This window comes from Phyllobates terribilis, unplaced genomic scaffold, assembly GCF_046119375.1.
Source record: "Phyllobates terribilis strain yellow unplaced genomic scaffold, ASM4611937v1 Scaffold_12__6_contigs__length_324123572, whole genome shotgun sequence".
Lineage (NCBI taxonomy): Eukaryota > Metazoa > Chordata > Amphibia > Anura > Dendrobatidae > Phyllobates > Phyllobates terribilis.
Window position 1 is genome coordinate 175,065,871 of NW_027362772.1, and position 144,179 is coordinate 175,210,049.

The window sequence follows — 144,179 nt, forward strand, 5'->3', positions numbered from 1 at the left end:
GGGAGACACAGATATAGGCATGTCATGCCCTTCTAAAATCCAAAAAGTGAGAAGCCGACACGGCCAGTCCGCTCCTACCCGTGCCACCTCCGTGTCGCCGGGTTTGTGCCAGAGCCGCGGTGAACCCTGACGGCCAGCCCCCCTCTCCCAATACTGGTGCCTGTCCGCTGGTGGGTCGAGAGAGCCCCCCTGTGGTGGAGGCAGCTCTAAGCTTTTTAATTTAAATTGTCCCTCTAATTTGAATGAATACACTTTAAATCCATTTACAAGGATCTATTGGAGGGCAAGTCTCATGCCAGCAGCCGCGTAATTCCAGCTCCAGTAGCTTCCACTAAAGCTGCTGCAGTTAAAAAGCTTTTATAAGGATCGAGCTCGGCTGTCCACCGCAAGGCATCCTAGTGCCAGTCCCAGCCCCTATGCCTTGGGGTGCCTCCTGATGCTCTTCACTGAGTATCCCGTGGTCCCGAAGCATTTCCTTTGAAAAAATTAAGTGTCCAAACTACAGGTGGTGTAGCTTGCTTAACAGCCGGGATAATCCGCTGACTAGCAGACACTGCTACTAGGCACAAAGTATTTCCTGGGCTAGATGCAGTTAAAAATTTGTAAGTAGATACTCTCGTTGGATGCTGAGAAAGCATTCCATAGAGTCTCCTGGCACGCCATATATGATTCTCTTAAAAAGCTTGGGGTAGGGGTCTAGGGGACCCTTTTATAGCCAAAATCACGGCCCTGTATCACAATACGTCACCTAGGCTGAAGATAAATGGAACTGTAGCACCCTGAGGGCTCGGTTGCTACAGACGTATTGCACCTCACCCAGAGGTGTGATATCTCACTCTCAGATAAGGATGGAGTGTGGATCAGGACCCGACACCTGCATGCATTACACCACATTGCAGTGGGGCAGGGCGACCAATATGCCCCTGAGATGGGCACGACAGTCCCTGTCCCTGGCTGGAGTGGGGGGAGGGAACACTGAGGAAGGGGAACCCTGCAGTGCAGGAGCAGGGAGGAAGCAGTTCCTGGGTGCATTGAGAAGGGAGTATAAAAGGTGGGCACCATCTTAGTTCAGTGCAGAGAAGTCTGAGCAGAAGTGGCAGGGAGCAGGGGCTCTGCATGAGCTCTGCTCCGGAGGCGGGCCTAGTAACAGAGGCCCAGGCCTGGAAGAGGGAGAAGGAAGGAAGAGGAGCGGAGAAGGCTCCAGGAACGAGGAATGAAGGGATCCCAGGGGTGCGGACGGGCGAGTCGCCACCGCACGCCCGAATCCACCTGCGTGGAGGGGTCAGGACAAAGGGGGAGACCGGTCCCCGAACTAGTGGAGGCAGGAAATGACCCTCAGCTAGAAACCGGAGGCTCTGACATTTTATGTGGCGCAGCCCCTTGCTCCACCCGCTAGGAAGGCACCACATAGGGTCAGGGAAACTGGCGCCAAGTTTACCAAGAGGAGGCCCGAGGCAGCCGGACAGAAGTGTTGGTAAGAAAGGCCAGACAATAGACACACAAAGGGGGTCCTGTGAAGCGCTCCAAAGTTATCTGGGAGTTGTCTGAGCCCCTCACCTGGTGAGCACAGTACGACGTGGGCAGCCGTTACCTGCAGACGTGGTCTGGATAATAAGAACTGTGAGTAAAGGCCCTGAACTGCATCACTGACTCCGTGTCGTTACTGCTGCTGCCCTGCACCATCACCCCCATCCTCCGCATACACTGCCCTGAGGCTATACTCCTCCCGTGGGGAGTTATGCTACGCTCTGCTGCACCCACAACACCAGCCTTAGCGGTCTGCCCTGTAGCGGCGGTTCACTCTGACCGCAATCCACGGGTGGCGTAGTCGGACATTTAAACATCAAAACCACATAAATAGTTCCGCCACTGGTTTGACCGCCCTGAGCCACGGAACCGGATCGCCGCCACGAAGACTACAACCACCAGCATCCACCAAAAAGGGTCCGGCTCCGGGTGTCCCAAGGCCCAGGGGGTGCGTCAGAACATTTTCATCACCTTTCACAATCACCAATGGGACAAGGCAGGGATGTCCTCTGTCCCCTCTCTTATACATCCTAGTGACGGAGCACCTGCTCTCATCAATTCGCCATAACCCCAATATTAGGTGGATTGAGGTGGGAGGCACCGAGTACAAGTGCTCTCTATTTGCTGATGATGTCCTAGTATATATCACTCAATCACATATATCCATCCCTGCTGTTATGGCTGAAATAGATCACATTGTTACATGGTAAAATTTTAAAATCAATGCAGCGAAGTCTGAGGCCCTCGATGTCTCCCTCCCTAAATCCATATAGGATTCCATCCAGTCCAACTTTCCCTTTGCCTGGCCCTCACAGGGTATCAAATACTTAGGAATTCCTATTCATAGAGACCTCTCCCATCTATGTTATCTTAATTTTGGGCCCTTTATTGAACAATTCCATACAGACCACGGTTGGCAAGTTAGAACTGTAAGATTCACTACGTGAACCACTGGTGTTTTGTGGAAAAGCACATGTACACCGCGTTCCAAATTATTATGCAAAAAGTGTTTAGGAGTGATAAGGGAAGAATTTGTTTGTTTGTCAGTTAAACTCATTGATGGTGATGTGTGTCAGGGCTCTTTATATCACTGTAAGCAATTGCAGACACCTGTACTAATTAGTTTGGCAGGTGTGTCCAATGAAAGGCAAGACTACTTAAGAAGGCTCTCTCACATTATTAAGCAGCCTACATTTTCTGCCAAAATGGGAAAGAAAAAGGATGTGTCGGCTGCTGAGAAGCAACAAATTGTGGAGTGTTTAGGTCAAGGCATGACTACAATCAACATTGTGCGATGATCAGGATGAAGTGTCTTGGCAATCAAGAAGTATGTAGCTGATTCCCAGTACACACGTGTGCGTGCTGATAAGGGCAAATTGAGGACTCTTTCCTACAGGCAATTACGTCAGGTTGAAAGAGCAGCGTCAAAAAAGCCTTGTCATAGCAGCAGACAAGTTTTTGAAGCTGCATGTGCCTCCAACGTCCCCCGAACAACAAGATGCAGGGTCCTTCAGAGGTTTGCAGCTGTGCATACGCCATCCTGTCGACCTCCTCTATCCACTTCACACAAGCAGAAACGGCTCCAGTGGGCCAAACATTACATGAAGACTGATTTCAAAACTGTTTTGTTCACGGATGAGTGCCGTGCAGCGCTCGATGGTCCAGATGAATGGAGTGGAGGATGGCTGGTTGATGGACACCCCACGCAAACACGGCTACAGCGCCAACAAGGAGGAGGTGGAGTAATGTTTTGGGCTGGAATCATGGGGAGAGAGATTGTCGGCCCCTTTAGGATCCATGAAGGCGCTAAAGATGAACTCCATAATGTATGTGGATTTTCTCAAACAGCACTTCCTGCCATGGTTCAAGAAGAAGAACCGTGTATTTCACAGCAAGATCATTTTTCTGCATGATAATGCACCATCTCATGCTGCACATAAAACATCTGCATCTCTGGCTGATATGGGCATAAAAGGGGACAAACTTATGGTGTGACCCCCATGCTCCCCTGACCTCTACCCCATTCAGAACCTTTGGAGCATCATTAAAAGGAGTGTCTATGATGGCGGGAGGCAGTTCACATCTAAGCACCAGCTCTGGGAGGGTATTCTGTCCTCATGCAAAACAATTGAAGCAGAAACCATCCAAAACCTGACAAATTCAATGGACGAGAGAGTTCAGAAGCTCCTTTCGAACAAGGGGTCCTATGTGAAAATGTAACATCACCTAGAATAAAGTTTTGAGTTGAAAACTGTTTGATTTCAGTTTCTAACAACCTGCTAATGCTTATAATTTCAAAAATGACAATTTTTTTGGTCTTTATTAAAATGAAAAGGTTGATCGAAAAGTTTGGGGGATCTAAGAGTGTGGCAACCCAGTAGTCATGATTACTTCGAATTCTGACAATATGAGGGTCATGCTGCAGGTAGTGCAGCAAGAAGGCACTTATGTGTCTTGCGCATCTCGGAGCCCCAAAATTATTTTCCGGGCTAGATGCAGCTAAAAATTATTTTTAATTTTAAATCTGGTGAAGCTTATTATAGATGGCCTAATAGGATCAGTGCTGCACACTGCTACAAAGCCCAAATTATTTTCCAGTCAAGATACAGATAAACATGATTAGTAATTTGAAAGCTTAAAACGGTTGGTAGGGTGATTTTAACCAATCATCAAGCTTTTACTCTCCCCAGAATGACACAGGGGTAGAAAAGTCGTTTCGGATCCATGATTTGTTCATCTTTATGAACGTGAGTCTGTCTACATTATCAGTGGAGAGCCACGTGCGCTTATCTGTCAGCACACCACCAGCAGCGCTGAACACACGTTCAGACAGAACGCTGGCTGCGGGGCATGACAAGATCTCCAAGGCGTAAGTGGCTAGCTCCGGCCATTTATCCAGATTGGAAGCCCAAAAAGAGCAAGGGTCCAGTGACACAGTCGTGGCTTCAATGTTTACTTGGAGATACTCCTGTACCATCGTCTCTAGGCTTTGACTATGTGTCAGACTTCTTGTCTCCTGTGGCCTTGCAAAGGATGGGCTACAAAAGTGGTGAAATGATTCCGCAAAATTGATGTTACCAGCAGATACTGTGGTTCTGTTACGGTTTGAGTGCTGAACACTTGACGGTCCCACGGTTGGCAAGTTGGAACTGTGAGATTCACTACGTGCACCACTGGTATTTTGTGGAAAAGCACATGTAAGATTCTGCAACAGTCTCTGCTGATACTCCTGCATGCGTGCATCCCTTTCTATGGCAGGAATAATTTCTGCAAATTTACTTTTGTACCGGGGATCTAACAGTGTGGCAACCCAGTAGTCAGGATTATTTCTAATTCTCACAATTCGAGGGTCATGTTGCAGGTAGTGCAGCAAGAAGGCACTCATGTGTGTTGCGCATCCAGGAGCACCAAGTCCCTGTTGTGTTGGTGGCGAGGTAACAATCATGCTTCCTTCCTCTGTCCTCTCCGCCCAACCTCGCACAACAGAAATGTGATCAAGGTCTCCCTCATCTGATGAGTCTTCCATCAGTTCGTCCTCCACTTCTTCCTGGGCTCCTGCACCTTCCTCACTAGTTTGGCTGCTACCATGCGCCCTGGTAAAATCATCTCCCCCACCCTCACATGCCTGCCGCCTTGGTGCTGCCAACCGTCTGGACCTTGCAGATGTTAGCCCTTCCGCATACAACTCCTCCTCCTCTACTTCCTCCACCTCCTCTTGTGCCACCACCTGACTCCGAATTCTGTTTAACATGTGCTCCAGCATGTAAATCACCGGAATAGTCATGCTGATAATGGCATCGTCAGCACTAAACATCTTCGTCGCCATTTCAAAACTGTGCAGAAGGGTGCATAGGTCCCTGATCTGAGACCACTCCTCCAGGGTGATTTGCCCCACCTCTGAATCTCGTTGGCCCAGGCTATACGTCAGAACATATTGCACCAGGGCTTGTCGGTGCTGCCACAGTCGCTGCAACATGTGCAGAGTTGAATTCCACTGGGTAGGCACATCGCATTTTAGCCGGTGAAGTGGCAGGCCCAACGACTTCTGTAGAGATGTAAGTCGCTGAGTTGCGGGATGCGAACGGCGGAAGTGAGCACACAGCGACCGTGCCCTCTGCAGAAGGCCATCTAGTCTGGGATAGTGGGCTAAAAATTGCTGGACAACCAGGTTCAACACGTGAGCCATACAAGGCACGTGTGTGACATTGCCCCGGCGAAGGGCCGCACCCAGGTTTGCAGCATTGTCGCACACGGCCTTCCCTGGTTTCAGGTCCAGTGGAGACAACCATTCATGAAATTGGTTCTCCAGAGCTGACCACAACTCCTCAGCTGTGTGACTCACATTTCCCAGACATTTCAATGTAAAAACCGCCTGATGACGTTGAGCCCTACTGCCAGCATAGTAAGGAGGTGTGCAGGATCCCTTCTGCGCAGTTAGAAAGCTTGTGGCATGACCAGACAGGCTTTGGGTGCAGGTGGAAGACCGAGAGGAGGTTGAGGAGGCAGAAGCAGTGGAGGAACTTTGACATAAAGAGGATTGACGCACAACTCGTGGGGACGGCAAGACTTGGACAGCAGCCCCTTGTCCTGCTGTCACCATAGTTACCCAGTGCCCAGTCAGCGACATGTAACGCCCCTGTCCATGCCTACTCGTCCAAGTGTCTGTGGTGAAATGCACCCTGTCACACACAGAGTTTCTCAAAGAAGCGGTGATGTTGTGTGCGACATGCTGGTGGAGCGCAGGCACACCTTTCTTTGAGAAGTAGTGCCGACTGGGCATCTGGTACTGGGTCACTGCGACGGACATAAGGTCTCGAAAATCCTCTGTGTCCACCAGGCGGAAAGGCAGCATTTCTGTAGCCAAGAGCTTGCAGATGGTGAAATTCAACCTCTTAGCTTTCTCATGGCTAGGAGGAAATGGTCTTTTACTTGTCCACATCTGAGGGACCGAGGGCTGGCTATTGTGCTTAGACGGGGTTGATAAGGGTGTCCCCGGCAAACTGCCGGTCTGTGAGGAAGATGCAGGCGGACATGTTAGGTTGCCTTGATCCAAAGGTGGTGCTATCGATGTCGGACAGCGCTCAAGACCAGCTGGTGTTACCACCTCCAAAGAAAATGATGACCTGCCAATCACGCTGGCTGTTGCGGGTAAAGAGGTGGCAGGTCTGCGCCCCAAAACAGGTGTGACTGCTGTCCCCCCAGTCACAGAGGATGAAGAGGCCGCGGATGCACAAGATATGGCAGACGGTGGTTGGCCCGGCCGGCTAGGCCGCATTGTAGCACACTGAGCTTCCCACTGCAACTTATGCTTCATGTCCATGTGCCGGTTCATGCATGAAGTACTCAAACTATGTATTTTTTGGCCTCTACTTAGCTTTTGCTGACAAATGTTACAGATAACACGAGTTGGGTCATCTTTATCGATCTGAAAAAATGCCCAGGCTATGCAAGGCTTAGCACCCATGCGACCTGAAGAGCCACCACGACTTGTGGTGAGAGGCAGAGTTGTGTTTGAGGATGCAGTTGTTGACGTGCTTCCAGTACTACGTCTCTGTCCAGGAAGGTGCAACCTGACCTCGTCGTCAGTAGCATCTTCCTCCACCTCCTCTGCTGACCTCATCTCTTGGCTGACTGTGGGTTGACAGTAAGTGGGATCTCCGACCTCATCATCATCACCCTGTGCGTTATCACACCCGTCGTCCTCAGAGCCAACCTGTTCCTGCCCTGACAAAAAACTAAAGTTGTCGCTCCAATCAGGTATTTGAGTCTTATCATCGTCTTCCTCATTGTCTCCACCAACAGGAGTTACAGTTTGGGAATGAGGGTCTACATTATGGTCAGAACCTTCTGCGTCTGGTCCTGGATCCGACTCATAAAGATTCTGGGCATCAGTGCAGATCATTTCCTCGTCTGGATTCACAGAAGCGCTGGAGTCGACCTCTGATTCCCAGGCTATAGTATGAGTAAACAGCTCTGCAGACTCAACCATCTGTTCTACCTCATACTCAGACGGGCAGCTGGAGATTTGGGAGCTGTGAGGAAGCAAGTGCAATTTGGGTGACACCTTTGAGGACTGGAGTATTTGTGATGTTGAAGTTGATGTGGAGGAGAGCCCACTTAAAGGAGCACTTGATATCCGTTGAAGCACCTGCTGTTTTTGTGCCTCATCTGGAATTTGTAGCGATTGGCGTGGCCGTAAGAAAGGGATCTTATCACATTGTCCGCTAAAAGAAGTAGACATTTTAGTTTGGCTGGAAGATGGTCTTTCTTCTGCACCTACCCCACGGACACAACCTTTTTTCCCCTTCCCAACACGCCTATTCCCCTTTCCACCAGCAGCAGGCCTTTTTCCACTCATTTTGGTGGTTAACTAATTCACAACTCTGGAGTTGTTTGCACAAAAAAACAATGGATGGTAACTGAGCAGAGCTGAGTGGCCAAACTGTGGTATTAGGCCAAAACTATTGGCTGGGTTAGATGCAGAAAAAAATTATTTTTAATTTGCAACCTGATGGAGGTCAGTATAGATGGACTAATAGACCAAGTCCCACACACTGCTAGAAGCCCAAATATTTTTTCAGAGCTAGATGCAGAAAAAAAATATTTTTAATTTGCAACCTGATGGAGGTCAGTATAGATGGACTAATAGACCAAGTCCCACACACCGCTAGAAGCCCAAATATTTTTTCAGAGCTAGATGCAGAAAAAAATTATTTTTAATTTGCAACCTGATGGAGGTCAGTATAGATGGACTAATAGACCAAGTCCCACACACCGCTAGAAGCCCAAATATTTTTTCAGAGCTAGATGCAGAAATTTTTTTTATTCAATTTGCAACCTGATGGAGGTCAGTATAGATGGACTAATAGACCAAGTCCCACACACTGCTAGAAGCCCAAATATTTTTTCAGAGCTAGATGCAGAAAAAAAATATTTTTAATTTGCAACCTGATGGAGGTCAGTAAAGATGGACTAATAGACCAAGTCCCACACACCGCTAGAAGCCCAAATATTTTTTCAGAGCTAGATGCAGAAAAAAATTATATTCAATTTGCAACCTGCTGGAGGTCAGTATAGAAGTACTAATAGAACAAGTCCCACACACTGCTAGAAGCCCAAATATTTTTTCAGAGCTAAATGAAGAAAAAAATTATTTTTAATTTGCAACCTGATGGAGGTCAGTATAGATGGACTAATAGACCAAGTCCCACACACCGCTAGAAGCCCAAATATTTTTTCAGAGCTAGATGCAGAAAATTTTTTTATTCAATTTGCAACCTGATGGAGGTCAGTATAGATGGACTAATAGACCAAGTCCCACACACTGCTAGAAGCCCAAATATTTTTTCAGAGCTAGATGCAGAAAAAAATTATTTTTAATTTGCAACCTGAAGGAGGTCAGTATAGATGGACTAATAGACCAAGTCCCACACACCGCTAGAAGCCCAAATATTTTTTCAGAGCTAGATGCAGAAAAAAATTATATTCAATTTGCAACCTGCTGGAGGTCAATATAGAAGGACTAATAGAACAAGTCCCACACACTGCTAGAAGCCCAAATATTTTTTCAGAGATAAATGAAGAAAAAAATTATTTTTAATTTGCAACCTGATGGAGGTCAGTATAGATGGACTAATAGACCAAGTCCCACACACTGCTAGAAGCCCAAATATTTTTTCAGAGCTAGATGCAGAAAAAAATTATTTTTAATTTGCAACCTGATGGAGGTCAGTATAGATGGACTAATAGACCAAGTCCCACACACCGCTAGAAGCCCAAATATTTTTTCAGAGCTAGATGCAGAAAAAAATTATATTCAATTTGCAACCTGCTGGAGGTCAGTATAGAAGGACTAATAGAACAAGTCCCACACACTGCTAGAAGCCCAAATATTTTTTCAGAGCTAAATGAAGAAAAAAATTATTTTTAATTTGCAACCTGATGGAGGTCAGTATAGATGGACTAATAGACCAAGTCCCACACACTGCTAGAAGCCCAAATATTTTTTCAGAGCTAGATGCAGAAAAAAATTATATTCAGTTTGCAACCTGATGGAGGTCAGTATAGATGGACTAATAGAATGATGCTATGCCCAAAAGATTTTACTTCACTAGGTGCAGTAAAAAAATTGGTATTCTATACACAGGTGGTATATCTTGCAACACAGATAGGCTACTCCACTGACTAACACACTCTGCAATAGGCCAAAAAGGATTAGCTTTGCTAGATTCAGCCAAATGCTGTGAAAAAAACTTGCACAGCACTGGCACAGACCTGCCTGGCAAAAACTGATAGGAACTGATGTAACCTAGTCCTGAAAAGGACTCCAATTACAATTAGTCTTTACTCCCACAATCTATCTATTTAAGAGCACAGACCTGCTTGATAAAAGTCGTAGGAAATGCTGTAACCTAGTCCTTAAAAGGACTGCAATCACAACTATTCCCTACTCCCAAGCTATCTGTATATTTGTGCGAAAATTGGCTTGAAATTAACAAGGTATAGCGCACACAGCAACAGCGGTGCCGTCTAACACGCAGCTGCAGCAGTGAGAAAATGGTGGCGACGGGGAAAATGGCTTGGTCTTATAGGGCAAGGACATGTGACATACACTGCCAATCACACATGCCCTTGCTTGTGTGAAAAAAAGCACTTCGCTCCGTGTGTGCGCTGCTGATAGGCTGACAGATTGCACCTCCCCACTGCAAATGCGGGAAAGAGAAAAAAAAATGGAGATCTTCATTGTTCCTGCAGAGATCCATCCCCTGCCCCTCCCCCCGCCCCGCTGTACACTCAAACTGCGTATTAACATTAATTTTCATCATTACTGAGAAAAAATCCAGTTATGATTTTGGTGCACGAACAGTTATCGAACATAACCTCGAACAGCCGAATTTTTCTCAAATTGTTCGTGTTCGCCGACCGGCTCGAACACCGCCCAAAACAGCTCGAATTTGAGATTGGCGAACAGTTCGAGTAGAACAACGCTCATCTCTAGTCTTGAGCGCTGTCCGACATCGATAGCACCACCTTTGGATCAAGGCAACCTAACATGTCCGCCTGCATCTTCCTCACAGACCGGCAGTTTGCCGGGGACACCCTTATCAACCCCGTCTAAGCACAATAGCCAGCCCTCGGTCCCTCAGATGTGGACAAGTAAAAGACCATTTCCTCCTAGCCATGAGAAAGCTAAGAGGTTGAATTTCACCATCTGCAAGCTCTTGGCTGCAGAAATGCTGCCTTTCCGCCTGGTGGACACAGAGGATTTTCGAGACCTTATGTCCGTCGCAGTGCCCCAGTACCAGATGCCCAGTCGGCACTACTTCTCAAAGAAAGGTGTGCCTGCGCTCCACCAGCATGTCACACACAACATCACCGCTTCTTTGAGAAACTCTGTGTGTGACAGGGTGCATTTCACCACAGACACTTGGACGAGTAGGCATGGACAGGGGCGTTACATGTCGCTGACTGGGCACTGGGTAACTATGGTGACAGCAGGACAAGGGGCTGCTGTCCAAGTCTTGCCGTCCCCACGAGTTGTGCGTCAATCCTCTTTATGTCAAAGTTCCTCCACTGCTTCTGCCTCCTCAACCTCCTCTCGGTCTTCCACCTGCACCCAAAGCCTGTCTGGTCATGCCACAAGCTTTCTAACTGCGCAGAAGGGATCCTGCACACCTCCTTACTATGCTGGCAGTAGGGCTCAACGTCATCAGGCGGTTTTTACATTGAAATGTCTGGGAAATGTGAGTCACACAGCTGAGGAGTTGTGGTCAGCTCTGGAGAACCAATTTCATGAATGGTTGTCTCCACTGGACCTGAAACCAGGGAAGGCCGTGTGCGACAATGCTGCAAACCTGGGTGCGGCCCTTCGCCGGGGCAATGTCACACACGTGCCTTGTATGGCTCACGTGTTGAACCTGGTTGTCCAGCAATTTTTAGCCCACTATCCCAGACTAGATGGCCTTCTGCAGAGGACACGGTCACTGTGTGCTCACTTCCGCCGTTCGCATCCCGCAGCTCAGCGACTTACATCTCTACAGAAGTCGTTGGGCCTGCCACTTCACCGGCTAAAATGCGATGTGCCTACCCGGTGGAATTCAACTCTGCACATGTTGCAGCGACTGTGGCAGCACCGACAAGCCCTGGTGCAATACGTTCTGACGTATAGCCTGGGCCAACGAGATTCAGAGGTGGGGCAAATCACGCTGGAGGAGTGGTCTCAGATCAGGGACCTATGCACCCTTCTGCACAGTTTTGAAATGGCGACGAAGATGTTTAGTGCTGACGATGCCATTATCAGCATGACTATTCCGGTGATTTACATGCTGGAGCACATGTTAAACAGAATTCGGAGTCAGGTGGTGGCACAAGAGGAGGTGGAGGAAGTAGAGGAGGAGGAGTTGTATGCGGAAGGGCTAACATCTGCAAGGTCCAGACGGTTGGCAGCACCAAGGCGGCAGGCATGTGAGGGTGGGGGAGATGATTTTACCAGGGCGCATGGTAGCAGCCAAACTAGTGAGGAAGGTGCAGGAGCCCAGGAAGAAGTGGAGGACGAACTGATGGAAGACTCATCAGATGAGGGAGACCTTGATCACATTTCTGTTGTGCGAGGTTGGGGGGAGAGGACAGAGGAAGGAAGCATGATTGTTACCTCGCCACCAACACAACAGGGACTTGGTGCTCCTGGATGCGCAACACACATGAGTGCCTTCTTGCTGCACTACCTGCAACATGACCCTCGAATTGTGAGAATTAGAAATAATCCTGACTACTGGGTTGCCACACTGTTAGATCCCCGGTACAAAAGTAAATATGCAGAAATTATTCCTGCCATAGAAAGGGATGCACGCATGCAGGAGTATCAGCAGAGACTGTTGCAGAATCTTACATGTGCTTTTCCACAAAATACCAGTGGTGCACGTAGTGAATCTCACAGTTCCAACTTGCCAACCGTGGGACCGTCAAGTGTTCAGCACTCAAACCGTAACAGAACCACAGTATCTGCTGGTAACATCAATTTTGCGGAATCATTTCACCACTTTTTTAGCCCATCCTTTGCAATGCCACAGGAGACAAGAAGTCTGACACATAGTCAACGCCTAGAGACGATGGTACAGGAGTATCTCCAAGTAAACATTGAAGCCACGACTGTGTCACTGGACCCTTGCTCTTTTTGGGCTTCCAATCTGGATAAATGGCCGGAGCTAGCCACTTACGCCTTGGAGATCTTGTCATGCCCAGCAGCCAGCGTTCTGTCTGAACATGTGTTCAGCGCTGCTGGTGGTGTGCTGACAGATAAGCGCACGCGGCTCTCCACTGATAATGTAGACAGACTCACGTTCATAAAGATGAACAAATCATGGATCCGAAACGACTTTTCTACCCCTGTGTCATCCTGGGGAGAGTAAAAGCTTGATGATTGGTTAAAATCACCCTACCAACCGTTTTAAGCTTTCAAATTACTAATCATGTTTATCTGTATCTTGACTGGAAAATAATTTGGGCTTTGTAGCAGTGTGCAGCACTGATCCTATTAGGCCATCTATACTAAAGCTTCACCAGATTTAAAATTAAAAATAATTTTTAGCTGCATCTAGCCCGGAAAATAATTTTGGGGCTCCGAGATGCGCAAGGCACATAAGTGCCTTCTTGCTGCACTACCTGCAGCATGACCCTCATATTGTCAGAATTCGAAGTAATCATGACTACTGGGTTGCCACACTCTTAGATCCCCCAAACTTTTCGATCAACCTTTTCATTTTAATAAAGACCAAAAAAATGGTCATTTTTGAAATTATAAGCATTAGCAGGTTGTTAGAAACTGAAATCAAACAGTTTTCAACTCAAAACTTTATTCTAGGTGATGTTACATTTTCACATAGGACCCCTTGTTCGAAAGGAGCTTCTGAACTCTCTCGTCCATTGAATTTGTCAGGTTTTGGATGGTTTCTGCTTCAATTGTTTTGCATGAGGACAGAATACCCTCCCAGAGCTGTTGCTTAGATGTGAACTGCCTCCCGCCATCATAGACACTCCTTTTAATGATGCTCCAAAGGTTCTGAATGGGGTAGAGGTCAGGGGAGCATGGGGGTCACACCATAAGTTTGTCCCCTTTTATGCCCATATCAGCCAGAGATGCAGATGTTTTATGTGCAGCATGAGATGGTGCATTATCATGCAGAAAAATGATCTTGCTGTGAAATACACGGTTCTTCTTCTTGAACCATGGCAGGAAGTGCTGTTTGAGAAAATCCACATACATTATGGAGTTCATCTTTAGCGCCTTCAGGGATCCTAAAGGGGCCGACAATCTCTCTCCCCATGATTCCAGCCCAAAACATTACTCCACCTCCTCCTTGTTGGCGCTGTAGCCGTGTTTGCGTGGGGTGTCCATCAACCAGCCATCCTCCACTCCATCCATCTGGACCATCGAGCGCTGCACGGCACTCATCCGTGAACAAAACAGTTTTGAAATCAGTCTTCATGTAATGTTTGGCCCACTGGAGCCGTTTCTGCTTGTGTGAAGTGGATAGAGGAGGTCGACAGGATGGCGCATGCACAGCTGCAAACCTCTGAAGGACCCTGCATCTTGTTGTTCGGGGGGCGTTGGAGGCACAAGCAGCTTCAAAAACTTGTCTGCTGCTATGACAAGGCTTTTTTGCCGCTGCTCTTTCAACCTGACGTAATTGCCTGTAGGAAAGAGTCCTCAATTTGCCCTTATCAGCACGCACACGTGTGTACTGTGAATCAGCTACATACTTCTTGATTGCCAAGACACTTCATCCTGATCATCGCACAATGTTGATTGTAGTCATGCCTTGACCTAAACACTCCACAATTTGTTGCTTCTCAGCAGCCGACACATCCTTTTTCTTTCCCATTTTGGCAGAAAATGTAGGCTGTTTAATAATGTGAGAGAGCCTTCTTAAGTAGTCTTGTCTTTCATTGGACACACCTGCCAAACTAATTAGCACAGGTGTCTGCAATTGCTTACAGTGATATAAAGAGCCCTGACACACATCACCATCAATGAGTTTAACTGACAAACAAACAAATTCTTCCCTTATCACTCCTAAACACTTTTTGTATAATAATTTGGAACGCAGTGTACATGTGCTTTTCCACAAAACACCAGTGGTTCACGTAGTGAATCTTACAGTTCTAACTTGCCAACCGTGGTCTGTATGGAGTTGTTCAATAAAGGGCCCAAAATTAAGATAACATAGATGGGAGAGGTCTCTATGAATAGGAATTCCTAAGTATTTGATACCCTGTGAGGGCCAGGCAAAGGTAAAGTTGGACTGGATGGAATCCTATATGGATTTCTGGAGGTAGACATCGAGGGCCTCAGACTTCGCTGCATTGATTTTAAAATTTTACCATGTAACAAAGTGATCTATTTCAGCCATAACAGCATGGATGGATATATGTGATTGAGTGATATATACTAGGACATCATCAGCAAATAGAGAGCACTTGTACTCGGTGACTCCCACCTCAATCCACCTAATATTGGGGTTATGGCGAATTGATGAGAGCAGGTGCTCTGTCACTAGGATGTATAAGAGAGGGGACAGAGGACATCACTGCCTTGTCCCATTGGTGATTGTGAAAGGTGATGAAAATGTTCTGACGCACCCCCTGGGCCTTGGGACACCCGGAGCCGGACCCTTTTTGGTGGATGCTGGTGGTTGTAGTCTTCGTGGCGGCGACCCAGTTCCGTGGCTCAAGGCGGTCAAACCAGTGGCGGAACTATTTATGTGGTTTTCATGTTTAAATGTCCGACTACGCCACCCGTGGATTGCGGTCAGAGTGAACCGCCGCTACAGGGCAGACCACTGAGGCTGGTGTTGTGGGTGCAGCAGAGCGTAGCATAACTCCCCACGGGAGGAGTATAGCCTCAGGGCAGTGTATGCGGAGGATGGGGTGATGGTGCAGGGCAGCAGCAGTAACGACACGGAGTCAGTGATGCAGTTCAGGGCCTTTACTCACAGTTCTTATTATCCAGACCACGTCTGCAGGTAACGGCTGCCCACGTCGTACTGTGCTCACCAGGTGAGGGGCTCAGACAACTCCCAGATAACTTTGGAGCACTTCACAGGACCCCATTTGTGTGTCCTTTGTCTGGCCTTTCTTACCAACACTTCTGTCCGGCTGCCTCGGGCCTCCTCTTGGTAAACTTGGCGCCAGTTTCCCTGACCCTATGTGGTGCCTTCCTAGCGGGTGTAGCGAGGGGCTGCGCCACATAAAATGTCAGAGCCTCCGGTTTCTAGCTGAGGGTCGTTTCCTGCCTCCACTAGTTCGGGGACCGGTCTCCCCCTTTGGCCTGACCCCTCCACGCAGGTGGATTCGGGCGTGCGGTGGCGACTCGCCCGTCCGCACCCCTGGGATCCCTTCATTCCTCGTTCCTGGAGCCTTCTCCGCTCCTCTTCCTTCCTTCTCCCTCTTCCAGGCCTGGGCCTCTGTTACTAGGCCCGCCTCCGGAGCAGAGATCATGCAGAGCCCCTGCTCCCTGCCACTTCTGCTCAGACTTCTCTGCACTGAACTAAGATGGTGCCCACCTTTTATACTCCCTTCTCAATGCACCCAGGAACTGCTTCCTACCTGCTCCTGCACTACAGGGTTCCCCTTCCTCAGTGTTCCCTCCCCCCACTCCAGCCAGGGACAGGGACTGTCGTGCCCATCTCAGGGGCATATTGGTCGCCCTGCCCCACGGCAATGTGGTGTAATGCATGCAGGTGTCGGGTCCTGATCCACACTCCATCCTTACCTGAGAGTGAGATATCACACCTCTGGGTGAGGTGCAATACGTCTGTAGCAACCGAGCCCTCAGGGTGCTACAGTTCCATTTATCTTCAGCCTAGGTGACGTATTGCGATACAGGGCCGTGATTTTGGCTATAAAAGGGTCCCCTAGACCCCTACCCCAAGCTTTTTAAGAGAATCATATATGGCGTGCCAGGAGACTCTATGGAATGCTTTCTCAGCATCCAACGAGAGTATCTAATTACAAATTTTTAACTGCATCTAGCCCAGGAAATACTTTGTGCCTAGTAGCAGTGTCTGCTAGTGAGCGGATTATCCCGGCTGTTAAGCAAGCTGCACCACCTGTAGTTTAGACACTTAATTTTTTCAAAGGAAATGCTTCGGGACCATGGGATACTTAGTGAAGAGCATCAGGAGGCACCCCAAGGCATAGGGGCTGGGACTGGCAGTAGGATGCCTTGCGGTGGACAGCCGAGCTCGATCCTTATAAAAGCTTTTTAACTGCAGCAGCTTTAGTGGACGCTACTGGAGCTGGAATTACCGCGGCTGCTGGCATGAGACTTGCCCTCCAATAGATCCTTGTAAATGGATTTAAAGTGTATTCATTCAAATTAGAGAGACAATTTAAATTAAAAAGCTTAGAGCTGCCTCCACCACAGGGGGGCTCGCTCGACCCACCAGCGGACAGGCACCAGTATTGGGAGAGGGGGGCTGGCCGTCAGGGTTCACCGCGGCTCTGGCACAAACCCGGCGACACGGAGGTGGCACGGGCAGGAGCGGACTGGCCGTGTCGGCTTCTCACTTTTTGGATTTTAGAAGGGCATGACATGCCTATATCTGTGTCTCCCCCTCCTTTTACTCCTCCACCTCTTTTATTTTCGCATGACTATATGTACTTGTCACTTTTCCATGTGTTAGTTATGTCTTCTGAGCAGTTTGTCAGCTTTTGGACACCTTTGAAGGTGTTTTCTATGTGTTTCTATGTGTTTTTGTTTGCCTGCCATTGGTTTTAACGGTGTTCGAAGGTGTTCGACGAACAGTTCGACGAACAGTTCGGCGAACACACGGGTGTTCGACGAACCGAACCGAACTCGAACACTACGGGGGTGGCTCAACACTAGTCATTATCACATGCGCATTTCAGACTTGTTAAACTATGTTCATCTGCTCTTTTAGCTTTTGTTTATTAAGTATATTTATAGTCTATTGATTCCTGAGGTAGAAAAATCTGAAATTAGACTTACTGGTAATTCGGTTTCTAGGAATCTTCCTCGACAATACCTTAGGAGGTTCACTCTCTGCCCTAATAGGGACAGAGGACACATAGAGACGAAATAGTCCCTCTCATTTTCCTATCCACAGTATTTTTCCGATGACAAAACAACAACTAACATATGCACAAAGAAACTATTTGATGTTCCCAGAAGTCTTTTGTCAAAGCACAAATTCAGGACATTTAAGATTTGCCTCAAGGACCCACAGGAACACTGCCAAAGTGCCAACGTTGAGAATTGGTTTTGCTAAGCCCCATCACTTTTAGTTTTCGATTTGAGATTGACACCAATAGAGCGGAACCCCAACTGATCAGTAACAGGAGTGAAGCTGTACAATTTCTTGAAAGAAAATGTTAAGGTCAGAAGTGGGATTCGAACCCACACCTCCAGGAGAGACTGTGAAATGAATGCAGCGCCTTAGACCGCTTGGCCATCCTGACTTCTTTTGGCTTTTGTAATTTAACTCTTTCTAAGCTAAGCAGTAGAAAGATGAGCATTACTTGTGATGAAAGGAAATATACCATGATTTCTTTTAGTTTAATATTGATTTGTAACCTATTAGTTACAGCCAATTTTGAGCTTCATGACCAAGCACCGTTTTTTAAATCTGACATGTATCACTTTATGTGGCAATAACACTGAAATGCTTATCATATCCCCATGATTCTGATAGTGTTATTTTGTAACACATTGTACTTTATATTAATGGTAAATTTAGGTCAATATATATTTAGTTTTTCTTGTGAAAATATCTAGAGTTGCACAATTTCTTTGAAATGCGGTGATGCCACATATGCCTTCAGAAACTACTGTTTGGTCACACAGCAGGGCTTTGAAAGTAAGAGCGCTATTTGGGTTTTGGGAATGCAGATTTTGCAAGAATATTTTGAGGGTGACATTTGCGGAGTTCCAAAAGTACCAAAACAGCAGAAACCCCTCCAAAGTGATCCCATTTTATAAATTACTCCTCACAATGAATTCATCAACACCGGCAATTACTATTTTTGTCCAACAGGTGTTTTCACTCTGCAACATCCAGATTTGCAAATAAGCCAGTTTAGTGCCCAGCTTGCGCTTATGGAGACAAGCACCCCATACATTTTAAGTGGGCTCTCCTCGCTAGAGAAATGCTAAATCTGTAGATTCTTTGTCTTACCATTAACGTGGAAACCCCTATTTTTAGAATGAAAGATGACGGTCCTGAATTGGGGCTTTTGTTTTTTGCCTTCCTGGCTTTTTCCCCAAACAGCTTTGTTCCTGCCATATTTTTGAAGCATATTTGTCTCAGTAATGCCACAGCGATTCATAGTCAAACATAAATGGCTGAAATCATTCAGCTAGTGTCTGATACATGCTGCCCGTATTAGCTATCAGGTTTCCTTTAAATCCTCATACAGCTAAGTCAAAACTAAAATTAAACAAAGTGATGACATCCAGAATGAAGGAAAAATTACAAAAAATATTATTTTCCTCAAAAGTTAAAAATGTTCATTCCTCAAGTTTCTATCATTTTATTTCCTGTAGATAGTTATAATGATTAGGACTTTTACATTCTCTGTAAGCAGTCAGTCCATATGCTTTGTTTATTTTCTGCTTAAAATTTAATGGGTGAAGAAAAAAACTTTTGCCAAAACACGGGACTTTTAGATCTTCAGTCTAACGCTCTCCCAACTGAGCTATTTCGGCAGGACACATTTAGATTCAGGAATGCTCAACCCACTGTAGATGTCACAACTGGATGTATTTATTTTTACTTTGACTTGTTTTTGCAAGGTTATCTATATTTGAAAGTCCCGCTACTTTGTGTACATATTTAAGAACTTACATTAATTCTTTGTGAATGAATAGAAAAAAACAGCAATTCTGCATTTTTTTTACATTTTCAAATTTACTCAATTCGCCAGGGTAATTCTGACTGTGTCTCTGTAGGACAGGTGATGATTGAGCATAAAACACAATTTGTAAGCATAATGTTGCATCAAGCTTTATTTTTTTCTTAGGTGCAAACAATTGAAGTGAAGATAGGAGATGCAAATTTAGAGAAAATATTCTACTGATTGTTAATGTTGAAAGTGAAAACATTTGTCCCAAAATGTGGTGAAACTTTGATATCAGTATCACATGCGCATTTCAGACTTGTTAAACTATGTTCATCTGCTCTTTTAGCTTTTGTTTATTAAGTATATTTATAGTCTATTGATGCCTGAGGTAAAAAAATCTGAAATTAGACTTACTGGTAATTCGGTTTCTAGGAATCTTCCACGACAGCACCTTAGGAGGTTCACTCTCTGCCCTAATAGGGACAGAGAACACATAGAGATGAAATAGTCCCTCCCATTTTCCTATCCACAGTATTTTTCCGATGCCAAAGCAACAACTAACATATGCACAAAGAAACTATTTGATGTTCCCAGAAGTCTTTTTTGAAAGCACAAATTCAGGACATTTAAGATTTGCCTCAAGGACCCCCAGGAATACTGCCAAAGTGCCAACGTTGAGAATTGGTTTTGCTAAGCCCCATCACTTTTAGTTTTCGATTTGAGATTGCCACCAATAGAGCGGACCACCAACTAATCAGTAACAGGAGTGAAGCTGTACAGTTGCTTGAAAGAAAATGCTAATGTCAGAAGTGGGATTCGAACCCACGCCTCCAAGAAAGGCTGCGAACTGAACGCAGCACCTTATACAGCTCGGCCATCCTGACTTCTTCTGTCTTTTGTAATTTAACTCTTTCTAAGCTAAGCAGTAGAAAGATGAGCATTACTTGTGTTGAAAGAAAATATACCATGATTTATTTTATTTTAATATTGATTTTTAACCTATTAGTTACAGCTAATTTTGAGCTTCATGACCAAGCACCGTTTTTTAAATATGACATGTATCACTTTATGTCGCAATAACACTTGAATGCTTAACATATCCCCGTGATTCTGATAGTGTTATTTTGTAACACATTGTACTTTATATTAATTTTAAATTTAGATCAATATATATTTAGTTTTTCTTGTGAAAATATCTAAAGTTGCACAATTTCATTGAAATGCAGTGATGCCCCATATGTCTTCAGAAACTACTGTTTGGTCACACAGCAGGGCTTTGAAAGTAAGAGCGCTAATTGGGTTTTGGGAATGCAGATTTTGCAAGAATATTTTGAGGTTGACATTTGCGGAGTTCCAAAAGTACCAAAACAGCAGAAACCCCCGGAAAGTGATCCTATTTTATAAATTACTCCTCACAATGAATTCATCAACACCAGCAATTAATATTATTGTCCAACAGGTGTTTTCACTCTGCAACATCCAGAATTGCAAATAAGCCAGTTTAGTGCCCAGCTTGCGCTTATGGAGACAAGCACCCCATACATTTTAAGTGGGCTCTCCTTGCTAGAGAAATGCCAAATCTGTGGATTCTTTGTCTTACCATTAACGTAGAAACCCCTATTTTTAGAATGAAAGATGACGGTCCTGAGTTGGGGCTTGTGTTTTTTGCCTTCCTGGCTTTTTCCCCAAACAGCTTTGTTCCTGGCATATTTTTGAAGCATATTTGTCTCAGTAATGCCACATCGATTCATAGTCAAACATAAATGGCTGAAATCATTCAGCTAGTGTCTGATACATGCTGCCCGTATTAGCTATCAGGTTTCCTTTAAATCCTCATACAGCTAAGTCAAACTAAAATAAAACAAAGTGATGACGTCCAGAATGAAGGAAAAATTACAAAAAATATTATTTTCCTCAAAAGTTAAAAGTGTTCAGTTCTCAAGTTTCTATCATTTTATTTCCTGTAGATAGTTATAATGATTAGGATTTTTACATTCTCTGTAAACAGCCAGTCCATATGCTTTGTTTATTTTCTGCTTAAATTTTAATGGGTGAAGAAAAAAACTTTTGCTGAAACCCGGGACTTTTAGATCTTCAGTCTAACGTTCTCCCAACTGAGCTATTTCGGCAGGACACATTTAGATTCAGGAATGTTCAACACACTGTAGATGTCACAACTGGATGTATTTATTTTTACTTTGACTTGTTTTTGCAAGGTTATCTATATTTGAAAGTCCCGCTACTTTGTGTACATATTTAAGAACTTACATTAATTCTTTGTGAATGAATAGAAAAAAACAGCAATTCTGCATTTTTTTTACATTTTCAATTTTACTCAATTCGCCAGGGTAATTCTGACTGTGTCTCTGTAGGACAGGTGATGATTGAGCATAAAACACAATTTGTAAGCATAATGTTGCATCAAGCTTTATTTTCTTCTTAGGTGCAAACAATTGGAGTGAAGAAAGGAGATGCAAATTTAGAGAAAATATTCTACTGATTGTTAATGTTGAAAGTGAAAACATTTGTCCCAAAATGTGGTGAAACTTTGATGTCAGTATCACATGCGCATTTCAGACTTGTTAAACTATGTTCATCTGCTCTTTTAGGTTTTGTTTATTAAGTATATTTATAGTCTATTGATGTCTGAGGTAAAAAAATCTGAAATTAGACTTACTGGTAATTCGGTTTCTAGGAATCTTCCACGACAGCACCTTAGGAGGTTCACTCTCTGCCCTAATAGGGACAGAGAACACATAGAGTTGAAATATTCCCTCCCATTTTCCTATCCACAGTATTTTTCCGATGCCAAAGCAACAACTAACATATGCACAAAGAAACTATTTGATGTTCCCAGAAGTCTTTTGTGAAAGCACAAATTCATGACATTTAAGATTTGCCTCAAGGACCCCCAGGAATACTGCCAAAGTGCCAACGTTGAGAATTGGTTTTGCTAAGCCCCATCACTTTTAGTTTTCGATTTGAGATTGCCACCAATGGAGCGGAACCCCAACTGATCAGTAACAGGAGTAAAGCTGTACAATTTCTTGAAAGAAAATGCTAGTGTCTGAAGTGGGATTCGAACCCACGCCTCCAGGAGAGGCTGCGAACTTAACGCAGCACCTTAGGCCTCTCAACCATCCTGACTTCTTCTGTCTTTTGTAATTTAACTCTTTCTAAGCTAAGCAGTAGAAAGATGAGCATTACTTGTGTTGAAAGGAAATATACCATGATTTATTTTATTTTAATATTGATTTGTAACCTATTAGTTACAGCCAATTTTGAGCTTCATGACCAAGCACCGTTTTTTAAATCTGACATGTATCACTTTATGTGGCAATAACACTGGAATGCTTAACATATCCCCGTGATTCTGATAGTGTTATTTTGTAACACATTGTACTTTATATTAATGGTAAATTTAGATCAATATATATTTAGTTTTTCTTGTGAAAATATCTAAAGTTGCACAATTTCATTGAAATGCGGTGATGCCCCATATGTCTTCAGAAACTACTGTTTGGTCACACACCAGGGCTTTGAAAGTAAGAGCGCTATTTGGGTTTTGGGAATGCAGATTTTGCAAGAATATTTTGAGGGTGACATTTGCGGAGTTCCAAAAGTACCAAAACAGCAGAAATCCCTCCAAAGTGATCCCATTTTATAAATTACTCCTCACAATGAATTCATCAACACCGGCAATTACTATTAATGTCCAACAGGTGTTTTCACTCTGCAACATCGAGAATTGCAAATAAGCCAGTTTAGTGCCCAGCTTGCGCTTATGGAGACAAGCACCCCATACATTTTAAGTGGGCTCTCCTCGCTACAGAAATGCCAAATCTGTGGATTTTTTGTCTTACCATTAACGTGGAAACCCCTATTTTTAGAATGAAAGATGACGGTCATGAGTTGGGGCTTGTGTTTTTTGCCTTCCTGGCTTTTTCCCCAAACAGCTTTGTTCCTGGCATATTTTTGAAGCATATTTGTCTCAGTAATGCCACAGCGATTCATAGTCACACATAAATGGCTGAAATCATTCAGCTAGTGTCTGATACATGCTGCCCGTATTAGCTATCAGGTTTCCTTTAAATCCTTATACAGCTAAGTCAAACTAAAATAAAACAAAGTGATGACGTCCAGAATGAAGGAAAAATTACAAAAAATATTATTTTCCTCAAAAGTTAAAAGTGTTCGGTTCTCAAGTTTCTATCATTTTATTTCCTGTAGATAGTTATAATGATTAGGATTTTTACATTCTCTGTAAACAGTCAGTCCATATGCTTTGTTTATTTTCTGCTTAAAATTTAATGGGTGAAGAAAAAAACTTTTGCCCAAACCCGGGATTGAACCAGGGACCTTTACATCTTCAGTCTAACACTTGTTCGGCAAGACACATTAAGATTCAGGAATGTTCAACACGCTGTAGAAGTCACAACTGGATGTATTTATTTTTACTTTGACCTGTTTTTGCAAGATTATCTATATTTGAAAGTCCCGCTATTTTGCGTACATATTTAAGAACTTACATTAATTCTTTGTGAATGAATAGAAAAAAACAGCAATTCTGCATTTTTTTTACATTTTCAAATTTACTCAATTCGCCAGGGTAATTCTGACTGTGTCTCTGTAGGACAGGTGATGATTGAGCATAAAACACAATTTGTAAGCATAATGTTGCATCAAGCTTTATTTTTTTCTTAGGTGCAAACAATTAAAGTGAAGAAAAGAGATGCAAATTTAGAGAAAATATTCTACTGATTGTTAATGTTGAAAGTGAAAACATTTGTCCCAAAATGTGGTGAAACTTTGATGTCAGTATCACATGCGCATTTCAGACTTGTTAAACTATGTTCATCTGCTCTTTTAGGTTTTGTTTATTAAGTATATTTATAGTCTATTGATGCCTGAGGTAAAAAAATCTGAAATTAGACTTACTGGTAGTGTTGAGCCACCCCCGTAGTGTTCGAGTTCGGTTCGGTTCGTCGAACACCCGTGTGTTCGTCGAACTGTTCGTCGAACACCTTCGAACACCGTTAAAACCAATGGCAGGCAAGCAAAAACACATAGAAACACATAGAAAACACCTTCAAAGGTGTCCAAAAGCTGACAAACTGCTCAGAAGACACAGCTAACACATGGAAAAGTGACAAGTACATATAGTCATGCGAAAAGAAAAGAGGTGGAGGAGTTAAAGGAGGGGGAGACACAGATATAGGCATGTCATGCCCTTCTAAAATCCAAAAAGTGAGAAGCCGACACGTTCAGTCCGCTCCTGCCTGTGCCACCTCCGCGTCGCCGGGTTTGTGCCAGAGCCACGGTGAACCCTGACGGCCAGCCCCCCTCTCCCAATACTGGTGCCTGTCCGCTGGTGGGTCGAGTGAGCCCCCCAGTGGTGGAGGCAGCTCTAAGCTTTTTAATTTAAATTGTCTCTCTAATTTGAATGAATACACTTTAAATCCATTTACAAGGATCTATTGGAGGGCAAGTCTCATGCCAGCAGCCGCGTAATTCCAGCTCCAGTAGCGTCCACTAAAGCTGCTACAGTTAAAAAGCTTTTATAAGGATCGAGCTCGGCTGTCCACCGCAAGGCATCCTACTGCCAGTCCCAGCCCCTATGCCTTGGGGTGCCTCCTGATGCTCTTCACTGAGTATCCCGTGGTCCCGAAGCATTTCCTTTGAAAAAATTAAGTTTCCAAACTACAGGTGGTGTAGCTTGCTTAACAGCCGGGATAATCCGCTGACTAGCAGACACTGCTACTAGGCACAAAGTATTTCCTGGGCTAGATGCAGTTAAAAATTTGTAATTAGATACTCTCGTTGGATACTGAGAAAGCATTACATAGAGTCTCCTGGCACGCCATATATGATTCTCTTAAAAAGCTTGGGGTAGGGGTCTAGGGGACCCTTTTATAGCCAAAATCATGGCCCTGTATCGCAATACGTCACCTAGGCTGAAGATAAATGGAACTGTAGCACCCTGAGGGCTCGGTTGCTACAGAGGTATTGCACCTCACCCAGAGGTGTGATATCTCACTCTCATGTAAGGATGTAGTGTGGATCAGGATCTGACACCTGCATGCATTACACCACATTGCCGTGGGGCAGGGCGACCAATATGCCCCTGAGATGGGCACGACAGTCCCTATCCCTGGCTGGAGTGGGGGGAGGGAACACTGAGGAAGGGGAACATTGTAGTGCAGGAGCAGGGAGGAAGCAGTTCCTGGGTGCATTGAGAAGGGAGTATAAAAGGTGGGCACCATCTTAGTTCAGTGCAGAGAAGTCTGAGCAGAAGTGGCAGGGAGCAGGGGCTCTGCATGAGCTCTGCTCCGGAGGCGGGCCTAGTAACAGAGGCCCAGGCCTGGAAGAGGGAGAAGGAAGGAAGAGGAGCGGAGAAGGCTCCAGAAACGAGGAACGAAGGGATTCCAGGGGTGCGGACGGGCGAGTCGCCACCGCACGCCCGAATCCACCTGCGTGGAGGGGTCAGGCCAAAGGGGGAGACCGGTCCCCGAAACTAGTGGAGGCAGGAAACGACCCTCAGCTAGAAACAGGAGGCTGAGACATTTTATGTGGCGCAGCCCCTCGCTACACCCGCTAGGAAGGCACCACATAGGGTCAGGGAAACTGGCGCCAAGTTTACCAAGAGGAGGCCCGAGGCAGTCGGACAGAAGGGTTGGTAAGAAAGGCAAGACAAAGGACACACAAAGGGGGTCCTGTGAAGCGCTCCAAAGTTATCTGGGAGTTGTCTGAGCCCCTCACCTGGTGAGCACAGTACGACGTGGGCAGCCGTTACCTGCAGACGTGATCTGGATATTAAGAACTGTTAGTAAAGGCCCTGGACTGCATCACTGACTCTGTGTCATTACTGCTGCTGCCCTGCACCATCACCCCCATCCTCCGCATACACTGCCCTGAGGCTATACTCCTCCCGTGGGGAGTTATGCTATGCTCTGCTGCACCCACAACACCAGCCTCAGCGGTCTGCCCTGCAGCGGCGGTTCACTCTGACCGCAATCCACGGGTGGCGTAGTCGGACATTTAAACATCAAAACCACATAAATAGTTCCGCCACTGGTTTGACCGCCCTGAGCCACGGAACCGGGTCGCCGCCATGGAGACTACAACCACCAGCATCCACCAAAAAGGGTCCGGCTCCGGGTGTCCCAAGGCCCAGGGGGTGCATCAGAACATTTTCATCACCTTTCACAATCACCAATGGGACAAGACAGGGATGTCCTCTGTCCCCTCTCTTATACATCCTAGTGACGGAGCACCTGCTCTCATCAATTCGCCATAACCCCAATATTAGGTGGATTCAGGTGGGAGGCACCGAGTACAAGTGCTCTCTATTTGCTGATGATGTCCTAGTATATATCACTCAATCACATATATCCATCCATGCTGTTATGGCTGAAATAGATCACTTTGTTACATGGTCAAATTTTAAAATCAATGCAGCGAAGTCTGAGGCCCTCGATGTCTCCCTCCCCAAATCCATACAGGATTCCATCCAGTCGAACTTTCCCTTTGTCTGGCCCTCACAGGGTATCAAATACTTAGGAATTCCTATTCATAGAGACCTCTCCCATCTATGTTATCTTAATTTTGGGCCCTTTATTGAACAACTCCATACAGACCACGGATGGCAAGTTAGAACTGTAAGATTCACTATGTGAACCACTGGTGTTGTGTGGAAAAGCACATGTACACTGTGTTCCAAATTATTATGCAAAAAGTGTTTAGGAGTGATAAGGGAAGAATTTATTTGTTTGTCAGTGAAACTCATTGATGGTGATGTGTGTCAGGGCTCTTTATATCACTGTAAGCAATTGCAGACACCTGTGCTAATTAGTTTGGCAGGTGTGTCCAATGAAAGGCAAGACTACTTAAGAAGGCTGTCTCACATTATTAAGCAGCCTACATTTTCTGCCAAAATGGGAAAGAAAAAGGATGTGTCGGCTGCTGAGAAGCAACAAATTGTGGAGTGTTTAGGTCAAGGCATGACTACAATCAACATTGTGCGATGATCAGGATGAAGTGTCTTGGCAATCAAGAAGTATGTAGCTGATTCACAGTACACACGTGTGCGTGCTGATAAGGGCAAATTGAGGACTCTTTCCTACAGGCAATTACGTCAGGTTAAAAGAGCAGTGGCAAAAAAGCCTTGTCATAGCAGCAGACAAGTTTTTGAAGCTGCTGGTGCCTCCAACGTCCCCCGAACAACAAGATGCAGGGTCCTTCAGAGGTTTGCAGCTGTGCATACGCCATCCTATCGACCTCCTCTATCCACTTCACACAAGCAGAAACGGCTCCAGTGGGCCAAACATTACATGAAGACTGATTTCAAAACTGTTTTGTTCACGGATGAGTGCCGTGCAGCGCTCGATGGTTCAGATGGATGGAGTGGAGGATGGCTAGTTGATGGACACCCCACGCAAACACGGCTACAGCGCCAACAAGGAGGAGGTGGAGTAATGTTTTGGGCTAGAATCATGGGGAGAGAGATTGTCGGCCCCTTTAGGATCCCTGAAGGGGTAAAGATGAACTCCATAATGTATGTGGATTTTCTCAAACAGCACTTCCTGCCATGGTTCAAGAAGAAGAACAGTGTATTCCACAGCAAGATCATTTTTATGCATGATAATGCACCATCTCATGCTGCACATAACACATCTTCATCTCTGGCTGATATGGGCATAAAAGGGGACAAACTTATTGTGTGACCCCCATGCTCCCCTGACCTCTACCCCATTCAGAACCTCTGGAGCATCATCAAAAGGAGTGTCTATGATGGCGGGAGGCAGTTCACATCTAAGCAACAGCTCTGGGAGGGTATTCTGTCCTCATGCAAAACAATTGAAGCAGAAACCATCCAAAACCTGACAAATTCAATGGACGAGAGAGTTCAGAAGCTCCTTTCGAACAAGTGGTCCTATGTGAAAATGTAACATCACCTAGAATAAAGTTTTGAGTTGAAAACTGTTTGATTTCAGTTTCTAATAACCTGCTAATGCTTATAATTTCAAAAATGACCATTTTTTTGGTCTTTATTAAAATGAAAAGGTTGATCGAAAAGTTTGGGGGATCTAAGAGTGTGGCAACCCAGTAGTCATGATTACTTCAAATTCTGACAATATGAGGGTCATGTTGCAGGTAGTGCAGCAAGAAGGCACTTATGTGTCTTGCGCATCTCGGAGCCCCAAAATTATTTTCCGGGCTAGATGCAGCTAAAAATTATTATTAATTTTGAATCTGGTGGAGTTTAGTATAGATGGCCTAATAGGATCAGTGCTGCACACTGCTACAAAGCCCAAATTATTTTCCAGCCAAGATACAGATAAAAATGATTAGTAATTTTAAATCTGGTGGAGCTTATTATAGATGGCCTAATAGAATCAGTGCTGCACACTGTTACGAAGCCCAAATTATTTTCCAGCCAAGATACAGATAAACATGATTAGTAATTTGAAAGCTTAAAACGGTTGGTGAGGTGATTTTAACCAATCATCAAGCTTTTACTCTCCCCAGGATGACACAGGGGTAGAAAAGTCGTTTCGGATCCATGATTTGTTCATCTTTATGAACGTGAGTCTGTCTACATTATCAGTGGAGAGCCGCGTGCGCTTATCTGTCAGCACACCACCAGCAGCGCTGAACACACGTTCAGACAGTACGTTGGCTGCGGGGCATGACAAGATCTCCAAGGCGTAAGTGGCTAGCTCCGGCCATTTATCCAGATTGGAAGCCCAAAAAGAGCAAGGGTCCAGTGACACAGTCATGGCTTCAATGTTTACTTGGAGATACTCCTGTACCATCGTCTCTAGGCGTTGACTATGTGTCAGACTTCTTGTCTCCTGTGGCCTTGCAAAGGATGAGCTAAAAAAGTGGTGAAATGATTCCGCAAAATTGATGTTACCAGCAGATACTGTGGTTCTGTTACGGTTTGAGTGCTGAACACTTGACGGTCCCACGGTTGGCAAGTTGGAACTGTGAGATTCACTACGTGCACCACTGGTGTTTTGTGGAAAAGCACATGTAAGATTCTGCAACAGTCTCTGCTGATACTCCTGCATGCGTGCATCCCTTTCTATGGCAGGAATAATTTCTGCAAATTTACTTTTGTTCCGGGGATCTAACAGTGTGGCAACCCAGTAGTCAGGATTATTTCTAATTCTCACAATTCGAGGGTCATGTTGCAGGTAGTGCAGCAAGAAGGCACTCATGTGTGTTGCGCATCCAGGAGCACCAAGTCCCTGTTGCGTTGGTGGCGAGGTAACAATCATGCTTCCTTCCTCTGTCCTCTCCCCCAAACCTCGCACAACAGAAATGTGATCAAGGTCTCCCTCATCTGATGAGTCTTCCATCAGTTCGTCCTCCACTTCTTCCTGGGCTCCTGCACCTTCCTCACTAGTTTGGCTGCTACCATGCGCCCTGGTAAAACCATCTCCCCCACCCTCACATGCCTGCCGCCTTGGTGCTGCCGACCGTCTGGACCTTGCAGATGTTAGCTCTTCCGTATACAACTCCTCCTCCTCTACTTCCTCCACCTCCTCTTGTGCCACCACCTGACTCCGAATTCTGTTTAACATGTGCTCCAGCATGTAAATCACCGGAATAGTCATGCTGATAATGGCATCGTCAGCACTAAACATCTTCGTCGCCATTTCAAAACTGTGCAGAAGGTTGCATAGGTCCCTGATCTGAGACCACTCCTCCAGCGCGATTTGCCCAACCTCTGGATCTCGTTGGCCCAGGCTATATGTCAGAACGTATTGCACCAGGGCTTGTCGGTGCTGCCACAGTCGCTGCAACATGTGCAGAGTTGAATTCCACCGGGTAGGCACATCGCATTTTAGCCGGTGAAGTGGCAGGCCCAACAACTTCTGTAGAGATGTAAGTCGCTGAGCTGCGGGATGCAAACGGCGGAAGTGAGCACACAGCGACCGTGCCCTCTGCAGAAGGCCATCTAGTCTGGGATAGTGGGCTAAAAATTGCTGGACAACCAGGTTCAACACGTGAGCCATACAAGGCACGTGTGTGACATTGCCCCGGCGAAGGGCCGCACCCAGGTTTGCAGCATTGTCGCACACGGCCTTCCCTGGTTTCAGGTCCAGTGGAGACAACCATTCATGAAATTGGCTCTCCAGAGCTGACCACTGTGTGACTCACATTTCCCAGACATGTCAAAGTAAAAACCGCCTGATGACGTTGAGCCCTACTGCCAGCATAGTAAGGAGGTGTGCAGGATCCCTTCTGCGCAGTTAGAAAGCTTGTGGCATGACCAGACAGGCTTTGGGTGCAGGTGGAAGACCGAGAGGAGGTTAAGGAGGTAGAAGCAGTGGAGGAACTTTGAGATAAAGAGGATTGACGCACATTTCGTGGGGACGGCAAGACTTGGACAGCAGCCCCTTGTCCTGCTGTCACCATAGTTACCCAGTGCCCAGTCAGCGACATGTAACGCCCCTGTCCATGCCTACTCGTCCAAGTGTCTGTGGTGAAATGCACCCTGTCACACACAGAGTTTCTCAAAGAAGCGGTGATGTTGTGTGCGACATGCTGGTGGAGCGCAGGCACACCTTTCTTTGAGAAGTAGTGCCGACTGGGCATCTGGTACTGGGGCACTGCGACGGACATAAGGTCTCGAAAATCCTCTGTGTCCACCAGGCGGAAAGGCAGCATTTCCGTAGCCAAGAGCTTGCAGATGGTGAAATTCAACCTCTTAGCTTTCTCATGGCTAGGAGGAAATGGTCTTTTACTTGTCAACATCTGAGGGACCGAGGGCTGGCTATTTTGCTTAGACGGGGTTGATAAGGGTGTCCCCGGCAAACTGCCGGTCTGTGAGGAAGATGCAGGCGGACATGTTAGGTTGCGTTGATCCAAAGGTGGTGCTATCGATGTCGGACAGTGCTCAACACCAGCTGGTGTTACCACCTCCAAAGAAAATGATGACCTGCCAATCACGCTGGCTGTTGCGGGTAAAGAGGTGGCAGGTCTGCGCCCCAAAACAGGTGTGACTGCTGTCCCCCCAGTCACAGAGGATGAAGAGGCCGCGGATGCACAAGATATGGCAGACGGTGGTTGGCCCGGCCGGCTAGGCCGCATTGTAGCACACTGAGCTTCCCACTGCAACTTATGCTTCATGTCCATGTGCCGGTTCATGCATGAAGTACTCAAACTATGTATTTTTTGGCCTCTACTTAGCTTTTGCTGACAAATGTTACAGATAACACGAGTTGGGTCATCTTTATCGATCTTCAAAAATGCCCAGGCTATGCAAGGCTTAGCACCCATGCGACCTGAAGAGCCACCACGACTTGTGGTGAGAGGCAGAGTTGTGTTTGAGGATGCAGTTGTTGACGTGCTTCCAGTTCTACGTCACTGTCCAGGAAGGCGCAACCTGACCTCGTCGTCACTAGCATCTTCCTCCACCTCCTCTGCTGACCTCATCTCTTGGCTGACTGTGGGTTGACAGTAAGTGGGATCTCCAACCTCATCATCATCACCCTGTGCGTTATCACACCCGTCGTCCTCAGAGCCAACCTGTTCCTGCCCTGACAAAAAACTAAAGTTGTCGCTCCAATCAGGTATTTGAGTCTCATCATCGTCTTCCTCATTGTCTCCACCAACAGGAGTTACAGTTTGGGAATGAGGGTCTACATTATGGTCAGAACCTTCTGCGTCTGGCCCTGGATCCGACTCATAAAGATTCTGGGCATCAGTGCAGATCATTTCCTCGTCTGGATTCACAGAAGCGCTGGAGTCGACCTCTGATTCCCAGGCTATAGTATGAGTAAACAGCTCTGCAGACTCAACCATTTTTTCTACCTCATACTCAGACGGACGGCTGGAGATTTGGGAGCTGTGAGGAAGCAAGTGCGATTTGGGTGACACCTTTGAGGACTGGAGTATTTGTGATGTTGAAGTTGATGTGGAGGAGAGCCCACTTAAAGGAGCACTTGATATCCGTTGAAGCACCTGCTGTTTTTGTGCCTCATCTGGAATTTGTAGCGATTGGCTTGGCTGTTAGAAAGGGATCTTATCACATTGTCCGCTAAAAGAAGTAGACATTTTAGTTTGGCTGGAAGATGGTCTTTCTTCTGCAGATGTTACTGTTGCTTTAACACCTACCCCACGGACACAACCTTTTTTCCCCTTCCCAACACGCTTATTCCCCTTTCCACCAGCAGCAGGCCTTTTTCCACTCATTTTGGTGGTTAACTAATTCACAACTCTGGAGTTGTTTGCACAAAAAAACAATGGATGGGAACCGAGCAGAGCTGAGTGGACAAACTGTGGTATTAGGCCAAAACTATTGGCTGGGTTAGATGCAATAAAAAATTATATTCAATTTGCAACCTGATGGAGGTCAGTATAGATGGACTAATAGAACAAGTCCCACACACAGCTAGAAGCCCAAATATTTTTTCAGAGGTAGATGCAGAAAAAAAATTTATTCAGTTTGCAACCTGATGGAGGTCTGTATAGATGGATTAATAGAACAAGTCCCACACACAGCTACAAGCCCAATATTTTTTTAGAGGTAGATGCAGAAAAAAAATATATTCAGTTTGCAACCTTATGGAGGTCAGTATAGATGGACTAATAGAGAAAGTCCCACACACTGCTAGAAGGCCAAATATTATTTCAGAGCTAGATGCAGACAAAAATTTTTTTTGAATTTGCAACCTGATGGAGTTCAGTATAGGTGGACTAATAGAACAAGTCCCACACACTGCTAGAAGGCCAAATATTTTTTCAGAGCTAGATGCAGAAAAAAATTATATTCAGTTTGCAACCTGATGGAGGTCTGTATAGATGGATTAATAGAACAAGTCCAACACACAGCTAGAAGCCCAAATATTTTTTCAGAGGTAGATGCAGATAAAAATTATTTTTAATTTGCAACCTGATGGAGGTCAGTATAGATGGAATAATAGAGAAAGTCCCACACACTGCTAGAAGCCCAAATATTTTTTCAAAGCTAGATGCAGAAAAAAATTATTTTTAATTTGCAACCTGATGGAGGTCAGTATAGATGGACGAATAGACCAAGTCCCACACACTGCTAGAAGCCCAAATATTTTTTCAGAGCTAGATGCAGATAAAAATTATATTCAATTTGCAACCTGATGGAGGTCAGTATAGATGGACTAATAGATCAAGTCCCACACACAGCTAGAAGCCCAAATATTTTTTCAGAGGTACTGTAGATGCAGATAAAAATTATTTTTAATTTGCAACCTGATGGAGGTCAGTATAGATGTACTAATACAACAAGTCCCACACACAGCTAGAAGCCCAATATTTTTTCAGAGGTAGAAGCAGAAAAAAATATATTCAGTTTGCAACCTGATGGAGGTCAGTATAGATGGAGTAATAGAACAAGTCCCACACACAGCTAGAAGCCCAAATATTTTTTCAGAGGTAGATGCAGATAAAAATTATTTTTAATTTGCAACCTGTAGCATCGGCGTCTCTGCCCCGTTCTAGGCAGAGACGCCGTCCCTCTCACCTCCCCGCTCCTGGCGCGGCGTCCTCCAGCGCTGCTCTCCCCGCTGCTTCCGGCACGCGCTCCTTCCCCGGCAGTGTGCTTAGGGCGCGCGCACGCGCGCTCCCCCTCTCTTAAAGGGTCCGCGCGCGCCGTCCTAAGGAGTCTTCGGCCAATTGCCGGAGGACCTCCCATAAAAAAGGCACCTCCTCCAAAATGAAGGTGCCCGAGCAATGTTGTAGCACTGTTCACTACTCTGCTTCAGCCCTCAGGTCCCGTTGCCAGTTACCTGCCAGATACCTGCCAGTCTGCTGTCTAATTCCTGCCTGATATCCTGCTACCTGCCTGCTTGCCTGAGGTCCGACGGTCTGCCTTCCAACTCCTGTCAGTCTGTCTAAGGACCAGCTTGCCCGCTCACCTGGGAGCGCACATCTGCTATCTGCGTGCTAGCCTACCTGGAGGCTCCGCCGTCACGTGCTGTGACCACCCGCCTGTTCAGAGACTCCTGCCCGCTCACCTGGGAGCGCTCATCTGCTACCTGTCTGTTGGTTCTCCTGGAGGCTCCTCCGTCACATGCTGTGACCACCCGTTCATCCAGAGACTCTCGCCTGCTCACCTGGGAGCTCAAGTCTATCATCTGCCGCCACAGGTCGTACCAATCCTTTACCTAGAGAATGCCCCGGTCACTTGCCGTGACCTCCTGCCCGTTCATCCAGAGACTGCCCCGGTCACTTGCCGTGACCTCCTGCCCGTTCATCCAGAGACTGCCCCGGTCACTTGCCGTGACCTCCTGCCCGTTCATCCAGAGACTGCCCCGGTCACTTGCCGTGACCTCCTGCCCGTTCATCCAGAGACTGCCCCGGTCACTTGCCGTGACCTCCTGCCCATTTATCCAGAGACTGTCCCGGTCACTTGCCGTGACCTCCTGCCCGTTCATTCAGAGACTGTCCCGCTCACCTGCTGTGACTGCCTGCCCGTCTACCCTGGTCGCCACCCGCTCCCTTACAAGGACCGCCCCCTTGTATAGTAGCTCAGAGGTTCCGCCTCCCAGACCCGTTACACAACCTGATGGAGGTCAGCATAGATGGACTAATAGAGAAAGTCCCACACACTGCTAGAAGGCCAAATATTTTTTCAGAGCTAGATGCAAATAAAAATTATATTCAATTTGAAACCTGATGGAGGTCAGTATAGATGGACTAATAAAGAAAGTCCCACACACTGCTAGAAAGCCAAATATTTTTTCAGAGCTAGATGCAGATAAAAATTATATTCAATTTGCAACCTGATGGAGGTCAGTATATATGGACTAATAGAACAAGTCCCACACACAGCTAGAAGCCCAAATATTTTTTCAGAGGTACTGTAGATGCAGATAAAAATTATTTTTAATTTGCAACCTGATGGAGGTCAGTATAGATGGACTAATAGAGAAAGTCCCACACACTGCTAGAAGGCCAAAAATTTTTTCAGAGCTAGATGCAGATAAAAATTATTTTTAATTTGCAACCTGATGGAGGTCAGTATAGATGGAGTAATACAACAAGTCCCACACACAGCTAGAAGCCCAATATTTTTTCAGAGGTAGATGCAGAAAAAAATATATTCAGTTTGCAACCTGATGGAGGTCGGTATAGATGGAGTAATAGAACAAGTCCCACACACAGCTAGAAGCCCAAATATTTTTTCAGAGGTAGATGCAGATAAAAATTATTTTTAATTTGCAACCTGATGGAGGTCAGTATAGATGGACTAATAGAGAAAGTCCCACACACTGCTAGAAGGCCAAATATTTTTTCAGAGCTAGATGCAGATAAAAATTATATTCAATTTGCAACCTGATGGAGGTCAGTATAGATGGACTAATAGAGAAAGTCCCACACACTGCTAGAAGCCCAAATATTTTTTCAGAGCTAGATGCAGATAAAAATTATCTTCAATTTGCAACCTGATGGAGGTCAGTATAGATGGACTAATAGAACAAGTCCCACACACAGCTAGAAGCCCAAATATTTTTTCAGAGGTACTGTAGATGCAGATAAAAATTATTTTTAATTTGCAACCTGATGGAGGTCAGTATAGATGGACTAATAGAGAAAGTCCCACACACTGCTAGAAGCCCAAATATTTTTTCAGAGCTAGATGCAGATAAAAATTATATTCAATTTGCAACCTGATGGAGGTCAGTATAGATGGACTAATAGAACAAGTCCCACACACAGCTAGAAGCCCAAATATTTTTTCAGAGGTACTGTAGATGCAGATAAAAATTATTTTTAATTTGCAACCTGATGGAGGTCAGTATATATGTACTAATACAACAAGTCCCACACACAGCTAGAAGCCCAATATTTTTTCAGAGGTAGATGCAGAAAAAAATATATTCAGTTTGCAACCTGATGGAGGTCAGTATAGATGGAGTAATAGAACAAGTCCCACACACAGCTAGATGCCCAAATATTTTTTCAGAGGTAGATGCAGATAAAAATTATTTTTAATTTGCAACCTGTAGCATCGGCGTCTCTGCCCCGTTCTAGGCAGAGACGCCGTCCCTCTCACCTCCCCGCTCCTGGCGCGGCGTCCTCCAGCGCTGCTCTCCCCGCTGCTTCCGGCACGCGCTCCTTCCCCGGCAGTGTGCTTAGGGCGCGCGCGCGCGCGCTCCCCCTTTCTTGAAGGGACCGCGCGCGCCGTCCTAAGGAGTCCCCGGCCAATTGCCGGAGGACCTCCCATATAAAAGGCACCTCCTCCAAAATGGAGGTGCCCGAGCAATGTTGTAGCACTGTTCACTACTCTGCTTCAGCCCTCAGGTACCGTTGCCAGTTACCTGCCAGATACCTGCCAGTCTGCTGTCTAATTCCTGCCTGATATCCTGCTACCTGCCTGCTTGCCTGAGGTCCGACGGTCTGCCTTCCAACTCCTGTCAGTCTGTCTAAGGACCAGCTTGCCCGCTCACCTGGGAGCGCACATCTGCTATCTGAATGCTAGCCTACCTGGAGGCTCCGTCGTCACGTGCTGTGACCACCCGCCTGTTCAGAGACTCCTTCCCGCTCACCTGGGAGCGCTCATCTGCTACCTGTCTGTTGGTTCTCCTGGAGGCTCCTCCGTCACATGCTGTGACCACCCGTTCATCCAGAGACTCTCGCCTGCTCACCTGGGAGCTCAAGTCTATCATATGCCGCCACAGGTCATACCAATCCTTTACCTAGAGACTGCCCCGGTCACTTGCCGTGACCTCCTGCCTGTTCATCCAGAGACTGCCCCGGTCACTTGCAGTGACCTCCTGCCCATTCATCCAGAGACTGCCCCGGTCACTTGCCGTGACCTCCTGCCCGTTTATCCAGAGACTGCCCCGGTCACTTGCCGTGATCTCCTGCCCGTTCATCCAGAGACTGCCCCGGTCACTTGCCGTGACCTCCTGCCCGTTCATCCAGAGACTGCCCCGGTCACTTGCCGTGACCTCCTGCCCGTTCATCCAGAGACTGCCCCGGTCACTTGCCGTGACCTCCTGCCCGTTCATCCAGAGACTGCCCCGGTCACTTGCCGTGACCTCCTGCCCGTTTATCCAGAGACTGCCCCGGTCACTTGCCGTGACCTCCTGCACGTTTATCCGGAGACTGCCCCGGTCACTTGCCGTGACCTCCTGCCCGTTCATTCAGAGACTGTCCCGCTCACCTGCTGTGACTGCCTGCCCGTCTACCCTGGTCGCCACCCGCTCCCTTACAAGGACCGCCCCCTTGTATAGTAGCTCAGAGGTTCCGCCTCCCAGACCCGTTACACAACCTGATGGAGGTCAGTATAGATGGACTAATAGAGAAAGTCCCACACACTGCTAGAAGGCCAAATATTTTTTCAGAGCTAGATGCAGATAAAAATTATATTGAATTTGCAACCTGATGGAGGTCAGTATAGATGGACTAATAGAACAAGTCCCACACACAGCTAGAAGCCCAAATATTTTTTCAGAGGTACTGTAGATGCAGATAAAAATTATTTTTAATTTGCAACCTGATGGAGGTCAGTATATATGTACTAATACAACAAGTCCCACACACAGCTAGAAGCCCAATATTTTTTCAGAGGTAGATGCAGAAAAAAATATATTCAGTTTGCAACCTGAAGGAGGTCAGTATAGATGGAGTAATAGAACAAGTCCCACACACAGCTAGAAGCAGAAATATTTTTTCAGAGGTAGATGCAGATAAAAATTATTTTTAATTTGCAACCTGATGGAGGTCAGTATAGATGGACTAATAGAGAAAGTCCCACACACTGCTAGAAGGCCAAAAATGTTTTCAGAGCTAGATGCAGATAAAAATTATATTCAATTTGAAACCTGATGGAGGTCAGTATAGATGGACTAATAGAGAAAGTCCCACACACTGCTAGAAGGCCAAATATTTTTTCAGAGCTAGATGCAGATAAAAATTATATTCAATTTGCAACCTGATGGAGGTCAGTATAGATGGACTAATAGAACAAGTCCCACACACAGCTAGAAGCCCAAATATTTTTTCAGAGGTACTGTAGATGCAGATAAAAATTATTTTTAATTTGCAACCTGATGGAGGTCAGTATAGATGGACTAATAGAGAAAGTCCCACACACTGCTAGAAGGCCAAATTTTTTTTCAGAGCTAGATGCAGATAAAAATTATTTTTAATTTGCAACCTGATGGAGGTCAGTATAGATGGACTAATACAACAAGTCCCACCACAGCTAGAAGCCCAATATTTTTTCAGAGGTAGATGCAGAAAAAAATATATTCAGTTTGCAGCCTGATGGAGGTCAGTATAGATGGAGTAATAGAACAAGTCCCACACACAGCTAGAAGCCCAAATATTTTTTCAGAGGTAGATGCAGATAAAAATTATTTTTAATTTGCAACCTGATGGAGGTCAGTATAGATGGACTAATAGAGAAAGTCCCACACAGTGCTAGAAGGCCAAATATTTTTTCAGAGCGAGATGCAGATAAAAATTATATTCAATTTGCAACCTGATGGAGGTCAGTATAGATGGACTAATAGAGAAAGTCCCACACACTGCTAGAAGCCCAAATATTTTTTCAGAGCTAGATGCAGATAAAAATTATCTTCAATTTGCAACCTGATGGAGGTCAGTATAGATGGACTAATAGAACAAGTCCCACACACAGCTAGAAGCCCAAATATTTTTTCAGAGGTACTGTAGATGCAGATAAAAATTATTTTTAATTTGCAACCTGATGGAGGTCAGTATAGATGGACTATTAGAGAAAGTCCCACACACTGCTAGAAGGCCAAATATTTTTTCAGAGCTAGATGCAGATAAAAATTATTTTTAATTTGCAACCTGATGGAGGTCAGTATAGATGGACTAATAGAGAAAATCCCACACACTGCTAGGAGGCCAAATATTTTTTCAGAGCTAGATGCAGATAAAAATTATATTCAATTTGCAACCTGATGGAGGTCAGTATAGATGGACTAATAGAACAAGTCCCACACACAGCTAGAAGCCCAAATATTTTTTCAGAGGTACTGTCGATGCAGATAAAAAGTATTTTTAATTTGCAACCTGATGGAGGTCAGTATAGATGGACTAATAGAGAAAGTCCCACACACTGCTAGAAGGCCAAATATTTTTTCAGAGCTAGATGCAGATAAAAATTATTTTTAATTTGCAACCTGATGGAGGTCAGTATAGATGGACTAATAGAACAAGTCCCACACACAGCTAGAAGCCCAATATTTTTTCAGAGGTAGATGCAGAAAAAAATATATTCAGTTTGCAACCTGATGGAGGTCAGTATAGATCGAGTAATAGAACAAGTCACACACACAGCTAGAAGCCCAAATGTTTTTTCAGAGGTAGATGCAGATAAAAATTATTTTTAATTTGCAACCTGATGGAGGTCAGTATAGATGGACTAATAGAGAAAGTCCCAAACACTGCTAGAAGGCCAAATATTTTTTCAGAGCTAGATGCAGATAAAAATTATATTCAATTTGCAACCTGATGGAGGTCAGTATAGATGGACTAATAGAGAAAGTCCCACACACTGCTAGAAGGCCAAATATTTTTTCAGAGCTAGATGCAGATAAAAATTATATTCAATTTGCAACCTGATGGAGGTCAGTATAGATGGACTAATAGAACAAGTCCCACACACAGCTAGAAGCCCAAATATTTTTTCAGAGGTACTGTAGATGCAGATAAAAATTATTTTTAATTTGCAACCTGATGGAGGTCAGTATAGATGGACTAATAGAGAAAGTCCCACACACTGCTAGAAGGCCAAATATTTTTTCAGAGCTAGATGCAGATAAAAATTATTTTTAATTTGCAACCTGATGGAGGTCAGTATAGATGGACTAATAGAGAAAGTCCCACACACTGCTAGAAGGCCAAATATTTTTTCAGAGCTAGATGCAGATAAAAATTATATTCAATTTGCAACCTGTTGGAGGTCAGTATAGATGGACTAATAGAACAAGTCCCACACACAGCTAGAAGCCCAAATATTTTTTCAGAGGTACTGTAGATGCAGATAAAAATTATTTTTAATTTGCAACCTGATGGAGGTCAGTATAGATGGACTAATACAACAAGTCCTACACACAGCTAGAAGCCCAATATTTTTTCAGAGGTAAATGCAGAAAAAAATATATTCAGTTTGCAACCTGATGGAGGTCAGTATAGATGGAGTAATAGAACAAGTCCCACACACAGCTAGAAGCCCAAATATTTTTTCAGAGGTAGATGCAGATAAAAATTATTTTTAATTTGCAACCTGATGGAGGTCATTATAGATGGACTAATAGAGAAAGTCCCACACACTGCTAGAAGGCCAAATATTTTTTCAGAGCTATATGCAGATAAAAATTATATTCAATTTGCAACCTGATGGAGGTCAGTATACATGGACTAATAGAGAAAGTCCCACACACTGCTAGAAGGCCAAATTTTTTTTCAGAGCTAGAGGCAGATAAAAATTATTTTTAATTTGCAACCTGATGGAGGTCAGTATAGATGGACTAATACAACAAGTCCCACCACAGCTAGAAGCCCAATATTTTTTCAGAGGTAGATGCAGAAAAAAATATATTCAGTTTGCAGCCTGATGGAGGTCAGTATAGATGGAGTAATAGAACAAGTCCCACACACAGCTAGAAGCCCAAATATTTTTTCAGAGGTAGATGCAGATAAAAATTATTTTTAATTTGCAACCTGATGGAGGTCAGTATAGATGGACTAATAGAGAAAGTCCCACACAGTGCTAGAAGGCCAAATATTTTTTCAGAGCGAGATGCAGATAAAAATTATATTCAATTTGCAACCTGATGGAGGTCAGTATAGATGGACTAATAGAGAAAGTCCCACACACTGCTAGAAGCCCAAATATTTTTTCAGAGCTAGATGCAGATAAAAATTATCTTCAATTTGCAACCTGATGGAGGTCAGTATAGATGGACTAATAGAACAAGTCCCACACACAGCTAGAAGCCCAAATATTTTTTCAGAGGTACTGTAGATGCAGATAAAAATTATTTTTAATTTGCAACCTGATGGAGGTCAGTATAGATGGACTATTAGAGAAAGTCCCACACACTGCTAGAAGGCCAAATATTTTTTCAGAGCTAGATGCAGATAAAAATTATTTTTAATTTGCAACCTGATGGAGGTCAGTATAGATGGACTAATAGAGAAAATCCCACACACTGCTAGGAGGCCAAATATTTTTTCAGAGCTAGATGCAGATAAAAATTATATTCAATTTGCAACCTGATGGAGGTCAGTATAGATGGACTAATAGAACAAGTCCCACACACAGCTAGAAGCCCAAATATTTTTTCAGAGGTACTGTCGATGCAGATAAAAAGTATTTTTAATTTGCAACCTGATGGAGGTCAGTATAGATGGACTAATAGAGAAAGTCCCACACACTGCTAGAAGGCCAAATATTTTTTCAGAGCTAGATGCAGATAAAAATTATTTTTAATTTGCAACCTGATGGAGGTCAGTATAGATGGACTAATAGAACAAGTCCCACACACAGCTAGAAGCCCAATATTTTTTCAGAGGTAGATTCAGAAAAAAATATATTCAGTTTGCAACCTGATGGAGGTCAGTATAGATCGAGTAATAGAACAAGTCACACACACAGCTAGAAGCCCAAATGTTTTTTCAGAGGTAGATGCAGATAAAAATTATTTTTAATTTGCAACCTGATGGAGGTCAGTATAGATGGACTAATAGAGAAAGTCCCAAACACTGCTAGAAGGCCAAATATTTTTTCAGAGCTAGATGCAGATAAAAATTATATTCAATTTGCAACCTGATGGAGGTCAGTATAGATGGACTAATAGAGAAAGTCCCACACACTGCTAGAAGGCCAAATATTTTTTCAGAGCTAGATGCAGATAAAAATTATATTCAATTTGCAACCTGATGGAGGTCAGTATAGATGGACTAATAGAACAAGTCCCACACACAGCTAGAAGCCCAAATATTTTTTCAGAGGTACTGTAGATGCAGATAAAAATTATTTTTAATTTGCAACTTGATGGAGGTCAGTATAGATGGACTAATAGAGAAAGTCCCACACACTGCTAGAAGGCCAAATATTTTTTCAGAGCTAGATGCAGATAAAAATTATTTTTAATTTGCAACCTGATGGAGGTCAGTATCGATGGAATAATAGAGAAAGTCCCACACACTGCTAGAAGGCCAAATATTTTTTCAGAGCTAGATGCAGATAAAAATTATATTCAATTTGCAACCTGTTGGAGGTCAGTATAGATGGACTAATAGAACAAGTCCCACACACAGCTAGAAGCCCAAATATTTTTTCAGAGGTACTGTAGATGCAGATAAAAATTATTTTTAATTTGCAACCTGATGGAGTTCAGTATAGATGGACTAATACAACAAGTCCTACACACAGCTAGAAGCCCAATATTTTTTCAGAGGTAAATGCAGAAAAAAATATATTCAGTTTGCAACCTGATGGAGGTCAGTATAGATGGAGTAATAGAACAAGTCCCACACACAGCTAGAAGCCCAAATATTTTTTCAGAGGTAGATGCAGATAAAAATTATTTTTAATTTGCAACCTGATGGAGGTCATTATAGATGGACTAATAGAGAAAGTCCCACACACTGCTAGAAGGCCAAATATTTTTTCAGAGCTATATGCAGATAAAAATTATATTCAATTTGCAACCTGATGGAGGTCAGTATACATGGACTAATAGAGAAAGTCCCACACACTGCTAGAAGGCCAAATTTTTTTTCAGAGCTAGATGCAGATAAAAATTATTTTTAATTTGCAACCTGATGGAGGTCAGTATAGATGGACTAATACAACAAGTCCCACCACAGCTAGAAGCCCAATATTTTTTCAGAGGTAGATGCAGAAAAAAATATATTCAGTTTGCAGCCTGATGGAGGTCAGTATAGATGGAGTAATAGAACAAGTCCCACACACAGCTAGAAGCCCAAATATTTTTTCAGAGGTAGATGCAGATAAAAATTATTTTTAATTTGCAACCTGATGGAGGTCAGTATAGATGGACTAATAGAGAAAGTCCCACACACTGCTAGAAGGCCAAATATTTTTTCAGAGCTAGATGCAGATAAAAATTATATTCAATTTGCAACCTGATGGAGGTCAGTATAGATGGACTAATAGAACAAGTCCCACACACAGCTAGAAGCCCAAATATTTTTTCAGAGGTACTGTAGATGCAGATAAAAATTATTTTTAATTTGCAACTTGATGGAGGTCAGTATAGATGGACTAATAGAGAAAGTCCCACACACTGCTAGAAGGCCAAATATTTTTTCAGAGCTAGATGCAGATAAAAATTATTTTTAATTTGCAACCTGATGGAGGTCAGTATCGATGGAATAATAGAGAAAGTCCCACACACTGCTAGAAGGCCAAATATTTTTTCAGAGCTAGATGCAGATAAAAATTATATTCAATTTGCAACCTGTTGGAGGTCAGTATAGATGGACTAATAGAACAAGTCCCACACACAGCTAGAAGCCCAAATATTTTTTCAGAGGTACTGTAGATGCAGATAAAAATTATTTTTAATTTGCAACCTGATGGAGTTCAGTATAGATGGACTAATACAACAAGTCCTACACACAGCTAGAAGCCCAATATTTTTTCAGAGGTAAATGCAGAAAAAAATATATTCAGTTTGCAACCTGATGGAGGTCAGTATAGATGGAGTAATAGAACAAGTCCCACACACAGCTAGAAGCCCAAATATTTTTTCAGAGGTAGATGCAGATAAAAATTATTTTTAATTTGCAACCTGATGGAGGTCATTATAGATGGACTAATAGAGAAAGTCCCACACACTGCTAGAAGGCCAAATATTTTTTCAGAGCTATATGCAGATAAAAATTATATTCAATTTGCAACCTGATGGAGGTCAGTATACATGGACTAATAGAGAAAGTCCCACACACTGCTAGAAGGCCAAATTTTTTTTCAGAGCTAGATGCAGATAAAAATTATTTTTAATTTGCAACCTGATGGAGGTCAGTATAGATGGACTAATACAACAAGTCCCACCACAGCTAGAAGCCCAATATTTTTTCAGAGGTAGATGCAGAAAAAAATATATTCAGTTTGCAGCCTGATGGAGGTCAGTATAGATGGAGTAATAGAACAAGTCCCACACACAGCTAGAAGCCCAAATATTTTTTCAGAGGTAGATGCAGATAAAAATTATTTTTAATTTGCAACCTGATGGAGGTCAGTATAGATGGACTAATAGAGAAAGTCCCACACAGTGCTAGAAGGCCAAATATTTTTTCAGAGCGAGATGCAGATAAAAATTATATTCAATTTGCAACCTGATGGAGGTCAGTATAGATGGACTAATAGAGAAAGTCCCACACACTGCTAGAAGCCCAAATATTTTTTCAGAGCTAGATGCAGATAAAAATTATCTTCAATTTGCAACCTGATGGAGGTCAGTATAGATCGACTAATAGAACAAGTCCCACACACAGCTAGAAGCCCAAATATTTTTTCAGAGGTACTGTAGATGCAGATAAAAATTATTTTTAATTTGCAACCTGATGGAGGTCAGTATAGATGGACTATTAGAGAAAGTCCCACACACTGCTAGAAGGCCAAATATTTTTTCAGAGCTAGATGCAGATAAAAATTTTTTTTAATTTGCAACCTGATGGAGGTCAGTATAGATGGACTAATAGAGAAAATCCCACACACTGCTAGGAGGCCAAATATTTTTTCAGAGCTAGATGCAGATAAAAATTATATTCAATTTGCAACCTGATGGAGGTCAGTATAGATGGACTAATAGAACAAGTCCCACACACAGCTAGAAGCCCAAATATTTTTTCAGAGGTACTGTCGATGCAGATAAAAAGTATTTTTAATTTGCAACCTGATGGAGGTCAGTATAGATGGACTAATAGAGAAAGTCCCACACACTGCTAGAAGGCCAAATATTTTTTCAGAGCTAGATGCAGATAAAAATTATTTTTAATTTGCAACCTGATGGAGGTCAGTATAGATGGACTAATAGAACAAGTCCCACACACAGCTAGAAGCCCAATATTTTTTCAGAGGTAGATGCAGAAAAAAATATATTCAGTTTGCAACCTGATGGAGGTCAGTATAGATCGAGTAATAGAACAAGTCACACACACAGCTAGAAGCCCAAATGTTTTTTCAGAGGTAGATGCAGATAAAAATTATTTTTAATTTGCAACCTGATGGAGGTCAGTATAGATGGACTAATAGAGAAAGTCCCAAACACTGCTAGAAGGCCAAATATTTTTTCAGAGCTAGATGCAGATAAAAATTATATTCAATTTGCAACCTGATGGAGGTCAGTATAGATGGACTAATAGAGAAAGTCCCACACACTGCTAGAAGGTAAAATATTTTTTCAGAGCTAGATGCAGATAAAAATTATATTCAATTTGCAACCTGATGGAGGTCAGTATAGATGGACAAATAGAACAAGTCCCACACACAGCTAGAAGCCCAAATATTTTTTCAGAGGTACTGTAGATGCAGATAAAAATTATTTTTAATTTGCAACCTGATGGAGGTCAGTATAGATGGACTAATAGAGAAAGTCCCACACACTGCTAGAAGGCCAAATATTTTTTCAGAGCTAGATGCAGATAAAAATTATTTTTAATTTGCAACCTGATGGAGGTCAGTATAGATGGACTAATAGAGAAAGTCCCACACACTGCTAGAAGGCCAAATATTTTTTCAGAGCTAGATGCAGATAAAAATTATATTCAATTTGCAACCTGTTGGAGGTCAGTATAGATGGACTAATAGAACAAGTCCCACACATAGCTAGAAGCCCAAATATTTTTTCAGAGGTACTGTAGATGCAGATAAAAATTATTTTTAATTTGCAACCTGATGGAGGTCAGTATAGATGGACTAATAGAGAAAGTCCCACACACTGCTAGAAGGCAAAATATTTTTTCAGAGCTAGATGCAGATAAAAATTATATTCAATTTGCAACCTGATGGAGGTCAGTATAGATGGACTAATAGAACAAGTCCCACACACAGCTAGAAGCCCAAATATTTTTTCAGAGGTACTGTAGATGCAGATAAAAATTATTTTTAATTTGCAACCTGATGGAGGTCAGTATAGATGGACTAATAGAGAAAGTCCCACACACTGCTAGAAGGCAAAATATTTTTTCAGAGCTAGATGCAGATAAAAATTATTTTTAATTTGCAACCTGATGGAGGTCAGTATAGATGGACTAATAGAACAAGTCCCACACACAGCTAGAAGCCCAATATTTTTTCAGAGGTAGATGCAGAAAAAAATATATTCAGTTTGCAACCTGATGGAGGTCAGTATAGATGGAGTAATAGAACAAGTCACACACACAGCTAGAAGCCCAAATATTTTTTCAGATTTAAATGCAGATAAAAATTATTTTTAATTTGCAACCTGATGGAGGTCAGTATAGATGGACTAATAGAGAAAGTTCCAAACACTGCTAGAAGGCCAAATATTTTTTCAGAGCTAGATGCAGATAAAAATTATATTCAATTTGCAACCTGATGGAGGTCAGTATAGATGGACTAATAGAGAAAGTCCCACACACTGCTAGAAGGCCAAATATTTTTTCAGAGCTAGATTGTCACACTGTCACAGAATACTGGAGGTAGGGGGCCTAAGCTGACCCTAAGCTGGGGCCCTGACTAATCACTAACCTGGAGGTACTGTTAAAGGTACAGAGGTCCAGGCCGCCAGCATAACCCCTACCTCCTGAGGATCCCTGCACCTAAGTAATCTAGTCCTGAGAAGGACCCCGATCACAACAATTGGGAACCAGAAATAATATGCCCACACACAGTATTTAGACGAACGAGACAGTACAAGGGAAAAACCAAAACCACCTTGCATACAACTTCTACACAACTACAACAGAGGGAACACCAACGGGAAAGGAGATAAATGATAAAGCGAGGAAAGGGAAAAAACACTTCCAAATACACTTATCTCAGCAACTCCAAACACCACGATCCGCTCTGTAAGTCTGAATGAAAAGCTTTCACCGACACCTCCCAAACAGACCTGCAGGAATATAAAGGAGTCTCACTAAAGAAGCATTGATTGCAGCTGGGCGAGGCTGGACCTCAGCTAGCCCAGAGAGAGAGAGAATTAACTCCTACACTGCCGAGAAAACACAAAGCACCAACAAGTCAGCTGCGAGAAGTCAGGCTGTGTACTCGTGACGATCTTCGTGGCAACACAACCGTGACATAGATGCAGATAAAAATTATATTCAATTTGCAACCTGATGGAGGTCAGTATAGATGGACTAATAGAACAAGTCCCACACACAGCTAGAAGCCCAAATATTTTTTCAGAGGTACTGTAGATGCAGATAAAAATTATTTTTAATTTGCAACCTGATGGAGGTCAGTATAGATGGACTAATAGAGAAAGTCCCACACACTGCTAGAAGGCCAAATATTTTTTCAGAGCTAGATGCAGATAAAAATTATTTTTAATTTGCAACCTGATGGAGGTCAGTATAGATGGACTAATAGAGAAAGTCCCACACACTGCTAGAAGGCCAAATCTTTTTTGAGAGCTAGATGCAGATAAAAATTATATTCAATTTGCAACCTGTTGGAGGTCAGTATAGATGGACTAATAGAACAAGTCCCACACACAGCTAGAAGCCCAAATATTTTTTCAGAGGTACTGTAGATGCAGATAAAAATTATTTTTAATTTGCAACCTGATGGAGGTCAGTATAGATGGACTAATACAACAAGTCCTACACACAGCTAGAAGCCCAATATTTTTTCAGAGGTAGATGCAGAAAAAAATATATTCAGTTTGCAACCTGATGGAGGTCAGTATAGATGGAGTAATAGAACAAGTCCCACACACAGCTAGAAGCCCAAATATTTTTTCAGAGGTAGATGCAGATAAAAATTATTTTTAATTTGCAACCTGATGGAGGTCATTATAGATGGACTAATAGAGAAAGTCCCACACACTGCTAGAAGGCCAAATATTTTTTCAGAGCTATATGCAGATAAAAATTATATTCAATTTGCAACCTGATGGAGGTCAGTATACATGGACTAATAGAGAAAGTCCCACACACTGCTAGAAAGCCAAATATTTTTTCAGAGCTAGATGCAGATAAAAATTATATTCAATTTGCAACCTGATGGAGGTCAGTATAGATGGACTAATAGAACAAGTCCCACACACAGCTAGAAGCCCAAATATTTTTTCAGAGGTACTGTAGATGCAGATAAAAATTATTTTTAATTTGCAACCTGATGGAGGTCAGTATAGATGGACTAATAGAGAAAGTCCCACACACTGCTAGAAGGCAAAATATTTTTTCAGAGCTAGATGCAGATAAAAATTATTTTTAATTTGCAACCTGATGGAGGTCAGTATAGATGGACTAATAGAACAAGTCCCACACACAGCTAGAAGCCCAATATTTTTTCAGAGGTAGATGCAGAAAAAAATATATTCAGTTTGCAACCTGATGGAGGTCAGTATAGATGGAGTAATAGAACAAGTCACACACACAGCTAGAAGCCCAAATATTTTTTCAGATTTAAATGCAGATAAAAATTATTTTTAATTTGCAACCTGATGGAGGTCAGTATAGATGGACTAATAGAGAAAGTCCCAAACACTGCTAGAAGGCCAAATATTTTTTCAGAGCTAGATGCAGATAAAAATTATATTCAATTTGCAACCTGATGGAGGTCAGTATAGATGGACTAATAGAGAAAGTCCCACACACTGCTAGAAGGCCAAATATTTTTTCAGAGCTAGATGCAGATAAAAATTATATTCAATTTGCAACCTGATGGAGGTCAGTATAGATGGACTAATAGAACAAGTCCCACAAACAGCTAGAAGCCCAAATATTTTTTCAGAGGTACTGTAGATGCAGATAAAAATTATTTTTAATTTGCAACCTGATGGAGGTCAGTATAGATGGACTAATAGAGAAAGTCCCACACACTGCTAGAAGGCCAAATATTTTTTCAGAGCTAGATGCAGATAAAAATTATTTCTTGAAATAAAATTCTAATGTCAGAAGTGGGATTTGAACCCACGCCTCCAGGAGAGACAGTGACCTGAACACAGCGCCTTAGACCACTCGGCCATCCTGACTTGTTTTTGCTTTTGTAATTTAACTCTTTCTAAGCTAAGCAGTAGAAAGATGAGCATTACTTGTGATGAAAGGAAATATGCCATGATTTCTTTTATTTTAATATTGATTTGTAACCTATTAGTTACAGCCAATTTTGAGCTTCATGACCAAGCACCGTTTTTTAAATTTGACATGTATCAATTTATGTGGCAATAACACTGGAATGCTTAACATATCCCCGTGATTCTGATAGTGTTATTTTGTAACACATTGTACTTTATATTAATGGTAAATTTAGGTCAATATATATTTAGTTTTTCTTGTGAAAATATCTAAAGTTGCACAATTTCATTGAAATGTGGTGATGCCCCATATGTCTTCAGAAACTACTGTTTGGTCACACAGCAGGGCTTTGAAAGTAAGAGTGCTATTTGGGTTTTGGGAATGCAGATTTTTCAAGAATATTTTGAGGGTGACATTTGCGGAGTTCCAAAAGTTCCAAAACAGCAGAAACCCCTCTAAAGTGATCCCATTTTATAAATTACTCCTCACAATGAATTCATCAACACCAGCAATTACTATTATTGTCCAACAGGTGTTTTCACTCTGCAACATCCAGAATTGCAAATAAGCCAGTTTAGTGCCCAGCTTGCGCTAATGGAGACAAGCACCCCATACATTTTAATTGGGCTCTCCTCGCTACAGAAATGCCAAATCTGTGGATTCTTTGTCTTACCATTAACGTGGAAACCCCTATTTTTAGAATGAAAGATGACGGTCCTGAGTTGGGGCTTGTGTTTTTTGCCTTCCTGGCTTTTTTCCCAAACATCTTTGTTCCTGGCATATTATTTAAGCATATTTGTCTCAGTAATGCCACAGCGATTCATAGTCAAACATAAATGTCTGAAATCATTCAGCTAGTGTCTGATACATGCTGCCCGTATTAGCTATCAGGTTTCCTTTAAATCCTCATACAGCTAAGTCAAACTAAAATAAAACAAAGTGATGACGTCCAGAATGAAGGAAAAATTACAAAAAATATTATTTTCCTCAAAAGTTAAAAGTGTTCAGTTCTCAAGTTTCTATCGTTTTATTTCCTGTAGATAGTTATAATGATTAGGATTTTTATATTCTCTGTAAACAGTCAGTCCATATGCTTTGTTTATTTTCTGCTTAAAATTTAATGGGTGAAGAAAAAAACTTTTGCCGAAACCCGGGATTGAACCAGGGACCTTTAGATCTTCAGTCTAACGCTCTCCCAACTGAGATATTTCGGCAGGACACATTTAGATTCAGGAATGTTCAACACACTGTAGATGTCACAACTGGATGTATTAATTTTTACTTTGACTTGTTTTTGCAAGATTATCTATATTTGAAAGTCCCGCTATTTTGCGTACATATTTAAGATCTTACATTAATTCTTTGTGAATGAATAGAAAAAACAGCAATTCTGCATTTTTTTTACATTTTCAAATTTACTCAATTCGCCAGGGTAATTCTGACTGTGTCTCTGTAGGACAGGTGATGATTGAGCATAAAACACAATTTGTAAGTATAATGTTGCATCAAGCTTTATTTTTTTCTTAGGTGCAAACAATTGGAGTGAAGAAAGGAGATGCAAATTTAGAGAAAATATTCTACTGATTGTTAATGTTGAAAGTGAAAACATTTGTCCCAAATTGTGGTGAAACTTTGATGTCAGTATCACATGCGCATTTCAGACTTGTTAAACTATGTTCATCTGCTCTTTTAGCTTTTGTTTATTAAGTATATATATAGTCTATTGATGCCTGAGGTAAAAAAATCTGAAATTAGACTTACTGGTAATTCGGTTTCTAGGAATCTTCCACGACAGCACCTTAGGAGGTTCACTCTCTGCCCTAATAGGGACAGAGAACACATAGAGATGAAATAGTCCCTCCCATTTTCCTATCCACAGTATTTTTCCGATGCCAAAGCAACAACTAGCATATGCACAAAGAAACTATTTGATGTTCCCAGAAGTCTTTTGTGAAAGCACAAATACAGGACATTTAAGATTTGCCTCAAGGACCCCCAGGAATACTGCCAAAGTTCCAACGTTGAGAATTGGTTTTGCTAAGCCCCATCACTTTTAGTTTTCGATTTGAGATTGCCACCAATAGAGCGGACCCCCAACTAATCAGTAAAATGAATAAAGCTGTACAATTTTTTGAAAGAAAATGCTAATGTTAGAAGTGGGATTCGAACCCACGCCTCCAGGAGAGACAGTGACCTGAATGCAGCGACTTAGACTGTTCCTGACTTCTTCTGGCTTTTGTAGTTTAACTCTTTCTAAGCTAAGCAGTAGAAAGATGAGCATTACTTGTGATGAAAGGAAATATGCCATGATTTCTTTTATTTTAATATTGATTTGTAACCTATTAGTTACAGCCAATTTTGAGCTTCATGACCAAGCACCGTTTTTTAAATCTGACATGTATCAATTTATGTGGCAATAACACTGGAATGCTTAACATATCCCCGTGATTCTGATAGTGTTATTTTGTAACACATTGTACTTTACATTAATGGTAAATTTAGGTCAATATATATTTAGTTTTTCTTGTGAAAATATCTAAAGTTGCACAATTTCATTGAAATGCGGTGATGCCCCATATGTCTTCAGAAACTACTGTTTGGTCACACAGCAGGGCTTTGAAAGTAAGAGCGCTATTTGGGTTTTGGGAATGCAGATTTTGCAAGAATATTTTGAGGGTGACATTTGGGGAGTTCCAAAAGTACCAAAACAGCAGAAACCCCTCCAAAGTGATCCCATTTTATAAATTACTCCTCACAATGAATTCATCAATGCCAGCAATTACTATTATTGTCCAACAGGTGTTTTCACTCTGCAACTAGAGATGAGCGTTGTTCTACTCGAACTGCTCGCCAATCTCAAATTCGAGCTGTTTTGGGCAGTGTTCGAGCCGTTCGGCGAACACGAACGATTTGAGAAAAATTCGGCTGTTCGATAGCTGTTCGTGCACCAAAATCATAACTGGATTTTTTCTCAGTAATGATGAAAATTAATGTTAATACGCAGTTTGAGTGTACAGCGGGGTGGGGGGAGGGGCAGGGGATGGATCTCTGCAGGAACAATGAAGATCTCCATTTTTTTTTCTCTTTCCCGCATTTGCAGTGGGGAGGTGCAATCTGTCAGCCTATCAGCAGCGCACACACGGAGCGAAGTGCTTTTTTTCACACAAGCAAGGGCATGTGTCATTGGCAGTGTATGTCACATGTCCTTGCCCTATAAGACCAAGCCATTTTCCCCATCGCCACCATTTTCTCACTGCTGCAGCTGCGTGTTAGACGGCACCGCTGTTGCTGTGTGCGCTATACCTTGTTAATTTCAAGCCAATTTTCGCACAAATCTACAGATAGCTTGGGAGTAGGGAATAGTTGTGATTGCAGTCCTTTTAAGGACTAGGTTACAGCATTTCCTACGACTTTTATCAGGCAGGTCTGTGCTCTTAAATAGATAGATTGTGGGAGTAAAGACTAATTATAATTGGAGTCCGTTTCAGGACTAGGTTACATCAGTTCCTATCAGTTTTTGCCAGGCAGGTCTGTGCCAGTGCTGTGCAAGTTTTTTTCACAGCATTTGGCTGAATCTAGCAAAGCTAATCCTTTTTGGCCTATTGCAGAGTGTGTTAGTCAGTGGAGTAGCCTATCTGTGTTGCAAGATATACCACCTGTGTAAAGAATACCAATTTTTTTACTGCACCTAGTGAAGTAAAATCTTTTGGGCATAGCATCATTCTATTAGTCCATCTATACTGACCTCCATCAGGTTGCAAATTGAATAAAAATTTTTTCTGCATCTAGCTCTGAAAAAATATTGGGCTTCTAGCTGTGTGTGGGACTTGTTCTATTAATCCATCTATACAGACCTCCATCAGGTTGCAAACTGAATATATTTTTTTCTGCATCTACCTCTGAAAAAATATTGGGCTTCTAGCTGTGTGTGGGACTTGTTCTATTAATCCATCTATACAGACCTCCATCAGGTTGCAAACTGAATATATTTTTTTCTGCATCTACCTCTGAAAAAATATTGGGCTTCTAGCTGTGTGTGGGACTTGTTCTATTAATCCATCTATACAGACCTCCATCAGGTTGCAAACTGAATATATTTTTTTCTGCATCTACCTCTGAAAAAATATTGGGCTTCTAGCAGTGTGTGGGACTTGTTGTATTAGTCCATCTCTACTGACCTCCATCAGGTTGCAAACTGAATATATTTTTTTCTGCATCTACCTCTGAAAAAATATTGGGCTTTTAGCTTTGTGTGGGACTTGTTCTATTAATCCATCTATACAGACCTCCATCAGGTTGCATACTGAATATATTTTTTTCTGCATCTACCTCTGAAAAAATATTGGGCTTCTAGCTGTGTGTGGGACTTGTTTTATTAATCCATCTATACAGACCTCCATGATGTTGCAAACTGAATATATTTTTTTCTGCATCTACCTCTGAAAAAATATTGGGCATCTAGCTGTGTGTGGGACTTGTTGTATTAGTCCATCTATACTGACCTCCATCAGGTTGCAAACTGAAGATATTTTTTTCTGCATCTACCTCTGAAAAAATATTGGGCTTCTAGCTGTGTGTGGGACTTGTTCTATTAATCCATCTATACAGACCTCCATCAGGTTGCAAACTGAATATATTTTTGTCTGCATCTAGCTCTAAAAAAATATTTGGCCTTCTATCTGTGTGTGGGACTTGTTCTATTAGTCCATCTCTACTGACCTCCATCAGGTTGCAAACTGAATATCATTTTTTTCTGCATCTACTTCTGAAAAAATATTTGGGCTTCTAGCTGTGTGTGGGACTTGTTCTATTAGTCCATCTATACTGACCTCCATAAGGTTGCAAACTGAATATAATTTTTTTCTGCATCTACCTCTGAAAAAATATTTGGCCTTCTAGCTGTGTGTGGGACTTGTTCTATTAGTCCATCTATACTGACCTCCATCAGGTTGCAAATTGAATATAATTTTTTTCTGCATCTAGCTCTGAAAAAATGTTTGGCCTTCTAGCAGTGTGTGGGACTTGTTCTATTAGTCCATCTATACTGACCTCCATCAGGTTGCAAATTCAAAATAATTTTTTGTCTGCATCTACCTCTGAAAAAATATTTGGCCTTCTAGCAGTGTGTGGGACTTGTTCTATTAGTCCATCTATACTGACCTCCATCAGGTTGCAAACTGAATATAATTTTTTTCTGCATCTACCTCTGAAAAAATATTTGGGCTTCTAGCTGTATGTGGGACTTGTTCTATTAGTCCATCTATACTGACCTCCATAAGGTTGCAAACTGAATATAATTTTTTTCTGCATCTACCTCTGAAAAAATATTTGGCCTTGTAGCTGTGTGTTGGACTTGTTCTATTAGTCCATCTATACTGACCTCCATAAGGTTGCAAACTGAATATAATTTTTTTCTGCATCTAGCACTCTAAAAATATTTGGCCTTCTAGCAGTGTGTTGGACTTGTTCTTTTAGTCATCTATACTGACCTCCATCAGGTTGCAAATTCAAAATAATTTTTTGTCTGCATCTACCTCTGAAAAAATATTTGGCCTTCTAGCAGTGTGTGGGACTTGTTCTATTAGTCCATCTATACTGACCTCCATCAGGTTGCAAACTGAATATAATTTTTTTCTGCATCTAACTCTGAAAAAATATTTGGCCTTCTAGCAGTGTGTGGGTCTCATTGTATTAGGCCATCTTTACCAAGCTCCACCAGCTTTTCAATTAATAATAATTTTTCGCTGCATCTAGCCCTGAAAATAATTTTTCTTCCCAATAGTGGTAGCAATAGAAATATGGGGCGCGCTCCTGGCTTACAAAAATATACGCTTCATAACAAAAAACACCAGCTTAGCGCACTGCATTAATAAGATGGCATCATCGTCTCTCCCAGTCCTAGGCCTACTACCCAGGCTAGCATTCCTGTGTCTAAAACACAATGTATGGGTCCGCGCTAGCCACTATGCTGAGGGGTCTAAAGCTGCTGCTAACGCTTTATAACAATTCAATTGGCAGATTTTCACAGAGCTCTTCCACAATGCCCACCCATCGGGACAACAGTTGCCCACCTTCCCTATGGGATCTAGTGGCGAATAGTTGATGCCATTAATCAGAGCGTCAGTTGCCCCGTCGACGTGGCAAGCATATGGTAAGGCATGGGAAGAGTGGACACGACTAGTAGCAGGCAGACGGGTTGACCAATGTGAACAAGCCAGATCACAAGTCACCATAGAATTTCTCCACCAGCTAATGATGAGGGGCATATCAGGGGCGTCAGCGCAGCGGTGTCTGACCAGAGTAGCATTTCACTTCCAACTACTGAATTGGGGAGATGTGACAAAGATTCATCATCAGACAATCCATAAAAGGGTGGAAAAGGGGTCAGCCAAGTCAGGAGTGTAGACGTCCCGTCCCGTGTCACTAAAACTGATTTCTCACATCATATCCCTAACACCATTAACATGACACTCACAATTTGAAGCAACACTACTGTCTACTGCATTTGTGATCGCCTTCTTCGGGGCGCTATGCATAAGCGAATTAGTCCCTCAATCCAAAATTAGCACCAGTGGAGGCTTATTACACCAGGACGTAGTCATAGGCACTAATGCAATACGTCTACGCATACACAAATCGAAAATGGTTCCAGCGGGCAGGGGCACTTGGGTACTTCTACAACCCACAAACGGTACACTGAGTCGGGTAACAATAGTAAAACCATATCTAACCATCAGATCACAAAGTAATTTGTTCCTAACACACATTGATGGGACGCCATTATCAAGATACCAGTTCCAAGCTATATTTAATAAATGCATAACATCGGCAGGGAACCACCCCAAAGATTACGGGACACACTCATTCCGCATAGGCGCGGCCACAGAAGCAGCAAGAGCAGGACTGTCAGAAACGGAAGTTCAGAGGATAGAGAGATGGTGATCCACGTGTTTGGCAAGATACATAAGACCAGACTTGTTATCCTAACGTAGTTTGTTTCTTTTACAGGTGACGCTAAGCCAACAGTGTGGGTGATAGGCCACTCGTATATATACTGGGCAGATTAAAGGGCGAAAGTCCGCCCAGGCGGGAGGAAATTAGAGTTTCATAACACATATTTCAACTGGAGAGGTATTAGAGGCCTGCTATGGCCATAGGTACTAATGGAGGTAATCAAGGTAGGGAGAGAGGCAAGATGTCTGGTCATCTTAGTTATACAGGCCGGGGGAAACAACCTAGGTCATCACAAGAGCGCATAACTAATGGCAATAATGAAACTAGACACTGAGCGCTTCAGAGAATTTTTCACAAAACTAGCTATAGTATGGTCAGAGATTGTGCCGATAGCGGTATGGCAAGGTGCGCGAGACATCACGGCCATCGAACGGACAAGGCGGGTAATAAATATTCGGATGGCAAAATTTAGAAGAGACAGAGGCGGTGTAGTGGTACGACACCGACAACTGGAAGGAGATAAAGCAGGCCTCATACGGCCCGACGGTGTTCACTTAATGGATATTGGACTGGACATATTCCTGTCAGGACTCCAGGACGGAGTGGAACAAGCGTTAAGAGTGATGGGTGGGGGTCAGAGTCCTGCATACGAGTACGCAGGATCCTCCGTGGCCTGGAAATAGAAAGGACATGTTGGAGAGTTACACTTGTTGGCCAAGTTGCCGGAGTGGAGACCCAGGGCATGCTGCAACAAGCTGAATTATTTTAGAAATAAAATGTCTTTCTAATGGAATGAGTATAAAGAGTTAATAAAGCTGTGACCGATCCTCACCCATCCAGTTGTAAGAGTTACATTATTGTATTGTCAAGGAAAGGGGGGCGGTAGGGGGGCTGAGCGTCTGGGTTTGGTTGGGGGTCCCCACAGTCTGCCTAGGCTAGATGCATTTAAAAATTCTTATTAGATACACAGGCGGTGCAGCTTGATTCGCAGCTGGGCTACTACGCCCAAAGTATTGCCTAGGCTAGATGCAGTTAAAAATTCTACGCTGACTAGCAGACACTGAAGATTTGGAGCAGACCTCTGAGTAAACAGCTCTTCAGACTCAATCATCTGTGTTACCCCAAGCCATAGTGTATGTAGTTTCTTACAGTTAAAAGGGGTGGGGGAGCGACCCAACCCACCTGGAATTGACAATGCCAACGTCACGTAAGACACAGCAAGGGGACTCCAAAAAGAGTTTCCATTTTTTCCCAAAATTGTGGCACAGACACCACTTAACCCTAGAACGCATACCTGGGGCCTCGCAGTCCCGCCCTGTTAATTGTTTTCTATTTTCTGCAAGATTACTTTAGTTAGAATTTTGAAACTCTAGGTATTCTTCATGTATATAGTTGTTTGTCATTTGAGTTTGAGTTATTCAATGTTATTTGCACACGGGCCTAAAAGGCCCCAGGTATATGAAAGTGTAGATTTTTATGGTCATGCGTTCTAGGGTTAAGTGGCATCAATTGCCCCACAGTTGCTTAAAACGGTTGGTGAGGTGATATTACCAAATCCTCAAGCTTTTAGCCTCCCAAGGATAACACAGGATTAGAAAAGTCCTTGCGAATCCATGATTTGTTCATCTTTATGAACGTGAGTCTGTCTACATTCTGAGTGGACAGCCGCGTGCGCTTATCTGTCAGCACACCATCAGCAGCGCTGAACACACGTTCAGAGAGAACACTGGCTGCAGGGCATGACAAGATCTCCAAGGCGTGAGTGGCGAGCTCCGGCCATTTTTCCAGATTGGAATACCAAAATGAGCAAGGGTCCAGTGACACAGTCATGGCTTCGATGTTCACTTGGAGATACTCCTGCACCATCCTCTCTAGGCATTGACTATGTGTCAGACTTCTTGTCTCTTGTGGCCTTGCAAAGGATGGTCTAAAAAAGTGGTGAAACGATTTTACAAAATTGCTGTTACCAGCAGATACTGTGTTACTGTTACGGTTTGAGTGATGAAGACTCGACAGTCCCGCGGTTGGCAAGTTAGAACTGTGAGATTCACTTCGTGCACCACTGGTGTTTTGTGGAAAAGCACATGTAAGATTCTGCAACAGCGTCTGCAGATACTCCTGCATGCGTCAATCCCTTTTTATGGCAGGAATTATTTCGGCAAATTTACTTTTGTACCGGGGATCTAAGAGTGTGGCAACCCAGTAGTCGAGATTACTTCGAATTCTGCAATCTGAGGGTCATGTTGCAGGTAGTGCAGCAAGAAGGCACTCATGTGTCTTGCGCATCCAGGAGGACCAAGTCCTTGTTGTGTTGGTAGCGAGGTAAGAATCATGCTTCTTTCCTCTGCCCTCTCCCCCCAACCTCGCACAACAGAAATGTGATCAAGGTCTCCCTCATCTGATGAGTCTTCCATGCCCATCGCCAGTTCATCCTCCACTTCTTCCTCGGCTCCTGCACCTTCCTCAACAGTTTGGCTGCTACCATGCGCCCTGTTTAATCCCTCTCCCTCACCCTCCCATGCCTGCCTCCTTGGTGCTGCCAACCGTCTGGACCTTGGAGATGTTATCCCTTCCGCATACGACTCCTCCTCTACTTCCTCCACCTCCTCTTGTCCGACCACCTGACTCTGAATTCTGTTTAATGTGTGCTCCAGCATGTAAATCACCGGAATAGTTATGCTGATAATGGCATCGTCGTCAGCACTAAACATCTTCGTCGCCATTTCAAAACTGTGCAGAAAGGTGTGTGGCGCCCCTGAGGGTGCAGTCACCACAGAGTTACTGCATCTCACCCAGAGGTGTGGTATCTCACCCTCAGGTAAGGAAGGCGTATGGCTCGGGACCCTAACACCTGCATCCAACACATACCCGCAGTGGGGTTAGGGCGAGATTGCTCCTAAGGGAGAGCACAGTCCCAGGTCCCTAGCTGGTGGGAGGATCCTATGTAGTGGGTGCTTAGGGGAGCAGCTTAGGGGAGCACATGACAGGGAGAGTATAAATAGGAAGCCATCTTAGAAAGAGCAAGCCAGTCAGAGGAGGAAAAGTGACAGGAGCAGAGGCTCGGCATGAGCTCTGCTCCGGAGGCGGGCCTAGCCTGGGAGGCCCAGGACTGAAGGAGAGAAGAGAGGAGTGGGAGCAGGAAGGCTCCAGGAACCGAAGGGACCCTAGGGCTACCGGCCGTGCAGAAGGCCACCTGTACTCCCGCTGCTACCAGGAGGTAGAGGGGTCAGGCCAGATAAGGGGAACCGGTCCCTCAACTAGAGGAGAAACAGCAAGGCTCAACTAGAAACCGGAGGCTGCAGCATTTCATGTACTGCAGGCAAAAGTCCACACCAGTCTCACTAAGAAGGTAGCCACATAGGACCCAGGGGACGGAACACAAGTCGCCCGCCAAGGCCCGAGGATACCGGATAGAAGTGTCACTGGGTGTGAGGTGCAGGGAGAAGGCCAGAGAAAGGACACACAGAAGGGGGTCCTGCTAAGTACTCCGGAGCTATCTGGGGGTGGACTGAGCCCCTCACTGAGTACGCACAGCACTCACAATTCGAGGGTCATGTTGCAGGTAGTGCAGCAAGAAGGCACTCATGTGTGTTGCGCATCCAGGAGCACCAAGTCCCTGTTGTGTTGGTGGCGAGGTAACAATCATGCTTCCTTACTCTGTCCTCTCCCCCCAACCTCGCACAACAGAAATGTGATCAAGGTCTCCCTCATCTGATGAGTCTTCCATCAGTTCGTCCTCCACTTCTTCCTGGGCTCCTGCACCTTCCTCACTAGTTTGGCTGCTACCATGCGCCCTGGTAAAACCATCTCCCCCACCCTCACATGCCTGCCGCCTTGGTGCTGCCGACCTTCTGGACCTTGCAGATGTTAGACCTTCCGCATACAACTCCTCCTCCTCTACTTCCTCAACCTCCTCTTGTGCCACCACATGACTCCGAATTCTGTTTAACATGTGCTCCAGCATGTAAATCACCGGAATAGTCATGCTGATAATGGCATCGTCAGCACTAAACATCTTCGTCGCCATTTCAAAACTGTGCAGAAGGGTGCATAGGTCCCTGATCTGAGACCACTCCTCCAGCGTGATTTGCCCCACCTCTGAATCTCGTTGGCCCAGGCTATACGTCAGAACGTATTGCACCAGGGCTTGTCGGTGCTGCCACAGTCGCTGCAACATGTGCAGAGTGGAATTCCACCGGGTAGGCACATCGCATTTTAGCCGGTGAAGTGGCAGGCCCAACGACTTCTGTAGAGATGTAAGTCGCTGAGCTGCGGGATGCGAACGGCGGAAGTGAGCACACAGCGACCGTGCCCTCTGCAGAAGGCCATCTAGTCTGGGATAGTGGGCTAAAAATTGCTGGACAACCAGGTTCAACACGTGAGCCATACAAGGCACGTGTGTGACATTGCCCCGGCGAAGGGCCGCACCCAGGTTTGCAGCATTGTCGCACACGGCCTTCCCTGGTTTCAGGTCCAGTGGAGACAACCATTCATGAAATTGGTTCTCCAGAGCTGACCACAACTCCTCAGCTGTGTGACTCACATTTCCCAGACATTTCAATGTAAAAACCGCCTGATGACGTTGAGCCCTACTGCCAGCATAGTAAGGAGGTGTGCAGGATCCCTTCTGCGCAGTTAGAAAGCTTGTGGCATGACCAGACAGGCTTTGGGTGCAGGTGGAAGACCGAGAGGAGGTTGAGGAGGCAGAAGCAGTGGAGGAACTTTGACATAAAGAGGATTGACGCACAACTCGTGGGGACGGCAAGACTTGGACAGCAGCCCCTTGTCCTGCTGTCACCATAGTTACCCAGTGCCCAGTCAGCGACATGTAACGCCCCTGTCCATGCCTACTCGTCCAAGTGTCTGTGGTGAAATGCACCCTGTCACACACAGAGTTTCTCAAAGAAGCGGTGATGTTGTGTGCGACATGCTGGTGGAGCGCAGGCACACCTTTCTTTGAGAAGTAGTGCCGACTGGGCATCTGGTACTGGGGCACTGCGACGGACATAAGGTCTCGAAAATCCTCTGTGTCCACCAGGCGGAAAGGCAGCATTTCTGTAGCCAAGAGCTTGCAGATGGTGAAATTCAACCTCTTAGCTTTCTCATGGCTAGGAGGAAATGGTCTTTTACTTGTCCACATCTGAGGGACCGAGGGCTGGCTATTGTGCTTAGACGGGGTTGATAAGGGTGTCCCCGGCAAACTGCCGGTCTGTGAGGAAGATGCAGGCGGACATGTTAGGTTGCCTTCATCCAAAGGTGGTGCTATCGATGTCGGACAGCGCTCAACACCAGCTGGTGTTACCACCTCCAAAGAAAATGATGACCTGCCAATCACGCTGGCTGTTGCGGGTAAAGAGGTGGCAGGTCTGCGCCCCAAAACAGGTGTGACTGCTGTCCCCCCAGTCACAGAGGATGAAGAGGCCGCGGATGCACAAGATATGGCAGACTGTGGTTGGCCCGGCCGGCTAGGCCGCATTGTAGCACACTGAGCTTCCCACTGCAACTTATGCTTCATGTCCATGTGCCGGTTCATGCATGAAGTACTCAAACTATGTATTTTTTGGCCTCTACTTAGCTTTTGCTGACAAATGTTACAGATAACACGAGTTGGGTCATCTTTATCGATCTGAAAAAATGCCCAGGCTATGCAAGGCTTAGCACCCATGCGACCTGAAGAGCCACCACGACTTGTGGTGAGAGGCAGAGTTGTGTTTGAGGATGCAGTTGTTGACGTGCTTCCAGTACTACGTCTCTGTCCAGGAAGGCGCAACCTGACCTCGTCGTCACTAGCATCTTCCTCCACCTCCTCTGCTGACTTCATCTCTTGGCTGACTGTGGGTTGACAGTAAGTGGGATCTCCGACCTCATCATCATCACCCTGTGCGTTATCACACCCGTCGTCCTCAGAGCCAACCTGTTCCTGCCCTGACAAAAAACTAAAGTTGTCGCTCCAATCAGGTATTTGAGTCTTATCATCGTCTTCCTCATTGTCTCCACCAACAGGAGTTACAGTTTGGGAATGAGGGTCTACATTATGGTCAGAACCTTCTGCGTCTGGTCCTGGATCCGACTCATAAAGATTCTGGGCATCAGTGCAGATCATTTCCTCGTCTGGATTCACAGAAGCGCTGGAGTCGACCTCTGATTCCCAGGCTATAGTATGAATAAACAGCTCTGCAGACTCAACCATCTGTTCTACCTCATACTCAGACGGGCAGCTGGAGATTTGGGAGCTGTGAGGAAGCAAGTGCGATTTGGGTGACACTTTTGAGGACTGGAGTATTTGTGATGTTGAAGTTGATGTGGAGGAGAGCCCACTTAAAGGAGCACTTGATATCCGTTGAAGCACCTGCTGTTTTTGTGCCTCATCTGGAATTTGTAGCGATTGGCGTGGCCGTAAGAAAGGGATCTTATCACATTGTCCGCTAAAAGAAGTAGACATTTTAGTTTGGCTGGAAGATGGTCTTTCTTCTGCATATGTTACTGTTGCTTTAACACCTACCCCACGGACACAACCTTTTTTCCCCTTCCCAACACGCCTATTCCCCTTTCCACCAGCAGCAGGCCTTTTTCCACTCATTTTGGTGGTTAACTAATTCACAACTCTGGAGATGTTTGCACAAAAAAACAATGGATGGTAACCGAGCAGAGCTGAGTGGCCAAACTGTGGTATTAGGCCAAAACTATTGGCTGGGTTAGATGCAGAAAAAAATTATTTTGAATTTGCAACCTGATGGAGGTCAGTATAGATGGACTAATACAACAAGTCCCACACACAGCTAGAAGCCCAAATATTTTTTCAGAGGTACTGTAGATGCAGATAAAAATTAGTTTTAATTTGCAACCTGATGGAGGTCAGTATAGATGGACTAATAGAGAAAGTCCGACACACTACTAGAAGGCCAAATATTTTTTCAGAGCTAGATGCAGAAAAAAATTATATTCAGTTTGCAACCTGATGGAGGTCAGTATAGATGGATTAATAGAACAAGACCCACACACAGCTAGAAGCCCAATATTTTTTCAGAGGTAGATGCAGAAAAAAATATATTCAGTTTGCAACCGGATGGAGGTCAGTATAGATGGACTAATACAACAAGTCCCACACACAGCTAGAAGCCCAATATTTTTTCAGAGGTAGATGCAGAAAAAAATATATTCAGTTTGCAACCTGATGGAGGTCAGTATAGATGGATTAATAGAACAAGACCCACACACAGCTAGAAGCCCAATATTTTTTCAGAGGTAGATGCAGAAAAAAATATATTCAGTTTGCAACCTGATGGAGGTCAGTATAGATGGATTAATAGAACAAGACCCACACACAGCTAGAAGCCCAATATTTTTTCAGAGGTAGATGCCAAAAAAAATATATTCAGTTTGCAACCTGATGGAGGTCAGTATAGATGGATTAATAGAACAAGACCCACACACAGCTAGAAGCCCAATATTTTTTCAGAGGTAGATGCAGAAAAAAATATATTCAGTTTGCAACCTGATGGAGGTCAGTATAGATGGACTAATACAACAAGTCCCACACACAGCTAGAAGCCCAATATTTTTTCAGAGGTAGATGCAGAAAAAAATATATTCAGTTTGCAACCTGATGGAGGTCAGTATAGATGGATTAATAGAACAAGACCAACACACAGCTAGAAGCCCAATATTTTTTCAGAGGTAGATGCAGAAAAAAATATTTTCAGTTTGCAACCTGATGGAGGTCAGTATAGATGGATTAATAGAACAAGACCCACACACAGCTAGAAGCCCAATATTTTTTCAGAGGTAGATGCAGAAAAAAATATATTCAGTTTGCAACCTGATGGAGGTGAGTATAGATGGATTAATAGAACAAGACCCACACACAGCTAGAAGCCCAATATTTTTTCAGAGGTAGATGCAGAAAAAAATATATTCAGTTTGCAACCTGATGGAGGTCAGTATAGATGGACAAATACAACAAGTCCCACACACAGCTAGAAGCCCAATATTTTGTCAGAGGTAGATGCAGAAAAAAATATATTCAGTTTGCAACCTGATGGAGGTCAGTATAGATGGATTAATAGAACAAGTCCCACACACAGCTAGAAGCCCAATATTTTTTCAGAGGTAGATGCAGAAAAAAATATATTCAGTTTGCAACCTGATGGAGGTCAGTATAGATGGACTAATACAACAAGTCCCACACACAGCTAGAAGCCCAATATTTTTTCAGAGGTAGATGCAGAAAAAAATATATTCAGTCTGCAACCTGATGGAGGTCAGTATAGATGGATTAATAGAACAAGACCCACACACAGCTAGAAGCCCAATATTTTTTCAGAGGTAGATGCAGAAAAAAATATATTCAGTTTGCAACCGGATGGAGGTCAGTATAGATGGACTAATACAACAAGTCCCACACACAGCTAGAAGCCCAATATTTTTTCAGAGGTAGATGCAGAAAAAAATATATTCAGTTTGCAACCTGATGGAGGTCAGTATAGATGGACTAATAGAATGATGCTATGCCCAAAAGATTTTACTTCACTAGGTGCAGTAAAAAAATTGGTATTCTATACACAGGTGGTATATCTTGCAACACAGATAGGCTACTCCACTGACTAACACACTCTGCAATAGGCCAAAAAGGATTAGCTTTGCTAGATTCAGCCAAATGCTGTGAAAAAAACTTGCACAGCACTGGCACAGACCTGCCTGGCAAAAACTGATAGGAACTGATGTAACCTAGTCCTGAAAAGGACTCCAATTACAATTAGTCTTTACTCCCACAACCTATCTATTTAAGAGCACAGACCTCCCTGATAAAAGTCGTAGGAAATGCTGTAACCTAGTCCTTAAAAGGACTGCAATCACAACTATTCCCTACTTCCAAGCTATCTGTATATTTGTGCGAAAATTGGCTTGAAATTAACAAGGTATAGCGCACACAGCAACAGCGGTGCCGTCTAACATGCAGCTGCAGCAGTGAGAAAATGGTGGCGACGGGGAAAATGGCTTGGTCTTATAGGGCAAGGACATGTGACATACACTGACAATGACACATGCCCTTGCTTGTGTGAAAAAAAGCACTTCGCTCCGTGTGTGCGCTGCTGATAGGCTGACAGATTGCACCTCCCCACTGCAAATGCGGGAAAGAGAAAAAAAAATGGAGATCTTCATTGTTCCTGCAGAGATCCATCCTCTGCCCCTCCCCCCACCCCGCTGTACACTCAAACTGCGTATTAACATTAATTTTCATCATTACTGAGAAAAAATCCAGTTATGATTTTGGTGCACGAACAGTTATCGAACATAACCTCGAACAGCCGAATTTTTATCAAATTGTTCGTGTTTGCCGAACGGCTCGAACACCGCCCAAAACAGCTCGAATTTGAGATTGGCGAACAGTTCGAGTAGAACAACGCTCATCTCTAGTTATCACACCCGTCGTCCTCAAAGCCAACCTCTTCCTGCCCTGACCGAAAAGTCAAGTTGTCGCTCCAATCAGGTATTTGAGTCTCATCATCGTCTTCATCATTGTCTCCACCAACAGGAGTTACAGTTTGGGAACGAGGGTCTACATTATGCTCAGAACCTTTTTCATCTGGTCCTGGATCCGACTTATAAAGATTCTGGGCATCAGTGCAGATCATTTCCTCGTCTGGATTAACAGAAGCTCTGGAGCAGACCTCCGTTTCCCAGGCTATAGTATGAGTAAACAGCTGTGCAGACTCAACCATCTGTGTTACCCCATACTCAGATGGGCAGCTGCAGACTTGGGAGCTGTGAGGAAGCAAGTGCGATTGGGGTGACACCTCTGAGGACTGGAGTATTTGTGATGTTGAAGTTGAGGTGGAGGAGAGCCCACTTGAAGGATAACTTGATATCCGCTGAAGCACCTGCTGTTTTTGTGCCTCATCTGGAATTTGTAGCGATGGGCGTGTCCGTAACAAAGGGATCGTATCACATTGTCCACGAAAAGAAGTCGACATGTTAGTTTGGCTGGAAGATGGTCTTTCTTCTGCAGATGTTACTCCCCACCCACCGCGGGGGGCTCGACCCACCAGCGGACAGGCACCAGTATTAGGAGAGGGGGGCTGGCCGTCAGGGTCCACCGCGGCTCTGGCACAAACCCGGCGACACGGAGGTGGCACGGGCAGGAACGGACTGGCCGTGTCGGCTTCTCACTTTTTGGATTTTAGAAGGGCATGACATGCCTATATCTGTGTCTCCCCCTCCTTTTACTCCTCCACCTCTTTTATTTTCGCATGACTATATGTACTTGTCACTTTTCCATGTGTTAGTTATGTCTTCTGAGCAGTTTGTCAGCTTTTGGACACCTTTGAAGGTGTTTTCTATGTGTTTCTATGTGTTTTTGTTTGCCTGCCATTGCTTTTAACGGTGTTCGAAGGTGTTCGACGAACAGTTCGACGAACAGTTCGGCGAACACACGGGTGTTCGACGAACCGAACTCGAACACTACGGGGGTGGCTCAACACTAGATAGGAGATGCAAATTTAGAGAAAATATTCTACTGATTGTTAATGTTGAAAGTGAAAACATTTGTCCCAAAATGTGGTGAAACTTTGATGTCAGTATCACATGCGCATTTCAGACTTGTTAAACTATGTTCATCTGCTCTTTTAGCTTTTGTTTATTAAGTATATTTATAGTCTATTGATGCCTGAGGTAAAAAAATCTGAAATTAGACTTACTGGTAATTCGGTTTCTAGGAATCTTCCACGACAGCACCTTAGGAGGTTCACTCTCTGCCCTAATAGGGACAGAGAACACATAGAGATGAAATAGTCCCTCCCATTTTCCTATCCACAGTATTTTTCTGATGCCAGAGCAACAACTAACATATGCACAAAGAAACTATTTGATGTTCCCAGAAGTCTTTTTTGAAAGCACAAATTCAGGACATTTAAGATTTGCCTCAAGGACCCCCAGGAATACTGCCAAAGTGCCAACGTTGAGAATTGGTTTTGCTAAGCCCCATCACTTTTAGTTTTCAATTTGAGATTGCCACCAATAGAGCGGACCCCCAACTAATCAGTAACAGGAGTGAAGCTATACAATTTCTTGAAAGAAAATGCTAATGTCAGAAGTGGGATTCGAACCCACACCTCCAGGAGAGACTGCGACCTGAACGCAGCGCCTTAGACCGCTCGGCCATCCTGACTTCTTTTGGCTTTTGTAATTTAACTATTTCTAAGCTAAGCAGTAGAAAGATGAGCATTACTTGTGATGAAAGGAAATATACCATGATTTCTTTTATTTTAATATTGATTTGTAACCTATTAGTTACAGCCAATTTTGAGCTTTATGACCAAGCACCGTTTTTTAAATCTGACATGTATCAATTTATGTGGCAATAACACTGGAATGCTTAACATATCCCCGTGATTCTGATAGTGTTATTTTGTAACACATTGTACTTTATATTAATTTTAAATTTAGATCAATATATATTTAGTTTTTCTTGTGAAAATATCTAAAATTGCACAATTTCATTGAAATGCGGTGATGCCCCATATGTCTTCAGAAACTACTGTTTGGTCACACAGCAGGGCTTTGAAAGTAAGAGCGCTATTTGGGTTTTGGGAATGCAGATTTTGCAAGAATATTTTGAGGGTGACATTTGCGGAGTTCCAAAAGTATCAAAACAGCAGAAACCCCTCCAAAGTGATCCCATTTTATAAATTACTCCTCACAATGAATTCATCAACACCAGCAATTACTATTATTGTCCAACAGGTGTTGTCACTCTGCAACATCAAGAATTGCAAATAAGCCAGTTTAGTGCCAAGCTTGCGCTTATGGAGACAAGCACCCCATACATTTTAAGTGGGCTCTCCTCGCTGGAGAAATGCCAAATCTGTGGATTTTTTGTCTTACCATTAACGTAGAAACCCCTATTTTTAGAATGAAAGATGACGGTCCTGAGTTGGGGCTTGTGTTTTTTGCCTTCCTGGCTTTTTCCCCAAACAGCTTTGTTCCTGGCATATTTTTGAAGCATATTTGTCTCAGTAATGCCACAGCGATTCATAGTCAAACATAAATGGCTGAAATCATTCAGCTAGTGTCTGATACATGCTGCCTGTATTAGCTATGAGGTTTCCTTTAAATCCTCATACAGCTAAGTCAAACTAAAATAAAACAAAGTGATGACGTCCAGAATGAAGGAAAAATTACAAAAAATATTATTTTCCTCAAAAGTTAAAAGTGCTCAGTTCTCAAGTTTCTATCATTTTATTTCCTGTAGATAGTTATAATGATTAGGATTTTTACATTCTCTGTAAACAGCCAGTCCATATGCTTTGTTTATTTTCTGCTTAAAATTTAATGGGTGAAGAAAAAAACTTTTGCCGAAACCCGGGACTTTTAGATCTTCAGTCTAATGCTCTCCCAACTGAGCTATTTCGGCAGGACACATTTAGATTCAGGAATGTTCAACACACTGTACATGTCACAACTGGATGTATTTATTTTTACTTTGACTTGCTTTTGCAAGATTATCTATATTTGAAAGTCCCGCTATTTTGCGTACATATTTAAGAACTTACATTAATTCTTTGTGAATGAATAGAAAAAACAGCAATTCTGCATTTTTTTTACATTTTCAAATTTACTCAATTCGCCAGGGTAATTCTGACTGTGTCTCTGTAGGACAGGTGATGATTGAGCATAAAACACAATTTGTAAGCATAATGTTGCATCAAGCTTTATTTTTTTCTTAGGTGCAAACAATTGGAGTGAAGAAAGGAGTTGCAAATTTAGAGAAAATATTCTACTGATTGTTAATGTTGAAAGTGAAAACATTTGTCCCAAAATGTGGTGAAACTTTGATGTCAGTATCACATGCGCATTTCAGACTTGTTAAACTATGTTCATCTGCTCTTTTAACTTTTGTTTATTAAGTATATATATAGTCTATTGATGCCTTGAGGTAAAAAAATCTGAAATTAGACTTACTGGTAATTCGGTTTCTAGGAATCTTCCACGACAGCACCTTAGGAGGTTCACTCTCTGCCCTAATAGGGACAGAGAACACATAGAGATGAAATAGTCCCTCCCATTTTCCTATTCACAGTATTTTTCCAATGCCAAAGCAACAACTAACATATGCACAAAGAAACTATTTGATGTTCCCTGAAGTCTTTTGTGAAAGCACAAATTTAGGACATTTAAGATTTGCCTCAAGGACCCCAAGGAATACTGCCAAAGTGCCAACGTTGAGAATTGGTTTTGCTAAGCCCCATCACTTTTAGTTTTCGATTTGAGATTGCCACCAATATAGCGGACCCCCAACTAATCAGTAACAGGAGTGAAGCTGTACAATTTCTTGAAAGAAAATTCTAATGTCAGAAGTGGGATTCAAACCCACGCCTCCAGGAGAGACTGCGACCTGAACGCATCGCCTTAGACCGCTCGGCCATCCTGACTTCTTCTGGCTTTTGTAATTTAACTCTTTCTAAGCTAAGCAGTAGAAAGATGAGCTTTACTTGTGATGAAAGGAAATATGCCATGATTTCTTTTATTTTAATATTGATTTGTAACCTATTAGTTACAGACAATTTTGAGCTTCATGACCAAGCACCGTTTTTTAAATCTGACATGTATCAATTTATGTGGCAATAACACTGGAATGCTTAACATATCCCCGTGATTCTGATAGTGTTATTTTGTAACACATTGTACTTTATATTAATGGTAAATTTAGGTCAATATATATTTAGTTTTTCTTGTGAAAATATCTAAAGTTGCACAATTTCATTGAAATGCGGTGATGCCCCATATGTCTTCAGAAACTACTGTTTGGTCACACAGCAGGGCTTTGAAAGTAAGAGTGCTATTTGGGTTTTGGGAATGCAGATTTTGCAAGAATATTTTGAGGGTGACATTTGCGGAGTTGCAAAAGTACAAATCAGCAGAAACCCCTCCAAAGTGATCCCATTTTATAAATTACTCCTCACAATGAATTCATCAACGCCAGCAATTACTACTATTGTCCAACAGGTGTTTTCACTCTGCAACATCCAGAATTGCAAATAAGCCAGTTTAGTGCCCTGCTTGCGCTTATGGAGACAAGCACCCCATACATTTTAAGTGGGCTCTCCTCGCTAGAGAAAAGCCAAATCTGTGGATTCTTTGTATTACCATTAACGTGGAAACCCCTATTTTTAGAATGAAAGATGATGGTCCTGAGTTGGGGCTTGTGTTTTTTGCCTTCCTGGCTTTTTCCCCAAACAGCTTTGTTCCTGGCATATTTTTTACGCATATTTGTCTCAGTAATGCCACAGCGATTCATAGTCAAACATAAATGGCTGAAATCATTCAGCTAGTGTCTGATACATGCTGCCCGTTTTAGCTATCAGGTTTCCTTTAAATCCTCATACAGCTAAGTCAAATTAAAATAAAACAAAGTGATGACGTCCAGTATGAAGGAAAAATTACAAAAAATATTATTTTCCTCAAAAGTTAAAAGTGTTCAGTTCTCAAGTTTCTATCATTTTATTTCCTGTAGATAGTTATAATGATTAGGATTTTTACATTCTCTGTAAACAGTCAGTCCATATGCTTTGTTTATTTTCTGCTTAAAATTTAATGGGTGAAGAAAAAAACTTTTGCCGAAACCTGGGATTGAACCAGGGACCTTTAGATCTTCAGTCTAACGCTCTCCCAACTGAGCTATTTCGGCAGGACACACTTAGATTCAGGAATGTTCAACACACTGTAGATGTCACAACAAGATGTATTTATTTTTACTTTGACTTGTTTTTGCAAGATTATCTATATTTGAAAGACCCGCTATTTTGCGTACATATTTAAGAACTTACATTAATTCTTTGTGAATGAATAGAAAAAACAGCAATTCTGCATTTTTTTTACATTTTCAAATTTACTCAATTCACCAGGGTTATTCTGACTGTGTCTCTGTAGGACAGGTGATGATTGAGCATAAAACACAATTTGTAAGCATAATGTTGCATCAAGCTTTATTTTTTTCTTAGGTGCAAACAATTGGAGTGAAGATAGGAGATGCAAATTTTGAGAAAATATTCTACTGATTGTTAATGTTGAAAGTGAAAACATTTGTCCCAAAATGTGGTGAAACTTTGATGTCAGTATCACATGCGCATTTCAGACTTGTTAAACTGTGTTCATCTGCTCTTTTAGCTTTTGTTTATTAAGTATATATATAGTCTATTGATGCCTTGAGGTAAAAAAATCTGAAATTAGACTTACTGGTAATTTGGTTTCTAGGAATCTTCCACGACAGCACCTTAGGAGGTTCACTCTCTGCCCTAATAGGGACAGAGAACACATAGAGATGAAATAGTCCCTCCCATTTTCCTATCCACAGTATTTTTCCGATGCCAAAGCAACAACTAACATATGCACAAAGAAACTATTTGATGTTCCCAGAAGTCTTTTGTGAAAGCACAAATTCAGGACATTTAAGATTTGCCTCAAGGACCCCAAGGAATACTGCCAAAGTGCCAACGTTGAGAATTGGTTTTGCTAAGCCCCATCACTTTAAGTTATCGATTTGAGATTGCCACCAATAAAGCGGACCACCAACTAATCAGTAACAGGAGTGAAGCTGTACAATTTCTTGAAAGAAAATTCTAATGTCAGAAGTGGGATTTGAACCCACGCCTCCAGGAGAGACTGCAACCTGAACGCAGCGCCTTAGACCACTCGGCCATCCTGACTTCTTCTGGCTTTTGTAATTTAACTCTTTCTAAGCTAAGCAGTAGAAAGATGAGCATTACTTGTGATGAAAGGAAATATGCCATGATTTCTTTTATTTTAATATTGATTTGTAACCTATTAGTTACAGACAATTTTGAGCTTCATGACCAAGCACCGTTTTTTAAATCTGACATGTATCAATTTATGTGGCAATAACACTGGAATGCTTAACATATCCCCGTGATTCTGATAGTGTTATTTTGTAACACATTGTACTTTATATTAATGGTAAATTTAGGTCAATATATATTTAGTTTTTCTTGTGAAAATATCTAAAGTTGCACAATTTCATTGAAATGCGGTGATGCCCCATATGTCTTCAGAAACTACTGTTTGGTCACACAGCAGGACTTTGAAAGTAAGAGCGCTATTTGGGTTTTGGGAATGCAGATTTTGAAAGAATATTTTGAGGGTGACATTTGCGGAGTTGCAAAAGTATAAAAACAGCAGAAACCCCTCCAAAGTGATCCCATTTTATAAATTACTCCTCACAATGAATTCATCAACGCCAGCAATTACTACTATTGTCCAACAGGTGTTTTCACTCTGCAACATCCAGAATTGCAAATAAGCCAGTTTAGTGCCCTGCTTTCGCTTATGGAGACAAGCACCCCATACATTTTAAGTGGGCTCTCCTCGCTAGAGAAAAGCCAAATCTGTGGATTCTTTGTCTTACCATTAACGTGGAAACCCCTATTTTTAGAATGAAAGATAATGGTCCTGAGTTGAGGATTGTGTTTTTTGCCTTCCTGGCTTTTTCCCCAAACAGCTTTGTTCCTGGCATATTTTTTAAGCATATTTGTCTCAGTAATGCCACAGCGATTCATAGTCAAACATAAATGGCTGAAATCATTCAGCTAGTGTCTGATACATGCTGCCCGTTTTAGCTATCAGGTTTCCTTTAAATCCTCATACAGCTAAGTCAAACTAAAATAAAACAAAGTGATGACGTCCAGAATGAAGGAAAAATTACAAAAAATATTATTTTCCTCAAAAGTTAAAAGTGTTCAGTTCTCAAGTTTCTATCATTTTATTTCCTGTAGATAGTTATAATGATTAGGATTTTTACATTCTCTGTAAACAGTCAGTCCATATGCTTTGTTTATTTTCTGCTTAAAATTTAATGGGTGAAGAAAAAAACTTTTGCCGAAACCTGGGATTGAACCAGGGACCTTTAGATCTTCAGTCTAACGCTCTCCCAACTGAGCTATTTCGGCAGGACACACTTAGATTCAGGAATGTTCAACACACTGTAGATGTCACAACTGGATGTATTTATTTTTACTTTGACTTGTTTTTGCAAGATTATCTATATTTGAAAGTCCCGCTATTTTGCGTACATATTTAAGAACTTACATTAATTCTTTGTGAATGAATAGAAAAAACAGCAATTCTTCATTTTTTTTACATTTTCAAATTTACTCAATTCACCAGGGTAATTCTGACTGTGTCTCTGTAGGACAGGTGATGATTGAGCATAAAACACAATTTGTAAGCATAATGTTGCATCAAGCTTTATTTTTTTCTTAGGTGCAAACAATTGGAGTGAAGATAGGAGATGCAAATTTAGAGAAAATATTCTACTGATTGTTAATGTTGAAAGTGAAAACATTTGTCCCAAAATGTGGTGAAACTTTGATGTCAGTATCACATGCGCATTTCAGACTTGTTAAACTATGTTCATCTGCTGTTTTAGCTTTTGTTTATTAAGTATATATATAGTCTATTGATGCCTTGAGGTAAAAAAATCTGAAATTAGACTTACTGGTAATTTGGTTTCTAGGAATCTTCCACGACAGCACCTTAGGAGGTTCACTCTCTGCCCTAATAGGGACAGAGAACACATAGAGATGAAATAGTCCCTCCCATTTTCCTATCCACAGTATTTTTCCGATGCCAAAGCAACAACTAACATATGCACAAAGACACTATATGATGTTCCCAGAAGTCTTTTGTGAAAGCACAAATTCAGGACATTTAAGATTTGCCTCAAGGACCCCAAGGAATACTGCCAAAGTGCCAACGTTGAGAATTGGTTTTGCTAAGCCCCATCACTTTAAGTTATCGATTTGAGATTGCCACCAATAGAGCGGACCACCAACTAATCAGTAACAGGAGTGAAGCTGTACAATTTCTTGAAAGAAAATTCTAATCTCAGAAGAGGGATTCGAACCCACGCCTCCAGAAGAGACTGGGACCTGAACGCAGCGCCTTAGACTGCTCGGCCATCCTGACTACTTGTGGCTTTTGTAATTTAACTCTTTCTAAGCTAAGCAGTAGAAAGATGAGCATTACTTGTGATGAAAGGAAATATGCCATGATTTCTTTTATTTTAATATTGATTTGTAACCTATTAGTTACAGCCAATTTTGAGCTTCATGACCAAGCACCGTTTTTTAAATCTGACATGTATCAATTTATGTGGCAATAACACTGGAATGCTTAACATATCCCCGTGATTCTGATAGTGTTATTTTGTAACACATTGTACTTTATATTAATGGTAAATTTAGGTCAATATATATTTAGTTTTTCTTGTGAAAATATCTAAAGTTGCACAATTTCATTGAAATGCGGTGATGCCGCATATGTCTTCAGAAACTACTGTTTGGTCACACAGCAGGACTTTGAAAGTAAGAGCGCTATTTGGGTTTTGGGAATGCAGATTTTGCAAGAATATTTTGAGGGTGACATTTGCGGAGTTGCAAAAGTACAAAAACAGCAGAAACCCCTCCAAAGTGATCCCATTTTATAAATTACTCCTCACAATGAATTCATCAACGCCAGCAATTACTACTATTGTCCAACAGGTGTTTTCACTCTGCAACATCCAGAATTGCAAATAAGCCAGTTTAGTGCCCTGCTTTCGCTTATGGAGACAAGCACCCCATACATTTTAAGTGGGCTCTCCTCGCTAGAGAAAAGCCAAATCTGTGGATTCTTTGTCTTACCATTAACGTGGAAACCCCTATTTTTAGAATGAAAGATAATGGTCCTGAGTTGGGGATTGTGTTTTTTGCCTTCCTGGCTTTTTCCCCAAACAGCTTTGTTCCTGGCATATTTTTTAAGCATATTTGTCTCAGTAATGCCACAGCGATTCATAGTCAAACATAAAAGGCTGAAATCATTCAGCTAGTGTCTGATACATGCTGCCCGTTTTAGCTATCAGGTTTCCTTTAAATCCTCATACAGCTAAGTCAAACTAAAATAAAACAAAGTGATGACATCCAGAATGAAGGAAAAATTACAAAAAATATTATTTTCCTCAAAAGTTAAAAGTGTTCAGTTCTCAAGTTTCTATCATTTTATTTCCTGTAGATAGTTATAATGATTAGGATTTTTACATTCTCTGTAAACAGTCAGTCCATATGCTTTGTTTATTTTCTGCTTAAAATTTAATGGGTGAAGAAAAAAACTTTTGCCGAAACCTGGGATTGAACCAGGGACCTTTAGATCTTCAGTCTAACGCTCTCCCAACTGAGCTATTTCGACAGGACACACTTAGATTCAGGAATGTTCAACACACTGTAGATGTCATTATTTCCTGTAGATAGTTATAATGATTAGGATTTTTACAATCTCTGTAAACAGTCAGTCCATATGCTTTGTTTATTTTCTGCTTAAAATTTAATGGGTGAAGAAAAAAACTTTTGCCGAAACCTGGGATTGAACCAGGGACCTTTAGATCTTCAGTCTAACGCTCTCCCAACTGAGCTATTTCGGCAGGACACACTTAGATTCAGGAATGTTCAACACACTGTAGATGTCACAACTGGATGTATTTATTTTTACTTTGACTTGTTTTTGCAAGATTATCTATATTTGAAAGTCTCGCTATTTTGCGTACATATTTAAGAACTTACATTAATTCTTTGTGAATGAATAGAAAAAACAGCAATTCTGCATTTTTTTTACATTTTCAAATTTACTCAATTCACCAGGGTAATTCTGACTGTGTCTCTGTAGGACAGGTGATGATTGAGCATAAAACACAATTTGTAAGCATAATGTTGCATCAAGCTTTATTTTTTTCTTAGGTGCAAACAATTGGAGTGAAGATAGGAGATGCAAATTTAGAGAAAATATTCTACTGATTGTTAATGTTGAAAGTGAAAACATTTGTCCCAAAATGTGGTGAAACTTTGATGTCAGTATCACATGCGCATTTCAGACTTGTTAAACTGTGTTCATCGGCTCTTTTAGCTTTTGTTTATTAAGTATATATATAGTCTATTGATGCCTTGAGGTAAAAAAATCTGAAATTAGACTTACTGGTAATTTGGTTTCTAGGAATCTTCCACGACAGCACCTTAGGAGGTTCACTCTCTGCCCTAATAGGGACAGAGAACACATAGAGATGAAATAGTCCCTCCCATTTTCCTATCCACAGTATTTTTCCGATGCCAAAGCAACAACTAACATATGCACAAAGAAACTATTTGATGTTCCCAGAAGTCTTTTGTGAAAGCACAACTTCAGGACATTTAAGATTTGCCTCAAGGACCATAAGGAATACTGCCAAAGTGCCAACGTTGAGAATTGGTTTTGCTAAGCCCCATCACTTTAAGTTATCGATTTGAGATTGCCACCAATAGAGCGGACCACCAACTAATCAGTAACAGGAGTGAAGCTGTACAATTTCTTGAAAGAAAATTCTAATGTCAGAAGTGGGATTTGAACCCACGCCTCCAGGAAAGACTGCAACCTGAACGCAGCGCCTTAGACCACTCGGCCATCCTGACTTCTTCTGGCTTTTGTAATTTAACTCTTTCTAAGCTAAGCAGTAGAAAGATGAGCATTACTTGTGATGAAAGGAAATATGCCATGATTTCTTTTATTTTAATATTGATTTGTAACCTATTAGTTACAGACAATTTTGAGCTTCATGACCAAGCACCGTTTTTTAAATCTGACATGTATCAATTTATGTGGCAATAACACTGGAATGCTTAACATATCCCCGTGATTCTGATAGTGTTATTTTGTAACACATTGTACTTTATATTAATGGTAAATTTAGGTCAATATATATTTAGTTTTTCTTGTGAAAATATCTAAAGTTGCACAATTTCATTGAAATGCGGTGATGCCCCATATGTCTTCAGAAACTACTGTTTGGTCACACAGCAGGGCTTTGAAAGTAAGAGCGCTATTTGGGTTTTGGGAATGCAGATTTTGCAAGAATATTTTGAGGGTGACATTTGCGGAGTTGCAAAAGTACAAAAACAGCAGAAACCCCTCCAAAGTGATCCCATTTTATAAATTACTCCTCACAATGAATTCATCAACGCCAGCAATTACTACTATTGTCCAACAGGTGTTTTCACTCTGCAACATCCAGAATTGCAAATAAGCCAGTTTAGTGCCCTGCTTTCGCTTATGGAGACAAGCACCCCATACATTTTAAGTGGGCTCTCCTCGCTAGAGAAAAGCCAAATCTGTGGATTCTTTGTCTTACCATTAACGTGGAAACCCCTATTTTTAGAATGAAAGATAATGGTCCTGAGTTGGGGATTGTGTTTTTTGCCTTCCTGGCTTTTTCCCCAAACAGCTTTGTTCCTGGCATATTTTTTAAGCATATTTGTCTCAGTAATGCCACAGCGATTCATAGTCAAACATAAATGGCTGAAATCATTCAGCTAGTGTCTGATACATGCTGCCCGTTTTAGCTGTCAGGTTTCCTTTAAATCCTCATACAGCTAAGTCAAACTAAAATAAAACAAAGTGATGACGTCCAGAATGAAGGAAAAATTACAAAAAATATTATTTTCCTCAAAAGTTAAAAGTGTTCAGTTCTCAAGTTTCTATCATTTTATTTCCTGTAGATAGTTATAATGATTAGGATTTTTACATTCTCTGTGAACAGTCAGTCCATATGCTTTGTTTATTTTCTGCTTAAAATTTAATGGGTGAAGAAAAAAACTTTTGCCGAAACCTGGGATTGAACCAGGGACCTTTAGATCTTCAGTCTAACGCTCTCCCAACTGAGCTATTTCGGCAGGACACACTTAGATTCAGGAATGTTCAACACACTGTAGATGTCACAACTGGATGTATTTATTTTTACTTTGACCTGTTTTTGCAAGATTATCTATATTTGAAAGTCCCGCTATTTTGCGTACATATTTAAGAACTTACATTAATTCTTTGTGAATGAATAGAAAAAACAGCAATTCTGCATTTTTTTTACATTTTCAAATTTACTCAATTCACCAGGGTAATTCTGACTGTGTCTCTGTAGGACAGGTGATGATTGAGCATAAAACACAATTTGTAAGCATAATGTTGCATCAACCTTTATTTTTTTCTTAGGTGCAAACAATTGGAGTGAAGATAGGAGATGCAAATTTAGAGAAAATATTCTACTGATTGTTAATGTTGAAAGTGAAAACATTTGTCCCAAAATGTGGTGAAACTTTGATGTCAGTATCACATGCGCATTTCAGACTTGTTAAACTATGTTCATCTGCTGTTTTAGCTTTTGTTTATTAAGTATATATATAGTCTATTGATGCCTTGAGGTAAAAAAATCTGAAATTAGACTTACTGGTAATTTGGTTTCTAGGAATCTTCCACGACAGCACCTTAGGAGGTTCACTCTCTGTCCTAATAGGGACAGAGAACACATAGAGATGAAATAGTCCCTCCCATTTTCCTATCCACAGTATTTTTCCGATTCCAAAGCAACAACTAACATATGCACAAAGAAACTATTTGATGTTCCCAGAAGTCTTTTGTGAAAGCACAAATTCAGGACATTTAAGATTTGCCTCAAGGACCCCAAGGAATACTGCCAAAGTGCCAACGTTGAGAATTGGTTTTGCTAAGCCCCATCACTTTAAATTATGGATTTGAGATTGCCACCAATAGAGCGGACCCCCAACAAATCAGTAACAGGAGTGAAGCAGTAAAATTTCTTGAAAGAAAATTCTAATGTCAGAATTAGGATTCGAACCCACACCTCCAGAAGAGACTGCGACCTGAACACAGCGCCTTAGACCGCCCGGCCATCATGACTTCTTCTGGCTTTTGTAATTTAACTCTTTCTAAGCTAAGCAGTAGAAAGATGAGCATTACTTGTGATGAAAGGAAATATGCCATGATTTCTTTTATTTTAATATTGATTTGTAACCTATTAGTTACAGCCAATTTTGAGCTTCATGACCAGGCACCGTTTTTTAAATCTGACATGTATCAATATATGTGGCAATAACACTGAAATGCTTAACATATCCCCGTGATTCTGATAGTGTTATTTTGTAACACATTGTACTTTATATTAATGGTAAATTTAGGTCAATATATATTTAGTTTTTCTTGTGAAAATATCTAAAGTTGCACAATTTCATTGAAATGCGGTGATGCCCCATATGTCTTCAGAAACTACTGTTTGGTCACACAGCAGGGCTTTGAAAGTAAGAGCGCTATTTGGGTTTTGGGAATGCAGATTTTGCAAGAATATTTTGAGGGTGACATTTGCGGAGTTCCAAAAGTACCAAAACAGCAGAAACCCCTCCAAAGTGATCCCATTTTATAAATTACTCCTCACAATGAATTCATCAACGCCAGCAATTACTATTATTGTCCAACAGGTGTTTTCACTCTGCAACATCCAGAATTGCAAATAAGCCAGTTTAGTGCCCAGCTTGCGCTTATGGAGACAAGCACCCCATACATTTTAAGTGGGCTCTCCTCGCTAGAGAAATGCCAAATCTGTGGATTCTTTGTCTTACCATTAACGTGGAAACCCCTATTTTTAGAATGAAAGATGATGGTCCTGAGTTGGGGCTTGTGTTTTTTGCCTTCCTGGCTTTTTCCCCAAACTGCTTTGTTCCTGGCATATTTTTGAAGCATATTTGTCTCAGTAATGCCACAGCGATTCATAGTCAAACATAAATGGCTGAAATCATTCAGCTAGTGTCTGATACATGCTGCCCGTATTAGCTATGAGGTTTCCTTTAAATCCTCATACAGCTAAGTCAAACTAAAATAAAACAAAGTGATGACGTCCAGAATGAAGGAAAAATTACAAAAAATATTATTTTCCTCAAAAGTTAAAAGTGTTCAGTTCTCAAGTTTCTATCATTTTATTTCCTGTAGATAGTTATAATGATTAGGATTTTTACATTCTCTGTAAACAGTCAGTCCATATGCTTTGTTTATTTTCTGCTTAAAATTTAATGGGTGAAGAAAAAAACTTTTGCCGAAACCTGTGACCTTTAGATCTTCAGTCTAACGCTCTCCCAGCTAAGCTATTTCGGCTGGACACATTTAGCTTCACGAATGTTCAACACACTGTAAATGTCACAACTGGATGTTTTTATTTTTACTTTGACTTGTTTTTGCAAGATGATCTATATTTGAAAGTCACGCTATTTTGCGTACATATTTAATAACTTACATTAACTCTTTGTGAATGAATAGAAAAAAACAGCAATTCTGCATTTTTTTTACATATTAAAATTTACTCAATTCGCCAGGGTAATTCTGACTGTGTCTCTGTAGGACAGGTGATGATTGAGCATAAAACACAATTTGTAAGCATAATGTTGCATCAAGATTTATTTTTTCTTAGGTGCAAACAATTGGAGTGAAGAAAGGAGATGCAAATTTAGAGAAAATATTCTACTGATTGTTAATGTTGAAAGTGAAAACATTTGTCCCAAAATGTGGTGAAACTTTGATGTCAGTATCACATGCGCATTTCAGACTTGTTAAACTATGTTCATCTGCTCTTTTAGCTTTTGTTTATTAAGTATATTTATAGTCTATTTATTCCTGAGGTAGAAAAATCTGAAATTAGACTTACAGGTAATTAAGTTTCTAGGAATCTTCCACGACAGCACCTTAGGACTTTCACTCTCCGCCGTAATAGGGACAGAGAACACATAGAGATGAAATAGTCCCTCCCATTTTAATATCCACAGTATTTTTCTTTTGTGAAAGCACAAATTCAGGACATTTAACATTTGCCTCAAGGACCCCCAGGAATACTGCCAAAGTGCCAACGTTGAGAATTGGTTTTGCTAAGCGCCGTCACTTTTAGTTTTCGGTTTGAGATTGCCACCAATAAAGCAGACCCCCAACTAATCAGTAACAGGAGTGAAGCTGTACAATTTCTTGAAAGAAAATGCTAATGTCAGAAGTGTTATTCGATCCCAAGCCTCCAGTAGAGACTGTGACCTGAACGCAGCGCTTTAGACCGCTCAGCAACCTGACTTCTTCTGGCATTTTGTGATTTAACTCTTTCTAAGCTAAGCAGTAGAAAGATGAGCATTACTTGTGATGAAAGGAAATATACCATGATTTCTTTTATTTTAATATTGATTCGTAACCTATTAGTTACAGCTAGTGTTGATCGAGCACTAAAATGTTCGGGTGCTCGAAGCTTGGGCCGAGCTCGCCGTGATACTCGGGTGCTCGTCCCGAGCAACGAGCCCAATGTTAGTCTAAGGGAGACCCGAGCATTTTTGGCGTCACACACCCGGCAGTCTTTTAAAAGCCTAACAAGTGCCCAAAACAATAGTGACAGTGCTCAAATGACATGGGGACAGCATGGGGATCGCCCCAGGAAGCATTTCTGATGCCCAGGTCACTGCTCTCAACAACGTGGTCAGAGGTAGTAAGCCACTTTTAAGGGCTCACAATAAAACGTTCAAAAACGAAACTGAAACTGCTTTCCTGTGAAATATGTTAAGGAACTTCCTTTCCAGGGTAAAAACTTGTGCATAAGGTAAAATAAATAACCCCCCCCAAAAAAATACTCCTCCACACCTTGGGCTATGTTCACAAGTATCATTTTTTATGCGTTTTTGCACTTTTGTATTGCTTTCAACCGTGACAAATGCATTCACCGGGAAATGTAATTTTAACATTTTACAACCTTATCTGGCCATGTGCTGTGTGACACATGCATACAGTGCTGAAAAGACATGGGAACAGCATGGGGAAGACCCCTGTAAGCATCTCTTACACCCAGGTCACTGCCTAAAAGTGTGCCCATCAGAAGTCATCCTTGCCGCATCAGAAGATGCAGACTTGCAACTATCCCCGGGTGTCCACACTCGGTCCCCAGCCACCCTGCAGCCGGTTGTCCACACACGATCCCCAGCCGCCTGGGGGCAGCCGGGTGTCCATAAACGGTCCCCAGCCACCCTTATTTCTCCTTGGAACATCCCCCCCCACACTTTTCTTAGCCCGGCCTGCTTTAGGGCAGCATTGGACAAGCCCACCAGAGAACCAGACTACTCCGGTGGGCCCTGGCTTCTCCATCAGGGGAGTTGAGAGTGCCAAGGTGAGGACCATGATGATGATGATACAAGTTAGCATCTGCTTTGTTTTCTTGGAATGCAAGCGCATGTATGTAGTAGCGGCTAGGCCTGAGGTGGTCAGCGTTTTGGTGCATATCCTACCTCCTCTGAGGATTGCTGGATGTTTTCCTGCTACTATTCCAGTTCTATGACTCCCTTTAAAACAAAGCTTCAGGTGATAAATGATGGATGAGGTAGTGGCAAAGGAGAAAGAGGAGGAGAAACAGGGACCATTCATATCAATATCAGGCCAGTCAACCACATATGTCTTGTAGGATATGTTTCAGTAACAAAAGGAGCAGTTCGTATACACAGTTATAGTTCATACAGTGAGTGCAATGCCTACCAAAAATTTTGAGGCACTCCAATGCCCCTTGGAAATGACATGGAGGTCAGAGGGCCCTAACTAAACCATTTTTTCCATTTATAGCAACTGGATGTCCTGTACACTGTTGGCCTAAGCAGTGAATGGAAGGCTTTCCAAAAATTATGAGGAACTGCAATGCCCCATGAAACAGACGTGGATTAGAGCTTACTAAAAACCTTCTACCCTTTATTGGGGAGTGGGTCTCCCTTAGTTTTCGCCTTTGCATTGAAAAGCAAAAACTGACTAAAATTAGGAGGAAATGCAATGCCCGTTGGAAGAGTCGTGGACGTTAGAGGTAATTAAAAACAACATTTCAATGGCCCTTGGAAGAGCTGTGGAGTTCAGAGTGGCTTAATAAGATGATTTTAATGCCCCTTTGAAGAGACGTGGAGGTCACAGTAGCTTAACAAGACGGTTTTAATGCCCCTCGGAAAAGACGTGGAGGTCCCAGTATCTTAACAAGACGGTTTGAATGCCCCTTGGAAGAGACGTGGAGGTCACAGAAGCTTAACAAGACGGTTTTAATGCCCCTCGGAAAAGTGGTGGAGGTCGCAGTAGCTTAACAAGAGGGTTTTAATGCCGCTCGGAAAAGATGTGGAGGTCCCAGTAGCTTAACAAGATGGTTTGAATGCCCCTTGGAATAGACGTGGAGGTCACAGTAGCTTAACAAGACACTTATAATGCCCCTTACAAGAGCCATACAGTACAGCATCTTAAAAATATTATTCCTATTATTGGGGAGTGGGTCTCCCATAGTATTTGCTCATGCCTTCCAAGCAAAAGCTTCCAAAAATTAGGATGGAGCAATTTGAAATGCCCCTTACAAGAGCCATGCAGTAGAGCATATTACAAACATAAGTCCCATTATTGGGGAGTGGGTCTCCCATAGTATTTGCTTATGCCTTCCAAGCAAAAGCTTCCAAAAATTAAGATGGAGCAACTTGCAATGCCCCTTACAAGAGCCATGCAGTACAGCATATTACAAACATTATTCCCATTATTGGGGAGCGGGTCTCCCATAGTATTTGCTTATGCCTTCCAAGCAAAAGCTACCAAAAATTAGGACGGAGCAACTTGCAATGCACCTTACAAGAGCCATGTAGTACAGCATATTACAAACATTATTCCCATTATTGGGGAGTGTGTCTCCCATAGTTTTTGCTTATGCCTTCCAAGCAAAAGCTTCCAAAAATTAGGATGGAGCAACTTGCAATGTCCCTTACAAGAGCCATGCAGTACAGCATATTACAAACATAAGTCCCATTATTTGGGAGTGGGTCTCCCATAGTATTTGCTTATGCCTTCCAAGCAAAAGATTCCAAAAATTAAGACGGAGCAACTTGCAATGCCCCTTACAAAAGCCATGCAGTACAGCATATTACAAACATAAGTCCCATTATTCTGGAGTGGGTCTCCCATAGTATTTGCTTATGCCTTCCAAGCAAAAGCTTCAAAAAATTAAGACGGAGCAACTTGCAATGCCCCTTACAAGAGCCATGTAGTACAGCATATTAAAAACATAAGTCCCATTATTGGGGAGTGGGTCTCCCATAGTATTTGCTTATGCCTTCCAAGCAAAAGCTTCAAAAAATTAGGAGGAAATGCAATGCCCGTTCGAAGACTCGTGGAGGTCCCAGTAGCTTAACAAGATGGTTTTAATGCCCATTACAAAAGACGTGGAGGTCAGAGTGGTATAACAAGACGCTTTTAATGCCCCACAGAAGAGACGTGGAGGTCAGAGTGGTATAACAATACCCTTTTAATGCCCCTCAGAAGAGACGTGGGGGTCAGAGTGGTATATCAAGACGCTTTTAATGCCCCTTACAAGAGACGTGGAGGTCAGAGTGGTATAACAAGACACTTTTAATGCCCATTACAAGAGACGTGGAGGTCAGAGTGGTATAACATGATGCTTTTAATGCCCCTTACAAGAGACGTGGAGATCAGAGTGGTATAACAAGACGCTTTTAATGCCCATTACAAGAGACGTGGAGGTCAGAGTGGTATAACAAGACGCTTTTAATGCCCCTTACAAGAGACGTGGAGGTCAGAGTGGTATAACAAGATGGTTTTAATGCCCCTCAGAAGAGACGTGGAGGTCAGAGTGGTATAACAAGACGCTCTTAATGCCCCTCAGAAGAGACGTGGAGGTCAGAGTGGTATAACAAGACGGTTTTAATGCCCCTCAGAAGAGACGTGGAGGTCAGAGTGGTATAACAAGACGGTTTTAATGCTGCTTACAAGAGATGTGGAGGTCAGAGTGGTATAACAAGATGCTTTTAATGCCCCTTACAAGAGACGTGGAGGTCAGAGTGGTATAGCAAGACGCTTTTAATGCCCCTTACAAGAGATGTGGAGGTCAGAGTGGTATAACAAGATACTTTTAATGCCCCTTACAACAGACGTGGAGTTCAGAGTGGTATAACAAGATGCTTTTAATGCCCCTTACAAGAGACGTGGAGGTCAGAGTGGTATAACAAGACGGTTTTAATGCCCCTCAGAAGAGACGTGGAGGTCAGAGTGGTTTAACAAGACGCTTTTAATGCCCTTTACAAGAGACGTGGAGGTCAGAGTGGTATAACAAGACGGTTTTAATGCCCCTCAGAAGAGACGTGGAGGTCAGAGGCGTATAACAAGATGGTTTTAATGCCCCTTACAAGAGCCACACAGTAGAGCATCTTAAAAATATTATTCCCATTATTGGGGAGTGGGTCTCCCACAGTCTTTGCTTATGCCTTCCAAGCAAAAGCTGACAAAAATAAGGACGGAGGAACTTTCAATAATGGCAACATGGACCACGGTCACCCTGGTGGTATAGTGGTGGTGGAGGCTGAGGATAAGGAGAAGAACATAAAACAGCCGAAATGAGGAAGCCTATACCCATGTGTGGGTGTGAAGCGGTGCATATGAATACACCTCCCGAAATAACAGAGTGGATTTGACTTTTTGTTACTCTGTTGTCATTTGGTGGTGATGAGAAGTCTGGCCCAATCCAGCCCTTGTTCATTTTGATAAGGGTCAGCTTGTCAGCATTGTCAGTTGACAGGTGAGTGCGCTTATCAGTTATAATTCCCCCAGCGGCACTAAAAACACGCTCCGATAACACGCTAACAGCAGGGCAGGCCAGGACCTCCCAGAGCGAGGTCATTCCAAGTGTCCAGCTTGGATTCCCAATAATTAAAAGGCACAGAGGAATCACGGAGGACGCTGGTACGGTCGGCAAGGTTCTCCCTAACCATCTTTTGAAACTTTCCACTCTATGTGAGAGTACCCAGCGCCTCAGGGTCTGTTCGAAGGGAGGGTCTGAGAAAACTGTCCCAGAACATTGACAGTGTTCCACTGCCTCTGCTGGATTGGAGTTGCCTCTCTCTCGCTTGTACGCTTTGGTTGGTCAACGAACTGTGACCTCTGCCGCTAGCGTGTTCAGATGGGAATTTTTTTAACAGTTCTGCAGCAAGGCCCTTCTGGTACTGGCCCATTTTTGTAGACCTCTCCACCTCAGGAATAAGAGAGTGAAAGTTCTCCTTGTAGCGGGGGTCTACAAGTGTCACCAACCAGTAATAAATGTCACCCAACATTTTGACGACGCGAGGGTCACGGTTAAGGCAGCGTAACATAAAGTGAGCTATGCATGCCAAACTGGTAACGGGAAAGATTTCCGTGTCCTCACCAAGATGACGACTGACCATGCTCTCCTCCTCCTCCTCCTCCTCCCCCCTGTCCTCAGGCCACCCACGCTGAACCGACAGTATGATACTTGTACAGGTACTACCGTCTACTGCGCATGATAACTGCTCCTGTTCTCTCTCCTCCTCTCCCTCATTGTCCCCCAATGCACATTGGGATGAGAAGAGGCTGGGCTGTGTGTAATCGCCCACTATGGCTTCTTAATCCATCTCATCATACTCTGGCTGCAATGCCTCCTCTTTAATTCTCTGCAGAGAGCATTGCAAAAGACAGACAAGTGGGATGCTGACACTAATGATGGCGTCATCGCCACTCACCATCTTGGTGGCCTCCTCAAAGTTTGTCAGGATGGTACATATGTCAGACATCCAGGTCCACTCATGAGGTCTTATGTGTGGAGTCTGACCTGAATATCGACGGCCTTGTTGCAGCTGGTACTCCACAACTGCTCTCTTCTGCTCACAAATCCTTTGCAACATGTGGAGGGTAGAGTTCCAATGTGTGGGGACATCACACACCAGTCGGTGTGCCGGAAGCTGCAAACTCTGCTGCAACACAGCAAGGGCGGCGGAAGCTGTAGCCGATTTGCGAAAATGAGCTGACAGGCGGCGTACTTTGACGAGCAGATCTGGCAACTCAGGGTACGATTTAAGAAACCGCTGAACGAGGAGGTTAAGCACATGAGCCAGGTATGGTACGTGTGTGATCTCGCCTCGCCTCAGAGCCGCCACCTTGTTACGGCCATTGTCACACACGACCATGCCTGGATGTAGGTTCAGCGGTCTCAGCCACAGATCTGCCTGCTCTTTCACAGCTGTCCACAACTCACAAGAAGAGATGAGCGGTGTTCGAATCGAACTGTTTGCCAATCTCAAATTCGAGTTGTTTTGGGCGGTGTTCGAGCCGTTCGACGAACCCGAACGATTTGAAAAAAATCAGGCTGTTCGAGGTTATGTTCGATAACTGTTAGTGCACCAAAATCGTAACTGGATTTTTTCACAGTAATGCTGATAATAAATGTTAATACACAGTTTGAGCGTACAGCGGTGCGGAGGGAGGGGCATGGGATGGATCTCTGCAGAAATAATGAAGATCTTCATTTTTTTTCTCTTTCCCGCATTTACAGTGGGGAGCTGCAGTCTGTCAGCCTATCAGTGCTTTTTTTCACACAAGCAAGGGCATGTGACATTGGCTGTGTATGTCACATGTCCTTGCCCTATAAGACCCAGCCATTTTCCCCATCGCCACCATTTTCTCACTGCTGCAGCTGAGTGTTAGACGGCACCGCTGCTGCTGTGGGTGCTATATTTTGTAACTGTGTGAATTGCAAGCGAATTTGCTCTTAAATAGACAGATAGGTTTAGGGAGTAGGAACTAGAGATGAGCGTTGTTCTACTCGAACTGTTCGCCAATCTCAAATTCGAGCTGTTTTGGGCGGTGTTCGAGCCGTTCGGCGAACACGAACGATTTGAGAAAAATTCGGCTGTTCGAGGTTATGTTCGATAACTGTTCGTACACCAAAATCATAACTGGATTTTTTCTCAGTAATGATGAAAATTAATGTTAATACGCAGTTTCAGTGTACAGCGGGGTGGGGGGGAGGGGCAGGGGATGGATCTCTGCAGGAATAATGAAGATCTCCATTTTTTTTTCTCTTTCCCGCTTTTGCAGTGGGGAGGTGCAGTCTGTCAGCCTATCAACAGCGCACACACGGAGCGAACTGCTGTTTTTCACACAAGCAAGGGCATGTGTCATTGGCAGTGTATGTCACATGTCCTTGCCCTATAAGACCAAGCCATTTTCCCCATCGCCACCATTTTCTCACTGCTGCAGCTGAGTGTTAGACGGCACCGCTGTTGCTGTGTGCGCTATACCTTGTTAATTTCAAGCCAATTTTCGCACAAATCTACAGATAGCTTGGGAGTAGGGAATAGTTGTGATTGCAGTCTTTTTAAGTACTAGGTTACAGCATTTCCTACGACTTTTATCAGGCAGGTCTGTGCTCTTAAATAGATAGATTGTGGGAGTAAAGACTAATTGTAATTGCAGTCCTTTTCAGGACTAGCTTACATCAGTTCCTATCAGTTTTTGCCAGGCAGGTCTGTGCCAGTGCTGTGCAAGTTTTTTTCACAGCATTTGGCTGAATCTAGCAAAGCTAATCCTTTTTGGCCTATTGCAGAGTGTGTTAGTCAGTGGAGTAGCCTATCTGTGTTGCAAGATATACCACCTGTGTATAGAATACCAATTTTTTTACTGCACTTAGTGAAGTAAAATCTTTTGGGCATAGCATCATTCTATTAGTCCATCTATACTGACCTCCATTAGGTTGCAAATTGAATATAATTTTTTTCTGCATCTAGCTCTGAAAAAATATTTGGCCTTCTAGCAGTGTGTGGGACTTTCTCTATTAGTCCATCTATACTGACCTCCATCAGGTTGCAAACTGAATATATTTTTTTTCTGCATCTACCTCTGAAAAAATATTGGGCTTCTAGCTGTGTGTGGGACTTGTTCTATTAATCCATCTATACAGACCTCCATCAGGTTGCAAACTGAATATATATTTTTTTTGCATCTACCTCTGAAAAAATATTGGGCTTCTAGCTGTGTGTGGGACTTGTTCTATTAATCCATCTATACAGACCTCCATCAGTTTGCAAACTGAATATAATTTTTTTCTGCATCTAGCTCTGAAAATATAGTTGGCCTTCTAGCAGTGTGTGGGACTTTCTCTATTAGTCCATCTATACTGACCTCCATCAGGTTGCAAATTAAAAATAATTTTTATCTGCATCTAGCTCTGAAAAAATATTTGGCCTTCTAGCAGTGTGTGGGACTTTCTCTATTAGTCCATCTATACTGACCTCCATCAGGTTGCAAATTAAAAATAATTTTTATTTACATCTACCTCTGAAAAAATATTTGGGCTTCTAGCAGTGTGTGGGACTTGTTCTATTAGTCCATCTATACTGACCTCCATCAGGTTGCAAACTGAATATAATTTTTTTCTGCATCTAGCTCTGAAAATATATTTGGCCTTCTAGCAGTGTGTGGGACTTTCTCTATTAGTCCATCTATACTGACCTCCATCAGGTTGCAAATTAAAAATAATTTTTATCTGCATCTAGCTCTGAAAAAATATTTGGCCTTCTAGCAGTGTGTGGGACTTTCTCTATTAGTCCATCTATACTGACCTCCATCAGGTTGCAAATTAAAAATAATTTTTATCTGCATCTAGCTCTGAAAAATTATTTGGCCTTCTAGCAGTGTGTGGGACTTTCTCTATTAGTCCATCTATACTGACCTCCATCAGGTTGCAAATTAAAAATAATTTTTTTTCTGCATCTACCTCTGAAAAAATATTGGGCTTCTAGCTGTGTGTGGGACTTGTTCTATTAATCCATCTATACAGACCTCCATCAGGTTGCAAACTGAATATAATTTTTTTCTGCATCTACCTCTGAAAAAATATTTGGGCTTCTAGCTGTGTGTGGGACTTGTTCTATTAGTCCATCTATACTGACCTCCATCAGTTTGCAAACTGAATATAATTTTTTTCTGCATCTATCTCTGAAAATATATTTGGCCTTCTAGCAGTGTGTGGGAATTCTCTATTAGTCCATCTATACTGACCTCCATCAGGTTGCAAATTAAAAATAATTTTTATCTGCATCTAGCTCTGAAAAAATATTTGGCCTTCTAGCAGTGTGTGGGACTTTCTCTATTAGTCCATCTATACTGACCTCCATCAGGTTGCAAATTAAAAATAATTTTTATCTGCATCTAGCTCTGAAAAAATATTTGGCCTTCTAGCAGTGTGTGGGACTTTCTCTATTAGTCCATCTATACTGACCTCCATCAGGTTGCAAATTAAAAATAATTTTTTTTCTGCATCTACCTCTGAAAAAATATTGGGCTTCTAGCTGTGTGTGGGACTTTTTCTATTAATCCATCTATACAGACCTCCATCAGGTTGCAAACTGAATATAATTTTTTTCTGCATCTACCTCTGAAAAAATATTTGGGCTTCTAGCTGTGTGTGGGACTTGTTCTATTAGTCCATCTATACTGACCTCCATCAGGTTGCAAACTGAATATATTTTTTTTCTGCATCTAGCTCTGAAAATATATTTGGCCTTCTAGCAGTGTGTGGGACTTTCTCTATTAGTCCATCTATACTGACCTCCATCAGGTTGCAAATTAAAAATAATTTTTATCTGCATCTAGCTCTGAAAAAATATTTGGCCTTCTAGCAGTGTGTGGGACTTTCTCTATTAGTCCATCTATACTGACCTCCATCAGGTTGCAAATTAAAAATAATTTTTTTCTGCATCTAGCTCTGAAAAAATATTTGGCCTTCTAGCAGTGTGTGGGACTTTCTCTATTAGTCCATCTATACTGACCTCCATCAGGTTGCAAATTAAAAATAATTTTTTTTCTGCATCTACCTCTGAAAAAATATTGGGCTTCTAGCTGTGTGTGGGACTTTTTCTATTAATCCATCTATACAGACCTCCATCAGGTTGCAAACTGAATATAATTTTTTTCTGCATCTACCTCTGAAAAAATATTTGGGCTTCTAGCTGTGTGTGGGACTTGTTCTATTAGTCCATCTATACTGACCTCCATCAGGTTGCAAACTGAATATATTTTTTTTCTGCATCTAGCTCTGAAAATATATTTGGCCTTCTAGCAGTGTGTGGGACTTTCTCTATTAGTCCATCTATACTGACCTCCATCAGGTTGCAAATTAAAAATAATTTTTATCTGCATCTAGCTCTGAAAAAATATTTGGCCTTCTAGCAGTGTGTGGGACTTTCTCTATTAGTCCATCTATACTGACCTCCATCAGGTTGCAAATTAAAAATAATTTTTTTCTGCATCTATCTCTGAAAAAATATTTGGCCTTCTAGCAGTGTGTGGGACTTTCTCTATTAGTCCATCTATACTGACCTCCATCAGGTTGCAAACTGAATATAATTTTTTTCTGCATCTAGCTCTGTAAAAAATATTTGGCCTTCTAGCAGTGTGTGGGACTTTCTCTATTAGTCCATCTATACTGACCTCCATCAGGTTGCAAACTGAATATAATTTTTTTCTGCATCTACCTCTGAAAAAATATTTGGGCTTCTAGCTGTGTGTGGGACTTGTTCTATTAGTCCATCTATACTGACCTCCATCAGGTTGCAAACTGAATATAATTTTTTTCTGCATCTAGCTCTGAAAAAATATTTGGCCTTCTAGCAGTGTGTGGGACTTGTTCTATTCGTCCACCTATACTGACCTCCACCAGGTTGCAAATTCAAAATAATTTTTTGTCTGCATCTAGCTCTGAAAAAATATTTGGCCTTCTAGCAGTGTGTGGGACTTTCTCTATTAGTCCATTTATACTGACCTCCATCAGGTTGCAAATTAAAAATAATTTTTATCTGCATCTACCTCTGAAAAAATATTTTGGCTTCTAGCTGTGTGTGGGACTTGTTCTATTAGTCCATCTATACTGACCTCCATCAGGTTGCAAACTGAATATATTTTTTTTCTGCATCTAGCTCTGAAAATATATTTGGCCTTCTAGCAGTGTGTGGGACTTTCTCTATTAGTCCATCTATACTGACCTCCATCAGGTTGCAAATTAAAAATAATTTTTATCTGCATCTAGCTCTGAAAAAATATTTGGCCTTCTAGCAGTGTGTGGGACTTTCTCTATTAGTCCATCTATACTGACCTCCATCAGGTTGCAAATTAAAAATAATTTTTTTCTGCATCTAGCTCTGAAAAAATATTTGGCCTTCTAGCAGTGTGTGGGACTTTCTCTATTAGTCCATCTATACTGACCTCCATCAGGTTGCAAACTGAATATAATTTTTTTCTGCATCTAGCTCTGTAAAAAATATTTGGCCTTCTAGCAGTGTGTGGGACTTTCTCTATTAGTCCATCTATACTGACCTCCATCAGGTTGCAAACTGAATATAATTTTTTTCTGCATCTACCTCTGAAAAAATATTTGGGCTTCTAGCTGTGTGTGGGACTTGTTCTATTAGTCCATCTATACTGACCTCCATCAGGTTGCAAACTGAATATAATTTTTTTCTGCATCTAGCTCTGAAAAAATATTTGGCCTTCTAGCAGTGTGTGGGACTTGTTCTATTCGTCCACCTATACTGACCTCCACCAGGTTGCAAATTCAAAATAATTTTTTGTCTGCATCTAGCTCTGAAAAAATATTTGGCCTTCTAGCAGTGTGTGGGACTTTCTCTATTAGTCCATTTATACTGACCTCCATCAGGTTGCAAATTAAAAATAATTTTTATCTGCATCTACCTCTGAAAAAATATTTGGGCTTCTAGCTGTGTGTGGGACTTGTTCTATTAGTCCATCTATACTGACCTCCATCAGGTTGCAAACTGAATATAATTTTTTTCTGCATCTAGCTCTGAAAAAATATTTGGCCTTCTAGTAGTGTGTGTGACTTTCTCTATTAGACCATCTATACTGACCTCCATCAGGTTGCAAATTAAAAATAATTTTTATCTGCATCTAGCTCTGAAAAAATATTTGGCCTTCTAGCAGTGTGTGGGACTTTCTCTATTAGTCCATCTATACTGACCTCCATCAGGTTGCAAATTAAAAATAATTTTTATTTGCATCTACCTCTGAAAAAATATTTGGGCTTCTAGCTGTGTGTGGGACTTGTTCTATTAGTCCATCTATACTGACCTCCATCAGGTTGCAAACTGAATATAATTTTTTTCTGCATCTAGCTCTGAAAATATATTTGGCCTTCTAGCAGTGTGTGGGACTTTCTCTATTAGTCCATCTATACTGACCTCCATCAGGTTGCAAATTAAAAATTATTTTTATCTGCATCGAGCTCTGAAAAAATATTTGGCCTTCTAGCAGTGTGTGGGACTTTCTCTATTAGTCCATCTATACTGACCTCCATCAGGTTGCAAATTAAAAATAATTTTTATCTGCATCTAGCTCTGAAAAAATATTTGGCCTTCTAGCAGTGTGTGGGACTTTCTCTATTAGTCAATCTATACTGACCTCCATCAGGTTGCAAATTAAAAATAATTTTTATCTGCATCTACCTCTGAAAAAATATTTGGGCTTCTAGCTGTGTGTGGGACTTGTTCTATTAGTCCATCTATACTGACCTCCATCAGGTTGCAATCTGAATATAATTTTTTTCTGCATCTAGCTCTGAAAAAATATTTGGCCTTCTAGCAGTGTGTGGGACTTTCTCTATTAGTCCATCTATACTGACCTCCATCAGGTTGCAAATTAAAAATAATTTTTTTTCTGCATCTATCTCTGAAAAAATCTTGGGCTTCTAGCTGTGTGTGGGACTTGTTCTATTAATCCATCTATACAGACCTCCATCAGGTTGCAAACTGAATATAATTTTTTTCTGCATCTAGCTCTGAAAAAATATTTGGCCTTCTAGCAGTGTGTGGGACTTGTTCTATTAGTCCACCTATACTGACCTCCATCAGGTTGCAAATTCAAAATAATTTTTTGTCTGCATCTAGCTCTGAAAAAATATTTGTCCTTCTAGCAGTGTGTGGGACTTTCTCTATTAGTCCATCTATACTGACCTCCATCAGGTTGCAAACTGAATATATTTTTTTTCTGCATCTACCTCTGAAAAAATATTTGGGCTTCTAGCTGTGTGTGGGACTTGTTCTATTAGTCCATCTATACTGACCTCCATCAGGTTGCAAATCGAATATAATTTTTTCTCCATCTAACCCAGCCAATAGTTTTGGCCTAATACCACAGTTTGGCCACTCAGCTCTGCTCGGTTCCCATCCATTGTTTTTTTGTGCAAACAACTCCAGAGTGAATTAGTTAACCACCAAAATGAGTGGAAAAAGGCCTGCTGCTGGTGGAAAGGGGAATAGGCGTGTTGGGAAGGGGAAAAAAGGTTGTGTCCGTGGGGTAGGTGTTAAAGCAACAGTAACATCTGCAGAAGAAAGACCATCTTCCAGCCAAATTAAAATGTCTACTTCTTTTAGCGGACAATGTGATAAGATCCCTTTCTTAGGGCCACGCAAATCGCTACAAATGCCAGATGAGGCACAAAAACATCAGGTGCTTCAACGGATATCAAGTGCCCTTTAAGTGGGCTCTCCTCCACATCAACTTCAACATCACAAATACTCCAGTCCTCAAAGGTGTCACCCCAATCGCACTTGCTTCCTCACAGCTCCCAAATCTCCAGCTGCCCGTCTGAGTATGAGGTAGAACAGATGGTTGAGTCTGCAGAGCTGTTTACTCATACTATAGCCTAGGAATCAGAGGTCGACTCCAGCGCTTCTGTGAATCCAGACGAGGAAATGATCTGCACTGATGCCCAGAATCTTTATGAGTCGGATCCAGGACCAGACGCAGAAGGTTCTGACCATAATGTAGACCCCCATTCCCAAACTGTAACTCCTGTTGGTGGAGACAATGAGGAAGACGATGATGAGACTCAAATACCTGATTGGAGCGACAACTTTAGTTTTTTGTCAGGGCAGGAACAGGTTGGCTCTGAGGACGACGGGTGTGATAACGCACAGGGTGATGATGATGAGATTGGAGATCCCACTTACTGTCAACCCACAGTCAGCCAAGAGATGAGGTCAGCAGAGGAGGTGGAGGAAGATGCTAGTGACGACGAGGTCAGGTTGTGCCTTCCTGGACAGAGACGTAGTACTGGAAGCACGTCAACAACTGCATCCTCAAACACAACTCTGCCTCTCACCACAAGTCGTGGTGGCTCTTCAGGTCGCATGGGTGCTAAGCCTTGCATAGCCTGGGCATTTTTTCAGATCGATAAAGATGACCCAACTCGTGTTATCTGTAACATTTGTCAGCAAAAGCTAAGTAGAGGCAAAAAAATACATAGTTTGAGTACTTCATGCATGAACCGGCACATGGACATGAAGCATAAGTTGCAGTGGGAAGCTCAGTGTGCTACAATGCGGCCTAGCCGGCCGGGCCAACCACCGTCTGCCATATGTTGTGCATCCGCGGCCTCTTCATCCTCTGTGACTGGGGGGACAGCAGTCACACCTGTTTTGGGGCGCAGACCTGCCAACTCTCTACCCGCAACAGCCAACGTGATTGGCAGGTCATCATTTTCTTTGGAGGTGGTAACACCAGCTGGTGTTGAGCGCTGTCTGACATAGATAGCACCACCTTTGGATCAAGGCAACCTAACATGTCCGCCTGCATCTTCCTCACAGACCGGCAGTTTGCCGGCGACACCCTTATCAACCCCGTCTAAGCACAATAGCCAGCCCTCGGTCCCTCAGATGTGGACAAGTAAAAGACCATTTCCTTCTAGCCATGAGAAAGCTAAGAGGTTGAATTTCACCATCTGCAAGCTCTTGGCTACAGAAATGCTGCCTTTCCGCCTGGTGGACACAGAGGATTTTCGAGACCTTATGTCCGTCGCAGTGCCCCAGTACCAGATGCCCAGTCGGCACTACTTCTCAAAGAAAGGTGTGCCTGCGCTCCACCAGCATGTCGCACACAATATCAACGCTTCTTTGAGAAACTCTGTGTGTGACAGGGTGCATTTCACCACAGACACTTGGACGAGTAGGCATGAACAGGGGCGTTACATGTCGCTGACTGGGCACTGGGTAACTATGGTGACAGCAGGACAAGGGGCTGCTGTCCAAGTCTTGCCGTCCCCACGAGATGTGCGTCAATCCTCTTTATGTCAAAGTTCCTCCACTGCTTCTGCCTCCTCAACCTCCTCTCGGTCTTCCACCTGCACCCAAAGCCTGTCTGGTCATGCCACAAGCTTTCTAACTGCGCAGAAGGGATCCTGCACACCTCCTTACTATGCTTGCAGTAGGGCTCAATGTCATCAGGCGGTTTTTACTTTGAAATGTCTGGGAAATGTGAGTCACACAGCTGAGGAGTTGTGGTCAGCTCTGGAGAACCAATTTCATGAATGGTTGTCTCCACTGGACCTGAAACCAGGGAAGGCCGTGTGCGACAATGCTGCAAACCTGGGTGCGGCCCTTCACCGGGGCAATGTCACACACGTGCCTTGTATGGCTCATGTGTTGAACCTGGTTGTCCAGCAATTTTTAGCCCACTATCCCAGACTAGATGGCCTTCTGCAGAGGCCACGGTCGCTGTGTGCTCACTTCCGCCGTTCGCATCCCGCAGCTCAGCGACTTACATCTCTACAGAAGTCGTTGGGCCTGCCACTTCACCGGCTAAAATGCTATGTGCCTACCCGGTGGAATTCAACTCTGCACATGTTGCAGCGACTGTGGCAGCACCGACAAGCCCTGGTGCACTACGTTCTGACGTATAGCCTGGGCCAACGAGATCCAGAGGTGGGGCAAATCACGCTGGAGGAGTGGTCTCAGATCAGGGACCTATGCACCCTTCTGCACAGTTTTGAAATGGCGACGAAGATGTTTAGTGCTGACGATGCCATTATCAGCATGACTATTCCGGTGATTTACATGCTGGAGCACATGTTAAACAGAATTCGGAGTCAGGTGGTGGCACAAGAGGAGGTGGAGGAAGTAGAGAAGGAGGAGTTGTATGCGGAAGGGCTAACATCTGCAAGGTCCAGAGGGTCGACAGCACCAAGGCGGCAGGCATGTGAGGGTGGGGGAGATGGTTTTACCAGGGCGCATGGTAGCAGCCAAACTAGTGAGAAAGGTGCAGGAGCCCAGGAAGAAGTGGAGGACGAACTGATGGAAGACTCATCAGATGAGGGAGACCTTGATCACATTTCTGTTGTGCAAGGTTGGGGGGAGAGGACAGAGGAAGGAAGCATGATTGTTACCTCGCCACCAACACAACAGGGACTTGGTGCTCCTGGATGCGCAACACACATGAGTGCCTTCTTGCTGCACTACCTGCAACATGACCCTCGAATTGTGAGAATTAGAAATAATCCTGACTACTGGGTTGCCACACTGTTAGATCCCCGGTACAAAAGTAAATTTGCAGAAATTATTCCTGCCATAGAAAGGGATGCACGCATGCAGGATTATCAGCAGAGACTGTTGCAGAATCTTACATGTGCTTTTCCACAAAACACCAGTGGTGCACGTAGTGAATCTCACAGTTCCAACTTGCCAACCGTGGGACCGTCCAGTGTTCAGCACTCAAACCGTAACAGAACCACAGTATCTGCTGGTAACATCAATTTTGCGGAATCATTTCACCACTTTTTTAGCCCATCCTTTGCAAGGCCACAGGAGACAAGAAGTCTGACACATAGTCAACGCCTAGAGACGATGGTACAGGAGTATCTCCAAGTAAACATTGAAGCCATGACTGTGTCACTGGACCCTTGCTCTTTTTGGGCTTCCAATCTGGATAAATGGCCGGAGCTAGCCACTTACGCCTTGGAGATCTTGTCATGCCCCGCAGCCAGCGTTCTGTCTGAACGTGTGTTCAGCGCTGCTGGTGGTGTGCTGACAGATAAGCGCACGCGGCTCTCCACTGATAATGTAGACAGACTCACGTTCATAAAGATGAACAAATCATGGATCCGAAACGACTTTTCTACCCCTGTGTCATCCTGGGGAGAGTAAAAGCTTGATGATTGGTTAAAATCACCCTACCAACCGTTTTAAGCTTTCAAATTACTAATCATGTTTATCTGTATCTTGGCTGGAAAATAATTTGGGCTTTGTAGCAGTGTGCAGCACTGATTCTATTAGGCCATCTATAATAAGCTCCACCAGATTTAAAATTACTAATCATGTTTATCTGTATCTTGGCTGGAAAATAATTTGGGCTTTGTAGCAGTGTGCAGCACTGATCCTATTAGGCCATCTATACTAAGCTCCACCAGATTTAAAATTAATAATAATTTTTAGCTGCATCTAGCCCGGAAAATAATTTTGGGGCTCCGAGATGCGCAAGACACATAAGTGCCTTCTTGCTGCAATACCTGCAACATGACCCTCATATTGTCAGAATTCAAAGTAATCATGACTACTGGGTTGCCACACTCTTAGATCCCCCAAACTTTTCGATCAACCTTTTCATTTTAATAAAGACCAAAAAAATGGTCATTTTTGAAATTATAAGCATTATCAGGTTATTAGAAACTGAAATCAAACAGTTTTCAACTCAAAACTTTATTCTAGGTGATGTTACATTTTCACATAGGACCCCTTGTTCGAAAGGAGCTTCTGAACTCTCTCGTCCATTGAATTTGTCAGGTTTTGGATGGTTTCTGCTTCAATTGTTTTGCATGAGGACAGAATACCCTCCCAGAGGTGTTGCTTAGATGTGAACTGCCTCCCGCCATCATAGACACTCCTTTTGATGATGCTCCAGAGGTTCTGAATGGGGTAGAGGTCAGGGGAGCATGGGGGTCACACCATAAGTTTGTCCCCTTTTATGCCCATATCAGCCAGAGATGCAGATGTTTTATGTGCAGCATGAGATGGTGCATTATCATGCAAAAAAATGATCTTGCTGTGAAATACACGGTTCTTCTTCTTGAACCATGGCAGGAAGTGCTGTTTGAGAAAATCCACATACATTATGTAGTTCATCTTTAGCGCCTTCAGGGATCCTAAAGGGGCCGACAATCTCTCTCCCCATGATTCCAGACCAAAACATTACTCCACCTCCTCCTTGTTGGCGCTGTAGCCGTGTTTGCGTGGGGTGTCCATCAACCAGCCATCCTCCACTCCATCCATCTGGACCATCGAGCGCTGCACGGCACTCATCCGTGAACAAAACAGTTTTTAAATCAGTCTTCATGTAATGTTTAGCCCACTGGAGCCGTTTCTGCTTGTGTGAAGTGGATAGAGGAGGTCGACAGGATGGCGTATGCACAGCTGCAAACCTCTGAAGGACCCTGCATCTTGTTGTTCGGGGGACGTTGGAGGCACCAGCAGCTTCAAAAACTTGTCTGCTGCTATGACAAGGTTTTTTTGCCGCTGCTCTTTTAACCTGACGTAATTGCCTGTAGGAAAGAGTCCTCAATTTGCCCTTATCAGCACGCACACGTGTGTACTGTGAATCAGCTACATACTTCTTGATTGCCAAGACACTTCATCCTGATCATCGCACAATGTTGATTGTAGTCATGCCTTGACCTAAACACTCCACAATTTGTTGCTTCTCAGCAGCCGACACATCCTTTTTCTTTCCCATTTTGGCAGAAAATGTAGGCTGCTTAATAATGTGAGACAGCCTTCTTAAGTAGTCTTGCCTTTCATTGGACACACTTGCCAAACTAATTAGCACAGGTGTCTGCAATTGCTTACAGTGATATAAAGAGCCCTGACACACATCACCATCAATGAGTTTAACTGACAAACAAACAAATTCTTCCCTTATCACTCCTAAACACTTTTTGCATAATAATTTGGAACACAGTGTACATGTGCTTTTCCACATAACACCAGTGGTACACGTAGTGAATCTTACAGTTCTAACTTGCCAACCGTGGTCTGTATGGAGTTGTTCAATAAAGGGCCCAAAATTAAGATAACATAGATGGGAGAGGTCTCTATGAATAGGAATTCCTAAGTATTTGATACCCTGTGAGGGCCAGGCAAAGGGAAAGTTGGACTGGATGGAATCCTATATGGATTTGGGGAGGGAGACATCGAGGGCCTCAGACTTCGCTGCATTGATTTTAAAATTTGACCATGTAACAAAGTGATCTATTTCAGCCATAACAGCATGGATGGATATATGTGATTGAGTGATATATACTAGGACATCATCAGCAAATAGAGAGCACTTGTACTCGGTGCTTCCCACCTCAATCCACCTTATATTGGGGTTATGGCGAATTGATGAGAGCAGGTGCTCCGTCACTAGGATGTATAAGAGAGGGGACAGAGGACATCCCTGCCTTGTCCCATTGGTGATTGTGAAAGGTGATGAAAATGTTCTGATGCACCCCCTGGGCCTTGGGACACCCGGAGCCGGACCCTTTTTGGTGGATGCAGGTGGTTGTAGTCTTCGTGGCGGCGACCCGGTTCCGTGGCTCAGGGTGGACAAACCAGTGGCGGAACTATTTATGTGGTTTTGATGTTTAAATGTCCGACTACGCCACCCGTGGATTGCGGTCAGAGTGAACCGCCGCTGCAGGGAAGACCACTGAGGCTGGTGTTGTGGGTGCAGCAGAGCGTAGCATAACTCCCCACGGGAGGAGTATAGCCTCAGGGCAGTGTATGCGGAGGATGGGGGTGATGTTGCAGGGCAGCAGCAGTAACGACACGGAGTCAGTGATGCAGTCCAGGGCCTTTACTCACAGTTCTTATTATCCAGACCACGTCTGCAGGTAATGGCTGCCCACGTCGTACTGTGCTCACCAGGTGAGGGGCTCAGACAACTCCCAGATAACTTTGGAGCGCTTCACAGGACCCCCTTTGTGTGTCCTTTGTCTGGCCTTTCTTACCAACCCTTCTGTCCGGCTGCCTCGGGCCTCCTCTTGGTAAACTTGGCGCCAGTTTCCCTGACCCTATGTGGTGCCTTCCAAGCGGGTGTAGCGAGGGGCTGCGCCACATAAAATGTCAGAGCCTCCCGTTTCTAGCTGAGGGTCGTTTCCTGCCTCCACTAGTTTCGGGGACCGGTCTCCCCCTTTGGCCTGACCCCTCCACGCAGGTGGATTCGGGCGTGCGGTGGCGACTCGCCCGTCCGCACCCCTGGGATCCCTTCATTCCTCGTTCCTGGAGCCTTCTCCGCTCCTCTTCCTTCCTTCTCCCTCTTCCAGGCCTGGGCCTCTGTTACTAGGCCCGCCTCCGGAGCAGAGCTCATGCAGAGCCCCTGCTCCCTGCTACTTCTGCTCAGACTTCTCTGCACTGAACTAAGATGGTGCCCACCTTTTATACTCCCTTCTCAATGCACCCAGGAACTGCTTCCTCCCTGCTCCTGCACTACAGGGTTCCCCTTCCTCAGTGTTCCCTCCCCCCACTCCAGCCAGGGACAGGGACTGTCGTGCCCATCTCAGAGGCATATTGGTCGCCCTGCCCCACGGCAATGTGGTGTAATGCATGCAGGTGTCGGGTCCTGATCCACACTCCATCCTTACCTGAGAGTGAGATATCACACCTCTGGGTGAGGTGCAATACCTCTGTAGCAACCGAGCCCTCACGGTGCTACAGTTCTATTTATCTTCAGCCTAGGTGACGTATTGTGATACAGGGCCGTGATTTTGGCTATAAAAGGGTCCCCTAGACCCCTACCCAAAGCTTTTTAAGAGAATCATATTTGGCGTGCCAGGAGACTCTATGGAATGCTTTCTCAGCATCCAACGAGAGTATCTAATTACAAATTTTTAACTGCATCTAGCCCAGGAAATACTTTGTGCCTAGTAGCAGTGTCTGCTAGTCAGCGGATTATACCGGCTGTTAAGCAAGCTACACCACCTGTAGTTTGGACACTTAATTTTTTCAAAGGAAATGCTTCGGGACCACGGGATACTCAGTGAAGAGCATCAGGAGGCACCCCAAGGCATAGGGGCTGGGACTGGCAGTAGAATGCCTTGCGGTGGACAGCCTAGCTCGATCCTTATAAAAGCTTTTTAACTGCAGCAGCTTTAGTGGACGCTACTGGAGCTGGAATTATGCGGCTGCTGGCATGAGACTTGCCCTCCAATAGATCCTTGTAAATGGATTTAAAGTGTATTCATTCAAATTAGAGAGAAAATTTAAATTAAAAAGCTTAGAGCTGCCTCCACCACAGGGGGGCTCGCTCGACCCACCAGCGGACAGGCACCAGTATTGGGAGAGGGGGGCTGGCCGTCAGGGTTCACCGCGGCTCTGGCACAAACCCGGTGACACGGAGGTGGCACGGGCAGGAGCGGACTGAACATGTCGGCTTCTCACTTTTTGGATTTTAGAAGGGCATGACATGCCTATATTTGTGTCTCCCCCTCCTTTTACTCCTCCACCTCTTTTCTTTTCGCATGACTATATGTACTTGTCACTTTTCCATGTGTTAGTTGTGTCTTCTGAGCAGTTTGTCAGCTTTTGGACACCTTTGAAGGTGTTTTCTATGTGTTTCTATGTGTTTTTGTTTGCCTGCCATTGGTTTTAAGGGTGTTCGAAGGTGTTCGACGAACAGTTCGGCGAACACACGGGTGTTCGACGAACCGAACCGAACTCGAACACTACGGGGGTGGCTCAACACTAGTAGGAACTAGTTCTAATTGCAGTCCTTTGAGTGCTAGGTTCCAGCATTTCCTACGACTTTTAGCAGGCAGGTCTGTGCTCTTAAATAGACAGATAGGTTGGGAGTAGTGACTAGTTGTAATTGCAGCCCTTTTGAGGGCTAGGTTACATCAGTTCCTAGCACTTTTTTGCCAGGCAGGTCTGTTTAAGTGCTGTGCAAGTGTTTTTCACAGTATTTGGCTAAATCTAGCTAAGCAAATCCTTCTGGGCCTCTTGCAGTGTGTGTTAGTCAGTGGAGTAGCCTATCTGTGTTGCAAGCTACACCACCTGTGTATGTAATACAAATTTTTTACTGCACTTAGCCAAGTAAAACCTTTTGGGCATATTAGCAGTGTGTGGTACTCATTCTATTAGGCCATCTATACTAAGCTCCACCAGCTTTGAAATTAATAATAATTTTTAGCTGCATCTTGCCTGTAAAATAATTTTGGGCATAGTAGCAGTGTGTGGTACTCATTGTATAAGGCCATCTATACTAAGCTCCACCAGCTTTCAAACCACTAATAATTTTTAGCTGCATCTAGCCCGGAAAATAATTTTGGGCTTAGTAGCAGTGTGTGGTACTCATTGTATTATGCCATCTATACCAAGCTCCACCAGCTTTGAAATTAATAATAATTTTTAGCTGCATGTAGCCCGAAAAATAATTTTGGTCATAGTAGCAGTGTGTGGTACTCATTGTTTTAGGCCATCTATACCAAGCTCCACCAGCTTTGAAATTAATAATAATTTTTAGCTGCATCTTGCCTGTAAAACAATTTTGGGCATATGAGCAGTGTGTGGTAGTCATTCTATTAGGCCATCTATACTAAGCTCCACCAGCTTTCAAATTACTAATAATTTTTAGCTGCACCTTGACTGGAAAATAATTTTGGGCATAAAAGCAGTGTGTGGTAGTCATTCTATTAGGCCATCTATACTAAGCTCCACCAGCTTTCAAATTACTAATAATTTTTAGCTGCATCTTGCCTGGAAAATAATTTTGAGCATATTAGCAGTGTGTGGTACTCATTCTATTAGGCCATCTATACTAAGCTCCACCAGCTTTCAAATTACTAATAATTTTTAGCTGCACATGTTAAACAGAATTCGGAGTCAGGTGGTGGGACAAGAGGAGGTGGAGGAAGTAGAGGAGAAGGAGTTGTATGCGGAAGGGCTAACATCTGCAAGGTCCAGACGGTCGGCAGCACCAAGGCAGCAGGCATGGTATGGTGGGGGAGAGGGATTAACCAGGGCGCAAGGTAGCAGCCAAACTAGTGAGGAAGGTGCAGGAACCCAGGAAGAAGTGGAGGACGAACTGGCGATGGGCATGGAAGACTCATCAGATGAGGGAGACCTTGATCACATTTCTGTTGTGCGAGGTTGGGGGGAGAGGGCAGAGGAAGGAAGCATGATTCTTACCCTGCCACCAACACAACAGGGACTTGGTGCTCCTGGATGCGCAAGACACATGAGTGCCTTCTTGCTGCACTACCTGCAACATGACCCTCGAATTGTCAGAATTCAAAATAATCCTGACTACTGGGTTGCCACACTCTTAGATCCCCGGTACAAAAGTAAATTTGCCAAAATAATTCCTGCCATAGAAAGGGATTCACGCATGCAGGAGTATCAGCAGAGACTGTTGCAGAATCTTACATGTGCTTTTCCACGAAATACCAGTGGTGCACATAGTGAATCTCACAGTTCTAACTTGCCAACCGTGAGACTGTCGAGTCTTCAGCACTCAAACCGTAACAGAAACACAGTATCTGCTGGTAAGAGCAATTTTACGGAATCCTTTCACCACTTTTTTAGCCCATCCTTTGCAAGGCCACAGGAGACAAGAAGTCAGACACATAGTCAACGCCTAGAGACAATAGTACAGGAGTATCTCCAAGTGAACATCGAAGCCTTGACTGTGTCACTGGACCCTTGCTCTTTTTGGGCTTCCAATCTGGATAAATGGCCGGAGCTCGCCACTCACGCCTTTGAGATCTTGTCATGACCCGTAGCCAGCGTTCTCTCTGAATGTGTGTTCAGCGCTGCTGGTGGTTTGCTAACAAATATGCGCACGCGGCTGTCCACTGAAAATGTAGACAGACTCACTTTCATAAAGATGAACAAATCATGGATCCGCAAGGACTTTTCTACCCCTGTGTCATCCTGGGGAGAGTAAAAGCTTGAGGGTTTGTTAAAATCACCTCACCAACCATTTTAAGCTTTGAAATTAATAATAAGTTTTAGCTGCATCTAACCTGGAAAATAATTTTGGGCCTGTATCAGTGTGTGGTACTCATTCTGTAATGCCATTTATACTAAGCTCCACCAGCTTTCAAATTACTAATAATTTTTAGCTGCATCTTGCCTGGAAAATAATTTTGGGCATAGTAGCAGTGTGTGGTACTCATTCTATTAGGCCATCTATACTAAGCTCCACCAGCTTTCAAATTAATAATAATTTTTGTTCTCTCTGAACGTGTGTTCAGTGCTGCTGGTGGTGTGCTGACAGATAAGCGCACACGGCTGTCCACTGACAATGTAGACAGACTCACGTTGATAAAGATGAACAAATCAAGGATCCGCAAGGACTTTTCTACCCTTGTGTCATCCTGGGGAGACTAAAAGCTTGAGGATTTGGTAAAATCACCTCACCAACCATTTTAAGCAACTCTGGGACAATTGATGCCACTTAAGTGGTGTCTGTGCCACAATTTTGGGAAAAAATGGAGACTCTTTTTGGAGTCCCCTTGCTGAGTTTTACGTGATGTTGGTATCAACAATTACAGGTGGGTTGGTTCTCCCCCCCTTTTTAACCGTAAGAAACTACTTACACTATGGCTTGGGGTAACACAGATGGTTGAGTCTGAAGAGCTGTTTACTCAGAGGTCTGCTCCAAAGCTTCAGTGTCTGCTAGTCAGCATAGTAACCCAGCTGCGAAGCAAGCTGCACCGCCTGTGTATCTAATAATGATTTTTAACTGCATCTAGCCTAGGCAGACTGTGGTGACCCCCAACCAAACCCAGACGCTCAGCCCCCTACCGCCCCCCTTTCATTGACAATACAATCATGTAACTCTTACAACTGGATAGGTGAGGATCGGTCACAGCTTTATTAACTGTTTATACTCATTACATTAGAAAGACATTTTATTTCTAAAATTATTCAGATTGTTGTAGCATGCCCTGTGTCTCCAGCCTCCACAACGGCAAGTTGGCCAACAAGTGTAACTCTCCAACATGTCCTTTCTATTTCCAGGCCACGGAGGATCCTGCATACTCGTATGCAGGACTCTGACCCCCATCCATCACTCTTAACGCTTGTTCCACTCCGTCCTGGAGTCCTGACAGGAATATGTCCAGTCCAATATCCATTAAGTGAACACAGTCGGGCAGTATGAGGCCTGCTTTATCTCCTTCCAGTTGTCTGCCTCTGTCTCTTATAAATTTTGGCATCCAAATATTTATTAGCCGCCTTGTCCGTTCGATGGCCGTGATGTCTCGGGCACCTTGCCATACCGCGATCGGCACAATCTCTGACTATTTTTGTGAAAAATTCTCTGAAGCGCTTAGTGTCTAGTTTCATTATTGCCATTAGTTATGCGCTCTAGTGATGACCTAGGTCGTTTCCCCCGGCCTGTATAACTAAGATGACCGGACCTCTTGCCTCTCTCCCTTCCTTTATTACCTCCATTAGTACATGTGGCCATTGCAGTTCTCTAATACCTCTCCTGTTCAAATATGTGTTATGAAACTCAAATTTCCTCCCTCCTGGGCAGATTTTCGCCCTTTTTTCTGCACAATATATATACGAGTGGCCTATCACCCACACTGTTGGCTTAGCGTCACTTGTAAATGAAACAAACATCGTTAGGATAACAAGTCCGGTGTTATGTATCTCGCCAAACACGTGGATCGCCATCTCCCTATCCTCTGAACTTCCGTTTCTGACAGTCCTGCTCTTGCTGCTTCCGTGGCCGCGCCTATGCGGAATGAGTGTGTCCCATAATCTTTGGGGTGGTTCCCTGCCGATGTTATGCATTTATTAAATATAGCTTGGAACTGTTATCTTGATAATGGCGTTCCATCAATGTGTGATAGGAAGAAATTACTTTGTGATCTGATGGTTATATATGTTTTTACTATTGTTACCAGATTCAGCGTACCATTTGTGGGTTGTAGAAGTACCCAAGTGCCCCTGCCCGCTGGAACCGTTTTCAATTGGCGTATGCGTAGACGTATTGCATTATTGGCTATGACTACATCCTGGTGTAATAAGCCTCCACTGGTGTTAATTTTGGATTAAGGGACTAATTCGCTTATGCATAGCGCCCCAAAGAAGGCGATCGCAAATACAGTAGACAGTAGTGTTGCTTCGAATTGTGAGTATCATGTTAATGGTGTTAGGGATATGATGTGAGAAATCAGTTTTAGTGACACGGGATGGGACGTCTACACTCCTGACTTGGCTGACCCTTTTTCCACCCTTTTATGGATTGTCTGATGATGAATCTCTTTGTCACATATCCCCAATTCAGTAGTTGGAAGTGAAATGCTACTCTGGTCAGCCACCGCTGCGCTGACGCCCCTGATATGCCCCTCATCATTAGCTGGTGGAGAAATTCTATGGTGACTTGTAATCTGGCTTGATCAAATTGGTCAACCCGTCTGCCTGCTACTAATCGTGTCCACTGTTCCCATGCCTTACTGTATGCTTGCCACATTGACGGGGCAACTGACGCTCTGATTAATGGCATCAACTATTCTCCACTAGATCCCATAAGGAGGCTGGGCAACTGTTGCCCAATGGGTTGGTGTTGGGGAGGAGCTCTGTGAAAATCTGCCAATTGAATTTTGATAAAGCATTAGCAGCAGCGTTAGACCCCTCAGCATCGTGGCTAGCGCAGACCCATACATTGTGTTTTAGGCACAGGAATGCTAGCGGGCGTAGTAGACCTAGCACTGGGAGAGACGATGATGCCATATTATTAATGCAGTGCGCTAGGCTGGTGTTTTTGGTTATGAAGAGTATATTTTTGTTAGCCAGACGCACACCCAATATTTCTATTGCTACCACTATAGGAAACAGTTGCAGGACTGTCTGATTTTTTGTCAGCACTTGTTCTGCCCAATACGGAGGCCATAAGCTTGTGCACCATTGGTTACTTAGTATCGCTGCATATCAGCCTGATTCTGCCGCCCCGGTGAATAATTTTAGTTGAATGTTAGACTGTTCTGCTGACATAAATAACGTGTGACCGTTGAATGATTATAAGAAGGTTTTCCACACCTCTAAGTCCGCCCGTAGTTGCCTGCTGATTCTGATTGTATGACTCGGTTTAGATGCCCCTTTTGTTGCGGGCAATAAATGAAGAGAAAAAACCCTTCCGACTGGCATCACCGGGTTCGCAAACACGAGGAGACCTAGTAATACTTGCATCTGCTGTAGTGTTACTTTCCATACTGCGCAAAAAACCTAGATCAGGTGTAATGTTTTGGTATTTTTTCCCATGGGAGGCGGAACAACCTTGCTGTGGTGTCGATTTCGATGCCTAAGAACGATTTTTTTTAGTTGTGGGGCCTATGTTTTTGGTTGGGCATAATGGGACTCCAAACCGACAGGAGATGTTTGTGAATTCGTTGAGTAAGGGGCAGCGAAAGTGGATGACCAATCGCCACATGGTAGAAAAGAAAGGAAAAAATCAGCTCACCCACCTAGAAGATCAACAGCACGGAGCCAGGAGTGCTACAAGACGAACATGAGGAACTAGGAAGATCCAGCTGAACAAATCTTCTAAAATCCACTTTTTATTGGGTCATACAAAAAATATTTTAAAAGTCCACCTTGGAGAAGAACAGCAAACGCGTTTCGAACTAAAGGTTCTTAATCATTGCATTGCATTGCAAAAAAACAGCAAGGAAGTGGAATTTATATGTCATGTCCTGCTATCCACCTGTTCAAGGCTGAGTTAATCAGAAATGTAAACACACATACCATGTTAAAATCGTATAGCATAGAAACAATGCATATAAATGTAAATAATCCTAAAGAAAAAGAAAAGAAGAAAAAAGGAACATATATAATAATAATAATCTATAAATGATCATTCATAATGATACTTCAAATCATGTCTGATGTTTAAACCCGCTGGTACACATGTATTTAAAGTATAAATCCACCAACTTTCTCTATTAAGGAACTTTCTCCTCTAATCATCCACCAAATCTCCACCAATCGCCACGGCCCATGGAGGGGCCACCACAGTCAGTGAATCCTTCCTTATTTAGTATAGAGTCTACCAATACTTTGGGCGTATTAGCCCAGCTGCGAAGCAAGCTGCACCGCCTGTGTATTTAATAATAATTTTTAGCTGCATCTAGCCTAGGCAGACTGTGAGGACCCCCAACCAACCCAGACGCTCTGCATCTAACCCAGCCAATCATTTGATAGTATTGCTAGTAGCAGAGTCGCATGGGCTCTAAACCTTGCATAGCCTGTTGTAGCGCTGGCGTCCCTGCCCTCTGCTAGGCAGGGACGCTGCTCCCCTCACCGCTCTGCTCCGTGCCCGGCGTCCTCTCCCCGCTCTGCTGTCAGCGCGCGCTCCTTCCCGGCGTCCTCCTCCCGCTCTGCTCTCGGCGCGCGCTCCTTCCCGGCCCCTGTGCTTAGGGCGCGCGCGCGCGCGCTCCCCTCCTCTTAAAGGGGCCGCGCGCGCCGTCCTAAGGAGTCCCCGGCCAATGGCCGGAGGACTTCATCATATATAAGGCACCTCCTCCAAAATGGAGGTGCCCGAGCAATGTTGTTTGCACCTGTGTCTCACCTGTGCTTCAGCCCTCAGGTCCCGTTGCCAGTTACCTGCCAGTTACCTGCCAGTTTCCTGCCAGTTTCCTGCTAGTTACCTGCCTGATTCCTGCCTGAATACTTGTTACCTGTCTGCCAGTCTGAGGTCCGACGGTCTGCCTTACTACTCCTGTCAGTCTGTCTAAAGGACCAGCCTGCCCGCTCACCTGGGAGCGCATATCAGCTACCTGCCCGCTTGCCTGAGGTCCGACGGTCTGCCTTACTACTCCGGTCAGTCTGTCTATGGACCAGCTTGCCCGCTCACCTGGGAGCGCTTCTCCGTTATTTGCCTGCTTGCCAGCCCGGAGGCTCCGTTGTCACGTGCTGTGACCACCAGCTATCTCAGAGACTCTTGCCCGCTCACCTGGGAGCGCATCTCCGTTACGTGCCTACTTGCCAGCCCGGAGGTCCCGTTGTCACGTGCGGTGACCACCAGCTATTCCAGAGACTCTTGCCCGCTCACCTGGGAGCGCTTCTCCGTTACCTACCTGCCTGCCAGCCCGGAGGTTCCGCCGTCACGAGCCGTGACCACCTGCTATTCCAGAGACTCTCGCTTGCTCACCTGGGAGCACACATCTACCATCTGCCTGCTAGCCTACCCGGAGGCTCTGCCATCACAGGTCGTACCTACCCCTTACCCAGAGACTGCCCTGATCACTTGCCGTAACTCCCTGTCCGTTCACCCAGAGACTGCCACCCGCTCCCTTACAAGGGCCGCCCCCTTGTATAGTAGCTCAGAGGTTCCGCCTCCCGGACCCGTTACAGTTTGCTCGGGCCATGGAACCCGGTGGCACCCAAGCTCCCTCGCTCTCGGACCTCTGTCTTGAACTGTCCCGTCAGAGGTCCCAACAGGAGGCCATCCTGGGTCACCTGCGGAATGTTAATACTCGCCTGAACACTCTGTCTGATCCACCAACAACCTCCGCCAGTGCCATATCTTGCAATCCGGCAGCTCCGCTGCCCACTAATACTATGGTATCCTACCCCGGACCCCGGCTTTCTGCACCTCCTCGCTTCGGAGGCGACCCCGTCCAGGCTCGGGGCTTCATAAATCAGTGCACCCTGCACTTTGAACTTTTGTCCCATCAGTTTAATTCCGACCGGGCCAAAATTGCCTTTATCATGTCCCATCTCACCGGGGAGGCCCTGGCCTGGCTAAATCCTCTATGGGAGAGAGGAGACCCCCTGGTGTCCAACTTGCCTGCTTTTCTCTCGGCTTTCCGAAAAGTCTTCGACGAACCCGGACGGAAGACCTCATCCGCATCCTCTCTGCTACGCCTCCGTCAGGAGGGTCTCACCGTGGGCCAATATGCCATACGGTTCCGCACCCTTGCCTCGGAGCTGGCCTGGGATAACGACGCTCTGGTATCCGTCTTCTGGGAGGGTCTGTCCGGTCGTATTAAAGATGAACTTGCTGGTCGGGACATTCCTACCTCTCTCGATGATCTAATAACCCTTGCCACCCGGATTGACCTACGGTTCCAGGAGCGTGCCAAAGAGGTCACCCGTGAGAGAAGGATTCCACGTTTAGCTCCTACTTTCCAGAAACCCGTCATTCCCTCCATCTCTCCCCAGGTACACTCTCCTGAGCCTATGCAGGTCGACCAGACCAAGATGGTCAAAACCCGTCAGGACTCACGCCGTGCCGAGGGGAGCTGCTTCTACTGTGGCAGTAAGGAGCACCGGATCCGTGCCTGCCCGGAGAGGTCGGGAAACGCCTGTGTCTAGGTTCGCTCAGAGAGGTCCACCTAGACAAGAATAAATCCTCTCCATCCCTGCTGTTGTCAGTTTCGATCATCTACGGGGAGAACCGTTATTTCGAACTAGCCCAACTTGACTCTGGAGCAGCCGGGAACCTTATTTCACAGTCCCTGGTTGAGAAATACCGCATCCCTACCAGACCTCTGGCTGTACCCTTGTCTGTCGCTGCCGTGGATGGGGGCCTCTTACCTCGCCCCATTCAACTCATCACCGAATCCATTACCCTGCAGGTGGGAATGCTGCATTCTGAGAGTATCTCCTTTCATGTTCTGCCTGGACTCTCTCACGCCCTCTTGCTAGGTCTGCCCTGGCTCCAGAGACATGCACCCATGCTAGACTGGCAAACCGGAGAGGTCCTTCGCTGGGGACAAGACTGTCATAAAACCTGCCTGGTTCCCGTCCATCCCGTCCGTCCCTCTCCTACCCCAGCTAATCTACCTGGACTTCCGATTCCTTATTGGTCTTATGCAGATGTCTTTAATAAAAAGGAGGCAGAGACATTACCACCACATAGACCATACGACTGTCCCATCGATCTGCTACCCGGTACTACTCCTCCCCGTGGGCGTATCTATCCTTTATCCGCTGCTGAGACCCGGTCAATGTCCGAATATATTGAGGAGAATCTGGCCAGAGGATTCATCCGGAAATCTACCTCCCCGGCGGGAGCAGGCTTCTTTTTCGTCAAAAAGAAGGACGGCTCTCTCCGTCCCTGTATAGACTATAGAGGCCTAAACCTGATCACGGTGAAGAATAAGTACCCCCTTCCGCTCATTCCAGAATTATTTGATCGCCTGAGGGGGGCTAGGATCTTCACCAAACTGGACCTCCGTGGGGCGTACAACCTGGTTCGTATTCGTCAGGGGGATGAATGGAAGACGGCATTCAACACCCGGGACGGCCACTATGAATACCTGGTAATGCCCTTTGGTCTCTGTAACGCTCCTGCCGTCTTTCAAGAGTTGGTCAATGACATCTTCCGGGACCTTCTCTACTCCTGCGTAGTGGTGTACCTGGACGACATCTTGGTCTTCTCTCCGGATCTCCAGACTCACCGGAGGGACGTTCGTCAGGTCCTGCTCAGGCTAAGGCAGAACCATCTCTACGCTAAATTTGAGAAGTGCCTCTTTGAGCAGACCTCGCTTCCGTTTCTGGCTACATTATCTCTCAGACCGGCCTACAAATGGATCCTGAGAAAGTGTCTGCCATCGAGAAATGGCCCCGACCGGAGGGGTTGAAGGCCATTCAGCGATTCCTGGGCTTCGCCAACTACTACCGCCTCTTCATACCACACTTCTCTTCCCGGACGGTCCCAATTTCTGCGCTCACCCGTAAAGGTACTAATCCCAAAGAGTGGCCACCCGAAGCAGAGGAGGCCTTTCTTTCCCTTAAACAGGCCTTCTCTTCCGCCCCGGTGCTGCATCGCCCAGATGGCAACAAACAGTTCTTCCTGGAAGTTGACGCCTCCTCCTCTGGAGCCGGAGCGGTACTTACTCAAAAATCATCTTCCGGGAGGATGGTAACTTGTGGCTTCTTCTCTAAACTCTTCTCCTCCTCTGAGCGCAACTATTCCATAGGAGACCGAGAGTTATTGGCCATCAAACTGGCATTGGAGGAGTGGCGTTACCTGCTCGAGGGGGCTCTTCACCCAGTAATAATTTACACTGACCACAAGAACTTGGCTTACCTCCAGCATGCCCAGAGACTTAACCCGCGCCAAGCCCGGTGGTCCTTGTTTTTTGCTCGTTTTGATTTTGTCCTTCATTTTCGCCCGGCTGACAAAAACGTCAAGGCGGACGCCTTGTCTCGGTCCTTTCTGGTGTCTGATCTCGAGGAGGATCCGAAACATATCATCGATCCCGCCAGAGTAATGCAGGTGGCTCCCGTGAGTCTAAATCGTCTTCCTCCTGGTAAGACGTTCGTACCAGTACCTGATCGGGAGAAGATCCTACACTGGGGTCATTCGTCTAAACTAGCTGGCCACGCCGGTCAGAAAAAGACCCTCCAGCTTATTACCCGGCACTACTGGTGGCCTAACCTGCACAAGGATGTAATAGACTTTGTTTCTGCCTGTGTGTCCTGCGCCCGCAACAAAGTTCCGAGACACCTGCCGGCCGGCCGCCTCCTACCTCTGCCAGTACCTGCTGCCCCCTGGCAGCATATAGCGATGGACTTCATTACTGATCTACCCGTCTCTGCCGGTTGTACGGTCATTTGGGTGGTCGCTGACCGCTTCTCCAAGATGGCTCACTTCATTCCACTGCCAGGTCTTCCGTCTGCACCCGAGCTGGCTAAAGACTTTATCCGCCACATCTTCCGTCTTCATGGCCTGCCCCGTCACATCGTGTCGGATCGTGGGGTACAGTTCACTTCCCGTTTCTGGAGAGACACTTGTAAATTGCTGGACGTCACCCTGGACTTCTCCTCCGCTTACCACCCACAGTCTAATGGTCAAGTGGAGCGGATCAATCAGAACCTGACCAGTTACCTTCGGCACTTCGTTAATGCCCACCATTCTGACTGGGTGGATCTCCTGCCATGGGCCGAATTCTCGTACAACAATCACGAGAGCGAGTCTTCCTCCAAATCCCCGTTTTTTGTAGTCTACGGTCAGCATCCTCGGATCCCGTTTCCCGTCTCCATCTCGGCGGACAATCCGGCTGCGGAATCTCTTGTTAACAAATTTTCCTCCATATGGGAGAGTACCCGGTCCGCACTCCTTCTGTCATCCGAGCGTATGAAAAGACACGCTGACAAAAAACGTCTGGACCCTCCTCAATTCCGCCCTGGGGATAAAGTCTGGCTCTCGTCCAAATATGTCCGGCTCAAGATCCCTTCCTATAAGTTAGGGCCTCGGTTCATCGGCCCACTGGAGGTCATCAGTCAGATCAACCCGGTGGCCTATAAATTGAAACTCCCGGCCAACTTACGGATCCCTAACTCCTTCCATGTGTCTCTCCTCAAACCTGTAGTGCTTAACTCTTTTTCCAAGTCTACAGGTACGCCTCCTGCTCCGGTTTCTGCTGAGGACGAGTTTGAGGTAGAGAACATTCTTGCCACCAAAAGGGTAAGAGGAAAGACCTTTTTTCTGGTAGATTGGAAGGGGTTTGGTCCTGAGGAGAGAACGTGGGAGCCCCGGGAGAACATCCATGCCCCTCTCATCCTAGCTAAATTTCTGTCTGGCCTAAAAAAGGGGGGGCCTAAAGGGGGGGGTACTGTAGCGCTGGCGTCCCTGCCCTCTGCTAGGCAGGGACGCTGCTCCCCTCACCGCTCTGCTCCGTGCCCGGCGTCCTCTCCCCGCTCTGCTGTCAGCGCGCGCTCCTTCCCGGCGTCCTCCTCCCGCTCTGCTCTCGGCGCGCGCTCCTTCCCGGCCCCTGTGCTTAGGGCGCGCGCGCGCGCGCTCCCCTCCTCTTAAAGGGGCCGCGCGCGCCGTCCTAAGGAGTCCCCGGCCAATGGCCGGAGGACTTCATCATATATAAGGCACCTCCTCCAAAATGGAGGTGCCCGAGCAATGTTGTTTGCACCTGTGTCTCACCTGTGCTTCAGCCCTCAGGTCCCGTTGCCAGTTACCTGCCAGTTACCTGCCAGTTTCCTGCCAGTTTCCTGCTAGTTACCTGCCTGATTCCTGCCTGAATACTTGTTACCTGTCTGCCAGTCTGAGGTCCGACGGTCTGCCTTACTACTCCTGTCAGTCTGTCTAAAGGACCAGCCTGCCCGCTCACCTGGGAGTGCATATCAGCTACCTGCCCGCTTGCCTGAGGTCCGACGGTCTGCCTTACTACTCCGGTCAGTCTGTCTATGGACCAGCTTGCCCGCTCACCTGGGAGCGCTTCTCCGTTATTTGCCTGCTTGCCAGCCCGGAGGCTCCGTTGTCACGTGCTGTGACCACCAGCTATCTCAGAGACTCTTGCCCGCTCACCTGGGAGCGCATCTCCGTTACCTGCCTACTTGCCAGCCCGGAGGTCCCGTTGTCACGTGCGGTGACCACCAGCTATTCCAGAGACTCTTGCCCGCTCACCTGGGAGCGCTTCTCCGTTACCTACCTGCCTGCCAGCCCGGAGGTTCCGCCGTCACGAGCCGTGACCACCTGCTATTCCAGAGACTCTCGCTTGCTCACCTGGGAGCACACATCTACCATCTGCCTGCTAGCCTACCCGGAGGCTCTGCCATCACAGGTCGTACCTACCCCTTACCCAGAGACTGCCCTGATCACTTGCCGTAACTCCCTGTCCGTTCACCCAGAGACTGCCACCCGCTCCCTTACAAGGGCCGCCCCCTTGTATAGTAGCTCAGAGGTTCCGCCTCCCGGACCCGTTACACCTGTGCATTTTTTCAGATCGATAAGGATGACCCAACTCGTCTTATCTGTAACATTTGTCACCAAAAGCTAAGTAGAGGCCAAAAAATCCATAGTTTGAGTACTTCATGCATGAACCGTCACATGGATATGAAGCTTAAGTTGCAGTGCGAAGCTCACTGTGCTACAATGCGGCCTAGCGGGCTGGGACAACCACCATCTGCCCCACCTGTGTCATTCTGGGGAGACTAAAAGCTTGAGGATTTTGGAAAATGACCTCACCAACCATTTTAAGCAACTCTGGGACAATTGATGCCACTTAAGTGGTGTCTGTGCCACAATTTTGGGAAAAAATGGAAACTCTTTTTGGAGTCCCCTTGCTGTGTTTTACATGACGTTGCCATCGTCAATTCCAGGTGGGTCGGGTCTCCCCCCCCCTTTTAACCGCAAGAAACTACATACACTATGGCTTGGGGTAACACAGATGGTTGAGTCTGAAGAGCTGTTTACTCATACTATAGCCTGGGAATCAGAGGTCTGCTCCAAAGCTTCAGTGTCTGCTAGTCAGCGGAGTAGCCACCGCCTGTAGATCTAATTACAATTTTTTTTTCAAATAAATTTTTTTTTTTATTTTTGTGTTGAAAAAGTACAAGAAAATACAATATACATAGTAAAATGGGTAGTATAACTATAAATCTATGCATAACGACAGTACATTGGGGGGTACAGGGAGGGTTTTCCATCAATATCCAGATCAATCATGTATTTTTCCGTATGAAAGATAGAGAGAGAGGGAGCGGACCACGGCAGACCACCAATCAATAGAGTGTGATTATGATCATTGTTATGCCGACATCATGGATATCTTTAGTTGGGGGCTAGATGGTAGGCGTCAGAGTTTTGCAAATCAATCCAATCCCTCCAAATCACACAGTATCTATCAGCATCAGCCCACAGTGGGTGGGTCTCTGCTTTTCCAGTGTCGTGGAATGACATTCTTAGCCGCCTGTATTAGGTAGCCTATTGATGACCTTTTATAACTACATTTACTTATTGGTAACATTGAGAAAAGGAGGACTTCTGGCGTATTAGGGATAGTCAAACCAGTTATTTTCTCAATCATGGGAACCACCTTTGCCCAAAATGCATTTATTATAGGGCATGCCCACCATATGTGTGACATTGTCCCTTCCCCCTCCCCACATCTCCAACATCTATCTGAGACCAATGGATACCATCTATGAAGGACTGCTGGTACCCGGTACCATCTAGAGATAATTTTGAAGGAGGTTTCCTGAGCTTTAGACCCTTTTGAGGTTTTATGTTTTAGGAATAAACATTTATCCCATTGTGAGTCAGAGAAGGACTTCCCCAGTTCCCTTTCCCATGCAGTCGTGGCCTATTGTCAGTTACCTGGGCAATGAGGAGATTATACAGTAGAGAGATGGAGTGTGTAGGGGGTGACAATGATAGGCTCAATTTTTCAAAGTTTGTGAGATCTCTATGAAGATGTGTGCGCTTCTTCACAGTTGAATAGAAGTGTTGCAACTGGCTATATTCAAAATTAGCCTTCGGGGAAGTGGCTCTTCCCTGTAACAAGTCATTGAGGGGGAGCAGCGAAGTATTGGAGATGACATGAGAAAATAATATCGGATGGGATTTATTGGAACCGAGAAATCTATTTGCAGATAGTCCTGGTGGGAAATCTGGATTATCTGAAATCGGGAGCAAGGGGCCCTGGGGGTCGAATGAGGATAAGCTTTTTTTTTGGGATCTCAAAGCCAAAGCAGTGGCATAAGTAATATATGACATGAGACCAAGAGAGGGGACAATTAAATGGGCGCACCATGGGAGAGTGGTAAGAGCTTTAGGACAAATGGATTGAGCTATTTTGAAGCACAATTTCCCCTCCGAATGATGGAAGAAGTCCAGGATTCTACTTCTTACTTACTGCTGCCATGTAATACCTTCTACAATCCGGAAGGCTAAGGCCCCCCTTTTGTTTGTGTCTGATCAGAACGTCCCCCCGAATGCGTGGACGCCCACTTGCCCAGATAAATCTGCAAAAGCTACTGCGTAGTCTTTTCCAAAAATTTGAGGGAATTGCCACGGGAATGGTTTGGAAGAGGTATAAGAGTTTAGGTAGGACGTTCATTTTTAGTATATTTATTCTGCCGAACGAGGAAAAATCCTTCAACGTTCAAGAAGTAAGATCTCTATGGAGTTGTTCAATAAAGGGCCCAAAATTAAGATAAAATAGACGGGAGAGGTCTCTATGATTATGAATCCCTAAGTATTTGATACCCTGTGAGGGCCAGACAAAGGGAAAGTTGGATTGGATGGAATCCTGTATGGATTTGGGGAGGGAGACATCGAGGGCCTCAGACTTCGCTGAATTTATTTAAAATTTAACCATGTACCAAAGTGATCTATTTCAGCCATAACAGCAGTGATGGATATATGTGGTTGAGTGATATATACTAGGACATCATCAGCAAATGCAGAGCACTTGTACTTGGTGCTTCCCACCTCAATCCCCTTAATATTGGGGTTATCGTGAATTGATGAGAGCAGGTGCTCCATCACTAGGATGTATAAGAGAGGGGACAGAGGACATCCCTGCCTTGTCCCATTGGTGATTATGAAAGGTGATGAAAATGTTCCATTTATCTTCAGCCTAGCTGACGGATTGCGATACAGGGCCATGATTTTGGCTATAACAGGGTCCCCTACCCCAAGCTTTTTAAGAGAATAATATATGGCGTGCCAGGAGACTCTATGGAATGCTTTCTCAGCATCCAACGAGAGTATCTAATTACAAATTTTTAACTGCATGTAGCCCAAGCAATACTTTGTGCCTAGTAGCAGTGTCTGCTAGTCAGCGGATTAACCCAGCTGTTAAGCAAGCTACACCACCTGTAGCTTGGACACTTAATTTTTTCAAAGGAAATGGTTCTGGCCCCCGGGACACTCAGTGAAGAGCATCGGGGAGGCACCCTAAGGCACAGGGGCTGGGACTTGCAGTAGGACACCTTGCGGTGGTCCGCCAAGCTCAATCCTTATAAAAGCTTTTTAACTGCAGCAGCTTTAGTGGACGCTACTGGAGCTGGAATTACCACGGCTGCTGGCATGAGACTTGCCCTCGAATAGATCCTTGTAAAAGGATTTAAAGTGTACTCATTCAAATTAGAGAGACAATTTAAATTAAAAAGATTAGACCTGCCTCCACCGCAGGGGGGCTCGCTCGACCCACCAGTGGACAGGCACCAGTATTGGGAGAGGGGGGCTGGCCGTCAGGGTCCACCGCAGCTCTGCCACAAACCCGGCGACATGGAGGTGGCACGGGCAGGAACGGACTGGCCGTGTCGGCTTCGCACTTTTTTGGTTTTAGAATGGCATGACATGCCTATATCGGTGTCTCCCCCTCCTTTTACTCCTCCACCTCTTTTCTTTTCGCATGACTATATGTACTTGTCACTTTTCCATTTGTTAGTTGTGTCTTCTGAGCAGTTTGTCGGCTTTTGGACACCTTTGAAGTGTTTTCTATGTGTTTTCTATGTATTTCTATGTGTTTTTGTTTGCCTGCCATTGGTTTTAACGGTGTTCGAAGGTGTTCGATGAACAGTTCGATGAACAGTTCGACGAACAGTTCGGCGAACATACGGGTGTTCGACGAACCGAACTCGAACACTACCGGGGTGGCTCAAAACTACTCACAAGCAGTGTGAGGTTTATCACCTAAGCTTATGAGTTTCAGCACAGCCTGTTGCCGCTTGGCGGAGGCAGTACTGCAGTGCTTCCAGCTTGTAACTGATGTTGTGATATCTGAGATGGAGGCTGAACATGAGGAGGAGGATGATGCGCAGGAGCTGTACACTGTGGGGGCAACTCTGACTGACATAGGGCCCGCAATCCTCGGTGTGGGGAGGATGTGTTCCGTCCCAAGGTCCGACTGGGTCCTGGCTTCCACTATGTTTACCCAGTGTGCCGTCAGGGAGATGTACCGTCCCTGGCCACAAGCACTTGTCCACGTGTCCGTTGTCAGGTGGACTCTCCCAGTAACTGCGTTGTTGAGGGCAACGCAGATGTTTTGTGACACATGCTTGTGTAGTGCGGGGATGGCACACCGGGCCAAATAGTGTCGGCTGGGGACCGAGTACCGAGGGACGGCCACCGCCATAAGGTTGCGGAAGGATTCCGTCTCCACCAGCCTAAAAGGCAGCATTTCCAATTCAAGCAGTCTTGAAATGTGCGAATTTAGGACTGTGGCCTGTGGGGCATTAGCTGCAAATTTCCGCTTTCGTTCAAAGGTCTGGGATATGGACAATTGAATGCTGCGGTGGGACATGGACGTGGACGTTAATGCTTTTTCTTGAGAAACTGCCATAACAAGTGAAGACTGAGAGGAGGGGGCATCTTTACATGCAGTATGGACAGGGGATTGCCTTGCACACACAACAGGGGGTTCTATTGCATGCACAACAGCGGAAGAAGCAGTGGTGACACCCGCTGACACTGGTCGTGGTGCTTTGCTGCCATGTGCCTGATCATGCTGGTGGTGGTCAGGCGGGTAGTTTTGTCACCCCTGCTGATGCTGGCATGGCAGGTGGTACAAATGGCCTTTTTGGGGTTATCAGCAGAGTCTTTAAAAAAATTCCTGACTCTGGAAGACCTACCGCTTGTACTGGCAACATCCCTCGTGTTGGTGTTATAGGGAACGGTTGCCCGCCTTCTGTCTGCGGCCACCACACTGCTTCTTCCTGCCTGTTGGGGTACTCTGCCTCCCTCCCCCTGTGTGCTGCTGGCCTCACTCTGCATGTCCTCCTGCCACATTGGGTCAGTTACTAGATCATTCACCACCTCCTCCACTTCCACTTGCTCACCACGATGCTCCTCCTCACTTCCTGGCAATTGTGTCTCGTCATCGTCCACCTCTTGTGACAAATTGCCAGCGTCAACTTCCTGTGGCCGTGGCTATTCAAATATTTGGGCATCACTACATGGGATCTCCTCTTCCACCACTTCAAGCGTAGCAGGCGAGGGGCACAAATATGGAAATGGACCAGTGTACAGCTCTTCAGAGTGTCCAAGTGTGGGATCAATTGCTGGCTGAAGACACTCGGCATGATGGGAGGAAGGAGCATCAGGGTGAGGAGGAGTATGCGGTCGAGACTCACAGCTACTAAGAGTTGACCGTGTGGAAGACAGACCGGAGGTGGTGGTGCCCAGGTAACTGGAAGTATTATCTGCTATCCAATTAATAACCTGTTCACACTGATCAGTTCGCAATACTGGTGTTGTTCTGTGCTTACCTAGTAATTCGGTCAAGAAGTGGAAGCGAGAAGATGTGGCTGTTGGTTGTGGCACATTTTCACCTTAGCCACGGCCCCGTCCTCTGCACGCACCATCACCAGAATGTCCAGTTCCACGAACCTTGCCACGCGCCTTGCCCATTGTAAATGAAATAAAATAGCTTACACTTGCACTATCAATGGAAAAAGGGTAATAAAAAGTAGATTAGAACCGTGAAAGAGGAAAACCACAGTTCTATTTCTCTGGCCTACACCCGACTCTTTTAAATAATCAGAACAATCAGGGAGAAACTATTACTGTTTTTCCTTACGGAAAAAATACCAAAACCTGAATAATAGAGATTTTTTACCGTGGAATGGCAAAACCACAGTTATTGTTTACCAGACTTTTTAAAATATATAGATTTGCGGCTGAACAGTGAGTGACACACTCAAACTGTTTTTTTTTTTAGATACCAAAGGCCCAAAACTGGATACTACAGAGATTTTACCCGTGGAACTGCAAAACCACACTGGGATTTGTCAGGCGTTCACCAGACTATTTTTGTAAAGGACATATTGATACTCAAGCTAGAGAAACTCCATTTTGTCTACTCGCTTTAAAATCATGTTATTATCACTTCTTGCATAACATACATTCTTTCTTTCTCTTCGCATAGAACTTATCTCACACTAACTTTTTCTCAAGAGAACATTTTGTCAGACACTGTTATCTAACTTGTTTAGGCCAGGTTTGACCTTGTAAAATTTCCATAGTGCTTCAAACTAACAATGATAATATGACCATATATGTGTTTCCGTAATAATTGTACTCACATCAGTTAGCCTATAGTATTGTAGTATGGCTGTAGAGTTGATTGGCTATTTGATATACTCAAAACAATATAAAATGCTTAGCAAAATAAACGGGATCAGAGATTCTTTGAAACCTCCCAATACAGAACATTGTTTCCGTTTGGTCTTCTGTGGATTGCAATCAACATAATAATTTAATAATTTGACACTCACTTGGTCAACCGTGAAGGGTTATTGCCCTCCCTTAACAGTTGGTGCCGTGACTCGGATCCCTAACCAGGGACGCCCCTCCACCTCTGGACGTCCACAAAGAGAGACCTGCCTTCAGCCTCCCCCACTGGAATTGGGACTGATCATCCCCCACAAAAAGCCATGGTAAGTGCACAAGTTCTTTACTAGTGACACTGACCGTTTGGCGTGGTTTCCACGTGGTGTGTGGTTGTTTGCAGTATCTCTGGATGTCCTCTTTGGATGTAGTCAAAGGTGAGACTATAAGGGGTGAAGTCCCATTAGGAGTTTGATATTATTTAACTTCAAAGCAGTATCACCTCGGATTGACAAGTGAATATTGTGTGAATCTTTCTCAGCTTCTGACAAAAATCCTTAGGAGAGACTGAACATTGTTAGCTTCAGTTGCGGCAGGTGATCGAAGATTGGGTAGGACACGCAAGTAGATATATGTATATCGAGTGTCCGGAGCGCTGCTAAGTTGCTAAGAGCTGCAAAGCTGATGCAAAAGGTGCTCCTCCTTTCATTGTGCTGTGAAAGAATTCCCCCAATGGGAGGGGTGAGTTGTTAATAGTGGAACAGCTGAGAGCTCTGGCCAGACTTTGCTGTGCACAAATTAAGGATCTTTTTGTCAGTTGTAGTGAATAATCAATGTTTCTGTGGAGCAGAAAGAATTTGTCTCTCCAGGAGGAGAGAGAGAGACAGGAGGGAGAGAATGTGAAGAATATCATGATCAGTCGAGAAGGGAAAAGATCATTTAAGCACGCGCCAAAAGTGTTTAAAGTGTTACATTTTCCTGTGGAGGGGAGGCTTCAGCCTGTGTTGTGGGACGAAGGAATTCGCCACAATAGAGGAAAATTAGTTGACTGTGGATTGTTGGAAGATGCTGAAAACTTTAGGAAAGTGGCACATGAGATTTGTGATGAAGGATATGTTGAAAAAGTACAGGAGGAAGTAGGCCCCCCCCCTTCCCAAATTATGTGTCCACAATCCAAATCTAAAGCCCCTAAAGATGCATCTCCCACAAATGTAGCAGTACCCCAGCCCCTGAATCCGGAAACTGAGCAATTTATACCTTATGAAATTAAATACCCTGCACTTCCCACTGAGAGTCAGCCACCATCATATAACCCAGATGGTTGGCTCTGTAATGTGTGTTGGGTCACTAATTCAGGATGGTGCAAGACGTGCTATAATTGTGGAGCACGTAAACCCGGTGTTATAGCACCAACCTGCCCATTACTTAACGTAGACGGGGGGTATTATAAACCACCACCCCCACCTGCCCCTGCCATGGTCCATACTCCATTCAGAGAGACCCAGGGTCCTCTGAACTCTTCCCTATTCACCCTCTCCCAAACTGGGGAAATAGAACATGGACACGAGTATCAGGAAGTGGCATCTGTTTTACTGAATAGTCCTTCAAATTTCTCCACTATACTGAGAATAGGCATGGGGAGTATACCACAACAGCAGGTTGGGATCATTGTAAACGCAGCAAATGCGAAACTGCACAATGGGTGGGGGCTAGCTGCACAGATATGTCATATTGGGGGACCTACAATACAAGCTGCATCTAATGATTACATCTGTGACCATGGACCATTAAGAGAAGGAGAGGTGGTGGCTACAAGAGCCGGAAAGCTATCATGTCAGTTTGTTATACATGCGGTTGGACCAAAATATGATCCCCTGGATTTACCCAGGTCACAACACCTGCTTAAAGAAACAATCCAAAACACCCTGGCATATGCATCACAGCTTCATGCGGCCCCAACCCTAGCCCTGCCATTCATTTCCACTGGTATCTTTGGATGCCCAAAAGAGGTTGCGGCCAAAATAATAGTCGGAGCAATAAAGCAGTGTATTGCCATGCATCTAACTAAATTGAGAGAGATAAGACTCTTGGCCATCGACAGGGATCTTGTTGATTATGCTGCTCAATTAATCAAACCCACAATCAAACCCGAAATCTGGTCTCCTCCAGTATTCCCCTACCTCCAAGATCTCCCCACAATCAGTACAATGGTAATTGCTGCACCCGCAGTACCCATAGCACAGTATCCCCCCTTGCTCCCCCGGTTTCCTCCTCCTCCCTTACAGCCCCACTATTACCTCATGGTGGTACCTGATCAGCAAGTAATGTATCTCGAGAGAAGACCAATAGTGAATTCACGTCTTCAGTACTGGAGGTGTGGCCGAGCAGGACACTTCCAAAGAGACTGTCACACCCCTGCTGGTCAGTGCACCACGCAAGTCCCCGTATTCAGAAATAGGACACCCGGCCCACGGGACTTGCCATGAGAAAATGTTCCCCAGGACCGCCCGTTCTGAAAGGAAGGCCAACCAGAGTCTGCCATCGTGATGCTGCCCGTAATCACCCCCGAGTTCTGTTCATCTGTAGTTCTCCCAGTGGGAGGAAATGAGGGAATCCATCCGGTAAAGTTCATGGTAGACACTGGGGCGGCCAACTCCATTTTAAAATCAATCCACTGAACTGACCCAGTCCAATTTTCTAACGATAATCTAATATTGATCGGTGTAGATGGCAGATCTAACAAACACACTTTCACCAAACCTATTCCAATTGGCCTATTTCCAGAAGTAATGGCATATTCCCGATCTGCCAGGTAAATCTTTTATGAGCAGACCTCTTGTCTAAATTCCAATCCAGAATCCAATTCCAGGACAATGGTCAGATGATCCTTACTTTAAAAGATCCAAACTCTGATGCACACATAGAGGAGGTCTGCATCTTAGGGGCACTACCCACGGTTATGAGTAACATATCAGATACCAATGGAATGTTGAAATATTGGAAAGTAGTGAATACATGTGAGGAAAGGTTGCACTGAGTTTGTTGACCGAAGGAAAAAGTATGTCGATATGTGGAGGAACTTAAATGGTTAACTGAAATATGCGCGCTGCCAGATAAGCGCCCAGTTACAGCTGCTAGCATAGCAGAACGGCCTTGGCTTCATACAGAGCAGAGAGGGAAAAAAGGTGAATGGAGGAAGAAAATACAGACAATAAGGGAAAGACGCTATGTTATGTGTATTACAAAGATACTGCTCTCCGATAATGGCGGAGTAATGAATTGGTGGAAATGTTCTAATTGTGGCCAGCAGAATCCATTGTCAGCAGATTATTGTGTTGCATGTCACGTGCCCCGTCCAGGAGACACACCCCTTGCCACTACCCAAGTCACTCCTAGTTCTACTATCCTCATCTGTTATACCTATATCCGCCCAAAGTTCCAACCCTTCCTGTAGCGGCCATGTTGCTACACATATTGCATCACCTCCAGCTTCTGACCACATGTCCCTTTGGCGGTGGCCATCTTGGTGCACCCTTCCTGTAGTATGCTTCCTTCTGGTGGTAGCCATCTTAGCACACCCGAAATACAGGCCGCAATACACACTACACCCAGAATCCCAGAATGTGTATGAGAAAGATCATCATGATCAGTGTGTGACAGAGCAATATATGTTTTTATGTAAATTAATTTTCTACATGGTCATATATCCTTAAGCATCTAATAGATGCACGTACATGTTGTCTGTTTTTTTTTTTGTTTTGTTTTTTTATTATCATTCCACTACACAAAGACTGTCAGTTTCTGTTTGCATTTACATATTACATTTACACGGAGCAAGTGTCCATCAGGGCCAGTGTTAGCCTCCTCAAGCATCTGGCAAATCTGAATTGTCAAGTCTCAGCCTCGAAGCTTCAGTTTTGCCTTTGTCAAGTGGTCTTCTTAGGCCATTGCCTTACTCAGGGTGCCAGACATCTCACAGAAGAAAGGAAGACGGCCATCTACCTGCTACCATTCCCAAAAGATTCCATAGAGCTGCAACAGTTTCTCGGACTATGTACACATTGAAGACAATGGATCCCAGACGCCTCACGTCTGATGCAGCCCCTGTATGATGCATTAAGAGAAGACAATCTGGCTGATGTAAACAACAAGGAGCACCAAGAACTGTTGCAACAATCCCAGCTGTCTACAAGCGGTTCACGCCACACAGCAACCACCTAAACATCTGTCTACACAGAGACACCTGTGGCTGCAATTTTCGTTGATTTTGCCAGAAAATGTGAAGTTACACCGGTGGTTCACCACCATCAACCCAGCCACCCTGCTACCAGCACCTGAAGGAGAGGGGAAAGAGGCTCCACCGCATGATTGTCCGGAACAAATTACTGCGGAGTCAACTCCACTTGCTCTAGTGGGGGAAGTACCCTTGGATGACCCAGAACTTGCGTTGTATACGGATGGATGATCCAGATATGCTGACACCTCTGGCAGGTTTCATACTGGATATGCTGTCACAACTGAAGATACATTGGTAGAGGATGCAGTCTTACCTCCCAGTATGTCAGCACAGGAAGCAGAGCTCAAAGCTCTGACTGCAGGTTCTCCTGTGAAAAATGCTGAAAGCGTCAGACAATTGATGGAAGCGGTGAAACTACCAAGACAGTTGGCTGTCGCTCCACACGCTCTATGCTCTAAATAAGAATGCCAGTCGTGGAAGGAGGCGGGTGCTAAGTTGATAGATGGGCTATGGAAGAAGAAACAACTGTACTGTTTGCCTCGACTCCTGTATCCAGCCGTTGCAGCCTCCTGGCCCCATGGACTGCTTAGTGGTAGTGGATATGTTTTCCAGTTGGCCAGAAGCATTCGCCGTTCCAAACATGACTGCCAAGACTACCGCCAAGAAGCTGGTCTCTGAAGTTGTTTGCCGGTATGGAGTCCCAGAAGTTATCAAAAATGATCAAGGACCAGCCTTTCCCTCATGCGTATATCAAGAAATATGCACTATGATCGGATCAACAGTGACGATACATACTCCTTACCATCCACAGTCAAGTGGCAAGGTGGAGAGATTGAATGGCACACTAAAAGGGCAGTGAACCAAAATGATGCAGGAGACTACGGCCCAGTGGCCTGAGCTCCTTCCCATTGCACTATATCACATATGCACCACACCCATAGGGAAACACAAACTGTGACCCTATGAGATATTGTTTGGGTCACAACCAGCCATAGCTAGATTTACCCCACAACAATTATCAGAAGAAACAGATTATGTTGTGCAATATGTGATTCAGCTTACCAAAGCCTTAACTAACACCCATGCGTTAGTATCATCTTCTATTCCAGATCCAGCTGATGCAGAAGGTTGTCTTACCTTCAGGCCTGGAGATTATGTGTATGTGAAGAGGCATGTTCGGAAACATGGACTAGAACCATTGTATGACGGACCATACCAAGTGCTCCTGACAATCCCAAAAGCTGAGATGTTTTATGATAATATGTATGGTTAAACTAGTCAATACCTGGAAAAGCCTACAACAGAGTACTGACCCCTTTAATAATAAGTTCATTACTCACCATCAGATTTTGGTACAAGAATTAAGACAATTAGAAAACAACCAGATCAGTGACTGTTGGATATGTACTCACTCACCAGTTTCAGCCGCTAGTATGCCCTTTCCAGACTGTCATTATTGGAAAGATATATTCATAATCATTCATGGGTACATACAAATCTGTTTATAAAAGGCACCAATGACATGTTATAAAATATCTGGTAACGTCCCTTGTAATGAATTTTCTGAATATAAGCCTAGTAATCCAACATGTGGCAATCCAAATGTTGGATATTGATATTGTAACCCCCTGGGACAAATGCCTTCATGATGTATGTTTTCAAATAACACAATTTTTATCGATTTGGTACATAAATTAGTATTACAGCACTCTGCTTTATGGGATTTACCATCAGCCACATATTGGGTCTGTGGGAATAATGCGTATAAATGGCTTCCAGTCGGAGTAGGGGGGACTTGTACGTTGGCCCGGCTAACTTCAGCCACTTATCTTATTCCCCATAGTAAAGTAGAGTTGAGAACCATCCCTCTTCATACCATCTATAAACGTGCCAAAGACAACACCCCACGCCCATCAGGAAGACCTCATTTAGTACAAATGAGTATACGTATACCCAATAAGATAGCCAGTATTGTCTTCCTCTACCCTATGGTAATACAAATGTGAGACAAATTAGTGGAGTTCACTAATTACTTAGATGACCAGATTTAGAGTGTATTGGAAGTAATTAATACTACTGTTGCGGTGCAGAATCAGCTTATCATAGTGGCTAATCAACATACTTTAGTGCTGGACTAAAGACCAAAGAGTGTTGCATATTGTTGCTTGTTTTTAATATGTTTTACTAAAACTAGTCTTTTATTGTATTCCATTTTACATGAGGAAAGCCTGCCAGTCATCAGAGAGCAAGGAGGACGCTGCCAACCAACATCCATGCTACTATACACGGACTATACACAGACCTCCCAGATGTAACCAGCATTGAGGACATGGATGACAAGGGAATGATGAACTTTACCCGCTTGCCCCGACCAACCTCAGATCTGAGCTTATGATTATATCAACTAACAAGGGGGAATAGACATGCCGCGACAGCCTCAATTGGTAACAAGGGCACTAATTGAGTGAAGACCAATGTCCCTCAGGCTCAGAGCATGACCCTGGGATAGCACCTCTATTGTTGATAATAACATAATTTTTAGGGGGGAATGCAAAGGACATATTGATACTCATGCTAGAGAAACTCCATTTTGTCTACTCGCTTTAAAATCATGTTATTATCACTTCTTGCATAACATACATTCTTTCGTTCTCTTCCCATAGAACTGTGCTTCCCTAGAAATTCGGTCAAGAAGTGGGAGCGAGAAGATGTGGCTGTTGGTTGTGGCACATTTTCACCTTGGCCACGGCCCCATCCTCTGCACGCATCATCACCAGAATGTCCAGTTCCACGTACCTTGCCACGTGCCTTGCCCATTGTAAAGGAAATAAAATAGCTTACACTCGCACTATCAATGGAAAAAGAGTAATAGAAAGTAGATTAGAACCGTGGAAGAGGAAAACCACAGTTCTATTTCTCTGGCCTACACCCGACTCTTTTAAACAATCAGAACAATCAGGGAGAAACTATTACTGTTTTTCCTTATGGAAAAAATACCAAAGCCTGAATAAGAGAGATTTTTTACCGTGGAATGGCAAACCACACTGGGATTTGTCAGGCGTACACCAGACTATTTTCAACAGATATATTTTTGTGTCAGAACAGTCAGGAGACGCTACTGTTTTCTTTTACTGCAAAAAATGCGAAAAGCAGGATAATAGAGATTTTTTACTGTGTAATGGCAAAACCACAGTTATTGTTTACTGGTGTATACCACACTTTTTAAAATATATAGATTTGTGGCTGAACAGTGAGCGACACACTCAAACTGTTTTTTTTAGATACCAAAGGCCCAAAACTGGATACGAGAGAGATTTTACCCGTAGAACTGCAAAACCACACTGGGATTTGTCAGGCGTGCACCAGACTATTTTCAACAGATATATTTTTGTGTCAGAACACTCAGGAGACACTACTGTTTTTTTTTACTGCAAAAAATGCGAAAAGCAGGATAATAGAGCTTTTTTAACGTGGAACAGCAAAACCACAGTATTAATTTACTGGTGTATACCACACTTTTTAAAATATATAGATTTGCGGCTGAACAGTGAGCGACACACTCAAACTGTTTTTTTTTAGATACCAAAGGCCCAAAACTGGATACTACAGAGATTTTACCCGTAGAACTGCAAAACCACACTGGGATTTGTCAGGCGTCCACCAGACTATTTTCAACAGATATATTTTTGTGTCAGAACAGTCAGTAGACACTACTGGGTTTTTTTTGCTGCAAAAAATGCGAAATGCAGGATAATAGAGATTTTTTACCGTGGAATGGCAACACCACAGTCATTGTTTACTGGTGTATACCACACTTTTAAAATATATAGATTTGCGGCTGAACAGTGAGCGACACACTCAAACTGTTTTTTTTAGATACCAAATGCCCAAAACTGGATACTACATAGATTTTACCCGTAGAACTGCAAAACCACACTGGGATTTGTCAGGCGTACACCAGACTATTTTCAACAGATATATTCTTGTCTCAGAACACTCAGGAGACACTACTGTTTTTTTTTACTGCAAAAAATGCGAAAAGCAGGATAATAGAGATTTTTAACATGGAACAGCAAAACCACAGTTTTAATTTACTGGTGTATACCACAGTTTTTAAAATATATAGATTTGCGGCAGAACAGTGAGCGACACACTCAAACTGTTTTTTTTTAGATACCAAAGGCCCAAAACTGGATACTACAGAGATTTTACCCATAGAACTACAAAACCACACTGGGATTTGTCAGGCGTACACCAGACTATTTTCAACAGATATATTTTTGTGTCAGAACAGTTAGTAGACACTACTGTTTTTTTTTACTGCAAAAAATGTGAAAAGCAGGATAATAGAGATTTTTTACCGTGAAATGGCAAAACCACAGTTAATGTTTACTGGTGTATACCACACTTTTTAAAATATATAGATTTGTGGCTGAACAGTGAGCAACACACTCAACTTGTTTTTTTTTTAGATACCAAAGTCCCAAAACTGGATACTACAGAGATTTTACCCGGGGAACTGCAAAACCACACTTCTGTTTCAGTGGCCTATACCAGACTATTTTCAACAGATATATTTGTGTCTGAAAAATCAGAGACACACTTTTTTTGGGGGGGGGGAGGGCACACCAATAGGTTAATTAAATGGGTGTTTGTACAGTGTGTAGGAGGAAAAAAAAAGAGGATTTAGATGAAAAAAAAGGATTTTTACTGGCCCCGGAGACCTGCAGCTAAGTCCAGCAATTTCAGAAAGTGGAGCCCACAGGACTGTAATGCAGCATTTGCTGGTATTACCACTGCATCTCCTATACAGCTTGCCTGCCTGCCTGTTTGATATCTGGAATGGATATTAGTCCTTAGAAGGACTGTTTGTTTGTTCTGGCAGCCTTTACAGACCCTACACTAACTATTTCACAGGAAAAATCTCTCCCTAGCTCAGCAGCGCTGTCCCTACACTGTCTGATCTGGAGCGTCTGTGTCCAAGATGGCGGCGCCCGGTTTTAAATACTCGAGGTGATGCTGTGCAGCCAACCAATCACTGTAATGCCCACAAACAACAAGGCTGCGGCATTACAGTGACTGGCTGGCAATCCCTGCATGTTCATTGGCTCTGTAAAGAGAGCCAAACATGCAGGGCGGAGACCCGAGCTCCCGCCCGAGTAACCCAGAAATGCTCGGTGCTCGCCGAACATCCCGAGTAGCGTGATGCACGGGCGAGTACCGAGCAGTGTCGAGCATGCTCGCTCAACATTAGTTGCAGCCAATTTTGAGCTTGATGACCAAGCACCGTTTTTTAAATCTGACATGTATCACTTTATGTGGCAATGCTTAACATATCCCCTTGATTCTGATAGTGTTATTTTGTAACACATTGTACTTTATATTAATGGTAAATTTAGGTCAATATATATTTAGTTTTTCTTGTGAAACTATCTAAAGTTGCACAATTTCATTTAAATGTGGTGATGCCCCATATGCCTTCAGAAACTACTGTTTGGTCACACAGCAGGCCTTTGAAAATAAGAGCGCTATTTGGGTTTTGGGAACGCAGATTTTGGAAGAATATTTTGCGGGTGACATTTGCGAAGTTCCAAAAGTACCAAAACAGCAGAAACCCCTCCAAAGTGATCCCATTTTATAAATTACTCCTCACAATGAATTCATCAACACCGGCAATTACTATTTTTGTCGAACAGGTGTTTTCACTCTGCAACATCCAGAATTGCAAATAAGCCAGTTTAGTGCCCAGCTTGTGCTTATGGAGACAAGCACCCCATACATTTTAAGTGGGCTCTCCTCGCTAGAGAAATGCCAAATCTGTGGATTCTTTGTCTTACCATTAAAGTGGAAACCCCCTATTTTTAGAATGAAAGATGACGGTCCTGAGTTGGGGCTTGTGTTTTTTGCCTTCCTGACTTTTTCCCCAAACAGCTTTGTTCCTGGCATATTTTAGAAGCATATTTTTCTCACTAATGCCACAGCAATTCATAGTCAAACATACATGGCTGAAATCATTCAGCTAGTGTCCGATACATGCTGCCCGTATTAGCTATCAGGTTTCCTTTAAATCCTCATACAGCTAAGTCAAACTAAAATAAAACAAAATGATGACATCCAGAATGAAGGAAAAATTACAAAAAATATTATTTTTCTCAAAAAATAAAAGTGTTCAGTTCTTAAGTTTCTATCATTTTATTTCCTGTAGATAGTTATAATGATTAGGACTTTTACATTCTCTGTAAACAGTCAGTCCATATGCTTTGTTTATTTTCTGCTTAAAATTTAATGGGTGAAGAAGAAGACTTTTGCCGAAACCCGGGACCTTTAGGCTATGTGCCCACGTTGCAGGAATGAAGCAGAAAATTTCTGCTTCATTTCTGCAAGTCCTCTCCCGGAAAAAAGCATGCGGAATTTCTCACGCATTTATCGCGAGTTTTTCGTACATTTATCGCGCGTTTTCCACATGCGGATTTGCCTTGCGTTTTTTAAGGTATTGCACAAAGGCAATTCCGCTTGCGGAAATGCAAAATTAATTGACATGCTGCCGATTTTTGAATGCAGCATAAACGCTGCGGAAAAATCCGCAGCATGTGTATAGAACTTGCGGAATCCCCATGGAGACCATGGGGTGCGGATTACCAAGCATTTTACAAGCGTTTCCACTGCGAAAATTCCGCATCAAAAACGCTTGTAATCCGCAACGTGGGCACGCAGCCTTAGATCTTCAGTCTAACGCTCTCCCAAATGATCTATTTCGGTTGGACACATCTAATTTCAGGATTGCTCAACACACTGCAAATGTCACAACTGGTTGTATTTATTTTTACTTTGACTGGTTTTGGCAAAATAATCTATATTTGAATGTCCCCCTATTTTGCAGTACATATTTAAGAACTTTCATTAACTCTTTGTGAATGAATAGAAAAAAACAGCAATTCTGCATTTTTTTTACATTTTCAATTTTACTCCATTTGCCAGGGTAATTCTGACTGTGTCTCTGTAGGACAGGTGATGATAGAGCATAAAACACAATTTGTAAGCATTATGTTGCATCAAGCTTTATTTTTTCTTAGCTGCAAACAATTGGAGTGAAGAAAGGAGATGCAAATTTAGAGAAAATATTCTACTGATTGTTAATGTTGAAAGTGAAAACATTTGTCCCAAAATGTGGTGAAACTTTGATGTCAGTATCACATGCGCATTTCAGACTTGTTAAACTATGTTCATCTGCTCTTTTAGCTTTTGTTTATTAAGTATATTTATAGTCTATTGATGCCTGAGGTTGAAAAATCTGAAATTAGACTTACTGGTAATACGGTTTCTAGGAATCTTCCACGACAGCACCTTAGGAGGTTCACTCTCTGCCCTAATAGGGACAGAGAACACATAGAGATGAAATAGTCCCTACCATTTTCCTATCCACAGTATTTTTCTGGTGCCAAAACAACAACTAACATATGCACAAAGAAACTATTTGATGTTCCCAGAAGTCTTTTGTGAAAGCACAAATTCAGGACATTTAAGATTTGCCTCAAGGACCCCCAGGAATACAGCCAAAGTGCCAATGTTGAGAATTGGTTTTGCTAAGCCTCATCACTCTTAGTTTTCTGTTTGAGATTGCCACCAATAGAGCGGACCCCCAACTAATCAGTAACAGGAGTGAAGCTGAACAATTTCTTGAAAGAAAATGCTAATGTCAGAAGTGGGATTCAAACCCATGCCTCCAGGAGAGACTACGAACTGAACGCAGCGCCTTAGAACGTTTGGCCATCCTGACTAGAGTTGAGCCACCCCCGTACTGTTCGAGTTCGGTCCCTTCGCCGAAATGTTCGTCGAACTGTTCGTCGAACACCGTCGAACACCGTTAAAACCAATGGCAGGAAAACAAAAACACATAGAAACACATAGAAAACACCTTCAAAGGTGTCCAAAAGCTGACAAACTGCTCAGAAGACACAACTAACACATGGAAAAGTGACAAGTACATATAGTCATGCGAAAAGAAAAGAGGTGGAGGAGTTAAAGAAGGGGGAGACACAGATATAGGCATGTCATGCCCTTCTAAAACCAAGCAAGTGCGAAGCTGACACGGCCTGTCCGTTCCTGCCCGTGCCACCGGATTTGTGCCAGAGCCGCGGTGGATCCTGACGGCGAGCCCAATACTGGTGCCTACTAGGTCCAAAGTATTTCCTGGGCTAGATGCAGTTAAAAATTTGTAATTAGATACTCTCCTTGGATGCTGAGAAAGCATTCCATAGAGTCTCCTGGCACGCCATATATTATTCTCTTAAAAAGCTTGGTGTAGGGGTCTATTGGACCCTTTTATAGCCAAAATCATGGCCCTATATCGCAATCCGTCAGCTAGGCTGATGATAAATGGAACATTTTCATCACCTTTCATAATCACCAATGGCACAAGGCAGGGATGTCCTCTGTCCCCTCTCTTATACATCCTAGTGATGGAGCACCTGCTCTCATCAATTCGCAATAACCCCAATATTAGGTGGATTGAGGTGGGAGGCACCGAGTACAAGTGCTCTGCATTTGCTGATGATGTCCTAGTATATATCACTCAATCACATATATCCATCCCTGTTGTTATCGCTGTAATAGATATCTTTGTTACATGGTCAAATTTTAAAATCAATGCAGAGAAACTTGAGGCCCTCGATGTCTCCCTCCCCAAATCCATACAGGATTCCATCCAGTCCAACTTTCCCTTTGCCTGGCTCTCACAGAGTATCAAATACTTAGGAATTCGTATTCATAGAGACCTCTCCCGTCTATTTTATCTTAATTTTGGGCCCTTTATTGAACAACTCCATAAAGATCTTACTTCTTGGACGGTGAAGGATTTTTCCTGGTTCGGCAGAATAAGAATACTAAAAATGAACGTCCTACCTAAACTCTTATACCTCTTCCCAACCATTCCCGTGGTAATTCCCTCAAATTTTTGGAAAAGACTACGCAGTAGTTTTTAGTCTCCCCAGGATGACACAGGTGGGGCAGATGGTGGTTGTCCCGGCCCGCTAGGCCGCATTGTAGCACAGTGAGCTTTGCACTGCAACTTATGCATCATATCCATGTGACGGTTGATGCATGAAGTACTCAAACTATGTATTTTTTTACCTCTACTTAGCTTTTGGTGACAAATGTTACAGATAACACGAGTTGGGTCATCTTTAGGGATCTGAAAAAATGCACGGGCTATGCAAGGTTTAGAGCCCATGCGACTCTGCAACTAGCAATACTATCAAATGATTGGCTGGGTTAGATGCAGATCGTCTGTGTTTGGTTGGGGGTCCCCACAGTCTGCCTAGGCTAGATGCATTTAAAAATCATTATTAGATACACTGGCAGTGGAGCTTGCTTCGCAGCTGGGTTACTAAGCTGACTAGCAGACAATGAAGCTTTGGAGCAGACCTCTGAGTAAACAGCTCTTCAGACTCAACCATCTGTGTTACCCCAAGCCATAGTGTATGCATTTTCTTACGGTTAAAAGGGGGGGAAGACCCAACCCACCTCTAATTGATGATGGCAACGTCACGTAAAACAAAGCAAAGGAACTCCAAAAAGAGTCTCCATTTTTTCCACTTAAGTGGCATCAATTGCCCCAGAGTTGCTTAAAACAGTTGGTTAGAATGAGTACCACACACTGCTACTATGCCCAAAATTATTTTCCAGACAAGATGCAGCTAAAAATTATTAGTAATTTGAAAGCTGGTGGAGCTTAGTATAGATGGCATAATAGAATGAGTACCGCACACTGCTACAGGCCCAAAATTATTTTCCAGACAAGAGGCAGCTAAAAATTATTAGTAATTTGAAAGCTTAAAACGATTGGTGAGGTGATTTTACGAAATCCTCAAGCTTTTACTCTCCCCAGGATGACACAGGGGTAGAAAAGTCCTTGCGGATCCATGATTTGTTCATCTTTATGAACGTAAGTCTGTCTACATTCTCACTGGACAGCCGCATGCGCTTATCTGTCAGCACACCACCAGCAGCGCTGAACACACGTTCAGAGAGAACGCTGGCTGCGGGGCATGACAAGATCTCCAAGGCGTAAGTGGCGAGCTCCGGACATTTATCCAGATTGGAAGCCCAAAAAGAGCAAGGGTCCAGTGACACAGTCATGGCTTCGATGTTTACTTGGAGAAACTCCTGTACCATCGTCTCTAGGCGTTGACTATGTGTCAGACTTCTTGTCTCCTGTGGCCTTGCAAAGGATGGGCTAAAAAAGCAGTGAAATGATTCCGCAAAATTGCTGTTGCCAGCAGATACTGTGTTTCTGTTACGGTTTGAGGGCTGAACACTCGACAGTCCCACGGTTGGCAAGTAAGAATTGTGAGATTCACTACGTGCACCACTGGTGTTTTGTGGAAAAGCACATGTAAGATTCTGCAACAGTCTCTGCTGATACTCCTGCATGCGTGAATCCCTTTCTACGGCAGGAATTATTTCGGCAAATTTACTTTTGTACCGGGGATCTAAGAGTGTGGCAACCCAGTAGTTAGGATTATTTCGAATTCTGACAATTCGAGGGTCATGTTGCAGGTAGTGCAGCGAGAAGGCACTCATGTGTCTTGCGCATCCAGGAGCAGCAAGTCCCTGTTGTGTTGGTGGCGAGGTAACAATCATGCTTCCTTCCTCTGCCCTCTCCCCCCAACCTTGCACAACAGAAATGTGATCAAGGTCTCCCTCATATGATGAGTCTTCCATCAGTTCGTCCTCCACTTCTTCCTGGGCTCCTGCACCTTCCTCACTAGTTTGGCTGCTACCATGCGCCATTGTAAATACATCTCCCCCACCCTCACATGCCTGTCGCCTTGGTGCTGCCGACCATCTGGACCTTGCAGATGTTAGCCCTTCCGCATACAACTCCTCCTCCTCTACTTCCTCCACCTCCTCTTGTCGCACCACCTGACTCCGAATTCTGTTTAACATGTGCTCCAGCATGAAAATCACCAGAATAGTCATGCTGATAATGGCATCATCAGCACTAAACCTCTTCGTCGCCATTTCAAAACTGTGCAGATCCGGTTGGCGCCGGCTATACATTAGAACATATTGCACAAGGGCTTGTCGGTGATGCCACAGTCGCTGCAACATGTGCAGAGTTGAATTCCACCGGGAAGGCACATCGCATTTTAGCCGGTGAAGTGGCAGGCCCAACGACTTCTGTAGAGATGTAAGTCGCTGAGCTGCGGGATGCGAATGGCGGAAGTGAGCACACCGCGACCCTGCCCTCTGCAGAAGGCCATCTAGTCCGGGATGGTAGCCTAAAAATTGCTGGACAACTAGCTTCAACACGTGAGCCATACAAGGCACGTGTGTGACATTGCCCGGCGAAGGGCCGCATCGAGGTTTGCAGCATTGTCGCACACGGCCTTCCCTGGTTTCAGGTCCAGTGGAGACAACCATTCATGAAACTGGTTCTCCAGAGCTGACCACAACTCCTCAGCTGTGTGACTCACATTTCCCAGACATTTCAAAGTAAAAACCGCCTGATGACGTTGAGCCCTGCTGGCAGCATAGTAAGGAGGTGTGCAGGATCCCTTCTGCGCAGTTAGAAAGTGTTTGGCATGACCAGACAGACTTTGGGTGCAGGTGGAGGACCGAGAGGAGGTTGAGGAGGCAGAAGCAGTGGAGGAACTTCGAGATAAAGAGGATTGACGCTCAACTCGTGGGGACGGCAAGACTTGGACAGCAGCCCCTTGTACTGCTGTCACCATAGTTACCCAGTGCCCAGTCAGCGACATATAATGCCCCTGTCCATGCCTACTCATCCAAGTGTCTGTGGTGAAATGCACCCTGTCACACACAGAGTTTCTCAAAGAAGCGATGATGTTGTGTGCGACATGCTGGTGGAGCCCATGCACACCTTTCTTTGAGAAGTAGTGCCGACTGGGCATCTGGTACTGGGGCACTGCGACGAACATAAGGTCTTGAAAATCCTCTGTGTCCACCAGGCTGAAAGGCAGCATTTCTGTATCCAAGAGCTTGCAGATGGTGAAATTCAACCTCTTAGCTTTCTCATGGCTAGGAGGAAAAGGTCTTTTACTTGTCCACATATGAGGGACCGAGGGCTGGCTGTTGTGCTTAGACGGGGTTGAGACGGGTGACCCCGGCAAACTGCCGGTCTATGCAGGCGGACATGTTAGGTTGCCTTGATCCAAAGGTGGTGCTCTCGGTGTCGTAGGGCGCTCAATATCAGCTGGTGTTTCCACCTCCAAATAAAATGATGACCTGCCAATCACGCTGGCTGTTGCGGGTAAAGAGGTGGCAGGTCTGCGTCCCAACACAGGTGTGACTGCTGTCCCCCCAGTCACAGAGTATCAAGAGGCCGCGGATGCACCAGATGGGGCAGACGGTGGTTGGCCCGGCCCACTAGGCCGCATTGTAGCACAGTGAGCTTCGCACTGCAACTTATGCTTCATATCCATGTGACGGTTCATGTATGAAGTACTCAAACTATGGATTTTTTGGCCTCTACTTAGCTTTTGATGACAAATGTTACAGATAACATGAGTTGGGTCATCCTTATCGATCTGAAAAAATGCCCAGGCTATGCAAGGCTTAACGCTCATGCGACCTGAAGAGCCACCACGACTTGTGGTCAGAAGCAGAGTTGTGTTTGAGGATGCAGTTGTTGACATGCTTCCAGTACTACGTCACTGTCCAGGAAGGTGCAACCTGACCTCGTCGTCAATAGCATCCTCCTCCACCTCCTCTGCTGACCTCATCGACTGGCTGACTCTGGGTTGACAGTAAGTGGGATCTCCAACCTCGTCATTATCACCCTGTGTGTTCTCACACCCGTCGTCCTCAGATCCAACCTCTTCCTGCCCTGGCAAAAAACTCAAGTTGTCGCTCCAATCAGGTATTTGAGTCTCATCATCGTCTTCCTCATTGTCTCCACCAACAGGAGTTACAGTTTGGGAACGAAGGTCTTCATTATGGTCAGAACCTTCTGCGTCTGGTCCTGTATCTGACTCAAAGATTCTGGGCATCTGTCACGGGTGTGTCGCCACGAAGATCGTCACGAGTACACAGCCTGACTTCTCGCAGCTGACTTGTTGGTGCTTTGTGTTTTTCGGCAGTGAGGGAGTTAATTCTCTCTCTCTCTCTGTGCTAGACGAGGTCCAGCCTCGCCCAGCTGCAATCAATACTGCTGTAGTGAGACTCCTTCATATGCCTGCTGGTCTGTTTGGGAAGCGTCGGTGAAAGCATTTCATTCTGACTAACAGAGCGGATCGTGGTGTTTGGAGTTTCTGAGATAAGTGTATTTGGAGTGTTCTTTCCCTTCCTCGCTTTATCATTTATCTCCTTTCCCGTTGTTGTTCCCTCTGTTGTAGTTGTGTAGTTGTTGTATGCAAGGTGGTTTTGGTTTTTCCCTTGTACTGTCTCGTTCGTCTAAGTACTGTGTGTGGGCATATTATTACTTGTCCCCTTTTGTTGTGATCGGGGTCCTTCTCAGGACTAGATTACTTAGGTGCAGGGATCCTCAGGAGGTAGGGGTTACGCTGGCGGCCTGGACCTCTGTACCTTTAACAGTACCTCCAGGTTGAGGGATTAGTCAGGGCCCCAGCCTAGGGTCAGCTTAGGCCCCCTACCTCCAGTATACTGAGACAGCGTGACATTTTCACCGACCCACTTAGTTTTTCTCCAGCTACCATGGATCCAGTAGCCGGTCTAGCTCGGCAGTTGCAGAGTTTGTCCATGGAGCTGGCGGACGTTAGGTCCAAGGTTTTGCATCCTCAGGAGCAAGCCGGACCAGAACCTAAAGTAGCTCTCCCTGACAGGTTCACTGGGGGGCGGGACAAGTTTTTTGTTTTCCGGGAGGCATGCAAGTTGTACTTTCGGCTGCGGCCTCGGTCATCGGGGAGTGAAGAACAAAAGGTGGGAATTGTCATCTCGCTCCTACAAGGGTACCCACAATCTTGGGCGTTCTCTCTTCCCCCGGGCTCCCCGGCTCTCCAGTCAGTGGATAGGTTTTTCGCTGCTCTGGGACTCGTATATGATGACCCAGATCGGATCTCCCTTGCTGAGTCTAAGTTACGTAGGATCCAGCAGGGAGATCGTCCGGCGGAGGAATTCTGTTCGGAGTTCCGTAGGTGGGCCACGGACACCCAGTGGAATGACCCGGCTCTTAGGAGTCAGTTTTGTCATGGTTTATCCGACAAATTACAGGATGTGCTGGAACAGTATGACTCTCCCGCGTTACTGGAAGCCGCTATGGCCCTTGCTATTCGCGTTGACAGACGGCTTCGGGAGAGGTGAGGGATAACTCTACTCCCTGTGATGACTCCACCTCCTACAAGGTCCCCTCATATGGTGGTTCCCCTGGTCAGTCCAGAGGAGCCTATGCAATTAGGAGGGACATCATTTCGGGGGAGGGGACCGGTGGTGCGCCATAAGACAGGAAGGTGTTTCTTCTGCGGGAGAAAGGGACATTTTATTGGGGGGTGTCCATCCCGTCCCTTGCAGAGTGAAGAGTCGTCGGAAAACTGTTGATCCCAGGTTGTGTGGTGGACGGCAATCTGGGAGTAGGTATTTCGTCCCTAGGTTCGTCTCAGTTTCTCGTACCGGCGGAGGTGGTGGTGGGTACGAGAACTGAGAGGATATCTGTTCTTCTGGATAGTGGGGCCAGGGCTAATCTGGTTGATGCTCAGTTTGCCCGGGTTCAAGGTATGCGATTGAGTGAGTTGGCTAAACCCATCCCCATATTCTCGATCGATGCCAGGCCTCTCGGTCAGGGAAGTTTTTTGCAAGCTGTGCATGACGTAAAACTTCAAGTGGGGGCGATACATAAAGAAATGTTGTCTTGCTACGTGTTGGAGGGTCTTCCCACTCCTATAGTGTTGGGCCTTCCTTGGTTAGCTAAGCATAACCCGGTTATTAATTGGCAAACCAGAGAGATAAGCCAATGGAGTAAATTCTGTAATAAAAACTGCATGAACACGGTCATCGGTGCGGTTACTCCTTGGGTCTTACCTCCATTTCTGGCGGACTTTGAGGATGTATTCTCGGAGAAAGGGTGTCAGGAACTACCTCCTCATCGCGAGTATGACTGTTCTGTAAAACTGCTCCCTGAGGCCAAGTTACCTAAAGCTAGGTTGTATAACCTTTCTGGTCCTGAGAGGCAGGCCATGAAGGATTATATTTCAGAAAGTCTGGCTAAGGGGCATATTAGACCTTCATCTTCACCGGTGGCTGCGGGGTTCTTCTTTGTTAAGAAGAAAGATGGAGGCCTACGCCCTTGCCTGGATTTCCGTGAACTTAATCGGATTACGGTCCGAGATCCGTATCCGCTCCCACTTATTCCCGATCTCTTTAATCAGATCGTGGGCGCCAAATGGTTCTCTAAGTTGCAACTCAGGGGGGCGTACAATCTGATTAGGATGAAGGAGGGGGATGAGTGGAAGACGGCGTTTAACACTCCGGAGGGGCATTATGAGAACCTTGTCATGCCATTCGGCCTGACTAATGCCCCGGCGGTGTTCCAACACTTTGTTAATGACATTTTTCGCCGCCTGGTGGGACAGTTTGTTGTCATATATCTGGATGATATCTTCATTTACTCGCCGGATCTGGTGTCTCATCAGGAGCACGTTAGGCAGGTGTTACAGATCTTGCGGGATAATAAACTGTATGCCAAATGGGAAAAGTGTGTGTTCGCCGTACAGGAACTCCAGTTTTTAGGCTTCCTGGTTTCAGCGTCCGGTTTTCGTATGGACCCTGGGAAAGTGCGGGCAGTTCTTGAGTGGGATCGGCCAGAGAATCTTAAGGCACTACAACGTTTCCTGGGGTTTGCTAATTATTACCGGAAGTTCATTCGTAATTTCTCGTCCATGGTTAAGCCTCTCACAGACATGACTAAAAAGGGGACGGATTTTTCTAGGTGGTCTGACAAGGCTTGTCAAGCATTCTCCTCCTTGAAAAAATGTTTTGCCTCGGCACCCATACTCATTCAACCTGATGCGTCACAGCCATTCATTGTAGAGGTAGACGCTTCCGAGGTAGGGGTGGGAGCAGTATTGTCACAGGGTTCGTCCCCTGGTAAGTGGCATCCGTGCGCCTTTTTCTCTAAAAAATTGTCGTCCGCTGAGAGGAATTACGATGTCGGCAATAGGGAACTCTTGGCCATTAAGTTAGCTTTTGAGGAGTGGCGCCATTTTTTGGAGGGGGCAGTCCATCCGGTCACCGTCATCACCGATCACAAGAACCTTCTATATCTGGAGTCCGCGAAACGTCTGAATCCCAGACAAGCTAGGTGGTCATTGTTTTTTACCAGGTTTAATTTTGTCGTTACATATCGTCCTGGGTCAAAAAATGTAAAGGCGGATGCCTTATCTCGTAGTTTCCCTGGGGCCGGGAATACGGACGACCCGATTCCTATCCTTCAGGAGGGGGTGTTGGTTTCGGCAGTATGCTCTGAGCTGGAGGAGGAGGTATTGGAGGCTCAGGGGGACGCCCCTGTTGAACCTCCGGGGAGACTGTTTGTTCCAGATCAGTTGCGACAAAAGGTGATCGAGGCACACCATAACTCAGTTTTTGCAGGACACCCGGGGAGTAAAGCAACTATGGATCTCCTCTCGCGTCGGTTTTGGTGGCCTAACTTACATAAGGAGGTGGTAACTTTTGTCGCGTCCTGTGGGGTTTGTGCGCGCTCTAAGACCTCACATACCCGTCCGTCTGGGGCCCTCTTACCTTTGAAGATCCCGGAGCGTCCTTGGACTCATCTGTCTATGGACTTTATTACGGACCTCCCTCCGTCTTCGGGTAAAACGGTCATACTCGTTGTAGTGGACAGGTTCAGCAAGATGGCACATTTTATCGCTCTTCCGGCTCTCCCTAATGCTAAAACTCTTGCGCAGGTATTCATTGGGAAGATTGTGAGGCTTCACGGGGTACCCTCCGAGGTGGTGTCTGATCGGGGGTATCAGTTTGTGTCCAAGTTCTGGAAGGCGTTTTGTGCACGGCGGGGGATGCATTTGTCATTCTCATCGGCTTTTCATCCTCAGACCAATGGTCAGACGGAACGTATGAACCAGAGCTTGGAGACATATCTCCGGTGTTTTGTGTCAGAGAACCAGGAGGACTGGGCTTCTTTCTTACCTCTGGCAGAGTTTGCTCTTAATAATAGGCGGAGCGAGTCCACTGGTAAGTCCCCGTTTTTTGGGGCATATGGTTTTCACCCCCAGTTTTGTACTTTCAGTAGGGGGGGCTCTTCGGGGGTTCCTGAGGAGGAACGATTTTCCTCATCACTCGCTTCAGTATGGAGAGGGGTGCTGAAGAATCTGAATACTATGGGGAACCGATACAAACGTATGGCTGATAGGAGGAGAGTGTCTGGTCCGGACCTAAGTGTGAACGATCGGGTATGGTTGTCTACCAGGAATATTAAACTTAAGGTTCCCTCCTGGAAACTGGGTCCCAGGTTCATCGGGCCGTACAGAATCAGTTCTATTATTAATCCGGTGGCATTCCGTCTTGACCTCCCCCCTACGTTTAAAATTCACAACGTGTTCCACAGATCGTTGCTTAAGAGGTATGTGGTGCCGGTGGTACTGTCACCTTTACCTCCCCCTCCAGTGGTGGTCAATGGTAACTTGGAGTTCCAGGTATCGAGGGTCATCGATTCACGCTTTAATCGCCGGTCCCTTCAGTACCTGGTTCATTGGAAAGGGTATGGTCCTGAGGAGAGGATGTGGGTTCCTGCGTCGGATATTAACGCAGACCGATTAGTTCGGGCCTTCCACACGACTCACCCGGATAAACCTGGCCCTGAGGGTCCGGAGGCCCATCGTAGAAGGGGGGGTACTGTCACGGGTGTGTCGCTACGAAGATCGTCACGAGTACACAGCCTGACTTCTCGCAGCTGACTTGTTGGTGCTTTGTGTTTTTCGGCAGTGAGGGAGTTAATTCTCTCTCTCTCTCTATGCTAGACGAGGTCCAGCCTCGCCCAGCTGCAATCAATACTGCTGTAGTCAGACTCCTTCATATGCCTGCTGGTCTGTTTGGGAAGCGTCGGTGAAAGCATTTCATTCTGACTAACAGAGCGGATCGT

The 144,179-nt window shown here is 44.1% G+C and overlaps 11 non-coding genes across 11 annotated transcripts; all 11 read right to left on the minus strand.

Moving 5' to 3' along the window:
* Positions 1 to 49,476: 49,476 nt before the first annotated feature.
* Positions 49,477 to 49,559, minus strand: TRNAL-CAG (transfer RNA leucine (anticodon CAG)). Its single transcript has one exon. It is a non-coding gene; the product is annotated as a tRNA-Leu (tRNA).
* Positions 49,560 to 50,743: 1,184 nt separating this feature from the next.
* TRNAF-GAA (transfer RNA phenylalanine (anticodon GAA)) lies at positions 50,744 to 50,816 on the minus strand. Its single transcript has one exon. It is a non-coding gene; the product is annotated as a tRNA-Phe (tRNA).
* Positions 50,817 to 67,640: 16,824 nt separating this feature from the next.
* Positions 67,641 to 67,723, minus strand: TRNAL-CAG (transfer RNA leucine (anticodon CAG)). The gene has a single exon. It is a non-coding gene; the product is annotated as a tRNA-Leu (tRNA).
* Positions 67,724 to 69,903: 2,180 nt separating this feature from the next.
* Positions 69,904 to 69,986, minus strand: TRNAL-CAG (transfer RNA leucine (anticodon CAG)). Its single transcript has one exon. It is a non-coding gene; the product is annotated as a tRNA-Leu (tRNA).
* A 1,183-nt stretch (positions 69,987 to 71,169) lies between these two features.
* TRNAF-GAA (transfer RNA phenylalanine (anticodon GAA)) lies at positions 71,170 to 71,242 on the minus strand. The gene has a single exon. It is a non-coding gene; the product is annotated as a tRNA-Phe (tRNA).
* A 935-nt stretch (positions 71,243 to 72,177) lies between these two features.
* TRNAL-CAG (transfer RNA leucine (anticodon CAG)) lies at positions 72,178 to 72,260 on the minus strand. Its single transcript has one exon. It is a non-coding gene; the product is annotated as a tRNA-Leu (tRNA).
* Positions 72,261 to 73,444: 1,184 nt separating this feature from the next.
* On the minus strand, positions 73,445 to 73,517 carry TRNAF-GAA (transfer RNA phenylalanine (anticodon GAA)). The gene has a single exon. It is a non-coding gene; the product is annotated as a tRNA-Phe (tRNA).
* A 2,202-nt stretch (positions 73,518 to 75,719) lies between these two features.
* TRNAF-GAA (transfer RNA phenylalanine (anticodon GAA)) lies at positions 75,720 to 75,792 on the minus strand. The gene has a single exon. It is a non-coding gene; the product is annotated as a tRNA-Phe (tRNA).
* A 159-nt stretch (positions 75,793 to 75,951) lies between these two features.
* On the minus strand, positions 75,952 to 76,024 carry TRNAF-GAA (transfer RNA phenylalanine (anticodon GAA)). Its single transcript has one exon. It is a non-coding gene; the product is annotated as a tRNA-Phe (tRNA).
* Positions 76,025 to 76,959: 935 nt separating this feature from the next.
* TRNAL-CAG (transfer RNA leucine (anticodon CAG)) lies at positions 76,960 to 77,042 on the minus strand. Its single transcript has one exon. It is a non-coding gene; the product is annotated as a tRNA-Leu (tRNA).
* Positions 77,043 to 78,226: 1,184 nt separating this feature from the next.
* On the minus strand, positions 78,227 to 78,299 carry TRNAF-GAA (transfer RNA phenylalanine (anticodon GAA)). Its single transcript has one exon. It is a non-coding gene; the product is annotated as a tRNA-Phe (tRNA).
* Between the last annotated feature and the right edge of the window lie 65,880 nt (positions 78,300 to 144,179).